Source organism: Hoplias malabaricus, chromosome 8 (assembly GCF_029633855.1).
Source record: "Hoplias malabaricus isolate fHopMal1 chromosome 8, fHopMal1.hap1, whole genome shotgun sequence".
Classification (NCBI taxonomy): Eukaryota; Metazoa; Chordata; class Actinopteri; order Characiformes; family Erythrinidae; genus Hoplias; species Hoplias malabaricus.
In genome coordinates, this window is record NC_089807.1 from 35,962,906 (window position 1) to 36,084,801 (window position 121,896).

The window sequence follows — 121,896 nt, forward strand, 5'->3', positions numbered from 1 at the left end:
GAACATGTAAAAGATGACAACATGTAATGTATTTTTGGCCCTTAACTTCATAACATGATATCACTGTGAAACACACTTGTACAGAAATATACCTCTGGGGAGTGGTAGCTTGTATTGCTATGCTATTGCTATGCAAAAATATTTAGCTAGTCATCCATTGCTACTTATAACCACACAGGAGACCTCTGCTTATACCTTTGAAACAGGCAGTGAATTCAAAGTGTTTTCGGTTCCACATTAAATAAATAGACTCATTTGCAGTGCTGTTCTTTATAACAAACATTATCTGATATCTGATTCCATCTGATATCATAAGCTTAGCAAGTTCTCTTCTGGTTAGTGCTCTGATAGCAGACCACCTGGGTGGTTAACTCTTAAATATCAGGCTTGTCTAACTATATTTAATATTGTAAATGCAATGAAACCGACAGATAACAGTTGAGATTATGTCCATGTTAAGATTCTGGGTCATAAAAGCAGTTTTTATTCATAGAAAATATTAATTGCATTTTGGAAAAACTGTTCATGGTAAACAGATATGTTCCAAACTGAATACATATATTTATCTTGGTCATGTCACTATGAAATAGGTATTTTGCTACATGTTGGGCAATACCTAATCTCATCAGATATCTCGTAACTTTAAAACTAAGCTGGGTCAGCCCTAGTCAGAATGAGTGACTGCTAAGGAAAACGGGTGTTGTACTGTTGCTTAGTTTGACATGTTTTACAAGACGCTGACACGATAAAAAATAGTTTGCTTCTTTACAATGAAAGTAGCCTTCTAGATCCAGAAGTAGTGCTCTTATCTTTATGTCTCACAAAATATCAGAGTTTTATATTCAGTTTCTCAACACTGGAGGGTGCTATAATTTTTCTTTTCAAAGAAAAGTTTCCCTTGCAGTCTGCTCACCTACATTTTTTTTTAAACTAAACCCTTTCTCTCTCTCTGAAATAATGTATCACATTTGTGCCAAAGTTATAACACATCGTTTTATCACAAATCAGCTTGTTTTGTCCAAATTAATATAAACATCATGGCCATAAAATGTAGGAGTGGATATGACCGCATTGCTGCTGGAGTTTTTAAGCCCTGTGCTCACTCACTGACCACTCTGTTGGATACACCTTTTTTGTTGTTCCATCTTATTGACGGAAAATGAAGGACAGCAACTCATCTGTTGCTGGAAAGTCATCCTCTAGGTGACAGACAGATAGACATAGATACACACACACACCCACACACACCACTAAAATGAATGATGACAGTTCATTACAACTATGAGAATGATCACCACCCAAATTATACCTAATCAGTGAGGGTCCTGATCACTGAAGGTCAAGACAAGCACCAGTGCAAGATCACTACTCAAAATGGTTCTGGAGGCAGTGTTGCTTTTGAAGTATAAGGAACATAACTGATAACCAGTCAATAGGCGGGGATGAATGTGATCGGTTAAAACAGTTTGGGTGGAGACTTTCAAATACGGCACCATGAACCAGTAAAGCTCCACCTAGATCCCTCCCTGAGAGCAAGGAGACTGTGGACCACTGTTGTCCCACTGAGGGCAAAGTTGGAGGTCCACTAGTGTTTTGCACAGCGTTTTCTGGGCGGACCGCTGGTGATTAAACAGAATTTTAGACAAAATGCCACATTTTAACACATTCTCCATTCACAGTCCAATTTACATTTTTTTCCTTCATTAGGTTCTTTTGATATTCTTTATAAATAATATTAGTAAATAATTTTAATCCAGCAGTGTCAACATTTTTAGCATAATCATTTTATATCAGGCTTATACTCATTATTATGTCTCTCATAGTTGTTGGTAATATTTGTATTAGTTTGTTTACCAGAATAAAAGTCTCTGTGAGTTTAAAATCTGTTTGAGGAGATTATAAATGAGTTATATCCTGTACAGGACAGTAATCTGAGTGGTCCGATGGTGGACCAGTCAGTGGTGTGCCAGCCTTTTTATGCCAGTGGACCGATATATGCTCGCTGTCTGGGCTGTATGTCTACTCAGATGGTCAGAACTATCTTTGGAATAAAAAATATGTAATATGACTTTCTCTTTTGTTACAGAAGACTTAGACAGTTTTCATAATTTGTGGGAAGCGCTGCAAGAAATGCTGCCTCAGAGCAAGCTGCAGAGTAATTAATGTTCAGTTATCTCAGAGGAATATTCTGAATTACGTTCCTTCGCCGTCAAAAGCAGCCCTGCCTCCAGAACCATTCTGAGGTGTGTTTTTGCTCTGTTTAATGATTCGTTGGAAGTGTTGCAAAATTTCAAACAGGAAAGTTCTTCTTCAGAATCTACCTCAGAAGCAGCATGGCATTCTAACGTTCTGCAGCTCCATCAGAGGCAGTTACATTATCCTCTGTTCAAGCAAAAAAAAAAAAAAATCCTGAGATCCTGAGAGCAGCACTTCCAAACAACAGAACTAAGTTTACAGTAACTACAATGTAAATTATATTGCATATTTATTTCTTCAAGAGACATTTCTGGCCATAAGAGAAGGCAATTGTTGTCTAGACACAGATTTACCAGTTTGTGGAGCTGATAAATTGGGCAATGAGTGTAAAAACCAAGAGGTCATTTTAAGTTTTGGCTGTTCATGTGTCACATGTTGCAAAATTAACTGTGCAATAGAACACACATTCACCAAAATGCAACTGCTGCTTGGTTTAAGGTAGAACATTAAAAACGCCTGAATTGAACCACCCAGAGATTCTGGGTTATAGACAATGAATAAATGAACGAATGAATGAACGAATTAACCTAAGGTTACCTTCAAATAAAGAAAGTTGCCGTCTTGCACTCGAAATTTGGAAAATTCACCTGGCCTCACAAAGTTACACGTTTAAGTTGGAATATTCATTTGAAAAATCCACTTTCAGCATTTATACGGTTAAAAAAAAAGGTTATATAATACTGATGAATCTGAAGCTAACGTCAAACGCATTTGCTCATTATTAGAAAATTTCAAACATGACTTAGGGGAAAAAATGTTGGCAGGATATGAGACATATAACAACTTATAAATTGGCTGAGGTGCTATAGCACCTGGCTTAAAAATAACCCACATCCTCTCCCTCAGTTCTGATATCTACAAAGAAGGAGAGGACCAGAGATGATGCAGTAGAATCTAAATGACCATTTTTTTCAGTCTGTCCCGGATGCTTCAGTACCTCTACAGCCACAGTCTCTGCTGTGTCCTACCAAATTTGTTTCACATCTCTAAACAAAAGCGGAACCAGAGGAAAGTTTGTTGTCTTGTGAGTATCAAAGCCTTCCCATTATAAATATCTCTCATGGGGTTGAAAGCGGTTGAGGTTTATGTTGATTTATCCCCTTAATCCTTTAGGGGTTGTGTTTTTCAGATCCTCACTGTATATAGAACTCACAAAGGACACCAATTTGTTTTATATATTATTATTAATAATACGGCATTAAATTAGTGAGGGCCACATTACTGCTATCTAAGTGGGATTGTTTTCATCATTTGACAGTGTCATAGGCTTGTACTCTTCACTCATGACCAGAATTCATCAGGAGCATTAACATTTACACAAACACATGTTTGATGACGGAAGAGTTGCCAAGCATTTAATCAAATAAAATAACAATATTCTTTGCCCAACATATCAGTTCAGATTTCAAAGGTTCAGAATGTATTTTCTTTTTTTTTTTAGACTTTATTTTTAAATGTTTTTTGCAGGGTTTTTTAAGTACAAAAACAGAACATTTAGATGCCAACTAACAAAACAAAACAACTAGAGCATCCTGTAAAAAAATAAAAAGAGAAGAAGCAAACAAAAAAAACCATTCAGAATACACTTTCGATAGACTTTCACCACTTTCAGTGAGTATAGAGGAACTCAAATTGCAGTATGCTTAAGCTTCTAAGGGTTAAACTTTGCAGCGGTGTAGTTCAGCTCTGCACTTTTCTACTGAAAGCACAGAAGCCACCAGAAGCATCGGTCACTGACCCATGAGCACTTTAACAGGAAGAGGCCAGTCTCAGTTAATTATGCTAAAGTAAATCAAAGTTTGTGTTGGTCATCCTCTAGTCCTTCATCAGTGGTCATAAGACACTGCCCACAGGGCACTGTTGACTGGAAATGTTAAACATGGAAACAAACATTCATTCATTATCTGTAACCGCTTATCCACACACTCAGGCCTACGGACACTTTTTGAGTCGCCCAATCCACCTACCAACGTGTGTTTTTGGACTGTGGGAGGAAACCGGAGCACCTGGAGGAAACCCATGCTGACACAGGGAGAACACACCAAACTCCACAGACAGTCTCCCGGAGCGGGATTCGAACCCACATCCTCCATGTCCCTGGAGCTGTGTGATTTTCTGGGCGGACCACTGGTGATTAAACTGAATTTTAGACAAAATGCCACATTTTAACACTTTTCCAGTCACAGTCCAATTTACAATTTTTTCCTTCATTAGGTTTTTATTGTTATTGTTTATAAATAAGATTAGTAAATAATTTGAATCCAGCACAGTGTCGACATTTTTAGCATTTAATCATTTTATATCAGGTTTATACTCATTATTATACCTCTCATAGTTGTTGGTAATATTTGTATTAGTTTGTTTTCCAGGAAAAAAAGTCTCTAAATTTAAAATCTGTTTAAGGAGATTATAAATGAGTTACATCATGTACAGGACAGTAATCTGAAGGGTCCGATGGTGGACCAGCAGTGGTCTACAGTGAGTGATGTGCCAGCCTTTTTATGCCAGTGGACCGATATATGCTCGCTGCCTGGGAAAAAAACAATCTCTCTGCACTGAACTTTAAAAGAACCCACTTTTTTCTTAGTTTTTTGAAAAGACCCTTTAATGAACAATTTCCTTTTTTATGAAACATGAACAGACATAAAACATATTTTGAGAAGTTTATCCTATAATTAAACAAACTGGGGGGGAACGTCCTGCGAAAAATGGAACATTTCAGGTGAAGTTCTCAGAACATTTTTAGAAAGAAAAAAATATGTCACATTAATTATTTTCAGCAAAGCCACATTTGAATTCTGTTTCCATCATCTGGATTAAAAGAGTGGGTTAGACCAGATTTACTGTATTTTGTGGTTTCCACTGCTACCTCAGGCTGAGAAAGAGGGAGTGGAGGTGAGGTGGCAAAACCTTGTAATTTAAAATGTGTGGTATGTCATGCCTACAGTGGAAACAACACAGAACCATACCCTACACCTACTCTAAAACTGAGGAACTGTTAAAACCCAACCAGTGTGTAATATCTTTAAAGTGTCTTCAAGGAGAAGCTACAATTGCTGAATATACATTGACTGCTTTAAGCTAAGTAAACAGCTTTTTTGTTTCGCTAGAACGTTGCATAAATACCGGATTTGGGTTGTGGGAAGTGAGTTTACAGTTACAGTTCAGCTTGGGTAAGTAAACACAGAACCTTTCTGCTTCAGACAGATAGACATTTTAGGCAAGCGTTGCAAAGTATTTTAGGAAGTGACGTTCGTCACGCACCATCAGGAAACTGAGCGTTTCTTTTAATATGTGTACACCGTGGGCTGTAGATCAAATCGGGAGCTGCATGCATAACAGTAAAGCTAGAAAAACGACTAGATTTTGAAGACTGATTAAGAGATTAAAGGGTTTGCTAGCAAAGCTTGGGGGATTTCAGTGCACCTAGATGCCTCTCCTTCAAATATAAGGTATGTTGTTTTAAATACAATTTTGCTGTTTAATACAAAGTTATATTCATGGACAAATGATTATTTAAAAAAAATATATGTTAAAATTTGACTAGTGACCAAAAACCTGGATTGATAAACAATAAAAATAAAAGAATATGGTTTATGTACATTTTATTATTATTTTTAATATATATATATAAATGGGGAACAACGCATATCTCAAAATCTTAAAATAATATTTGCACACTTTTTTTTAATGTTGAAAAAGGAAGCTGAGCTAGAATTGTTCCTCTAATTCTGCATGAAGAGATGTAATTTGGACATGGCATTTCTTGTGGCCAAAGTCAGAGAAGTAGTTCATCAATCAGCAATGTTGGCATCACTGCATATAATTTACACATAAACTTTGCAAGCATATAAGAGTGCATTGGCAAAGAGCCCAGAGGCAGGGACAACATATAGTTTTTAAAAACGTAGCTTTTGTTAAGTTGGTTGTTGACGCCGACCTTACAGAGTTTGCTTAGATCATTAGTGACTGTTCACTGGTGACATCAAACTAAGGTTATTTAGGAACAATGACTCTATTCATGCTTCAAATGAAAGTCCATCTGTCTGCATCACTTCAGTTTCATTTCTACTTGGACAGATTTGGTTCTCAGTCTTGTGAAAAACATTTTTATTAAGTATTTTTAGGGAGAAGGTGGGTGCCCTGTGCTCTGTCTGCTTTGAACTTAGTGAACTTTTGACAGGACTTTACTTCTGTTTCTTCTTTTTCCAACACAGGGTATTCTTTATGAAAGTTCCTAATGTTGAGTTATTATCTTTTAATTGCAGGAACGCCTGGCTGCTCTGCCATGTGTACAGTGTTGATTGTGTGTACCAGTGAGTCCCAGGAATGGGCCACATATCTGAGGCTTGTCCTGGAGGGGTCCCATCACTTCCATCAAGATTCTATCACTTTATATCTTGCAGATGAAGAAAACTCACTGCAAGACGAGGACTATCCACTATTTCACTCAACCAAATGCATTCTGATTTTGGTCTCTGAGGCATTCTTGGACATGTGCAGTGAGCTGGAAGTGCAGGAGGTCTTCCAGAGGTTTCTATATCCTCCCTATAAAGTTGTTGCCTTTATGTGTGGGGTGTCTGAAAACAGTGTTTTATATGATTACTTTGAGCACTGGGATAGTTGGCGTAAGTTGGATTCGGAAGATGAACCGTCACAGTATATCTCCACAGTCCTTGAAGTTATTTCTGAGGGTATGTATTCTTCACCTTCTCACTCAGGGGTGTGTGAAGTAGCCTAAATTAATCCAAATACAGCAATATAGACTCCAGTAAATGTAACATTACCTTCTCAGAAAAGGACTTTTCTAAAATGATATAAGTAGCAGCTCCAACAACACTTAAGTAGCGAGTAACATAAAATTGCACTGGAACTTCTTAATATATCTAGCACCTAACAGCATAAGAATTGTATGTCTCTGATTTCTCTTTTTTTGGATTCTTTCAGTTTAAACACAGTGTCACCTTATGTGTGTAAGGCAGATCATCAGTGAAATGAAACCAAAAAATTGAATCTTTGATGAAATGTAAATAACAAAAATCTAGAGTAAATCTGAGATTTCATTTTTGACCAATATACTTGATCAGAGTTAAAAATGTTACAATTTGAAAATACTCAGGCCACACATCCGCACATATTCAGATACATTTTCCAAAGTATGAGGGTTTTTAAAAATATCTCTATCCACCCAAAAATGCAAGAACAAATGCTCACATGATTATGCCAGAAGAGTGGGATATTTGAAAAAATTCTCACCACTCTTCAGCATAAACAGTTTCTACTGCCAGCTGTTGGTTTGGCCAAGCCTGGTCTAAAAATCACTGATCGCAGTAAGGTTTGTATCTTTGGATCTGTAGATTTAAAAATACTTATTAAGTAGTGAGTAAAGCAAAATTCAGCTACGAATGTAATCAATTCCCAAATCACAGTACAAAAAGAAGTAAATCAGTAGATGACCACAGTGGCCTTGTTTGGAAGCGTATTTAATAATCCGGAAACATAAACAGAATCAGACATGCACATCATCGCTGTCAAAAGAAAATCGCCAAAATAGTACCTTTATAGAAGAAAAAACCTTCTGAACTTTCAGTGTAAGTCAATATAAAAATATTTGATTCCAAATCATTTTGGAGCATTTCAATTGGACCAACTCATCAGGGCATTTTCACACAATTTGAAGGAGAGCTGCTGTGTTTAAATGATGTAGTAAATTAAAATCTACAAAAATGCATGTTTTCACATGTTATATGATGCACCTTTTTTTGGACAGCGGCAACATGCTGTGGATGATTTTAACCCAGAAGACATTTTATAAAACCTTGGTTTTTGGCGAACTAATAAGCCGTTTTAATGCGGACGGGAGGCCTGACAGATATATACGTACATTTACAAAATTTGTGTGGCCAGGGCCTCAGGAAACAACAAATCCACCAATATATACTTTATTAATTTAAACACCTGTAACTGAGTTAATGTAACTAGTTACCACCCATAAAATTACCTCAATCACAGGATCAAGTTCATTTAATCAGACTCCGGAGTCTTGAGATTAACGCTGTACATTTGTAGTAATCCTCAGTAGAAATTTTATATTTGGTGAAATTTGATGTTAATAACATTCATACATTCACCAAAAATGTGCTTTGCTCAATGTTATATAAGATCTACAATCAGTGTTCACACAAACGTTTCTGTGGAGGGTTTTTTAGAGCAGTTTTTTTTTGTTAATGAGGTTGGGGAGTGTGAAGGGCCTTTTTAAAATATAACAAGTCCTGAGTTCTAAGAACAACTCCAGTTATTAGAAAACAGCTTCCATGTCATATGCAGGCTCATTAAAGCTTTAAAAGCTTTAAATATTTTTCATATTACACTTCTTAATAATAGTTTACAAAAATAGCACTTTGGTAAATTAGAAGTATTTCATCTATAGCATTTTTAAAAGTGCACATTTATTTCCCTTAAACCTGTGCCTGAAATAGATTTTTGATTATGAAGAACATGTTAAATATTTGAAGAACCTTCATAAAATAGAAAGGTTTTGTACATATATAAGTTCTTCTTTTTTATCTTAAGTGTTGTTACATTAGGTTATATAAGTGTTAAGTGGGTCTTTACGTTTTGCAAATGTTATTCAAACTCAGAGATTTCATGGTAAGCATAGAGAATTGCAAAGTCTGCAACTGCTCTTCATATGTAGAGAAAAAGAACTGAACATCGTGACTGTGGGTGAGAACTTTCTCGAAGATTTTGAGAATGAGAAACACAGGACAGAGTGCAGTAAAAACACGAACAAGTACTTTACACGTTGTAATGTATGTGTTTGCCATGTCCATTTGGTTCTTTAGAGAAACATATTCATAGTATTGCACAAATGCTGTTTTTGGTACCATTTTTTAAGGATTGTATATTTTTTACGTTTGAACAAGCTCTCATTTTTTGGTTTGGTATGATATGGCTATGATTATTATGAACAGTAAATATAAATTATAAATACAGATAGTAAAAAATAGTAATAATAATGTAGTGTAAACAAAATTGAAATGTAATTAATTTAATTTAATATTGATGCAATAATAATAATACAATTATATATTGAAAAGAGAATTGCACAGTGACAGTAATAACTCTAGATTAGGGGTTAAGACTAGGTTGTGAGCTTGTTCTGTACAAGTCACTCATTGCCAAAACTGATATGACTTATTAATTGTTAATTCAAAGTTAATCTGGGGTAATGTTACACAGAGCAGAGACTGAGAATGAATAATTTTGTACTTATTTTTTGGACTTATTTTGTACTTGTATCTGTTCTTGTCAAAGAATACAACACAGAGTGTGATCAAGTTCAATATGAAAATCAACACCAAGATCAATACCAAGATGAATACCAAGACCAAGACCAAGACCAAGGCCAAGACCAGGACCAAATCCAGTGGAGGACTGATTATGAAATCCCACCACTGAAACAAAGTACAGAGCTGACTGCTTCAGGGTATGACCCGATAGCTTCAGAGGAGCCTAAGGTGTTTGATCAATCTCAGTCTCTGTCTCAGCCTCAGTCTCAGTTCCAGTCTTTAGAAGAGAATCCTCATGTCTCAGATGGAAACGTGACACAACCTGAAAGTCCTGGAGATTCAGCAGAAGAGCAGATCTGTCTAACTGTGCAACCACCCAGGATTCTCTGTGGTGTAAGTCTGCTTTCTTACGTGACCTTATGTTGTAGTAGTCTATGTGCTCATATAATTATTAGTTATGTCTATGCTGAGTGTCTGCTGTCACTGTTTGTCAGCTTGCACTGAGAAGATGTATAGAACTGGTATAGAGCTGTGATGTCGCAGTCAGTCTTTGAGATCACACTTTCTTTTAGTCTTCACTTTTACTGTATGCTCTGTCAGTCTGATGTTTCACTACATGAAGTGTACTCAACATGTGTTCATATAAAAAAATGATCTTGGCTCCTTTTGTCTGTATTTTCAGACTCAAGTGGATGTTTATCTCATTCTGGCAAAGAAGCTGAACACTCAGGACAGTGTGGAAGTGGAATTTTGTTGTAAACATTCAACAAAACGCGTGCCTGCTGGGCTTGTGAACGAATATATAGTGACAGCTCAGTCACCTGGTGAGTTAAAAAAAGTTTGGGTCATATCAGAAAGGGGAACTTCTTTTTTAGTTCCCCTCTACCGCCTTTCACCTTTTAAATGAATTTGCATCTCACTTCTGGTAAACGTTGCTTTTACACTCCACAGACTCAAGTGTTTTCACATCTTGACTCCAAATTACTGGCTTTTAGGGTTTTATTACACTGTAGCTCAAACCTGGCCTTGAGCACTTTTCTCCTTCTGCTTATGGGCATCCCAACTTATTTCATGCATCTGTAGATATTAGACTGTACACACTGTATTTGCAAATCTGAAAATATATATCAGCAATATGTGCACATTAAAGGAACACTGTAATATTTTTTATTTAAAGACAGCTTCCAAATTATTGTGAGGCTTCAATTATAGTGAGAATAAACCCTCTGTCATTGGGCTCAGCTCTGCAGAAACTGCACTCTGCAACCTTTGGAGAAGTAGGAAAATACGGCCCTCCCCTCCCCCTCTCTGTAAATATGAATTACACTAGTGAAAGTCTCAGGATCAAAAATATAGTACCTAGTGTTTATTTAAAGTATTAATTGAATTTAAACCAAATTTAATAATTCTCAGTGGTGTCTACAAACATTTACACATTTAACGCATATTATTAGAGTCCGCGCTGGCCATGTAGGTGTCAAGGAGTAAAAGTGTGGTTGTACTTTAATTTTCTTATCCTCTGTTTTCAGATATGCCTGCTGGGGATGTGTCATTAAATGTTTATACCAATGAGTCAGTTGTATGTTCAACAATAATAACGTACTACACAGAAATGGAAGAAATTTGCAGTTATCTTGAGAAAGTGATGGATCCAATAAAATTCATGTGTCAGGTAATTATGATCAGTTTCCATTATGCTTTTTCCACTGCTTTTTCCTCTGTGGGAGGAACACTAATGAACGTTGGTCAGTGACAGATGCTTTAAATAATGTTTTAAATATTGGAAATGTCACATTACCCCTATTAAAACATTTTCTACCATCATGTATATTGACATTGATATACCAACTTTACATCTTCTCCATCTGTCAACATTAGGCCTGTCAGCTTAAACACATATTTGTTAATAATTTCAGTCATTTATCCACCAAATTTTATGAATTAATGACCAACAGAATGCCTTTTTAGACTTTAATGATATTTTAGTGTATTTAAACATATGAAATGACTACATTTACGTTCTAAAGTCTTGGTATATTTTTTACCTTGTCATTTTCAGTAAGTTATCTGACACTATCTGGCTATTTGGCACACAACTGTTCAGCGATCCCCTTGCTATTTTATATTGGGTTACAAGAATGTATTAATGAATATTAAGATGTTTACAACCTAATTAATAACCATTGATTGAACAGGTTTTAAATTATATTTACACCTTTATGAATGTGGTTTAATATTCAAATGCTACCACACCCAACACACATTTTAAATCTATCACAACTTTTTGATAGATCTGTAACATCTATAAAATGTATAACAACTTTTTTCTTCCTGATCTTTAGTCCCCATTATATATGACTCCCCAGTCACACACGATGCTGTCAACCTGAGTGGGTGAAGGAAAGTATGCATGCAGACCAATTATTTTAGAACTTACTACACAGAGTCAATATGTCCCTCTCTGTGTGCAGTCTGCTGTTGAAAAACATGCAAAGAAACTACTCTGTACTCTGCACAAGTACTCAGTGTTAGTACTTTTAGTTGCCATTCGGAGTAGGCTCCCAGCTCAGTGCTTTTAACTGAAATTAACAACTTTTTCACTGATGTCATTTTTTGTGTCTTTTATTTTTCAGGCATTTAATATTTCATCAAATTCGTCAGAGGCACTGGATAATTTGTTAACAAATTCACTCAACAATCAAATGCCTGCGAATGGACTACAGATATTTGGGATTGATCAGCTAGAACAAGGAAATATACTCGAAAGTAAGACACATTTGCTGTATATTAAAACTGTATGGGTTACTTTTATGATGATGAATAAGTACAGAATGTATGTAATGCACAGGAATTATGATGGATGAATTCAAGTGGTGTTTCAAAATGTCTTCGTATTTCTGTCATTAACATGTCCAAAGTTATTCTCTGCACTGTATAGAAATCTCAGATTACCACAAAGAGAGCCAAAGAGAATGTTTTCTTATTTTTTATATGTAGTATAACAAATGACGTTTTCTTTTGGACATTTTAACCTGCAGATTTACACCCTGCATGTAACTCTCCACCATGGATGAGATTTTATAAATTTGTGTAACTTTCATAAAACAATGTCTATTGCATCAGGCAATGTAATGTAATCAGCTGAGATTATAACTTTTGGAGTTTAATGCTTTAAATGTCTGGTTCCTATCATCACTGGATTGATCCAGTCAAACTTTGTAAGTTTCTCTAGAATGGAACATTTTACATGAAACCATTCTTGAGGATGGAAGAACTCTTCTTTATATTAACCTGACAACAATGCCTGCTTTATTTACAGTGGCGGAGGTTTGTGAACCTGTTGAAATAAAAGTGACCTAAATTATTTAAAAGTAGGTAACAAGAAACCAGTTAAACAAATTAGACAATTTGTGTATTAAGGAGTATGATCCAATACGAAATATCTATGAGTGGCAGAAGTATGTGAACCTTTGCTTTAAGTATCTGGTGTGGCACCCTAGGGCAGAATTAACTAACACTCAATGTTTCTAGTAACTGTAGATCAGCCAATTCCTTCCTTTGAACTTAGGTTTAAGCTTTTGTGAACTTTTCCAGCCTGATGAGCATCAAGAACTCAGAAATCTTTCAGAAATGTTTTTGCCAGGATACACGTCCAGAAACGTGTTGTGAAAATCAGATTTTGATTGATACCACTTCTCTAAACACAACAGGGTTTTGTCTTGATATATTAATACTATTAATTATATTTATGCAGAAATAGAGGACATTCTAAATGGTTCGCAATCTTTCTAGCGCTACATAAATAAAATACAGGGTGGGCCATTTATATGGATACACCTTAGTAAAACGGGAGTGGTTGGTGATATTAACTTCCTGTTTGTGGCACATTAGTATATGGGAGGGGGGAAACTTTTCAAAACGGGTGGTGACCATGGTGGCCATTTTGATGTCGGCCATTTTGGATCCATCTTTTGTTTTTTTCAATGGGAAGAGGGTCATGTGACACATCAAACTTATTGGGAATTTCACAAGAAAGACAATTGTGTGCTTGGTTTTAATGTAACATGATTCTTTAACCAGTTATTTACAAGTTTCTGACCACTTATAAAATGTGTTCAAAGTGCTGCCCATTGTGTTGGATTGCAACTCTCTTCTCCCACTCTTCACACACTGAAAGCAACACCGCAAGAGAAATGTTAGCACAGGCTTCCAGTATCCGTAGTTTCAGGTGCTGCACATCTTGATGGTATGGTGTGGTATATGCGGTACAAAGATAGTGGGGCCATTCTTCATCAGTGGAAACCTCAAGGCCACTGGATATGCGAAATTGCTACATGATGATGTGTTTTCCTCTTTATGCACTGAAGCTGGCACATTCCCTGAGTTTTTCCAGCAAGATGGTGCACCACCACATTATGAGTGTCAGGTCCGAGCATTCCTAGATGAACAGTTTCCTGGAAAGTGGATTGGTCGTTGTGGGCCAGTTGACCCCTAAGGTCTCCAGATCTGACCCCCTTAGACTTTTATCTTTGGGGTCATCTGAAGGCAATTGTCTATGCTGTGAATATACGAGATGTGAAGCACCTGAAACTACTGATACTGGAAGCCTGTGCTAGCATTTCTCCTGCAGTGTTTCTAACAGTGTGCAAAGAGTGGGAGAAGAGAGTTGCATTGACAATCCAGCACAATGGGCAGCACTTTGAACACATTTTATAAGTGGTCAGAAATTTGTAAATAACTCATGAAAGAATAAAGTTATGTTAAAATCAAGCACACCATTGTTTTTCTTGTGAAATTCCCAATAAGTTTGATGTGCCACATGACCCTCTTCCCATTGGAAAAACAAAAGTTGGATCCAAAATGGCTGACTTCAAAATGGCCACCATGGTCACCACCCGTTTTGAAAAGTTTCCCCCCTCCCATATACTAATGTGCCACAAACAGGAAGTTAATATCACCAACCATTCCCATTTTATTAAGGTGTATCCTTATAAATGGCCCATCCTATACATTAAATCAACACAATTTTGTGTTTCAGTTATTTAGCAATGAGTGTGCTGACAAATTATGTACCAATACCACAGAGAGTGTGCATGATGATATTTTACATGTTGAGTGCAGAGTGTGTATGGGTTATTTTGAAAACAGTGAAACCCAGTAACCTGTCACAACTGTGTTTGATCATTCAGATCAGCGGAAGGTGGAACTCCCAACATTGCTTCACTTCTCTGCAAAGTATGGCTTGAAAAAACTAACTAGCAAGTTGCTGCAATGCCCTGGGGCCTTGCAGGCTTACAGCGTAGTGAACAAAAATGGGGATTACCCAAATACACTGGCTGAGAAAAGTGGCTTCTCTGACTTGAGACAGTTCATGGATAACTATGTTGTAAGTTCTGAGATTTGTTTCTGTATGCTTTAGGAATTAATGTTATTGTGCAAATTCTTAAGACATACTGACATAGTCATATCAAGATGTGGCTTTCTTTTGCATTATGTAAACAATTTATGATGACTGGAACAATAAATATGGTCCAAATGACATCGAATAAAATCCCATTGTATTAACGTACATTAAAATTAAAATGTATAGGAAATTGCTTTTAGTTGTCATTGTCCAGCGAAACGGGTCTTTTGCATTTAACCTGTCTGTGGCAGTGAAAACATAAAATCACTAGGGCAGGGGTCAGCAACCCGCAGCTCCAGAGCATCCAGAGCCGCCCTCTGATGTGGCTCGGCTTTTGAAAATAATTACTGAGTATTTAATTAAAATGTATTTTATTTTAGTTCGTTCATTTTCAAAATGTAATTTTATGAAGATTATGGCAATCTTGTAACATCTAAAATATTTTAATATTCAAAATATTTTGTCGCTCTTAATACACGTCACAATTTCCAACGTACGACACCCGCCAGTGTGCGGTTTCTTGAACTTTTTGACAGCTGACTGCACGGCGCCAGTAAAATAATGACGGCACGCAGAGAGAGGACAGCATTTTTGTTTGCTGCCTGTGGATAATTTAAGATTTAGGCTTTTTTTCCCCATTACAACAAGGATTCAAATAGACATTGAATACTTTACTTAACCGTCAACACAACCTCTTTTTTTCGAAGTTAAAATTGTTTTGTTGCATGTAGAAATGTTATTTCATTTTTCTGCAGTCGTTCATTAATTTCTTAAATGTAACACAGTATAGTTTGTTTATACAGAGCACAAAGGCAAAAAAAAACCTGTTATGCGCAGTGTTATTTCATGTAAAATTTCAAAAGGATTTTGTGGCTTCCAGTGTTTTCTTTACTGTGTGAAATGGGTCCAAATGGCTCTTTGAGTGGTAAAGGTTGCCGACCCTTGCACTAGGGGCAGTGAACACACACAAAGAATACCATTCCCAGCACCCGGGAAGCATTTGGGGGTTGATGGGACTATGGACTTTAGAGAGGTGGACAGTGCTGTTCCTTCACTCCCACCACCCCCAATTTTCCTGCTAGTTGTGAAAATTCAACCAATAAACTTTCAGTTCTAAGCCCTCTTCTCTAACAATTAGGCAATGGCTCTTTCACAGTTCACCTTCCCCTCTAAACTTAAGACTTTTGGAGGTACATGGTTTGGGAGAATGACAATATATTCCAATTGTTATTCTGAAAGACCTAGTTCACCAAACCATAAACATGTATTTTAAAGTAATTTAAAATGAAACATAAAATGAAATCTCCAATCATAACTTTACAAGAGAATTCCCAAATTCATATTTTGTTTAAAATGTTGTATTCCTATAGTCATTTTGAAGCATGTCTATTTTGTGTGAAATAGATGATCAATACATTATACAACGTCACTATATAAAAATAAGCCTTAAGAGTTAACAAGACTCCCCAGTCACACAGAAAGCCACTAATGCATGACTTCAAGCTTTTTCTGAGATGTCATTGCTGTGTGAAGAAAACATTAAATCTCCATATAGCAACTTTACAACAGAAGGTTAAAAAATTATTAACTTTCAATGGAAGTTAGTGTAAAAAGATATTATTCCAAGTAATTTTGGACTATTTTTATTGGGACAGTGATTATACGTGAAGCCAACTACTGCTTCTTTTGAACTGCCATTAAAACATTAAAACCTGAAAGCTCAGTGACCTGCGAAGACAATGCTAACCATCCAGATAATTAAATAATGGTTATAAAAAAAATAACAGTATAGTAAGTGTAGAATTCAAGGGAATAATGTTTTTTTTGTGCTATGCAATTTTCCAGGAGACAGTGGACTTGGTCAAGTCTCACTTAGAGGTGTCCATGGAAAACCAAGAAGATACAGACATCTATGAGACGATGGCAAACGCACCGCAAGATTTTGTCACGAAATTTACCATCCAGGAGGACATATATGAATCTATGATGAAACTGAATCCTGAGTTGTGTAAGTCACTTTGATTTTAGCCAGGGTCAGCAAGAAAACATTATCCCTGAAAAAGGTTGACACATTTTTGAATGTATGTTTTTCTTTCATTCAATGGTGAAAAATTAGTTTATTTTTCAGTTTTAAGATTTTCACATTCTAAATGCCACTCTCACTTTTGGAACAGCCAAATGAAATATAATCTGTCTATAATATTTAATGTCAAAATGAATATTAATAAGGAAATTGCATCCTTACAGAAGAATATATAAAATGCAATAAAAACACACTGCGCCTTTGTTTTTACAGATGAGGAGTCGAGCAGTGCTTTAAATGAGTCTCAAAACCCAGAAGAAGCCATGCTGAGAAAATTCTTTGAAGGTAAGAGGAAAATGTACCCCATCAGATGGCATGATGTTTTAGAAGGTAGTGTTACGGTTACACAGCTCTATGATCACTTGCATTGTGTCACTGACTGTGAGGAGGTGTACTCTATCCATGTTTCCTGTGGGTGCTCTGGTTTCTTCCCAGAATCTAAAAATACATGTTGGTAGGTGTTATGGACTCAAACATTATTCCCAGTGAATAGTTCAGTCCTGTTTTTCCTCCCTCCTGGCTCCACCACTAACCAACGGTTCACACCTGCAGTGAATCAATAGCTCATTAACACTCTCCATTATATCCTTGCGTTTCACCTGATATCATTGACTGCATCCGAAATCTCATACTTCCATACCGAACAGTACACAAAAGCAGTACCCGAAAATGACTAGGGTGTCTGAATATATAGTATTCGTCGAGCAGTATGCAAAAAGTTCTCATATGACGTACTTCATCGCCAGAAATTTGAAGTATGCAACCCCAGCACACTGTTCTATCCCATAATTCCACTGGGGCTGCAGCGCTTAGAAAGAAAAATGACGGAAAGGGGGAGCTGCCTTTTTACAAGTACATGATAGAACAACATGAAGTAACGTTATGAGTAACTCTGCGGAAAACAACAAATACATTTTGCTTGATGTTTAAAATGGTATTAGCGTAACTTGCGAATTTTAAAACCATTATAAGTGAAGGCTAGTGATACTTACATTTCTCCTGAGTTACTCATTACTCATTAAAACACAACTTTAAAAAAATCTAGATTTTTCAATTTTTTTTAATATTTTTTTAGATGTTAAAATTCAAGGAATATAAGTCAGGAACCATGACCCTTTTATCAGCATTACATTGGTAAACAGAGCCCAGGTCCATCCAAGGGTGACAGTGAGTAGAGAGGGTCAGGCTATATCTCAAGTAGTGCCATACTCTCTTCATAGTGCACTCCACAGAAAATAAATTTTACTACACCCAGACAATGCAGTAGTTTGACAGAGAAACATGTAGCTTACAGCTGAATATCAATGTTTTTATAATCCAAGATATAATGCAGTATGTTATTGTAGAAATCCTTATTTTATTACTTACACTTTGCACTACATATGATGTAGGGAGACTTTACTGATTCAGTTTTAATGTGGTGTGGAATATGTCTGAACGTCTCACATTTTTAGACAAGGAGAAGTACTTTACTTAACTTAAACCTAAACAGAGAAGTAACTTTAGGCAGATAGTCGCGATAAATCATTATCCTGCTAAAATCTGTTACACCCTCAGAGTGCAGGGTCAGCGTGATCAGATTGTTTGCCTTGTTAATAAGGAGAAAGAATGAGAAAAAGTCCTAAGTGTATAGCCATATTTCACATCTGTTTACATTAGTGCTGTGAGACACTCAGAATAAAGCAGATGCAGAAATTGAACAAACAAATCAACAAATGTATCAGTAAATGAATGTATTTACATGAACAGTTGTAATTGTGATATACTGTTATATATTTTCAGTAAAACCAGAGCATTATTCAGAGACGAATCAAGAAGATCAAGTTAGTAATGGCTATCCGTGCACCAGACCTGACGAGGCTGAAGATGAATTTGTTGATATATATGGTGTGGAAGATGAGGAGGACCCGTATAAGATGTGCTTTCAAGAGGACATTTATGACACTGTAGATGACCAAGAGAGCTCTTCAGTTCTGAATCGTCCACCGGCTCCAATCCCCCGGCCGTCTGCGGTTTCTGACGCTGAGGACCGCCAAACATACATTTCAACTGGTAGGATGTTAAAACATGCTGCAGCCATGAAGAAAGTAATCTAAACTTATTGTTGCTCATAGTGCTGGGCAATATGAGTGCAAATCAATATCATGGTTACTAGTACATTTTACCACGATAACGATTAATGAACGATTATTTTGTTTTTGTATTTTTGACCCTCATAATTCAGTGACAAGGCTTGTACTGTAAATATGCTTCAGTATTAAAGCTAGGATATTGTTTGTAATGTTGCTGGGAGCATGTTCCTCTCATTAATCGAGCACTGTTTATATTTGGTTGGTGATTGTGCTTTGGTCGCTGAAACGTTCTCAGCGTTTTTATTTGACTTTTTGTTCAGTGTCATATTAATTTTAGTCAAAACGCAGCATGTCCAAACCACAGAGGCTGTGTTTTTCTTTGGTATGATCTGCTCGAGGGCTTTGGTCTGCCTCTGCGTTTAGGTTGCTTCCATGTGGCAGATAGGGGAAGAATCACGTAACTACAGCTTGGTGGCTTGGTTTTAAAGGGACAGTACATGAACATAGAGTGGGGACATAACAGAATAAGAAAAACCAATTGATAATAGTTAAAAATAATTGCTATAATTGACATAAACAAGATTATGTCAATTAGAGGTTCTGAATGTCGATTTCAATTCATTTTTTGATTAATTGCCCAGCCCTAGTTGCGCATATATTAGGATTCACATATATTTCCAAAAATGACTTGAACCAAAGCCTAAATAAACACTGAGTAAATAAAAAATCAGCAGAACATAAGTGTATAGGTTCCTTTATGTGTAACATAAGATGTAAAAGTGCTGGAGACATTATACACATCACTTAATCTTAATTCGATCAATATTTTTTGGTGTGTAATCTGGTAAACTAGGTCTCACAATTTTCTGTTGTGTTCCTGCAGTTTTCAGCACCAAGAACGCATTATATTCAGTGAGCAGCCTACCCGAGAAAAAGCCACCAAAAGGTATGTTTTTACATGTTTACATTAGGTTTACAAATGATACAAAATGGAAATAAGCTTTTTCATTTATGGTGGAAGTCATGAAATTCTACATATGAATCTTTTCAACTACATGTTTAATTTTAGTTTTTAATTCTTAAAATATAATATACAGTAATTCAGCAACTACTACATAATTTGGTATCTACAGTAGAACCAATTCATATGTAGTTATGAGAAGCAAAGAATCTGAGGGTGAAGAATATGCAGGCTTAATATTTTGTAATTTCTCTTAATGGTGGATACAGAAAAACTCTATTTTTAATATTGTATCCACTTATGAAACATACATACTAGTTATGAGAGCAAGGACTAAAGCATGTATAGATTTCATATGCTGTTGTTTTTCTGCTCCCAGCAGCTCCAGTTTGTCCGTTGAGAGAGGACAGTCTTAGCAGTGCTCATGACCCCTATGCTGGAATGAAGACCCCTGGTCAGAGGCAGCTAATCTCCCTGCAAGAGAGAGTAAAGGTGGGAGAACTGACTGTGGAGGAGGCAGTGCAGGAGTTCAAGGCCTGGCAGTTTGACCAGGAAAAGCGCTCTCAGTCCATTCGCTTTCAGCAGGTAGTGAATGTTTTTTTTACTACACTTGACTGGAAATTCCATTTAGAGTGTTTGCTATTGCCAAAGACTTAAAAGCTAAAAGGAATGTGTGTGTGTGTGTGTTTCTGTATGTCTGTGTGTACGTCTAGGATAATTTGCAAAAATTACGAAACAGCATCATCCGAAGACACAAAGAGAGAGGAAAATCTGGAAAGGAAGGTAAGAAAAATGGTTACAAATCAGTAATTCAAAAATGTAAAATGTAAAAAAATGTAAAAGTATTTCAAAAATGTAAAATGTGTCATAGACCTTTTTCTATGACTCAAATCTTATGAATGGAATGGTAACGTCACACTAGAAAAAATAAATTAGTGTAATTAAAAGTAAAGGAAAATGACAAAAAACATGATTACCAATGGTAATTATGATATGTTTCATTAATGTTATGTAAAAATTCAATCTCTGAGAACAACTCATTTGAGTGGTTTACAACGTTGTTAATAGGAACCAGGAGTTCAGAAAAGAAGAAGAAGAAGTGATACTTTATTAATCTCCACGGGGGATGCAATTAACTCATCCATAGCACAGAACGCACACACACACACATGCACACACACACCCACACACACACACACACACGTGACTAATTGAGCACACATATCCAGAGAGGTAGGCAGTCACTTCAGCTACAGCTTCCCGGGACAGTCAGGAGTTCAGACTCAAAATCACTAATCTAAATTTATGGCCACAGCTGTCCCTAAATGCAGTTAATTTTATGTTCAAAACATAACCCTAAACCAGAGAATAAACATGGTTCATCAAGCTTTATATGAGGTATTACATATTTGGTACAAGGAGGTCGATCACTTGGACATGTGATACGTCTTTCTGATGACTATTATCTACTACTACTATTGTTAATGTTATAATTATTTAACCAATATTATTTTCATCCCATTGATGATAATCAACTCTTCACTGCATCCTGGTGCTTAATATAAATCTATTTAAATTCAGCATCTTCCTATTTGAACACTTTATACAATATTCTGTGCTAATCTCCATTTACATCATGTTTTAATCAGTGCTGGAGATAACCGCTCCGATGCAGAGGAGCCTCCCATGGGGCACCCATATCAATGTGGAGTGTTCAGTGTATGAACCCACCCCTCGCACTGTCAGTCAACCTCCCCCTGTTAGCAGACCCCCACAGAGAGGAACCTGGCAGACTGGAAGTGCCTCCAGCACGTCTAGTAAGTAAAATGTCATCATTTCTCCTCACTCTCTCTTTTGTTTTTTGTGTGTACAAAATTTATACCATAAACTTTAGAAATCTACCATAAAATGTCATTATAATTATTAATTATTATTTTTAAATGTGTTTTATTATTATTAAAGGCCTTTCATATTAATAGTATAGAGTCCATTTCCTGGACTTCTCTAATCTTTAACAGCATCATAATCAAATAGTAAAATAAAAAAAAGTAAGGGCAGAAACCTAGATAGTGGGTGTAAAATGAAACTGAATGAAGTATTTGATTAACTGATTATCTGAGCTAAACTTCTCATGACTAGAAAGCAGTCAAAGCCTTGTATTGTGTAACGTTCATCACTCAGTAACATAACAGAAATTGAGAGAGAACAATGTCTAAAGCCGTCCCCTGATTGGAGCTAAAGTATACATATGGCATACCTGAACATTAAACATTACATTTTTGAACACTGTTACCAGACTACAGTTCACTAAAACTAACTACTAAAATGATGCCTGTGAATACATGTGTGAAAGCCATGTGTGAAGGCTCAGCCCAGCTCACAGATGTTGCAGAACTGCAGCAGAGTCAAATCCACATTTCATCATTGAAGCTCTAAGTACTTGAATTAGTCATTTAACACTGGTAAACAACCTTAAACCAGTGTTTCCCTTGAAATGATACAAAGTATGACGTCCATAATGAGTGATCATACATCGAAAACCCTGAGGAAGATGCATGTTAAAAAGTTCCAAAATTCTCTCATGTCATTTTCTGTGAAGTGTTCTGTATTTATGAATGTTGTATGAATATAAAGAAGTTAAAACTTGTTCATCACACTCAAACATGTTTTTTACAAACTCAAAGTGCTGTCCTGTCAGTCTTGTGGGCTTTTCAGAAAATACAGATTTACACAATACAAGTTACACTAGTTACACCTTGATAAAAATACTTATAAAAATGAAACCGAATCCCAGTTGCCTATGATCTACTTCTACAGCAAACTGTAATTAACTGTAATTAATAATTGCTGGTGTCACTGTGATTAGCTTTGTATTTCTTCGTGTGGTGTGGTAAAAAATTTGCGTAGTTTTAGCATTATTACCAACTTTTGGATTCTCAAGTTTTTTAAGTAAAGCTTTGAAGATTTTAAAGACGTAATAATAAAAGGGGTTGTGGGTTTACACCTCACCAGACTGTAAGGAGTTTTGTGTGTTCTCACTGTGTCTGTGTGGGTTTCCTCCCACAATCTAAAAACCCCTGTTGTTATGTGAATTGTTCACAATTCCAGTCTTAACACTGACCATAACTGTGCTTTGAACAGGTAGTGGCAGCAACAGACTGAGCAACATCAGTTACAGCAGTGGTGCTGACGGAGATCTGGATGTGCGTATCTTTCCTTTCATGATTTTTTAAGAACTACATAAGAGAACAAAACATTTGATAACCAATAATTACCCAAAAAAATGGTGATCTTATGTGATGTCTGAGGTTTAATTTTGCCCTAGACTTAGTTCTAACACTTTGCAGCATGTTATTTAAACTCATATCATTTATAGGGGACTTGATATCAGATCTGAATGTTACAAGTAATTGATGTTTGTGCTCTACCAATTAACATCAAATGCTTTATTTGAATCATTAACACATTAACACATTATCACATTGTGATTTGCCATACTGTATAATGAAGAAATAAATTGATTAACAATCATATGAAGTCTAAACACTCCTCAGAAGGGGGTATAATAAATTGGGTAAAATAATGACTGCAATAATAGCAGAGAAAAACAAAACAAAACAACAACAAAAAATACTTCCCCAAATAGCAGCTGAGTAGAAGTTGAAATACCTACGTACAGAGTATCTGATAAAACTGAAGCAGAAGGTTATCCTTTCCTTTTTGGTTCTATTTAATCTCACGCAAAATGCTGAAGAAATTAATTGCCTGAGAGTAAAAAGAAAACAAAGACAAATGGCTTAAATGTAATAAAATGTAGACTCTTTTATTTACTAATATATTTGTGTTAAAGTGTTTTGATGTGAAATTACACACATTTTTATTATGGCATACTTTTGCAATTTCTAGTACGCCATTTTTTTATTTGGCAAATACGTAGCAGTTGTACACTATAAAATGCAGGTGATTATTCTCTCACGTGGACATGTACCTATTTTCATTTTTAAATTGAACAAAAAACGTTACAGACTAGTTACAACAGGAGTAGCAGCCATTTTGAAGCCATTTGAACCCAGTTTTCCATGCTTTTGTTGATTGATTACTGTCACTTATGTTAACTGATGTTGTGTAACATAATGTTTCTTTTTTTTTTATGCTATGCAATTGAAGGAGACTCAAGAGCCTCCAGTTCCTCCTCGGCCAATACGCCCCGGGATGGAAGCTCCACCCACACTCCCCCCACCCAGAATCCCACGACGTCCACCTGAACGGTAAACCATTTCTACCCCAAACATTTCCACTCTGTGTTTTAGTGCACAAAAGAGGAATTTGAATTATGCTGCAAGATTATTTCCCTCCCATGTCATTCTCTAGAATTCTATCTGTCTGATGAGTGATCTGTCCATCTGTTTCTGATATGTTTCTCAAAAACATCAGGGGACTTTCTCGTATCTGTCACAACACATTTTCTCATAGTGGTTTATAGGCAACTCAGTTAAATATACAAGTATTTTTTACGAGCTGTATGACAAGCGGAAAAACACAGGAAGTGCCTAAAAAAAACCCTACATACAAGCCCCTCAAAACAAAACAGAAAGCTAGAGCACAAATAAGGGCATAGGAATGAGACCGAACAAAAAAGACCCCCTAAGCTGGTTTTTAAGTTTACACTGTTAAGTAGTAGAATGTTGCTATTTAGTCTAAAACGTGAGTGCTTTCACCTAAGCTTCAGAAAATATGTATAAGCAGCTGTAGCTGGAGCAGAGGTTGGTTTTAAACTCTCTCCTATGTGGCAAACCAAGACAGGAATCAGAAACTTGTCCAACCACAGATACTAAGTGCGTAACTACAAAGTGAAACTGTGCACTATACTTTCTGCAGCACTGGTTTTGGTTACTGTTTAACTAAAGTAAATAATAGCTTACATATTATTCTACCTCTCTATTTTAAGAGAAGATGAATGAATAGCGGTTCTTGATCAGCTGTGTTATAATGCCTGTGTTTAAGACTTAATATAAATCTGGTTGTTTTAACAGTGAACATAATGTAGATAAAGATCGATGAGGTACAGTAACTTGAAAACACCCAGAGACCATTATTTATTTAATTTACTGTCAAACAGGAAATTGCTCTTCAGAAAATACTAATCTAAAGAGAGTCCTAAGTTTTTTCACCTCTTTTAAAATGCTCTGAAGCCCTCTTTTGATGCTTCCACATTAAAATAAAGACTAATTTAGTGATAATGGTCAGTTAATCTGAGACATTATTAAGCTTGTATAAGTTAAACACAGCTTTGTTTCCCGATGATATAACCTTATTTGACCTCTTTCTTGTTTTTCCTCACAGGTTTCCAGAGGCCATGCTAAATGAGCGTTACGTTTCAAGCCCATCTCGTGGTTACCCTCATGCCCCTCCTCAGAGATCCATCCCTCCTCCACCTGTACCACGGCGACCACGGTGATCAACACCTTTGCTCTCACCCTGTTTCATTTACAACAAGCTTGTGGATCTCAAATTTGTAACGATTGTGAACTCTTCCAATGAGGGAATCACAAAGCCATGGACCATGCACTGCCCTCTTGTGGCCATGACTTTGACTGGACAACTACAAAGGATTACTGTACATCATGAGCGGTATTCTTGTCCTCAGACACTTCAGAGGTCACTTTTGTCAATGATTTTGTTTTTTTTCAGCAACACAAATGAGAATTTCTAATAATTGGATGTTTTTTTTATTTTAAAGTAGCTTAACTTACTATACAGACAAATCCATATGTTAACTCATTAATAATACGATTAAAGGTTCTGACACTGGTTAAATGTTTTAGCACTTAAGAGTAACTTTAGTCCTTTACATGTTTCTGTCTTTCTATGTAGTGGTTAATCCAATCCTGTCAATATTGCTTCCTCTTCTGGGTGCTCAGAACTAAATGGAAAAGTGAACAAACCTGGAACGAGAGTGATTACCACGATAAATATTGATAAAACAAGGCTGTGTAGTCTTTACAATGACTTTCAGTTGAGCTGAACATAGATTAATTACCAGAGAAACAATAAAAATAGACCTGAGAAATCAAAGCATATATTCAGTAATATGCAAAGTAGTAATATGTTTATTAAAAACCATGACTGTATTTTAGATTCATGTTATTGTTTCCAGCTTCTCTTTAAAGCAAGTGCGTTCAAACAACCTCAGGAACTGGACTGAGATACATTTTTTTTCCAGGTGTAACAGAAGTGTAATTCAATCTGTCTCAGTGAACAAAAGCCCACCAAACACATTCATTCATTCATTCATTATCTGTAAGTGCTTATCCAGTTCAGGGTCGCGGTGGGTCCAGAGCCTACCTGGAATCATTGGGCGCAAGGCGGGAATACACCCTGGAGGGGGCGCCAGTCCTTCACAGGGCAACACACACACCTACGGACACTTTTGAGTCACCAATCCACCTACCAACATGTGTCTTTGGACTGTGGGAGGAAACCGGAGCACCCACGCAGACACGGGGAGAACACACCAGAGCGGGAATCGAACCCACAACCTCCAGGCCCCTGGAGCTGTGTGACTGCGCCACTGTGCCGCCCCACCAATCACAGTGTGGCAAAACACACATAATCTATTGCTGTGAGGAGGTTAATCATATAGAATGCACACGGTTGGACTCAGAAAGAAATTAAGAGCTAATTTGCATATTAATCGCCATGTTGCAATTGGATTTACAAATGAATAAAAGGAGATTCTTTGGTCTAGCAAGTGTAAATGCACATTGTCAAAATCTTATTCTGCACATCTCATGAATTGACCTGATGTAAACAGTACACAATAATGTATTGTGAGGCTGTTATAATCAAATGTCATAACTGCCGCATTGATGTCATTTTTAAACCACAGTGACCTCAGAGACTATTAATATGAAAAATCAGGCACGGAAATGTTGTAGTGGCCCATAATTTAAAAACAGCAGACATAAAAACAGCTACAACATTGTAAAATCTTTACATTTTCTCAGTTTCATAAATGTGAAGTCATTTATGAATTGGAGTATTGTCAAATAAATGTGGGTACACGCAGATCTGTTTTGTTCAGCCGATGTTTAACAAGATCCTTATTATGGAAACTCTTAATACATGAGTTTGGTGTAGTATTTAAAGTTGTTAAAGTTTTATTGCCCACTGCAAATATAGAAACTAAGACACAAATGTGCATTTCTTATATTAGTGTCTCATCAATGACCCAACACCCAAATAATATCTGCATTATGGTGGTCAAGTTGCGGTCCTAACCAGTGGCGGATGCTGGTCTTTCAAGGAGGGGAAGTTCAATTTCGGTCTACATCATAAAATGTGTCAGTTTATTTAGTCGTAAATTCTACCCTCCGTTCCTTTTCAAGAAAATGATCTGTGACCCTGTCGTACCAACAAGGCGTCTTTTCCAGGGACTTGACTAGTGTCCTCTCAATGGCCAGCAGAGCTAGGCTGCTTAAACGGCCTTGGCCCATGTGAAGTGTGTCCGCCTGTGAGTGCTTTTTGACGGTGGAGGGGCTCAGCAGCACCCGCTGGTCAGAAAGTGCAATAGAAGTCAGAAAGAGTGATAGAAGTCAGTCTCCAAACACAAGCAGCTACAAGCAGCTCATTTCGCTGTCAATCAAAAAGGGATTCAGCCTCAGACAGATCATCCAATCATCATGCAGAAGCTGAGCGTCCGGGCCAGCCGAGGCCAGCCCACTGCCCCGTAGACTCCCAGAGATGCTGAGCGTCCGATGGGCGGGACAAAGCCCAGCATTTATCCAATGACTCGTCTCGTTTCGCTGCACTTCGCTGCTTCGCAATTGAATTCTGTGGACGCACTGTGAAGCTACGGGAATGATTGAGAGGAAAGCCACGTCTTTACCAGTGATAAGAAGTTTTGATTCTGAACAAAAGTTGATCGCGTTGTAGTGCATATTTATTCAATGACATGTACACACAATAGTATATATTTGATCACTTATTTTTTGACATTTTAGGGGAAGCTGAGCCTCCCTTGCAGTCTTAGAGCAATCGCCTCTGGTCCTAACCACTGAAGAATAGCATGAAAGGAGGCTAAAACATGCGTAAAGCAAATGATGAAGTAGAGTCTGTAACTTTGGAACTAAATGTGCATAATTTGTATTGTGAGCGAAGCTGATAAAATAGACCCTAAATGTAGAGAAAATAGGTCATTTTAGTGTGTAAACTGATGTTGGTAAGACATTAATTATGTTTTTGGTGCATACATTTATAGTTTGGTACCCTAAATTTTAAAAAGACCTCTGTAAAAGGAATTAAAAAGCAAAAAATGTATGACACCGGCCCTTTAATCTCTGATATCAACGTGTGACTATCATTCAAGGTTGCTGCAGATATTCAATTGAAAGTCATGCTGATTAGGTGGTTTGACTCAACCAATCCGAGCAAAGGAGGCAGGACATAATCAACCAATCGGAGCTGAGAAGGCGGTGCATGTCACAAAACGGGTGGGGAAACAAATTACACCGCTATTGGGGAGAGAGTTTAAATGAGCGACTGGGGCTGGTGCCGTTACGAGGAACGGGCGACCGTACAGCGGGAAAACTGGAGTGTTTCCGCAGGCAGGTCAGTAATCATTAGTCCTTATAATACGACTGGAAACTGCGGAGGGTTTCACCGTAGCGTCGAGGGTTGAAATCCCCACTCTGCTCCATCAGCGTAAACCCCGTCCCTTCTCTGAGCTCTGCGGCGAATATGCAGCTTCTGCAGAGTGCAGTGGTCAGTGTCCTAAAGGCGCCGGACTTGGGGCTACTTTGGGCTTCTAGCTGAGTTTTTAACTCGCTCTTGAGGCAGTAGAGCTCAATGTTTTACTTTACTGGTAGTTTTCTTGCGTTGTAGTTACTGGAGAATTTTAATTATTTGCTTTAGACTCAGTGTGAATGTAGAATTGGGCGATATGGCGAAAATATACCATAACAATTTGTGAAAATGTGTTATATCATAATATTTGTACCATGTTAAATGTTAAATGATACAGGTTGGGCTTTAATTATGTACCCAAGGACTCTTCAGCCTAAGCTGGGAATCAAAATCTAGTCTGCCATGTGAAGGGCATTGATGTTACCCACTATAGCAACTACTGTTGAGGTTGGACGGTGTAACAAAAGTATGAAACTCCAAGAAATTGTATACAGTACAAAGGACCAGTCTGAGTGTCAGTGTAAGTTTGGGTAATGACTGAAACTTGCTGTGTGCCCAATTTAATGCTTTGTTAAATGTCATTGTGGTATGCTAGAATATGTATCATGCATAAAATAAGCAGTCAAAGCCATGTCCGAGCATAACTACTCAAAAAAAAAAAAAAATCTCACCAATGTGGTCAAGTTGCATGGCAGGGCTTTAGAACTGCAGGCAAGCTCTGGGCGTCTGAGTGGAGATATGAGTGGGAACTAATTGCATATTCATTAACATTCAGAATGAATGTGAAGGTATTAGAAATACACTGAAGATGTTTTCTTTTAAAGCATTTCAACAGAATATGACTTTTTTTTTCTTGGAACCTATGAGCTAATCATTTCTGACTATGTAATTCTGATGAACACAGATTTTCTAGGGGTTTAATGACTGGAAGTGAACTTTAAGTGGTTGTGTTTAGAGAAAATGGAACTGCTAGATTAGACAGAGAGTGTTCATTTTTAATTCTGGAGGGAAAAAAAAGTCAGGAAATCTGCTCATCCTTAAGCAGCACTCATTGCAGCCAAATAAGGAATAGCAGGGCCTCAGCTTGGGTTAGGCAGGCAAAGCTTAAGAGGCTTTAGACCCATTTTGACAGAGGGAGCTAGGCACCTCTTGGGCTTCAGTTTCACCTGCGAGGCTGCACTTGGACTGACTCAGCCTATTCTCCTGTGCTTCTAGGCCTTGTTTCAAAGAAGTGCACGTTTTTGCAGCTTATAACTGAAGGAGATGTGGGTTTTGGATCTTTTTCAGCAGCCCGATTTGTCCTAATGGGATGCAGATACTGCAGCATGGGCTGAGTGGAGCGGATCAACTTGCGGTCTCTTTTAGGTTTTACTTATAAGAAAAATGCCAAAAATAGATGAAATATTAATGGATGTAACAGTGTCAACATGTGCTTCTGTTAATGCTGAACAATGTGACCTCATCACCCACAGATAAATAAATCATGTAGACCACACTTGTAGACTGGTTGTGGGCTCTATCTGCCAAGCCTGAGGAGATAGTATCATTCTTAATACATAATGTGGCCAAAACCATGGCTACCCAAAAATATACAGAAGATGAGAATGATTGTCTTTCAGTTTAGGGGTTTAACAAACATCCATTATCATGGGAATCTTTTGTAGGTCAATGCTGGGTTAATATGCTAAAATGTTGACCTGCAGTAGCATTACGGCTACATTTATATATATATATATATATATATATATATATATATATATGGTTATGTTTATGTATTAGCATTACAAGTTCTGTACAAGGAAATATTGAAAATAACCACCCTACAATTACCAAGTCGGTGCATCCATAATAACAACTCATGTAAGTCTATTAGATGACACTGTGTCAGGGAAATTGACCCACAGACTTCTGTTTCATTAGAGTGTAGCTCCAGTGCAAAACTGCCGAAGCAAGCGTCAGACACCACACTTGTCTTGGCCAATCAGCTTTATTCAGGGTAAGGGAAAATTGGTGTAAATTAGATTTTTTTTTTTTTTGCTGAGCTAATCCTTTTCACTCCTTGAATATTTGCTGCATATTTATCTGTAAAATGCAGGAGTTGTTTATATGCTGCTCTTTTTATGACCAATGTATGGGAGTCTTTTGTATACCTGCTTGTTTGGGGTCGTTTTAACAACAATTTTAAAGGAAATCTTAGATTATCTCAGACACAAATGTGTTTGATGTGTTCTGTTGAGCCTATGATACAAGAGACAACATAACTTCCCAGCAGTGGTTAAGCAGCTGAAGAGTGGAATGATGTGAGATGTTTTCTATTCATCCTGTAAGTCTTATACTTAGCAGCAAAAACCTATTGTATTCAAATGGAATATGGAAGTGATTAAAAATAGTGGAGATTATTCAATTTCTGTTCAGGTGGACTGTCGAGGAATTATGAAGCATAAGGCATCACTGTACTTTGGTGAATATTATGGTGAATGTAACTGTAGACTTGTCTTTTATTAATTGATATCAACATTTCCAGTGTGCACTATGTCCACCATTTGCTTCAATTATTTCTTCAACTATTTAGTTTTTTTTAGAGAAAATTGAATTTTGTTTTTCAAATAATTCAAAAGTAATATTTTGCCACACCTCCAATGCTTAGTCTTAGAAATTGGTTGTGTTTTCTGCTTCATGTGATACCAGTAATCCCAAACACACTCAGTTTCTTTCTTTGTAACAGAGGAACAGGTTCATTTCTGCAGGGTAGTAATAGGTGGTACATCTGTGCATGTGTGGTTGGTATTGGCTCATTAGGCCCAGGTTAAAGCTTGTGGTTTAGATTGTGGATGTAAACCAGGCTAAGCTAGGTGAGGCATTCCAGCACTTGGGTGAAACTCCAGTGTTAGTCTATCTGGACGCTGTCTACTTCACCTGATTGATGAATAATTTGTGCTGTCGTGTTAATTTTTTATAACCTTTGTGTAGAATCATGTTACTTATGTCCAGTGTTCTGAGGAGACAGAGGTGTCATGAAACTCAGCTTCAATGATTTACCACTGAAAAAAATGATATCAGTACATTGAGACAAATGGCTTTTAGATACTTATGGCTTAGAGACGTGTGCTTTTTGGCAGAAGATGGTGATAAGAGCTGTGTGGCAGTGTGGTCAAGGTATTATGCTCACCTTGATATCTTGCTGTTCTTGAACTCCTGTGATTAGCTTTAGTGGAGTAAATGTCTAATCTAAATGTCTAAGGGTACCATCTAGTTTTAAACCATGATATTGTTTCAGTAGGCAATCTTTAGTCATGAATTAAAAAATGTGTTATAATATAACACATTTTCACATTGCTTACATTGTGTGTAACTTTCTTCATGTCCAATAGAAATGCTCCAAAATTATTTGGAGAGGGTGGTGGCATTTTAACAAGCTTGAATCTGAAGGTATTTTTGCTGGAAATCACCATTACTCACATCAGAGTGGAAGAAATATAGCATGACAATACGTCCAGATATTTTCAAGACATTGAAAATAGCAATTATAATTTTTAGTGTTCTTAACGTTGTATAAAAGCTCCAATGTTGCCATGTTTTATAGCAATTTTAAAAGAATATGAAACAATTATCATTTATAAACAGTTATTTTAGTTTTCACATACTAGACAGCAGTGTATTGAATTAACCAGGGCTCATTCACTTAGGCTCTATTTGTAAAGAAAGGTTTATTTACATGCTCATGTTTAGATGCTCATGATGTCCACAATATGTTCATGAAAATATAAAGTTTTTTATTATTATTTCTTTATTTTAACCAGATTTTATTCAGCTTTGTTCAGACCTTATCGGGCCTGAATAAAGCTGAGAACAATCTGGTGAAGGGGTGTACATTTGATTATAAACACCTATCAGCGCTGCAATGATTGAGGAGTCCTCCACCGGATGTTTCTCCCAGACACCTGACTCTCTCTCTGTCCACTTTGTGTTAATGTTACCCCACGTTGCCTAGCAACCCTCCGTCTTCCCCCTCACCCTCCTTCACCCCTATTGGCTGCAGCAAATGTGAGAGTGGTACTCAATGTGTGCGTGTACGTGTTTTTGTTAGTCCTACGCCTTTTCAAGGTCTTCACGCACAAAGCTGAATACTAATGAATTAAAGTAAACACCACAACGAACAGACAATTTATGGTTCCATTTGGGCCGTGCTGACAGATTCCTCTTTTCACTTCTTGCTGGCCTTGCAGATTGTAGAGCAGCTGGCATGGAGATGGCGGCGGGCCGTTTGGCTAAGAGGCCCTCCAGTCCTCTACTTAAAGATGCAGACGATACTGACCGCACACAGCAAAACTGGGCAATGGGCAAAAGGCCTATATCCTACCTTTTTCTGGTTGTTTACTGTAATCCACTAGCAACATTAATGTGCTTTTATATACATTTATGTGCTTTATCCCTTAGAAAGAAACAGACTGTTCCTTGCTACTGCACATTTAAGACTCATATACAGCCGTATGCAAAACAATTAAAAACTGCAAACCAAAGTGTTGTTGATTTTCAGAGTGAAAAATCCATTTTGTCTGTGATGAAAATTAACGTGTTTGTAATTAAATATGCCTTACCTTCGGTAGAATTCACATATTAGCCTATATTTTATTTTTTCAATACAGAAAATGCAACAAATAAAATGAGATTGGGCATTGTAATAAAATGTAGGAATGATTGAAGTATGTAGAGGCTGTGTTAACATATTTTCACATTGCAAATCAAGAAATCACATAGTGCTGGGAGATAAGAGCGCACATCAATATTACGATTAATTGTACATTTTACCACAATTACAATTATTTTGTTTTTTAATTTTTGACCCTCATCGTTCAGTGACAAGGCTTGTACTGTAAATATGCTCCAGTATTAAGTATGGGATATTTTTTCTAATGTTGCTGGGAGCTTTTTACTCTCTTGTTTTATGAGCACTGTTCATATTTGTTGTGTGATTGTGCTTTGGTCACTGAAATTTTTTTCTCAGCGTTTACATATGAATTCTTTTTGTTCAATGTCTTCTTAATTATAGTCAAAACACATGTCCAAACCTCAGATGCTGTATTTTTCTTTGGTACTAACTCAAGGCACTTGGTCTGCCTCAGCATTTAGTTTACTTCCATGTGGCAGATAGCAGTGACTACAGCTTGGTAGCGGGACAGTACATGAACACACAGTGGGAAAATAGCAGAATAAACAACATGAACAACAACAACAAAAACAGTTTAGTTGATTTAGTTGACAAGAATATGTTGATTAGAAGTTCTGAATGTCGATTTCGATTATTTTCTGATTAATTGAAATATTTGACAAGGGTATATATTTTCATGAACTCTGCTCTGGTTGGATGTTTCACCATATACAAAAGCAATCCTGGTTGAAACTCTTCTTATAATTTTATTTTCAGTGGGTGGGGCTATAGAGCTGTACGATATATTATCAGGAGTATGCAGATATTTTGGTGTGTAAAATCCTAAATGTATATTTTCAGAATTCTTGTAGAGAGTAAGCTGACATTTTGAAAAAATAAAAACATTGGACACATTTTGAAAAAAATAAATATGTAAATTTATGTAAAGAAAGTTATTTGAATATTTAAAATATATATATATATTTACCAAAAAAAGGTAGCTAACATTTTGTTGTGAGTCAGGTTGATTTTCTCCCAGTAAGTGTTCTCATGACCTTATCGGAGCACTAGTAGTTCAGTGGCTAACAAATCTCTGTGTACTCATCTCACATATTTGCACAAGTGTGTTATCACTCTTTATAAAGGTCCTGTAGTGGCAGCATTACTCAATAGTGAGATTTAGAGTCTTCTGTCATGGTGTTATGGAAGCACTTGAAATTGCTGGATTATCAGAGAGTTGTTTTTAGGTGTGACGGAACAGTCTGTATCCCCCCCACCACCACACCAACACCACCACCGCCAAATTATCACCCCCCACCCCTCACTCTCAGAACAGACGGCTCTCAAACAGTTGTCACTGTCTGCATTCCACACATTAACTCTGAAATTTTTCTTGAAGTGGCTTTTGCAAGAGTCATCTAGCATAATGACTAACAGTCATATCCTTGTGAGTGGGATCTAATGATCAAATCAGATTGGACTTTGTTATGATTTCTATTTTACAGTGAGTGAAGGGGGATTTCTACAATGATTCTTAAAAAACAGTGTTATATATTCATATGTATTCTGAGGCAATGACCAGTCTTCATATAAAGCTTTCAAAGATTTATTGTAGTTATTTCTTTGTATAATAAATATTTTTGTGCTACAATGTATTACTTTCATGTTACACTGAGAAAAAAAAATCAGCTAAAACTGAGGGTCATCAATTTGATGCACGTTATTTGAATGGGTATTAGATGGACCCTTGGTGTTTTTTGTTACTAGTAATGGGCTGTATCCACATTTTTCATACTGTCTTTCAATCTCAAATTATAAACATGACATATGGTATTACGGTGGGGTCGGGTTGGGGGTGCACTGTCGGGCTCTGTGAGCCTCATATCTGGGAGTGTGGGTCGAATGAAGGGTTTTTGGCGTTGTGCAGTTCACAGCCCAACAGAGGGATAAAGCCTTATATATCTGAGCATAAAGGCAAGGGAAGAGTCTTCTGAGTATTTTGTTTTCAGCTTCATTCTTCTGTCTTTTAACCAAAACTCAGTGCTAAACTCACAACTGCGATTGGATACTGGGCTTGTGATTTTTCCCCACACGTTTTCAGAGTGACATCACCAGTCAATGAGGTCCCACAGTGCCTCCTCCCTGTGGCTCTCTTAAATGCACATGAATAAACTCTTTGGCATTGTACTTAAAAACACAGAATAGAAATCTGACAAACAACAAACATCATATATACCACGTATCAGTGGCGGATGCTGGTCTTTCAAGGAGGGGAAGCTCAATTTCGGCCTACACCATAAAATGTGTCGGTTTATTTATACGTAAATTCTACCCTTTTCAAGAAAATGATCTGTGACCCTGTCGTACCAACAAGGCGTCTTTTCCAGGGACTTGACTAGTGTCCTCTCAATGGCCAGCAGAGCTAGGCTGCTTAAACGGCCTTGGCCCATGTGAAGTGTGTCCGCCTGTGAGTGCTTTTTGACGGTGGAGGGGCTCAGTAGCACTCACTGGACAGAAAGTGCAATAGAAGTCAGAAAGAGTGATAGAAGTCAGTCTCCAAACACAAGCTGCTACAAAAAAACCATCAGAAATAGAAGCTCGATTTGTCGCTAGTCGTTTTTAACAAAGAAAATGCCGCTAAGAGGTTTTAGAAAGTCTCTGGTTCAACTCAGAACAGAATGAAAATGTAATGCTCGCACGGATCTTTACACCAAAGGATCGCTGATTCGCTCATTTCGCTGTCAATCAAAAAGGGATTCAGCCTCAGACAGATCATCCAATCATCATGCAGAAGCTGAGCGTCCGGGCCAGCCGAGGACAGCCCACTGCCCCATAGACCCCCAGAGACCCTGAGCGTCCGATGGGCAGGACAAAGCCCAGCATTTATCCAATGACTCGTCTCGTTTCGCTGCACTTCGCTGCTTCGCTATTGAACTCTGTGGACGCTCAGCGTCCGCACTGTTTAAAGCACTGTGAAGCTGTGGGAATGATTGAGAGGAAAGCCGCATCTTTACCAGTGATAAGAAGCTGATTCTGAACAAAAGTTGAGCGCGTTGTAGTGCATATTTATTCACTGACATGTACACACAACAGTATATATTTGATCACTTATTTTTTGACATTTTAGGGGAAGCTGAGCTTCTCTTGCAGTCTTAGAGCAATCGCCACTGCCACGTATCCTATTTGGCACTATTAAAAACACCAAATAGCCAAAGCCAAAGGCTTTCTCACAGGATTGTTTGCTTGCGAATAAAGCTGCGAACCTTTAACCCCGAGAACAAGTACAATCGATTTGTAAACGTCAAGAGTGCTGGAATGTAACCCGTCGTTTCTGTTTGAAGTCCTAAATGAAAAAGTAGTGCTGTTGTGTATGTTATGCAAGAAATGTGGCCGACCCCTTTTACACACCAGTCACAGGGAAGTGTGAGGAAGGGGTCACCATTTTTTGGGAGATGGTGATATGGTAAACTGAGTCATCTAGTTTTAACGAAGAGGCTTAAACATTCATATAAACAATTGTCACAAAGGTGTGGTAGTCAAAACCCAGCCATTAATCCAATTGCCCAAATATTTATAGCAAGTGACATGCTCAGTGAATGTACCATTTTGGGTACAGTTATACCAAATTACTGTCTACAAGAGCATGAGGCTGTAGCACTCTCTCTACACAGACCAGCTGAAGAATCTTTTAAATGTATTACAGATAAAGGCTTTTAGGATTCTTTTGCATAGCAAAGTGCATGTCTGGGCTGGAAGAAAATATTAATAATTCATACAGTAATGCAAACACTGTGTGCTGTAAATGTACCATAGCAACATTGGGTTAATTATCCTATCGGAGTGGTAGAAATTAATATAATGTACATTAAATACCTTGTAGGATGTCTGTCTTTCTTTCACTTTCATTCAAGATTTAAAGAATAGAGTTAGCAGCTAGGCTGCCCTTTTCTTGACAGCTTTATTACAGCAACACAACTGATCCAGCTAATCAGCTAATCAAGACGGAAAACATTAAGGCAGAGGAAGTCCAATGATATACGGGATAAATATAGCAACATATTGTTCCTTCAATTCAAAATAAATATTGATCAGTCAGTGATCAATTTATTTTTAGTGTGCTTTTAACAACAGGTGTTGTCACCAAGCAACTTTATAGCATTCCAGGTCCTAGCCCCATGTGAGCAAGGCCACAGTGGCAAAAACAAATTCTCTCAAAGCATTAGGAAGAAACCCTGAGAAGAACCAAGTCTAATGTGGGAACCCATCCTCCTCTGAACTTTGCATGTACAACAATGTAGGTGTGTCTAGTACTAGTGTCCCGTGAGTTGGCACAGATTTTGAACTCTCCAGCAGCACTGCTGTGTCTGGTCAGCTAACACCAGTGCAGCAGGTGCTAACATGCTAACACCCTATCAGTGTCACTGCAGTGTTGAGAATACCTACTTTGTTGTGGTTCTCACTACTGAAGAAAGATATAAGGCTAACAAAGTATGCAGAGCAACCAATAAACAAGTCTCTTTAGCTGTAGAAGTTCAAAGTACACCTGTATGGTGTATGGAGCTGTTAAAATGGACAGATAGTTAAGAAACGAGGTGGATTTTAATTTATTGCTCATTACATTACATCACATTTTTATACTTTTTAACTGAGAGTTTGGGATGATAAATTGTTAATCGTTCATTATTTTAAACAACTATTTTACTCACTCGTCTCTAATTACATAAGCATCTCAAAGGAAATACAAAATCAGTGTTAAAATCAGTGGGGTTGTCCACTGAAAATACAAATCTAATACCAGTTAAGATTCTTCTGTCTATACTCCCTATTGGTGTGAGAGTAGACATTATTTGTCAAGCTTTGAGGGATTGTCCACTCTATGGATAAAGGCTATTTGTGACGCCCGGACAGTGACAATTATGCGCATGCTCAGGCACTCTTCCTCTGCTGTGTGGACACTTGTTGTCCTTTGTGCTGTGCCTGCCTGAGTTGACCAGAGCCATGCCAGGAACTTTTGACTCATCTCTGCTGCTGTTTACTGACACATACATGTTTCTGATATGAAATCACAGTTAATACTGCTAGTAATTTCTGGTTCTTTTAGAGAAATTGATACAAAGAAGTTAATAATATTTAAAGGAAGATATGAAAAGACTGACTTTTTCTTTTTTACTGAATGTACACCACCTTACCACATGAGCTGCCTAAGTCAGAAAATGTGTGATAGAACCAGACATCCTGTTTTTTGAGCCACCTCACCTGATCTCCAATCACTTTGCGGGACCCGTGTTTACATGAGACCACAAATGTGTGGTTTAATCATACACAACATACACAGTGAGAGCAAAGCAATCACAGGACCAAGCAAAAATTACAAAAAGGAGACTGGAGAAGTTGGAGAAATGAGCCAAAACAGTTAAAACAAGAATTGAATTTTTGTCTCTCTTGATGCTGCTACTTGATAGGGTGTGAGCTATGCAGGGCTCATTGACATTTAAAGGAACAGATGCTGAAATTGGTTGTTCGGAAAAGTGCCCTTTAGACAGGGGGAAAAGTGCTGTTTTGATTGATCCTTTTGATGCTTTGACAGAAGCATGTCATAAATATTTAATTTAACATGTTAACTTGTTGACATTTTTTTTCCCTAGGAAGTCCATGGTTATTTCAGTGAGGCAAAGCCTCATTCTGCACATGGTATAACAATGTGGCTTGTGCCTGATGGGCCTGCCTGACTCATTGTGCTTGATTAGCCTGCCAGTCTACTATAACAAATATTTACAGAAGAAAAAGAAAAAAGTTGATCAGTGAAAACACAGGATATGTTTTTTTTTATGCTGTTTTTTTTTTAGTTAAATGAAATTTCAAGAGAATGAACATCACAGATTTCTCACAGATTCAGTTTTTATGGTATTTTACAAAATGTTCCAACTTTCTAGAAAAAGGTATTTGCAGGTTTTAGTACTGACAGGGTTGATGTTGCTTTTTTTACCCCCTAAGAGGTTTGTTATGATTCTTTGCACTGACAGTGACTGTGTTGTACTAAAATAAGGCATGTTCAAATCCAGGCTGGCTGAGGAAAAGGCAGCAGGCGCATACATTTCCTTTTAGGCCGCAGTTGTTTAAAGGTGCTGCTGGGAAAGTGGAGGAGCTGGAACAGTTGGAGCGCGTCAGTGTGGGCTATGGGCCAGCGTGTCTGCTGAAGATGTTTACGGTACTGAGGGGGTCTTCTCAATTAAAGTGGTCCGGCTGCTGCTCTCCAGTACTCCTCCAGAGCCATGTTTGGAGCTGCGTGCCCTGATCCAGTATGGCCCTGCTCTGTCTCTGCCCCTAACTGCCAGTTGTTGACAAAGCAAAAGTCAAACTCTGTTACATAAGCATCTCTCTATCTTCCTTTTTCTTTCTATGTCTGAGTAGCAGACTCCTTTGTACAGCTCTTTTGTGTATGAGTGTCTAACTATTCTTTTTACAGTGACACAATCCTCTCAAGAATTTATGCGATTAAATTTCCCCAATTTTTTTTCCCCAATTCTTTATTTTGGAATGGCTTCATATTCATTAGGATCACAGCAAGCTCAGACCCTAAACATAATCACCGCTTGTGACCCAAGGTGAGGATTGATCATAGGAAATTGACAGTACCTGTGTTTTGTTTTTTCATCTTTATGCAAATGGAATAGAAACATGTATTTCTATACATTTTATAAACTTTTTGGCAGGATATTAAAAGAATAATTTTTGTTTGGCATATATTGTGTTATATGCTCTGTTATTTTCCTATTTGGAAATCCCTTATTCATTGCACTGTTAACATCACTGGGCTGCTATCTGTGGCATGCCCATCAGGCCCACTTGTTGTATGTGTATGTCTGTTTGGAATGTGGCAGACTGGCCAGGGACTGAAATCTTCATAACTGCTTTTAATGAGCTGGTGGCAAGTATGACGAGCTATCCCTGGGTGCTCTTGATCGAGTGCCTGTGATCCTAACAAGGACGTTTGAGCTGGTGTTGACTGTTGGAATAATGCTATGGTCAGTGCCCAGTTGGGCCTGTGTCTTTTCCCCCGGGGCTTCAAATACTCCTGGACAACAATCTGGTTTTCTACACAACGAATATGCTGATGTGAGAAATAGCAAATATGTCATCCCTCCCCAGCATATTTATACCTCCTCGGCCTCCAAATATTCCTGAACAACAGTGTGGCTGCCTACATGATGAATAAGCCAAGAAGGTATGAGATATTTGCTATTTCTCACATGGATGCCTGGTATTTTTGATGGGGATGAGGAGATTGATGATGTAATGTGGTCTACACATGTTGAGTAGGTGCCACATTCCCAGGTGGCAAGTGGTGACAGGCCCATTTTGGTAGTTGTGGCATGGAAACAATCAAAGTGTGGTCAAGGTTGAGTCCTTGGAAGGGAAAAAACAGCATAGCCACCTCCTGTCCAAGTCCGTCTAATATGTTTCTCTCTTTGAGCAAGGTGACGTTGCAATGTAATGTTGCCTTTTTGACGTACGAACAAATAGCTTATGTGATTTTATTTGAACAGATTTTAAAAAATATATAACAAATAATATTTAGTAAAATATAAAATGTTCAATATATGTAAATTGATGTTGAAATATTTATCCCACTTTTAAATGGATGCATATGTATTGTTCTGCTTTATTGAATTACAAATTGCTGTTACATAATTAATCACCTGAGACAGTGAGTGTGATTGAGGACTATTTCCATTTACAAGATGATGCAAAGCAGTGACCATAGGCCATGTGCTAATCCTGTAGTTAACATTAATCCTGAAGATGTTGTTTTCGTGCCACCGTAATGTTCCAACACTTTTAAATGGCTTTACTACTTTATAACTGCAGTAATGATTGTTAATTGATTTCTTTCTTTACATTTAAAATGAGTTCCTTAAATGGGACAGCTCTTAAATAGAATAGTTACATGGAAGACTATTTTGTGGTAGAAAATGGGAGCTTAATCTTCCTTAATTTCTTCACATTGGTAGATCTTATTTGTATGACGTAATGCATAAAATGTGATAAAAATTTAATATAGTATCTGTAATATAGAATCTTCTGAGGTGGATGTCTTAAAAATTATTTTTTATTTCTTTAACTTTAATAGAGGTAAATCCCTAATAAGGCAAATCATTTTTTGAGGAGGGCGGCACGGTGGCGCAGCAGGTAGTGTCGCAGTCACACAGCTCCAGGGGCCTGGAGGTTGTGGGTTTGATTCCCGCTCTGAGTGACTGTATGTGAGGAGTTGGTGTGTTCTCTTTGTGTCCGTGTGGGTTTCCTCCGGGTGCTCTGGTTTCATCCTACAGTCCAAAAACACACGTTGGCAGGTGGATTGGTGACTCAAAAGTGTCTGTAGGTGTGAGTGAATGTGTGTGTGTCTGTGTTGCCCTGTGAAGGACTGGCGCCCCCTCCAGTGTATTCCTGCCTAATGCCCAATGATTCCAGGTAGGTTCTGGACCCACCGTGACCCTGAACTGGATAAGCGCTTACAGATAATGAATTTTTTGAGGAAAAATAAGTTAGTATTTCAAGAGAATGTTATGTTGTTGCTCTGAATTATTGGTCAATATACATAGAAAATGGCACTTAGTAAGTATGTTGAGATATTAAGTCAGATATCAGAGGTATTTTACAAAAATAAGTCATTATTAAAAAAACATATCTAGCACCATTAATTTTTTAAAATTATTACTACTTCAATAATGTCATCGCTGAAACACTAATTCCTCCAGGACTTCCCCCAAAATCACTACAGAACAGGTATAATTTGGGTGGTTAACACTAACGTGGTGGTGATATGCTATTGTGTGTTGCGCTGGTATGAGTGGATCAGACACAGCAGTCCTGCTGGAGGTTTTAAACTCTGTATCCACTCATTGGCCTCTGTATTAGTTACACCTACCTTGTTGGTCCCTCTATTAGATGCAAAAACTGAGACAGCGGCTCTTCTGTTGCTGCACGATTTATGTTAGTCATCAGTGGTCACATGACATTGCCCACAGGACACTGATGGCTGGATATTTTTGGTTCGTTGCTGTGTCCAGCAGTGTCGTTGAGGTGTTTGGACACAGCAGTGCTGCTGGAGTTTTTAATCTAGTTGTACCAGTGCGACAGAAGCTAACATGCTACCATCATGCCCATGTCACTGCAGTGCTGAAAATGATCCACTTCCCAAATACTACCTGCTCTTTGGTGGTCCTGTGGGAGTGCTGGCTATTAAAGAACAATGTGAACCAAACATGTATGCGGAGTAACAGACAGGTTACTCTGCAATTGTACCTACAAAATTCACATATAAGATCATTTCACAAGATCTAATATTCTAAAATAGTCAAAGACCATTTTAGAATATTAGAGTGTGCAACATTGTTATTGACCAGACAGTGTATACACTTCATGAGTTCTTGGTTAGATGATTACAATGTCCTCTTTTATGGTCTGCCTTCTAAATCGCTTCATTCTCTCCAGCTCATTCAAAATTCTGCTGCCAGAATTTGGTCTTGTGCCTGCTTATCTGAATATATTACTGCAGCCATATGTCCCATCTTGCAAATTAAGGTCCTTTGATTCAGGTTGTTTAGCTATTCCTAGTTTCAGACTGTCCACTGTGGGTGGCAGTACATTCAGTGTTGCTCTCCCATTTAAAGCTCAGCTCAAAACCTCTTAACAAAATATTTCAATCACTCACAACCACCATTCCAGGTTACAGATACATGAGTTTGTTAAACTGAAAGCCTAATTTCTTGTGTTTTATTAGTCCATCCTTGTTGTTATGAATAACCCCCATCACTAGTAGGCTGCCTTTTACTTTAATGGATTGGAAATTATTTGTAATAATACAGCAAAAACACTAGCAGCCTGTGAATTGTTACTCTTTACTTACCCTGCAGTCACTGATATTTTTGTGCATCAACAAAGACTGATTGTAGTTTGTTTAATTGTGTTTTCTTAATTCGGTTTTCAGCAGCATTATCAATCAATCAATCAAATTTTATTTATATAGCGCATTATCAGTCTCTTTCTTTCTCGCTGATCTCTAATCTAGAGAGTTTTATACTTTCAAGTGCTAAATTCATTCATTCATTCATTCATTCATTGTCAGTAACTGCTGATCCAGTTCAGGGTTGCAGTGGGTCCGGAGCCTACATGGAATCACTGGGCGCAAGACAGGAACACACCCTGGAGGGGGCGCCAGTCCTTCACAGGGTGACACACACTCATGCGTTCACTCACACTTATGGACACTTTTGAGTAACCAACCCACCTACCAACGTGTGTTTTTGAACCGTGGGAGGAAAGCCACATGGACACGGGTAGAACAAACCGACAGACACCGGACTTGAACCCACTACCTCAGGTCCCTGGAGCTGCACCACTGTGGCACCCTATGAGCTAAATTCATTTTCTTAATTTCATATTTTCAATGAACTGGAATCAATAAAGCTTTCATAAAATGTTATGGATTTGTGTTGTAGATTTTATGCAAGGCTTTTTTTGTTTTGTAAATTGAAATGGTTACTTATAGAATAGTCACTGAATGTTTCATCAGGGACCCTAAAGTGCTTCTTCTAAGGTAGTGTTTGTTAATCCTACTCTATGGGACCTGCTGGTTGTTTTACCTGCTCCTGCACACCTGATCCAGCCCATCCACTGATTATGAAGCTGGATCAGGTGTGATGAGGCAGGTACGACAACCACTGATACTTTGTTTCCCAGTGGGTCTCTGAGAATCTGAAAGCAGATGGAGTTTTTTTTTTTTAAAGTGTAAATTCACTTCTTGGCTGTCAGTGGTTGCAAAGCTTATGAATCTAATTACTCAGGAAGCTGAAATATTTGCAAATAATGATTTGTTTCTGGCATATATTAGTGTCAAATTGGTGTAATTTTAAAAAGAGATGTGACTTTATTTAGTGCTCTAATTTGGAAGCTAATGTGTAGCCTGTTGAAGCTTGAAACCCAAAGATACATGTGCCTCAGTAACAGTCGGATGTCAGTGTGTTATCACCTCCATCTCCATCTTAATATGGTCATAATTTGCATTACAGCTAATAGCTGAAGGTTTGTATGTTTTGATGTAAAAAGGCATTGTAATATTCAGCTAAACCTGACAAATTGAATGAGGTCCTGGAGAGCTAACATGCTTATACAGATCATGACAAATGTTAGGCCAAGGTCTTCCTATTACGTAGTCGCAGCTGATTATAGACTAGAGAATATTTGTTTCTGCATCCTTGTTCACTTGTTTGATTCCTTGTTTCCTTCTTCATAGGGCTCTCCAGCAGGGGGCACAGTGAGACTAGATGCAGCCCCTGGTAAGTCACATTTCTATCTACCTGAAGTTTGTAAGAGTTTTGTGTAATGGATGCAAGACTTGGACCATTACAGTGTCTCTGGCCTCCTCAGCAGCCCTTAAAGTACTTGCAGTCTGAATGACCACAATAGCAGTAATAAGGGGATACAATAATTTCACTAATGAAATTCCCTATAACCTGAGATATGACACTACTTCTTTTATGTTATGAATGAGCAAATCCTAGACAAATTGGACCCAATCCTTCTAAAGGAACAGTCCTGTTTTGTTTGAGTGTATCACATGACAACATCAACTTTCTGATCTATAAACTTCTATAAACTGTGTGTTGAAAATGTTGTTTCTCACATACTTCCAGCGGTTATGATGTAAACTTTGCCCAGTCAGAGATGTTCCCAAGCCTAATAGACTGTGCATGCTAAGGTCAACACATACAGTGTATGATAATCACTGTGCTGTGATACCCCCATGTTTTCCAGCAGATTTCTTGATTGATTTCTAACTGTAGGAAGGTTCATGAGTAAGCAAACAGTAACAGGCCCTCTCTGTGCTCCCTGCTGGCTTGCTGTATTGTTAAGTCTGTGTTCCTCTCGAACAGGGCCTCAACTTCCTTCAGCCCATCCATCTTTCCCCTCTCGCTTTCATTTTGAAGCTCTTTTTCTTACACAGTGGGTGGTTGTTTGTACTTTTCACAGCTTTATACTAAAACAGAGAGAGGGATTAGGATAGAAATGCAAATAGGCACAAAACGGAAAGAAAATTGGTGATGCATTGATATTGGAATATTGAGCCCATGCAGATATTCAATGTATTTCATGTAAATATCGGTTGATGCTGATGTTAATGCGAATGCTGAAGCATTAATATTTATAAGATGTAGAAATTTTCCTGGATTAGCATTACTGGGTAATACTGTATTAGACTACTGTCTAATGTCTACTGTATGGTTGAACGTGCAGTAAAATATAATAATATAATTATGTCAAAATATTCTGCTCTTCTGGATGACATTAAATGCAGTAAGTTCATGAGATATATTTATGTAAATATGGGTTTCTAAATATTAGACATTAATATTTTCTCATAGTTCAACTTTTATCTTTTTTCATAATTTTTGAGCTTTCGGTTGTTTATGTCTTTTTTAAATGGGAAAAAAAGATGTTTTCTGATGTTTCGAGCCCATTGTGCATGATCAAATATTGATTAGATATAGGTCATAATTAAAAATCTATCCTATGCCAATAAAGTACTTGATATGGTTATCTGCTAAAACATTGTTTAATTTCTGAATTGGATCATAGTTTTATAATCTATCCTTTGATGCCATAAAACAACATAATGGTTATAATAACATACATAACATATTAATAACATAATATTGTGATTAGCAAAAACTTGTGATTAGCACAAGTTGTGATTAGCAAAAACTATTCAAGCATTTCACTTATCCTTTCACATCTCTGCTTGTGTCTCACAGCACGTCCGCTCATTGCAAGTCCGCGCACCGTCTCTGCTGTGCGGGTCACTCCTTTGAGGACAATGAAGAGCTCTCCTGACCTTATCCCCACTGGTGAGAGCATCAGTTACTTCTCACACTCTACAAATGCAGTTTATCTCTGAAGTTTAAACTCACTTAAACATGCTGTCAGATGGGTGGCACATGGCACTGAGCCAATATCAGAGATAATTAACAGGGTTTGTTTTAGCAGCCATTGTATATTTTCATCTTCTTTGTATGTCTCCTTCTCTTGTTTTTCCTGTGTGCTGTGACCCCTCTCATAGAGGTGGACCCATCTCGTGTGTGTAAGGGGAAAGGTGCGGTAACCCTGAGAGCCACACTAGTCCACATCGATGATGAAGATTGTATCACTCAGGAGTCAGCCCCAAACCCTGCCAAAAGTGAGTTGGAAGTAGTTTTCTGTGGAATTTTAGATTGCTTAAAATATATATATATATTTAAATATTTTCACAATAAAGATATCCCCTTATAAATGTATCCAAATTTACTTAATATTACACATTAATATTTATGTGGCTGCAAATATGACAAATGTTATAATGGATAATTTAGCTAATATTAATTATTGTTATTATATACTGTAATTCAGCAGATAGGATCCATTCTTCAGCATCTGCTTAAATATGTTCAAGTGTTTTGATATGGAACACACACACACCAGTGTTTGATGGGCGTGTTGGTTGCTCGGCAGCACAAATAACTTTCGATGACAGCTCATATTTACCATGGTCTGTCAAAGAAAGCTTTTGTCTAGAACTCCCACATAGGGTGCTGGGGCTACACCATGGAGTTATTGGTGATCAGAGTTTTAGAACTGTGCTGGCTCTCTGCCAGGACATGGGGGAGATGCTTAAATTATTGTGCCAGAATAAAAAGCCCAGTGAAACAAACACTTCTTACAGTGGAGTCAATGGTCTCTTTGTTCTGATGACAGAGTTCACAGATTGTGAGAGAATCGTTGTTCCCAGCCACGGAAAATTAGCATCTCTGTGGATGAAGACCTTTTTAGGGAAGTAGTTTGTACTGGCAGTCAGGGCTGGCGATTCATTTAATTGAGGATTAACAGTTCTGTTCTAGGGCAGTTTTGTGGTTAGCATTGAAAACAAACAGGTTCACTGCCAATTGGAGGCAGCAGTGTCTCATGTTTATGCATTGTTAAGTTTAAAGAGGTTCCAGGTGAATTTATGGACCCTTTTAGACTCCAAGCTGTTTGGACTGGTTACAGGTGGGTGGCTTGAGGCAGTCAACGGAGATGCCACAGAAACCAGTCTGGCAGAGGAAGGGGTAAACACTACAGGAGCTGATTTAGATTCCGATCAGGTCAATAACACTCCCAAACAGGTATGTCATCTTGTCTAAACATTTGTTCTTTTTAGCTGAACTGTTTCTTTTTAGGTGTCACTATATGTACAAATAGCGAGCGAAATGTAATGTCAAATAAATGTTATTTTAAGCAGTCTTGGAAAACCCTTCGTCAGATGACGTGTCTTGTAGAGATTCTTACTTAAAAGTTAATATCACTTTGTCAGGGAGCAAACCTGAGAATAGCATTACATATTGTAAATGTTTGAAAGATACGTTTTATAATGCAAATCTTTGACAAAAATTGTTAAACTGTCTGTGAGGAGTTTGGTGTGTTCTCCTTGTGTTGGTTTGGGTTTCCTCCGGGTGCTCTGGTTTCCTCCCACAGTCCAAAAACACACGTTAGTAGGTGGATTGGCGACTCAAAAGTGTCCATAGATGTGAGTGTGTGCCACCCTGTGAAGGACTGGTGCCCCCTCCAGGGTGTGTTCCTGCCTTGCGTCCAGTGATTCTGGGTAGGCTCCGGACCCACTGTGACCCTGAACTGGAACTGTTTGAATATGTTCTTTCACATTATCACAGCATGTTTTTTGTCTAGGGCTACCCTTATATATTTATATTAATTCATTTAATTTAATTAAGTTGATAATCTGTGTTTAGTTGATTTGTTTTAAGTTTATTTGAGGCACAAATGTGGAGTTTGTGTAAAAAAAAAAAAGTTTTCTCATAAATAGTGGGGTAATCTGAGATTTATAAACATGTTTTTTGTTGTTTGTTTGTTTTTTTCCCCTAATTTGGTGACTGTTTACAGGGTGAGTGTCCTGTGAATTCGGATCAGTCTCAGCTAACTTCCAGCTCAGGTCCTCAGGGTGCTCTCACAACATTAGTCAGGGTGTCTTCTTCATACCCAACCACCAGCAGCGTGAACCCCACCATCGCCCTGCTGCAGCACAGCCGAGGTACACGCAAGTCTGATCTGATTATAGAGATGTTAAAGATCTGTTCTTAAGAGACATTAGAATGTGTTGCAATATGGGGAGCACAGTGGTGGCTGAAACACAGCTCTAGGGTCCTGGGGTCCTTGGATCTCTGTTCGTGTTCTCCCTGTATCTGCATGGGTTTCCTCTAGGTGCTTTGGTTTCCTCTCATAATCTAAATGCTTTTTGCAAGGTCGGTTGACAGTATAAAATTGTAATGTAATCAGACACAGGTGTTTATAGGCTACATTTGTATATACAGGTGTATATAGGCTATTCATCTTTTATTCAATTAATTATTTAAAGGATCACCTTCTTCGTTCAATAGAAATTGTATTGGGAATAGCCTCAAACAGACTAGTCTATTCCGATTGAAGTGTACACATGCACCGTATTCTGTTCTGAATAACCTATTCATCAGATTATTAAAACAATATCAGACTGCATATAACCGTGTGAAAAACTATATAAACACGGCAAAGACTCAAAAAAAGATCAAACCAGTATGAGTCTATGCTCTGGTCTACATTGGATGGTTTCTTATACTTCACTCTGAGTGTTGTGACAGTATGCAGTATTGGTTTGCAGACACTGCAGCAGAGCAGAATAGTGTGTATGACCAGAGCTCAGCTCACAGCCTGCTCAAAACTAAGCCTGAAGACCCTCACAACGACTCTGCAGAGATGGAAGGCATGAGGATAAGGATGACCGCACACTCACCATCTTTAGTTCCGCAGGAAAAGCCTAGAGTACCCGTACGGGTAAGAGACATGGATTCTTTTCCTAACGTTTAAAAACAAACATAATGGTTTCTCTTATTTGGTCTGGCGTATAAAGTGTTTCTTAATGTGAACAGAACTGGTATGTCATTTTTTCCATTGTAGTTCTGTTTAATTAATAGATACATGCAGAATGGACAGGGTTTAATGTGCACTACCACTCATAAATTTGTTGAATAGTATAAATTATTATGTTTATGTTGTATGCATTATTTTGAACATCAAACTGCAGTTAAATATTAAATAAAATGAATAAATATAAAAAATGAATCTATTAAAGGATTGTTATTAATTATTTAACTATGAATTTTTATCTGAATAAATTTCAGATTTTGAGTGATAGTGTAACTTGTTTTGGAGTTACTTCCATGCATTTAATTTCTAATTAGGAGGTAACCTTGGTCTGGCTGCAATGTGGAGTATGTGCATGTTTAACCCTCATTACATAATATTTTACAGAACACAGAGAAGTCCAAGGACTGGTACAAAAACATGTTCAAACAAATCCACAGGGTTGCAGGTAAACAACTCTTCCCATGACAGTGACTACTACTGCATCTCTGTTTCCCTGTGTGTATTCATGTTGTTCAGTGTGTGTTTTGTCTATCATCCATCTTATTCAGAACCTGTCGAGGAAAACCCATACCGTCCCACCTACATATTCCCTGAGACCAATGACAGGCCACTGACAACCAGAGGTATCATTAATTAAGTCAGCCTCATCTGCACAATCTGCTGTCCCACTCAGCTTTACAGTCACTGCTTTACAGTTTCCACTTCCCCAGCTCCCCAGAGCTCTCATTCTGTGTGGCATGTGTATAATATATACACATGTGTGGCTATATTATCTTTGTATAGTACTGTGCACCTGAGAAAATAAAGCTGTTTATATGAGAAGTAAATGTGTATTTGCTCCAAAATACTAGCAAAAACCTCACCAAATATTAGGAAAAAAGTTATTACAGTAAGCATTCTGTACTAAACTCTATACTGTATGTGCATGTGCTGGTTTAACTCTTTTCAAACCTCTCGTCCTGTCAGTCCAGTATTTTGTTGTGGTTATCATCCAATAACTAGTTTTACCTGTTAATAAATATTAAATCATGTTAAATCAAGTGTGCAGTTGCTTTAACAAACCCATATGATCAAGGAAAAAACCTAGAAACAGACTCTGTTCTTCACAAAACATCTTAGGTGCCTGATACATTTGCCCAGTACAAACTTCACATTCTACAAGTGGCTTAATCTAAATAACCTGTTTTTCTGGCAGGGGTTTTGTGTCAGTGTAATTTAGTGTTAGCTTGATTCACGGTCAGTAAAATGTTAAAGAATTTCAGCACTCTCTAGAATTCAGTGGAATTTCCAGAAGAAAAAAGGCTTTCTTATATATATATATATATATATATATATATATATATATATATATATAATGGCTCTAATTCTCAATAACATTTCATATTGCAAGAGTTCCAAGAATCAATCAAACCAACCACCAAACTGCAGAAGACCTTCAAGGACACTGCCCTGTATTTAAAAGGCATGCATTGATCATTGCTTCCATTATTAGAGCTGTAATGCCCGTGGAGTGCTTTAGAGGACCCTGCTTTTAGAGAAGCTCTCTGTTAAATTATTGAAGCAGTAAAGAGAGGCAACATGGATTTAAAATAACTGTTGCAGGCTAAAGAAAGTATAGAAACTGAACTGAATGTGTGTCTGAAATGGCATGCAGTAATGGGATATGGCCTGGTCTGCATTCCTCCAGTGCAGATTTATGAAGTGACCAAAGTGTGTTTGACTTTACTGAAACTTTCTCCTTTAAACCAAACAGGGAAAGTGCAGTTAACTTTCAGACAAGGCGTTGCTTGATGCGGTCTACTGCTGCACGAGTGCCATCTGCTGGCTGGACCGGACTTGAACTATAAGAGCAGTGTCCTGTAGGTGCTGATCAGCTGATAATGGTTGCTACAAGCTTTGTAAATCCGTGCAGTTTCCACCTCCTGTAAATTAGTTGCACAGATTGCTTTGGTGTACTTCACAATTCTGTACATGATTGGAATTCAGTGAGGATGTGATATGTCTCTTCCATGCTTGTTTTTCTGCTTGATTATAATTATCGTGGGTTTTTTTCACCTCAGCTAACAGACTCAAATGTCTTATTGATCTTCCCCTGTTTTTCAGATGACAGCCCTTCATATTTCAGTGAAGATGGTGAGTGGTGCATACCTGTGCATATAAAAGAGCCCAAGGAATGCGAGACATAGACCATAAATCCTCTGAAAATTGACCACAATCTTTTAAACTAAACCTAAAACACAATCATCCGTTTTTTGAATCAATCTTTTGTGATAGGCATTTAAATTAGGGTGAACAGATCTGAAATGGCATGGGGGTTGGGGGGTTTAGGTCACGCCCCTCGGTTCCGTTGTATGCTGTATCTGTGCTTTTAGGTCCTTTACACCTTTATTTGCTACACAAAACATGGGAATTTCTTTTTTAATTCATCCGAGAACTTACATTAACGTTTCGGCATAGCTGCTCGAGATGAGGGTAGGTACATGAGCTTTGCCTCTGACGTAAACAAGGACTACTGACGTGCAGACTGACCAATTAAATGTTTACAGAGAAGGTTATCGACCAATAACGGTAGCTCTACAGTCAGCCCGTCCAATCAGAAGATTTTAAGCTACTTCTCACTCAAGGGAACCAATCGGAGTAGGGGAGGGCGGAACTAGTTTGTGAACGAAACGCTTCTCGAAGTTCTATGTAAGCTCTAGAAAAACAAAATCCCGGACGTTTGTGAAATTCCGCCCGGACATTTTTTTTTTAAGTCTAAACAAGAGGACATGTCCGGGTAAAACAGACTCACTCATTAATGGCACAGTGGCGCAGCAGGTAGTGTTGCAGTCACGCAGCTCCAGGGACCTGGAGGGTGTGGGTTCAATTCCCGCTCTGGGTGACTGTCTGTGAGGAGTTTGGTGTGTTCTCTCCTTGTCCGCGTGGGTTTCCTCCCACAGTCCAAAAACACATGTTGGTAGGTGGATTGGCGACTCAAAAGTGTGAGTGAATATGTGTGTGTGTGTGTGTGAAGGACTGGCGCCCCCTCCAGGGTGTATTCCTGCCTTGCGCCCAATGATTCCAGGTAGGCTCTGGACCCACCGTGACCCTGAACTGGATAAGGGTTACAGATTATGAATTAATGGTGATATTATATAGAATATTTCAGCCTTCACTGCCTGTCGAAAGAGTACTTTGCAGCCAGTAAGAACAGGTCATTTTCAGGTTACTATCAAAAACAATCATAAACATATAAACCAATACAAATATAAAAAGTAGAACTCTAGGACATAAATAATTATAAACTAATTATATTTAATTATTATATTTATAATTATTTATAATTAATTATTATTAATTATAAATAAATATAAAATGGATGATATGGGCCATTAAATGATGATAATCTCAACACAAGGCCTTTTTCGCATGAATAATGGAAGCTGTTGTCTAAACCTGTTGTTTTGAATTTGATTTCAGTATTTTGTTCACTGTGTTTTGTTTTTTCAGGGCGAAGTGTTCCTCGGTCTAAAAGCGCAGTAGACATAGGCACTTCCCAGTCAGGTCAAAGGATCCCCGTGCCAACTCGAACATCTTCTCTGCGACCAGAGAGGTTCGTCCTCGCAGAGCAAGTACACCCCAAAAAGTGAAAATGTATAGAGATAATCAATGTGTATCAGTTCACCTGTCAGTAATTTCAAACAAGAAATGAAATGTGTGATTACTTGTCATTGTACAACATACAATGAAATATGTCTTCCGCACTTAACCCATCTGTGGTCGTGAACACACACACAGACACACACTAGTGCACTAGGGACTATGAACGCACACCCAGAGTTGTGGGTTCGATGCCTTGCTTAAGGGCACTGTAGCCATGGATTGAGGGAAGAGGACAGTGCTGTTCCTTCACTCCCACCGCCTCCACCGTGGGAACTGAATCAACAACCTTCCATTCCTAAGCCCACTTCTCTAACCTTTAGGCCATGGCTCCTAATTTGAATCTTTGTGTGCTGTGTGCAACGATACACTGATTGAATCATGTCACCGATATAAGCAATATATTAGGTTTTATTAATGTTCACCAGTGCATAGTCAAAGTCACTAACAATTAACTTAAGGTAACACTAGGGAAGATTTGGAATTTTTGTTTCAGGGCTCCCCTACAGTTGCAGGGTTTAGTTCATTTTTACAGCACTATTATGAAATCAAGGGGGAGGGTGGGTGGTGGTTTCCTACCCTCCTTGAGAAGTTACATAGTGCAGTTTCTACAGCACTGAGCCCAGAGTAGCAATGACTGAGGCTCTCTTCTCCCTAATACAAGTCAGAGGAGGATCATAATGATTTTGAAGCTGTAATTATAAGGTACAAATACTACCTAGTGTTTCCTTAAAAGCAACTCCTCAAAAGTAAAATCATTAAAAAGTGTTTCTGCTTGTGCAGCAATGTTCAAAAGATAATAAAACAATTGTACATAGGCGCTTGTACTCCTTTTCATGGTTGTAATAATTTGCTTTAAATGCAGAGTAATGTAATACTGTTATCCTTCGCTCTCATAGACATTAGAGCTATGAAGCCGTAAGCCTTGACAGTAGCTGATGCTCAAGCAGAACCTGCCCTTGTTGGTTGCCATGGCAACTCTCCTCCTCACGCAGGATTGGTTCTCTTCTATGTGCCTCCCTGCAGGAATGAGTGGGAGCCCCCTGACAAGAAAGTAGACACCAGGAAGTACCGGGCCGAGCCCAGGAGCATATTCGACTACGAGCCGGGGAAGTCTTCCGTGCTGAGAGTTGAGAGACCGGTACTGTGCTTCTGTGTCTGTGCATGTCTTACGTGTGCTCGACCTGGTGGGGGAGTGTGTGTGCATGCCGTGTGACGCTGTGAGAGCTGATGTTTTTGCTTGCTTTGCTTACAAGGGCAGCATACACAGCCGCGTCTGCACAGGCTGAGGCCATATCCCTGTCCTATTGGTAATCTTTATTAAATGACTTACGACCTCATCAGCTATGCGGGTGTAGGTTGTGCCTCGGTAGCCATGTTAAAAATCCATTACCTCTTAATATCCATGCCTCCTATTTGAATATTCATCTGCAATATGTAAATGATCCCTTTAAATACTCTCAGAATGGTTTATTAGTTTCTGTGGAAATTACAGCAATTAAAATATATATAATAAGACACATAAGTGGAATTCTATTTTCAGTTTCAGCTGCATTATGTATCTATAGGACTAGAATAACATTGAGACACATGGAAATTGTGGGTTATTTTTTACATGTAACTGCTGATGACAATAACAATGACAAGTTTTGACTAGATTCTTCTGAATTATCACTGCAGAGAAATGTAAAGCCTATTTGTGCAGTTAAAAATACAGTAAAATGAATAAAACAGACAGTAGCTCATATTTACTAATAAATATATATAATTTTGAAATACCTGTAAATCCTAAACATTGTATAAAGATATTTTATGTTTAGACAAATATCTGTCCGCACTGATGTTGTGTTCATATCATATGTAGCCACTAAAATGAGGAGTTTAAAGTGTTAATTGCCTTATGTGGGTAACATGAACAGGTTAAACATGGTTTGTGCGTCTCTGCATATGACAAGGAAAGCCATTGTGACTGTGGCTCAAACCACAATGGCTTTCCTTGCCATACCTTATTCTCTGCCCAAGAATTGTTTCTGTAGACGTACAGATGATACTTTGTTTGGCAGCTGTGAAGGAAATCATGAATAAATAATGCAAAAGAGGCATAGTAGGGGAGTTGGCTTTCTGTGAAAATAAACCCCTCCCTCCCTGAGCTTGCCATGGCTTTTGTTCATGTTTTTAGTCCTCCCTTACTGCCGTTCAAGCCTTGGCGGGCATGACTCAGTGTGCAAACTGCTGTTATTATGTAATGCCTCTGATGACATAGAGGTGCAATCAGAGTTTTTAGAGATTGTATAAAAGTCTCAGTCTATTTGAATGCAGTTCTGGGTCTTCTCAATCTCAAGGCTCCCATCAGAAGCTCAGAAAGAGCCTTGGAGTTATTTCAGTGTCTAATTATGAGGAAAGTAATTATAATGGCCGCAGGTCATCTCTAATCTAGGACAAATCATAATTTAACAATTTTCCTAAATAATGTCATGAAAGTGCATTTGAGTCATATAAAAATTATAATGTGCTTTGTGACAGGATGTAGACGGTGCCAATCTCCTGTTTTTCTCATTGCTTGCATAGTGTAACCTCCATAAATACATAGTAAGAGATAGTGTTATTCCATGAGACAGTTTCAAAGGGGCTCTTTTCATTATTGCTGTATTGTCTAAAGAAGCAGTTCATTTCCTGTTTCCTGTTCTCATGTCTATTGACATAAGCCAGACCTTGAAACAAAAAGTCATTAAGCAGAAACCAAATCCAATTTAGCATTAGCTGTGTTAGCCACATCATCCTAGAAACCTTCTGCCTTGTGTGATACATAAAGTTCCCAGATTTCATATGTCATTTAGAATGCATCTTTCAGTCTCATGATCTTTGTATTCTGAACTGTCCTCTTTCTCTTTCTCTCTCTTTTTTTGTCCTCCATTGCTCGTGGCCATGCCTTTGTAAATTCAGGACTTAAGCCCCGAAGATGTAGATTTAGAGAATGAACCTTGGTATAGATTCTTTTCTGAGATGGAGTTTGACAAAGCGGTAAGTCGGCCGAGTTAAAAGTGACCCATATTTGAGAGAATGCATGTCATACCTTTTTAATTTGGCATCCTAAACATCCCCATGTCTGCCTGTGAGGACAATCCCTACCTCTATATTTTCTTTTCTGGCTTTACCCCATTAGCATTACTCCTCATTTCTTCAGCCCTGTCTCGTCCATGTTGCCTGATGTTATCCCTCACTCTCAGTCTGTGCAAAATGGAGGTGTTGTTTTATCAGGTATTCAATTTTCAAAGGTCTGCAAAATGGAAATACATTTTAGTGATCTTTGTAAATTCGATCTGGGCACTACCTCCACTTCTTCATATTATACATGTACATGAAGTTTCTCAAACTCCTGTCCTGGAAGGCCTCAGTTGTTGCTTTACAGTTTAGTGCTTAGTCTGCTGTAAAATTATTATTTGGTAATATTGAATCAAGTGCCTTAGGGAAGTAATTGTGGCTTTTCAGGATTTCAGTGTCTTCACCTCTGGTTAAAATGTCTACATCACAATTTACTCCACTGACTTCCATCTTCCTTCCAATAGATTGCCTTGTGTATTTGTAGGTAGCATCACATACTACATTCTTCTACGTATTTTCTTCAAACTCTCTAGAACCGCATTGTTTTCTGTGGTGATACATAACCTCAAGTCTGAATATCAACATGACGTTCGGAAAAATAGAACAATGTATCTGCAGTCTTTGCTGTTACAGTTTTGTTCTATTTTGGATCTGTCTTTCCTGTAGAGCCTTGGCTTTAAAACAGGATTAGAGACAGTTAGCAGTATTCTTTGTGTTACAGTTTCTACTTTCCCTGATTCACTTTGTACAAGTATAATTTTTAACCCTGCACTCTTTAGTGTAAACTTTTCCTCTGTTTTTGAAGGCAGAAGCAGGTAAACTTTCTGGCCTCCAAAGGAATGATTGGCATATGAAGTTAGTGCATTTGATGCTGGAGGAACGGTTGTCACTATGCAATCAGTGGCAGTGTGCCTGCACAGTGTTGTCAGCAGCTCAGCACCTGTGAGTAAACAGCATAGTGATTTGCAGTTTTGCTCGGGGAGAGAGTGTCCCTAAACTACCCACATTTGTACAATTTAGCCAGTCTGCTGAGAAAAAGACACTTCACCTTTAGCATAAAATAAACTTTCTGTCTCGTTCTAATGTGTTTTTGGCAAAATTTCACATTTCATCCATTTCCCCCTTACCCTAATGTAGAGACCGATCTTTCATATCAGATTATTCCGTACTTTTAGGGCAAAGAGGCTAATAATTGTGTGTGTGAGTTGTGTTGGAAAAAGACTTGTTTGAGGCTACTGTAGACAGATCGTTGAGTATGGTAAAACATCTTGTACTGTGCAATTGTCATGTTTTCCATTATCTCGTACACTTCTTCAATGTAAACGATGTATTTTTCCTTAACAGAAATTTATACGTGTATATACAGGGGTTAGACAATGAAGCTGAAACACCTGTCATTTTAGTGTGGGAGGATTCATGGCTAAATTGGAGCAGCCTGGTGGCCAATCTTCATTAACTGCACATTGCACCAGTAAGACCATGTGCATCCAATGGTTCAAACATTGTATCCTGAAGGCGGTGCCATGTATCAGGACGACAATGCACCAATACACACAGCAAGACCGGTGAAAGATTGGTTTGATGAACATGAAAGTGAAGTTGAACATCTCCCATGGCCTGCACAGTCACCAGATCTAAATATTATTGAGCCACTTTGGGGTGTTTTGGAGGAGCGAGTCAGGAAACCTTTTCCTCCACCAGCATCACGTAGTGACCTGGCCACTATCCTGCAAGAAGAATGGCTTAAAATCCCTCTGACTACTGTGCAGGACTTGTACATGTCATTTCCAATACGACTTGACGCTGTATTGGCTGCAAAAGGCCCTACACCACACTAATAAATTATTGTGGTCTAAAACCAGGTGTTTCTGTTTGTCCAACCTTGTCCAACCCCTGTATATATATACTGATCAGCCACAATATCAAAACCCTTATATGTAAAATGAATAACACTGAATATCTTGTTACAATGACACCTGTGAAATGGTGGGATATTAGGCCACATGTGAACAGTAAGTTCTAGAATTTGACAAAGGATACATTTTGATGTTAGAAATGTTTTTTTCCAAAATGGCAGATCCAAACATATTTGTCGCATTCAACTAAGGAACAAAGAAGAAATCTTTATGTATTTGGAGATCTTTGGACACAGCCATGTGGTTTTCAGAGAAGGATTCAAGCCAAAGTTAAACAAAGTTAAACTAAACAACAGTGTATGCCAAACCTGTCTTTATAAAAATAAAATTCAGATTCCCATATCCAATTATTTTTGCAAAAGCTTAGAGTGATTAGAACTATAATCATCCTGCTGTGTTTTTCTTACAAGTTGTGTGACACATACTTTCAAACATTTCGTCTGGATCAGGCAACAGTTGAAGTTTTAAGCAACTAAATGGAATATGTTTTTGGTCTTTTGTCAGATTTACACAGTTAGATCCAAAGTTAGTACCATGTGTAAACCTAGGCCTGCATTAGTCTCAGGGTCCACTTTGCAGCATGATGTCAGTAGCTTGAATGCCTTGTCCCACTCTTCCCTGCAGCACGTGTCGTGGTGGTAGTTAATGACGTGTTTCCCTCCTGTTTCAGAGGCTACACATGTAGTCAGTGATGTCATTAGTGCATCCTTGCCAAATTACTCTGACACTATTAGGCTTAGGCGTCAGTATTTCCCAGCAGCTTGCCATAGCAGTCTCACTCTCTCTAACATACTCATATACAACTCTCAGGACAATCAAGAATAACTAGCCAAAAGAAGGTCAGAGTAATATTTCATTTCAGGTGAGAGAGCAAAAATAACATCCCTGGAACATGAAGGGAAGATGGTGTAGTTGTATAGTCTGGTTAAATGTAAATAGATATTTAATGTCAGATGCCTGCACACTCAGAGGAATGGCACTTGTATGCGCATGTTCAAGAGGAGCTTAGTAAGGATACTATGGAGTGACCTGCACTGTAAACCCCACCCCCACCCCCTGAGGCTACTTGTCATGCTTACCATCATCTGGTATGCCACCTCCATTACATTTGCAACCTGTTTATTGTTTCTTCCTGATGCATGTTTACATCTGTTTTAATTCAAACTGACAGCAGCCAGAGGTAAGGTATAGTCCTCTGGGAGTAACAGCTGATGTTATAGAGAAGCAAACAATAACCATAAAAAGAACCATAGCTCCGTCCCGTAGTCTGTGCGTGAGGCTGAAAGCACATAGCACTCTGACTTACGTGCTATTTATACAGCAGAAAAGTAGTAAATTTTGTTGAGTCATCTCCAGCACCTGTTAGGAAACCAGCATGCGAAAATAGACAAACATTGTTAAAACAATGTTCCACTGACTCGCTTTAATAGTCAGAGCAAAGGAATTTATCTCCCTGATGGTGCTGAGACAATGAGCAATAATGACTAATCTTCCATTTACACCACATATTACATACTGGCAACAAAACCATAGTAGAAAACCATTTAAGGGCTTGTTCAGTTTGGGTTTTCTTCGTTCTTGAGTTCATATATAAAGTAGGTTGAGGTGTTTTTACTTTTCATTTAATTGAATCCCCAAAATTCGACTAATATATGTTGCCGTTTTCTTTGGGATCAATAAAGAGAAAAAATCTTAGGGGAAAACAACTCATTTGACCAGTTCGAGGGTGTCTTTGAATACGTTGAGTGTGGGTAATGCCAGTGGAAGTAAATGACCTTTGCACTGAACAATGCTTCAGTATGAGTACAGCACACTTTCAAAACCATTCAGATTTGGACTATGCTCACAGACCTTTATTTTGCTTGTCTAGCTTTGTTTTCAGTTGTTTTCATTTGACGGAGTATGAGAGGAGCTGTTGTGCTGTCTGGATGTTAGCAGCAGACTGTGGTAAATGCTCCAGGGAGAAAGGCAGTGGGACTTGCCCATGCTCTCTATTGCCAGTGTTAGGTCACTGCTGGCAGGCTGGTCAGTCTCTAGCTTATGCAATAAAGAAGATGGTAGATGTTCCATAGCAGAGTTGAATGTTTATCCTGTAGTTACATTCTGTTCTTATCACTGTAAAAGTGTAAGAGGAGGATAATGTACTCCCATCTTTGACAAAACCCCAGCCATGTGAAGTGTTAGGATGTGGTCGGCATTTTAAGCAGTGAGTGATAAGGTTTCTGTGAGTGAAGTTTCAAGGTTTTCTTTTTTCTTTCAGCTTAAATTCTCAGGCCATTAGCTCTACTACCTTTATTTTTACAGCTTTAAGGGAGTTACTTTTGTATAAACATAGTATACTCAACAAAAACTTTTGTATAAACTGTACATGGCTGGATAAGGGTACAGCATGAATATAATCATCATAGATATTGTTTCATATATACCATTCAAAAGTTTGGAATATTTTTTCGTATTAGTAATATGTTTTATATTATATAAAGTAACAATTGTAGTTTTAAATGTTGTAGATTATGCATTTACATTAATTTAAAAAGAAATGGTAATTTATATTTTATAAATGTTCATTTCTCAGTACTTGATTTATGTTCAATTTCTTAGTGATAATTAACATTGTCAAAATTGCATTAGGGGCGGCACGGTAGCAGGTAGTGTCGTAGTCACACAGCTCCAGGGACCTGGAGGTTGTGGGTTCGATTCCCGCTCCGGGTGACTGTGAGTAGTTGGTGTGTTCTCCCCGTGTCCGCGTGGGTTTCTTCTGGGTGCTCCGGTTTCCTCCCACAGTCCAAAAACACAGGTTGGTAGGTGGATTGGTGATTCAAAACTGTCCGTAGGTGTGAGTGTGTGAGTGAATGTGTGTGTGTTGCCCTGTGAAGGACTGGCGCCCCCTCCAGGGTGTATTCCCGCCTTGCGCCCAATGATTCCAGGTAGACTCTGGACCCACCGCGACCCTGAACCCGATAAGCGGTTACAGATAATGAATGAATGAAAATTGCATTACTTTAGGATCTTAATGAAACATTTATGACACGATTTGGTCAAAATACCACAAGGATCAAACAACACCTCACCATTTGCATTATTTAAAGAGCCTTATTCAGAATGACCAGTTTCAGTACCTGTTCCTGTACCTGTAAATGAGAATGAGCCAAAAAAAGCTTAGTCCAGGATTGAGGAACCAAGAGCAGGAGCTCTTTTTTTAGCTAAAAGCTAAAAAGTCGTTTTTTTTTTTAGCCATTTTCACTTGGTCCCCCCCCCCCTTTTTTTTCCACCACATTTAATCAGTAGTCTTATTCCTCCACTCTCATTTTGTTCATTTTTCTTCATTAGCCTTGTCTTCATTCATAAACATGGTCCAACGCTGTGTTTGGAAAGACTCAGTCGATGAGATGAGACACTTCTGATGTGACTGCACTCTACGTAAGGTGCAGCACAAGAGTGGCTTGTTTTATCTCATGTATTCACACTTGGGAAGACCAAAAAACTAACTGAGTAGATTTATTTCACGGTTTGTGCTTCGGTAGGCGCTCCATGGTATTTGGTATTTATGCATCCCTAATATTTACCATTGTTCCTTTAAGGGTGGAAATGTATTGTGTGTGGCGTTCACTTTCGGTCATTTTCACACTCTCACTCATTTTTATTATCACTGTGTTAGTGTTATCTCAGCATCTGGACCTAGTTGTGTGCTGCTACAGATAAGGCTCTCACTCGTGTTTCCTGTTTGTATATTCACTGCACCAGCACCAGGCTCAATTAACCACATGGTCCCAAAGCTCTATAAACACACACAACTGCCATCTCCTTCACAAGTCGCAAAACAGACAGACAGGAAGGGAACAGACGGCCATTTTCCACTGATAACAGTAGCTTCATATGTCGGTTACCCTTGAAGAATGAAGCTTCTGGAACATGAAGGTTTATAAATAGAAGAGTCTTTAAACCTGCCAGATTGAAATTCTAATACAAAGCTTGACATTCATGCCCAAAGGTTATTCATGATCCTTATTTTCCCTAGCAACCAGTGGGTTGTGGTCAGGAGCCAAGGCCCCTCTCTTCGTCTGTTGGCTGGGGGCGAGCGCGTACGCAGGCCTCTTTCCTCAAAGGGACAGTGGCGGGTCATGATTGTGCAATCTTATTTGCAAACAACACTTGTGCTTTTATTCCGAGGTGCGCTGTGGGTGCCTGTTATTTTTGTACCCTGTGACGTCCACTTGGGGAAAAGCAACAGAAACAGTGACCTAAAATTAGCTGTCTCTAAACCATTCAAAAGGCAGCAGCCCTCTGCTCATCTGTTTGGAGTTGCTGCCTGGTAATAACAGCAGCTCTCCTTATTGGCCTAGCGCATGAGCTGCCACAGCACAGCCAAATGAAAACTTCCTTTCACATACTATTAATGTCACCTCTGTGCGTATGTGTAGGATGTCGGATATGGGTGTACGCAATGCATGCTATTCTGAAAATGCCAGTGTGTGAGTGTTTGTGTGTGTGTGTGTGTGTGTCTGCCCATGTAATTTGGCCCGCTTCCCACACCAGCTGGTTAATTGTCTGCTGGTCTGCTCAGCTAGTAATGAGAGTGACTCAATAGCAGACAAAAGAGAGGCTACACTATGAGACAGAAGCTGATTGGTTGAGCCACTGACAACCCCCTCCCAACATGGGCGCCCCCTCAAAGCCCCCCTACTAACCCCGCCCCTTTGCTTCCAGCCGCTTGTTTTCCCCCCTAACTTGCATGAGGGCCAAAATACTCGCTCGCGCCTCCACACTACACTTCGTCCCGAGGACCTAGGAGTTTCAGCTTTGACCAAAGGAGACCAGCCCGAGGCGTCCGGCAGCTTTGACCGCCTCTCATGTGCCCTTTCCTTTTCTGACTGCCAGAGAGTTGAGCCTGTGGAGCTATCAATGACTTCTTTGTTTGGTTTGTTGCAGAGTGCCCCCTCTTTCAGCCCCTTGGAAACAACATCCGACCTGCAGCAATAGTAAGTCCTTGCTCTGTTTCCTTCTGTTTTTCACTATGTTTCAGCACGCACATCTTCTCCACCATTTTTCAGCGCATCTGTAGAGTAGCTGTGTGCTGTCATGGGGGATGTGGAGACATCCCCTGCTTCCCCTCCTCTGTTTCCTGAGCGTCTGTTCGCAACACCAGTACAGCCTGTCCTGTGTGAGTGGGTGTGAATGTATGTGTGTGTGTGTGTGTAAGCGAGGGGACTCATTGGAAGAGCGGGAATGGGCAGTATGTGATGGTTTATTCCAAACTGAAAGCAGTGTTGGAAAATAAAACCTGGATGTCTTTTGTGGAAAGATAAGATAACGCTCTCTCCTGCCCATTGGCTCTGCAGAATTCCCCTCAGCGTCCCCTGTGGGGGTGTGTTCTAGGGGCTTTTTATTAGGCTAATGTTTTTTCTGTGATGGGGATATTTAGGTAACAGAATGTACATTCTTATGTCACATGGCTTTGTTTACGGTTTTGCTGGTTTACATTGGTATTGGGTGAAACCTAAATAAACCCCCTGGTTACATTTGTCGTTTTGGTCGACTGACGGTAGAAAGTTCTTCAAGCACCTCTCAATTTCAGTGAGGAGAACATTCCAGTCCTGGGTGAACATCTCACGGTATTCAAGCTCGCTTTATAAATAATAGCAATGAAGTTTACAGTTTTAATGCCCAATTAACATCCATAACTATTAACTGTGTTTATTTTTCTTTTAAGATTTCACTATCATTTACAAAAGGCATAAACTTCAGTTGTCTTCAGACTAACATATTCTTTTAAGAACCTGTGGCATTTGGTTTTCTTTTGCATTCCCTTTGATGGCTAGAGGATGTTTAGCTTTTTAAAGACTTTGTTTTCATCTAAAGCCACATGATTCAGACCAGTTTTCCTGTTATAAACCATGAGGCCAGTTAACATTCTGTGCTAAACAGGGTGAAAGAATGCTCCCTTGGTCTTTATGGAATGCTGTAAGATTTGAGACAGGAGCTCTTTATTTTTAAGGCATTTTCTTTCTGGCACAGACAAAACCCCATATATTTTTATGAAAACAGTCTTTATAGAAAATAGCTGTCCTGTGTGTCAGACGGGTCTACTGTAAGGGGCCTCTAATGCTCAGGTAAATCTGGTAAGATCATCTCCAGCCCGGCAGCTGGTCAGCGGCTACTCAGGTTCCTGCGTTTGAAACCCTTGGCGTCCGCTGTGACACAGATAGCCACTGTACACAGCTTCACCGGAAAACATCTGAGGCATTCCAGGAGTTGTCACTAGTGTCACTTATGTGGCTGTGTCACTTTTAGTGCTTGGTGGATTACACATGTAATGTACGTATTTACATCTGGTGAGGTGGTTGTTATAAGCTGGCTGGCCTGCTGATATACCATCGTTGGGATTTTAATCAACACCATATTAAAATACACTAAATGTTACAATCTAAATAATTCAAATTCAAAAGATTATGACATATTTATAAACTTGAAACCACAGAGAGTTTTAAATTTGCAGTGTATTAAGCAGTTCAAATAATATATGACCTGTTACCAGCCACCTCTGTCGTTATGGAATCAATGAGAACATTTTTTACACTCACCGGGCAGCGCAGATAAGCTGTGTTTAGGACACAGAGACACTTTTGTTGAGCAGTAAGTAGTTCAAGGAAATCTGAATGTGCAAAACATTTTACCCAGGAACGTTTCAGCATGTGTCCCGCAATGAAAGGAGGGTGTGTTTGAGGGATGTGGTCTATGTATTGCTCTGATTACAGCGAGTGAATAAGCAGCCTTCAGGGAGAGAAAAGCATATGTTTGAGACCATTCGCTCTACTTTAATGCTTGAAAGCCCGCTCCTGCTTAAAATTCCCACCCAGGTCACTTGTTGGATTATGGCCTGCGTGAGGCCCACTGTTATGTTTGTATGCAGGTTAACTTTAGATTTTTATTATGTTTTAATCGATTTATTCTCATCTGCAGCACTGTACTATTATCTAAGCCTGGATTAGCTTACTTTTGACATATTTTTTACTGTCAGGCTTTTATGTAATATGATACATTCAGATCTAAACCGTGTGCTCTTAAGGAATATCCATTAAAAAATAACATTCCTATTTATATCATAATCTCTATGGGGAAGCTTCAGCTGTGTTTTAAAGTGCTTCTTCCCTGGCCTCTCACGAATGCTCTGATCAGGGTTAAAGGCAGCTGTTTCTATCTCATCAATATCAAGGTGCAAGCACTCAGGCTAAGGTTGGCTTCGGCGCAAAAGCATTTCACTTTGTATTCATGCCCAGAAAACAGTTTGGCCATTGGGGAGCTGTAAGTAATTCCCAGCCTTGGCCAGCTCTTGATACACACACACACACACATATATAACACTTTATATATATAGTTTACCTGTCTGTTAAACTGTTAAACTACTAGTGTTGTACATTAGTTTTGTGGCTAATTATTAGCTATAATATTAAGATGGCAACAGGAATTCTTGGGTCAGAATTTCGTTAGTGAGAAATCTGAATGATAAAAATAATGAAGTAAATCAGATCTATTCTGTCTTTGTGTTTGTGGTCAGCTCGGCTTGTAGAGCGAGCAGTGGTGTGGCAGGGCAGGAGGAGGGCAGCTCGGCTGCCACTGAGCACGCAGCCCCAGAATGCGACAGGCATGTTTACAAGAGCGTCCTGGAGGGCGGCGACATTCCTCTACAGGGTCTGCGAGCCCTAAACAAACGCCATCCCAGCACTTCCTCTAAAGGTAGGTCCACAGTCTTTATTGTCTGCCATTGTTCTTGTTCAACATGAGGCCAGGAATACTGAATACTAAAGCTGACAGGAGTTTATCTCTTCTGAACTACATTGACCTGCATGTGTTGTGCATACATTGTCAGTATGTATGTTAATTGGTGATATAACCAAAATATATTAATGGCATGATACTAAAAATGTTTTTATAATTCAACAGTATATACAAGGACTTGAATCACTAGTAGTTTACAATATAATATTAAATCTAATAGAATAGGACACATTATGCCCTAATTTTAAATATGGATGATATTCTTTGAATACTCAGAGTACATTATTAATCGTGTTACCAAACTAATCACATAACAATCACCATTTTCCCAGCCTCTACATATAGTACTCTATGTACATATTAATTGGCTGCTAAGCCACAGTATAAGACTTGTCCTTTTAACCCTGCTCATCTTATCATCAGCACATTCTTCCTACCACAGTATCACTACAGCAAAACCACTCATTTTCTTCCTGTTTTTCGTTGAAGCAAACTTTTTTTTCACACTTGACACATAACAGATGTCTGGCCTGACCTTTAATCACCTTTGTCTCCAGTGGAGGCTGGCTACTTTTGGCCAGAAGGTTCAGCCGCACGAGGCTGGTGGTTAGGGCTGGCTGTGCGTCTGTGGCTGGGCTGAGAGGGGGCTTTGGAGTCTGGCGCCTGGCTCCATAGTGTGGAGTATGAGGAAAGGGGGCTGCCTCAGTAGATTAATGGAGGGATATGGTGTTTGTTGCTGGGACCTGTGAGGGGTGGGATCAATATGTAGGGCACGTAGGGGTGTCCAAGCATGAGGAAGTCAGCTGTCAGACTCCTGGAATGCCAGGACACATGACCTGGGGGAGGTTAGGGGTGCTTTTTAGGGGGGTTTGGAAGGGGTACACACCATGGAGGGGTGGTGAGGCCTGTTTCCGCTAATAGTTAACAAAGCATGAGCTTTAAATCACAGATGTTGCTGTCTTCTTTGCTCATCTAATGACTGCAGGTTATCTCTTAAATGAAGTACTGCATCTGTGTGTGGTTGATGTCATTCAGAATAGTTTTACCACTTAAATAGGACAGGGAAAAACATTATATTAATATGTCCACTTGAATAATTTGTGATCTTTTGGCTTTGAGCTTTATCTTTTACTGTTTGCACAATGTAAAACGTATTTATGAAATATAGATATTAAGTCAGATCTATTTTTCTAGTTAAATTATACTGTATACTAAATTTATGTCACTGTGTGTATTTTCCCTCAGCAACATTTTTTTAATTGGCTGTGCTCCCGTATTGACCCCGCCCACAGTGCGTGCTACACATTTTGCCCTGTACAAGCAGAGCAGATGTGGAAAAACTGCCCAGTAGCAACATAACATACTTATTTCTCAAACAAATTGGTAATGATTTGTACAAAATGTTTATTTATTTAAGTAAAAATACATACTTCCACAAGGGAGTGCAGGACCTTTGCACTTTCTATTGACCAGCCACCCCTGGCTTTAAGCCAGTGCAATTCAGGTTCTTATTTCTTTATGTAAATTAATAGTAGCCTTGTTGGTGTATTCAGGTAAAACTGAATTGAGAATGCCATAAGCTCTAAGTCTTGTCTGATGAGCTCAGTAAACTTTTTGGAATTCCTTAAAGTCTCAGAGAGTTATGGAACACATTATAGATGCAGTTACGTAACAGTGTGCTGTACTTTTGATAATGTGTTCCCTTTGTGCTGACTGTGTAAGAGGTCATGGGATGACCCATGTCAGCTCTAGCTGGAAAAGACTTCAGAATAGGAAATAAAAACATCTGGTTTAAGTATGGAGCTCATTGCCAAGTTCCCACTGTGAGTGACGTAACGAAGAGAATAATTTACTACTTTACTGAATACTCCTGATTAAATTTGGCTTGATTTTAATGGAAATATTTATGGTTTTGAACACTTTTTTTAAAACTATGAAACTCACTTGAAACGGTAATTTTCCCAAAAGTATTGAAAATATGTTTGTTTATTTATTTATTCGTGATCATTTGAATTTTAAACCTTTCAACAACTGAATAATTTCATTATCTGAACCTGATATCTGTGTGGTAAAGCTTTTGCTGAGTAACTTCCTGGAAATACATTTAAAAAAAAAAGAACAACAAGAAAGGAAAACACGCTGGAAGTGGGCTTTTGCTGATTGCACTGCAGTTATTAAAGCTATTAGTTAACTGGTATTTTATTATTTCTTAATGAAAATAAGATGCCATGAGATTGTGTGTCCTGACATTTGCAGGTGTCTTGACTTTTTCAGGTCTTGTCTGAAGCACTGAGCTCATAGTTATGTGTAAAAATGAAATGCGCATCTGTATGTTTATCACTTTTCTTCCATATCATCATCAAAAACGGATTAGATTATTTCTGATCCTTCAAAGCAGGGGCCTAGTGGTTGTGACTTTTATATGAATAATATACCAGTGCACAGCCCTCTCAGAGCTGTAGTGAATAGAATATTGTTTGATTCCATGCCATTTTTATTTACCCTGCTCAGACCCATTAACCCAGTCATTATTATTTGCTAAATATCATTAATGTCATTATTTACTTGTTAGACTGTGTCTGATCGACTGTCAAGGTTTCTTTTCTCCCAATCCTCTCCTGAAGATGTGGCTTATATGGACTGATTATGATTGAATAATATTTTTAATACATGAAAGATGCATTTTGTTTGGTTCTTCCAAGGTTTTTTCTGTTTTGCTGCCACAGGAAAACAAATGTAACTTTGTCAGTTGCTTTCCTTTGCACTGATTTGCGAACAGCCATGTTTACTGCTGTAGATGTACTGTAGTGATTTTCAGCAGTTCCACTTATAGCCATCTTATTAAGCGTGTTGGAGGGTGGGTTTCAGAATGTTTGAGAAGGGGTTGCACTGTGGAAAAGAAAAAATGTAACGACCCCTGCTTTCCTAAAGTTGGGAATTCTCAAAGTCTTAACATTGGGGAAGGATATAAGATTCTTTAAGCTGACATGATGTGTTAATGTTTCATCTAATGTAAACGTTTTATAATATAACGTATTAAAATAGAGTAAAATAGGCAAATATAATGAATTTTTGAAGCTATTGTGTATTTGTATTTTGTATGTAGTGGAATAGTAATCTAACCTGCTTCTTATTCTGTTACCCTGCATGCCTGCCAGTGGATTATAAAGGTGGGAATGGCTGTATGATTTCACCATGCTCCACTGTAAATAGTCGCTCAGTTCTTGCCAGTAACACGCTAGGTCCTCAGAATAAGAGTAAGAAGTCCCTGTCTGCTGCCAAAGCCTGCATCCCTCAAATACTCCCCTCCAAGTTCAAGCCTAAACTTTCCCCCTCAGCTGATGAGGGCCAGGAGAGAAGGGCTGAACCTGCATCTCGGCCAAAAGCATACAGCTGCGAGGATCTGCACCAGGAGCCCTGTGGTGTATTAGGGAACGGAGATGCAACAGACAGTAATCATGGGTTAGCATCTCACCACAAAGCCTACAACTGTTTGCCTGAGAGTAGGACATCTCCCAAAAATGGCCCTCTCAATGGTACCCTGAGGAGCACAGCGGAGTTCTCTACCCTATACAGGACCATGCACCATATCCAAAGGCCCAGTTCAGTGGGCTCCAGCCCTCACGGCAGCGTCCGTAGCCTGGCCTCGCTCTTCGAGAGGCCAGGGGATGAGGTCGACGGTGCGGAGCGGTCAGGGAACGTCCCTCGGGACGCCGTCACGTTTCGGGTGATGGAGTTTGAACGCATCATTCAGCGCTCAAGCACGGCACCAACTCGCTCTTCTTCCATGCCCTCCCTACCAAGTTGCCCAATCTCCACCCACAGCCCTGCCCCTGGAACCTGCTTCCTCCAATCGGCTCTTTCTGCTGAGTCACTGGTCACTCCAGGGCCAGCACAAACAGACTCAAACTGCTCAAGAGTTCTTCTAGAGGACAAAATGCCCACAGATGGGGCTTCTCTTTCAGGTGGAGAAGCAGCAGAATGCGTCGAGCCCTCTAATCACAACCATACCTCACGAACTGCCTCATGCTCGCACGCACATGGTGAAGAAGCTGAGGAGGAAAACAGCTGTGTTCCAAATGCTGCAGATGAGAATGCTTTAAATGGTCCCTCAGTGGCCAGCACCCCAACATCAGAGCACCATCACCACCACCATCATCATGACCATCATCTCCCCTTCCACCCACTCCACCTCAAACCCAGTAAATGTAAAGGCTCCTGTCCCGCCTCCTACACTCGGTTCACCACCATCCGCAGACACGAGCGCCAGCAGGCCAGCAGCAGCTACCCCGTCCCAGAAAGAAAAGCTACCCCTCCTGCAAACTTGTTACTGATGGGACCAGCACCCTTCTCCTTGCGGAGAACTCTGCACAGTCACCAGGCCAAAAAGACACTCTCAGCTACCAAAGCCCTGGCTGGAGATGGGGCAGATGGTCGAATGTTCTCGTCCAGGCCCAGGCCCGTTATCCCCCAGCGTCTGTCCTCTCTGGAAGTGCTGGAGAGGCTCAGTAATGGCGATGGCAGGGGGAACACCCATGAGCTCACGGATGAGGAATGCTCAGACGCCAATAAAAACCACTGTGGAGGTGGCTATGCTGCGAGTCTCCTGAGTGTTACTCTTTCCACACTCTCACTTTTCCGCCATGGCTATGTCTATGACCACTCATCTTTCTGTGATCCCCTCTCTCTCCTGTCCGCTGTCCTTTCAGCAATGACTTTCCTTTCTCCATCTCAGTGGTTTGCATTTTGTGGCCAACTTTGTGTGCTCTTGTGATGAAAATGACATGATATCCATCCTACATTTTTTGACATGTGACAAAGATTTCATGGTCATCTCTTTTTCAGTTCAGGTCAAAAATATGATTTTTGTTTTTTATTTTATTTTTTCTATACTGCCTATAATAAATTAAACAGTATTCCTGGATTGCACTAAATCTGTCAGTGGAGTACAGTGGAACCTGTATACTCTATACTCTATACTGACCCCAATAGGTGAGTCTCCCAGCGCGTCCAGACTTGAGTGAGCTTTTAAGATTAGCAAATTGTAGCTTTAGCAATTTAGCATTAGCATAAATAGCAGACATCGAAATTCGTGCTAAGTTAAGCCGTATCTACGCTTCTTCTCCCCACATTCACCCACCTACTCTCCGTTATTCCACCCGCCCCCCACCTCCCGTCATACAGCCAGTGCCTGTGTTACTCCTCCAGCCAGTCATCACGTCTTCGATATGTAACCACTTAAAACTGGTTGGGGGGGGGGCTGGAACACATTAATTGCTTTTCCATTATTTTAAATGGGGAAAATTGACTCGAGAAACGAACTTTTCCACTTACGAACCGGGTCACGGAACGGATCAAGTTCGTAAGTAGAGGTTCCACTGTATTTAGTTGGAACAGCAGGGGAAGACCTTTGACCTGTATTGATGTTTGTTTAGAATATTTTAATAACAGATACACGCAATATGTATAATACTGTAGCGAAGGCATCAAAGAAAGCAAGAAAAACATGACGTGTGGGCAGAATTTCTCTTTTTTATGGTGGGCTTAACAAAACCATACTACATTTGTGGGTCGTAGATTCATTTAAACCTGTAAAACAACATTCTGTGTACACCACACAGTTAATAAAACAAACTGCAGCTACACAATACTAATAAACAACAACATTATGTTTTTTTTAGCTGGGGGATTGGTGCACGCAATGGACTGTTCTTTATAGCCCTGCCTCTAAGCTCCCTGTCACATATGGAGCACAGGGTGTATGCCATAATACAGCTGCTTAGTAGTTTTTTCTTATTGAAAGCTTTACTGTGAATTTTATTTCCCTTGAAAGTAATATATAGAAACTAGATCAAATACATAACCATATGTTTTTTTTAATGAAACACTTCTTCATTGTGGTTTATAGTTTAACTCTAAAATAACTTGTGGTTAAAGTCTGCATAACTACACAATGTCCGTATTTCACATGGACCGCAGTGTTTTGTTTTATTTTGAAATTCCTCATTGATACTGTTCAACATTTGTCACTGTGATCTCTCTGTATTATACATTTGCACACTGTGAATGTAAATGTATATTCCCACATACATTATGATTTGTAGTTTTGAATCAGTCCTTACCTCCTTATTTGGACACACCATGGCTTGCATTCCAATACCTGTGTACTTAGTCTATATGCTTCAATGTGGTTTCATACATGCATAAGTCAGGGAGGTTGTAGCTGCAATGATGTATGCAACTCTGAATCAAGCATGCAGACCATTGTGTGTTCACATAGTTTGGTGATCCATTTACTTGTGTGTTCTTTCCAATGGCATTTTCCATATCAGATCATTTAGTGCTTATCTTCATTAACTACTTAGTTAATGGCTGCGTGGTGATAGTGTTACGATGTGTGGTGAATTCGCATGGGAGTGCTCTTGGTCCAGTACCCTTTAGTTTTCATGCTTCTAATGCTTTCTGTACATTTTATTTTGTAAGTTACTCTTGCTTTTCTCAAACAGATTCGGAATCTTCACACCCTTTGAGTCAAGGAGATCAGGGAGAAAATTCAGATGAGGTGGTGCGCAGACGCTATGGAGACAAAGAGGTACTCTATTGTATTGTGGTTGCTATACAGAGCAGATGTTTGTTAAAATTTTATATTTTCTTTGTGTTTTCTCCATATGCTTGTTTTGAAATAAAACTATACATAATGCCTGTGGGTGGCATGGTGGCACAGCTCCAGGGACATGGAGGTTGTGGGTTCTGCTCCGGGTGACTGTCTGTGAGGAGTTTGCTGTGTTCTCCCTGTGTCTGCGTGGGTTTCCTCCGGGTGACTGTCTGCGAGGAGTGTGGTGTGTTCTCCCTGTGTCTGCGTGGGTTTCCTCTGGGTGACTGTCTGTGAGGAGTGTGGTGTGTTCTCCCTGTGTCTGCGTGGGTTTCCTCCGGGTGACTGTCTGTGAGGAGTGTGGTGTGTTCTCCCTGTGTCTGTGTGGGTTTCCTCCTAGTGACTGTCTGTGAGGAGTTTGGTGTGTTCTCCCTGTGTCTGTGTGGGTTTCCTCCTAGTGACTGTCTGTGAGGAGTTTGGTGTGTTCTCCCTGTGTCTGCGTGGGTTTCCTCCGGGTGACTGTCTGTGAGGAGTGTGGTGTGTTTAGATGATGGTTTTTCATTATTTTGTACATGTACATAATATTATATTAAATATATGCCATATTTCCTTTAACTGTGTTTAATTCTATCTGTATCAGATATCAGTCTTAAATAAAACTAAACTTAGACAAAGTGTGTAAGGAAAAAATATCTCAATGTAACATCAGTGTTTGCCCTGACTTGTTTTCACCATGATAATGAACATAACAGGCAAAATAAGGATGATTATGCAACAATAAAATACAGTAAAAAGAGGTACTGACAACAAATTTTTTCTCCAGAAAATTCTAGAGGAACAGAGGCGTTTGAAACGGGAGCAGGAAGAAGCGGACATAGCCTCCCGGAGACACGCAGGCCTTGTGCTCACCCATCAGCAGTTCATCACCAATGACCGCTTCGGAGACCTGCTTACCATCAATGACACAGAGAAAAGAAAATCTGGACCAGAGGTGACTGACTGGCATCATTAACAAGATGACTTTTCCCCTTTTGAGGACGTATGGGCTTAAGTGTTTCCATAAAGGGCACTCCACCACCATGAGACGACTAGCTGCATGACAGCTATGATGTATTGCTTGTATTATTTTTGACTGCAGTGACGTTGTGCATCGTGTTCCCGTTTTAAGAGACTCTATGACTTATGTTGTTTACAGAGGACACCTGCCCTGGCCCTGTTTAACTTCAAAGCAGAAACCCTAAAGTGAGTGTAATATGTGTGTGTGACATAGGAGTCCTTATTGTTTTCATGACAGCAATTTATATCAAACTTTCCAAATAAATCGAGATGAACAACCTTTCTCTAAATACCTTTACTTACTTACCTCTCATCTCTCATCAGGGAGCTGCCATTTCAGAAGGGAGACATTGTGTACATTTATCGGCAGGTGGACCAGAACTGGTACGAAGGAGAGCACCATGGCAGAGTTGGAATTTTCCCTCGCAACTATGTTAAGGTACACTCATCCGCTTTACCGTTTTTCAGTGTTGCCCTGTATAAAACGAGGTTTCATTTTGATTTATGATCACTTATGATTTCTGGGGTGTTTTTCAGCTCCTTCCCCCCACAGAAAAAGCCCAGCCTAAAAAGACTAACCCAGTTCAAGTGCTGGAGTATGGAGAGGCCATCGCCCGCTTTAATTTTGCTGGTGACACTGCTGTTGAGATGTCTTTCAGAAAGGTAAAACGACCAAAAGTCTGCTTGCTTTTGTTTGTGATTCTCAGAATTCCCATTCCACCATTTTTATGTCGGTAGTACATGCAGTTGGCACAATGTAAATGCTTATTGACCTCCTCTCTTGGCCTGCAGGGGGAGCGCATTACATTGATTCGTAGGGTGGATGAGAACTGGTATGAAGGCAAAATCTCAGGAACCAATCGGCAAGGCATCTTCCCAGTCACTTACGTTGAGGTACATAAAAGACCCCGTGTTAAAAATGGAGTGGACTACCCTGACCCTCCCATTAGTCATTCACCACATCGCAGCAACAATGCCTCACCACAGGTGAGCAAATCTCTACTAGTCCAGTGCTGTGATTTCCAAACCTGGTCCTGCAGTACCCCTGCCCTGCTTATTTATCTCTGGAAGGATTTGGTAATTAGCTCATCCATTGGTTTAGGTACAGTCATAAAACTAAGCAGACGGTCTCTACAGAGAACACACTCTTGTATATTTCAGTCCAGAGTTGCTTTTATTTGCTAAATTTAACATTCGGGAAAAACAAACAGTGCCTTGTGCAAAAACGTATGGCACAGTTTATATTTTATATTGTAGGAAATAATTAGATATTGTGGATAAGCATTAAATGAAGATATCTTCTTTCATTTTGTTCACTGTAGAGGGTATGTTAATACGTTTTCTTTTAAAAATTGAACAAAAAATATGTTACAACAAGTGGGAACTGCAGGACAGGGGTGTTCCAAACCAGAGCTGGTATTCACTTGCAGTAGTGAAAGGTTCATTTTATTTTCTAGGTGTAGCCACTTTGTTTTTACATTATTTAATACTTCACTCTCTCTTCCTCTTCCTGACTCTGCTCTCCGCGGACTCAAAGCCTCCCCGTAATCACCTCAGTACTCCCCCCTTGCCCCTCCCCCGCTCTCCTCGCCGCTCTGTGTCTCCTGAAGTCCACGCCGTGTCCAGCGAGTGGATCTCCCTCACTGTGGGGGGAGTTAGCAGCAGCCCCCCAGCTGCACCCACCCCTCCACTCCCACCACTGCCCAGTGGCTCCTATCGCTTGGGAGAGTACCTGCCGCCGTCCCTCTCTGCCAGCCCGGTGCCCCCCATCACCAGCAGCCCCTACTATGTGTCACCTGCGGCCTCGCCATCCAGTTCTCCTCTGCCCCCGCCCCACCCCCCACGTCCCAGCTCGGCCACTCCCTTCCTCACCTTTACCCCACCGCAGGGTGAGGACTTCCTGCTGAGCCCCCCATCGCCGCGTCTGTCCCGCAGCCTGAGTCCCTGCGGGGGGGCGGGGCTAGAGGGTTGGCTGGGGGGCGTGGGCAGTAGCAGGCTGGAGCGTGAGCTGCTGGAAGGGGATCTGGCCGAGCTAGACAGGGCCAGCAGCCTTCGCAAGGCTCCATGCAGCTGGAGTTATAGCCCAGCAGAGGTATCTTCTGCATGGTGTGCAGTGCCTGCACCAGGTGCAACCAGTGCTGAACTTAAGTCACTAACCTTAAACATTTTGTAGGAATCAAAGGGCCCATATTGTGTAAAACATTGCTTGTTAAATAAAAGAATCTGAGTGTGGAAAGGTGAAACAGTGGAAGCTAGGGTTAGGGTTTGGGTGAAATAAACCTGTGATGTAACTTTATACTGTTCCAGTCTGTTAAAACAACACTAGGTGGTATTTTTACCTTAGAATTACAGCTTCAGAATCATTATGATGCTTCACTGACCTGTAATATTGAAAACATGGCCTCTGTCATTGCTTCTCCGGGCTCAGCCCTGCAGAAATTGCACTATGTAAAATTTGGGGGTGGACAGGAAACAACCCCTCTATCCCTCCGCCTCCTCCCTGATTTCAGAACAGTGCTGTAAATGTGAATTCCACTCTGCAACTCTAGGGGGAGCCCATGGGTACAAATATCAAACCATACCTAGTGTTGCTTTAAGCAGCAGATGTACGAATGCAGACGTCCAAATGAAGGTGTGGGTCAAGTGTATTTTCCAGTATGCCAGTATCGATAAATATCAGTCTGAACCTAGTAGTGTTTCATACCAGTTAGCTCAGTTTTTTGAGCAAGCGATTTAGAGAAGTGGTTATAAAGAAGATGTAAATTGTGGTAAAGAGGTCTTAATTCCAGCAGTGTAAAAATGAATAACAATTGATTTGGTATGTATGTCCACAAAAACAGTATACACATAAGGAAAAATAGAAAAGACAACAAATATGGGTCCTTTAAAGAAACAATACTATGACTGGGATGAGATCTTGTGTACACATATGCGATGCTTTCACCTTGTGTATACACCACTGAAGAAAAAATGGCTGCATGGAGACGTTTTAGTGTTCTTTGTCTGATGCAGATTTGAAGATGTTTGGATTGCTTTTTTTTCAGGTTTTCCTAAGGCTCACTCCACAACTTTGCATGCATAGTGTGGATCGAATGCTAACATGTTATATTCACAGGTGATTGTATAAGTCATAACCTCTTGTAGTGGTTATAAATATCATCGCGGTTCAAAGAAAAACATTCATTCATTGTTTGAAGCCACTTATCCAGTTCAGGGTCGCGATGGGTCCGGAGCCTACCCGGAATCACAGGGCACAAGGCGGGAACACACACTGGAGGGGGCGCCAGTCCTTTGCAGGGCGACACACACACTCTCACATTCACTCACACCTACGGACCCAATTGAGTAGCCAATCCACCTACTAAGGAATCCGGAGCACCCGGAGGAAACCCAGGCGGACACAGGGAGAACACACCAAACTCCTCACAGTCACCCGGAGCGGGACTCGAACCCACAACCTCCAGGTCCCTGGAGCTGTGTGACTGCAACACCTACCTGCTGCACCACCGTGCAAGAAAAACATGTATCTCCAAAATAGTAACTTTACAGAAGAAGGGAAAATTTAAATCTGTGTAAATATATTTCATTTCAAGTAATTTGGAGCATTTCTATTGGTCCATTCATTATAACATTTTCACACAGTGTGAAGGACAACGGCTGAGTTCAAATTAGGTAGTAAACTAAAATATACAAAATTGGGGTTCCAAATACAATGTAAACTTGAGTGCACACTGTGTGTAACAATACACTGAGCTCACAACTCAACAGTGCTGGGTTTTACACTGCAGTATTCTCGTATTTTCAATATAATAACGTTCTTGCTCAGAGCTAAGAACCAGGAGTTTTGTAGTGGGTGTTTTAGTTTTTTTTAGGTTGATAGTTTGCAAACATTGGTGCTCTAACTAATACATTAGAGGGCATACAAATGCCATGCACCATGCACATTATTAGTTTGACTTTGCATTTTCACAAAGTTGTTAAGGCATTGTTACCCCCTCAATGCTTATTTTTTAATCCGCAACAGAATATGGAGTGGCTGTTACTAACTCACATTCCTCTGCTTCCCAAAAAGAAATTGTTGTGAGATACAGAGCATTGAGAACTCTGTCTTAAGAATCACTCTTAATCCTGTCTAAGATCTTTGACAGGGATAAGCTGAACTTTACCGAGGGTCTGAAAGTACATTTTCTCTGTTGTCCTCAGCCTTTGAAAAATGAAGGCGACTACCATGGGCGGTCCTCGAGAAGTCCCGTCATGTTATTTGACATCCAGGATAACAACATGAATGCCAACTCATTCACGGTAACACATCTTGAATCAGCATGAACTGTTCTCTATAGAAAAGGCATTCAGATTCATATATAGATGTCTGCAGTATTGTTAATGTTATATTAAACAGTGTCCATAGTGGAATTCATGATCTATATCACTGTCCTTCATCTGTACCCATCTCTTGTCTCTCTTTTTCCCAGAAGTTTTCTAATATATAAACCTCACTCTTTTAATGCATGCCCCAAACTCAGTGATATGCCTTGCGTCTGTGACTCTACCTAATCCTTCATTCCTCCTGTATGGACTCACTCTACTGTCTTACTCTTCCATGCCTATCTCCTGGATCCTCTCACCACATCTGGCTTTCGTGGTTTTAATGGACAACCCTTCTTTTCTGCCTTGTTACTCACTGGACTTCCATTGCTGTCTTCTCTAACCTGCCTGCCCCTTCCTCAATCTCCATCTGACTGACTGACCCTTCCTGACCTTCCCTCTGCGGACTCTCGTCCTGCCGACCTTCCTCCTCCAAAAGGAGGCAGTGTGTAATGAGATCATGAATATAGCAGAGACCTCAGTGAGGTACTGCAGCACTTTGTCCCGTCCCTTAGACTCCGCCCACAGACTGATGCCCCACCTTAGTAAACACTCTCTCATCATTTCCCAGCAACCCCAGTCACAAAGCAGCAGCCCCGAACCTGGACGCCTGAGCTGCGGCATGTGAGTATCACCTGCATCCATCCACACACACACACACACACGTACTCTCTCCAATGGTAGACTGCACAGCAGGCATCTTGCATGATGACACCAGTTCAAGAAGAACTTAAAAAACATAAGTTGCCTTATGTGTAATTTTATATAATACTTATATCAGTATATTACAAATTAGACTGTGCTGAGTTTAGCATAGGGTGGCACGGTGGTGCAGCAGGTAGTGTCGCAATCACACAGCTCCAGGGACCTGGAGGTTGTGGGTTCGATTCCCACTCCGGGTGACTGTCTGTGAGGAGTTTTGTGTGTTCTCTCTGTGTCCGCGTGGGTTTCCTCTGGGTGCTCCGGTTTCCTCCCACAGTCCAAAAGTGTCCGTAGGTGTGAGTGTATGTGTTGCCCTGTGAAGGACTGGCGCCCCCTCCAGGGTGTATTCCCGCCTTGCTCCAAATGATTCCAGGTAGGCTCTGGACCCACCGCGTCCCTGAACTGGATAAGCGGTTACAGATAATGAATGAATGAGGTTAGCATGACCTTATTAAAACATAAATCAGCCGGTTTATTTCCTGAAGGTATATAAAGGCTGGAAAGGGAAACCACATAAATATTTTAAGTGAACGTCAGGGGTAAAAAAATATACAATGGACCCTTGAAAGTTTGCATATTTTCATTAGCATTGTAGCATATTTTCCTGCAAAATTGGTCATGTTTATTTGTGGGAAATTAATTCAGATAGAAGGGCAGCACGGTGGTGCAGCAGGTAGTGTCGCAGTCTCACAGCTCCAGGGACCTGGAGGCTGTGGGTTCAAGTCCCGTACCGGGTGACTGTCTGTGAGGAGTTGGTGTGTTCTCCCTGTGCCTGTGTGGGTTTCCTCCCACAGTCCAAAAACACACGTTGGTAGGTGGATTGGCGACTCAAAGTGTCCATAGGTGTGAGTGAATGTGTGTGAGTGTGTGTTGCCCTGTGAAGGACTGGCGCCCCCTACAGGGTGTGTTCCCGCCTTGCGCCCAATGATTCCAGGTAGGCTCTGGACCCACTGTGACCCTAAATTGGAAAAGCGGTTACAGATAATGAATGAATGATTCAGGATTCAGATAGTTACATTCAAATTGTCACATTTTATAATAATTACATTTTTGGATAATTATTTGTGTAGTGTGTAATATTTTGGAATATGTTTTAAATTAAAACAAATTAGGAATGGTAAATAAAGAATATATATATATATTATATCTTATATATAAATGTATATGTAGTTAATAGTGGCATTCATTAGAAAACGATTTAATTACATATAAATAATATACCCCTTAAAGGTTAACACAGTCTAAAAGCAGGATCAGAAATTAATTGAATTTAAATACCACTGATTATTTCCAGTCAATTCATTCACCTAAAACTGGCAAAACAGTTTTCCATAGCCTTATGTAACTGTTCAGCAGCGAGGACTTTTATGTGAACTGGTCTCACCATAGAGATGGTTTGCTTTTCAAACATTTCACCGTCCAACTATGTGTGCTAGATTTTTCCCAAGTATCTGTCGTGATTTCTGATGAAGCACTCACATCAATCCACAGACTAAACTATGAATCTTGTCTCGCTCATATTATTTCCCTAGGTTCTGTGTAATGTGTATAAAAGAAAAATGCATTATCAGTAGCCGTAGAAAAGTGAGAACATAATTTTTCCTTTTAGAACTTTAATCTGGCACCTTTCACGTGATGTGTAATCTGTACAGTTCAATTCATAAATCAACTGTCAGTTTTTAGGTGGGAGAAATATGAATGAATTATACGGACAAAAACATGGCTGCACAGGCACTCCCTTTAACTAATACTTTGTTGAAGAACCTTTTGACTTTGACATGTCAAGGTGTGCCATGCTGAGACTTCTAATCAGAAAGACAATCTTTGATCAATCTTCCTTCCAGAAGCACTGCAAATCTCCAAATCACACGCCTTTTTGTCAGCCCAGATGTTTAGTGGGATTCAGCTCTGTGGGCTGGGCTCTGGTTGGACCATTCCAAAATGGCTCTCCTTCTTGTGAAGCCATACTTTTGTAATAGTATAGACCTGAAGGCTCTGTGCCAGATATTGACTTTTTTGCTGGAAGATGCAACCAAGTAAATATCAAATATAAGAAAATTCTACTAAAAAAGCTCACAGAGTCACTCTAGTTGATGGCAGGTGTGTTCTGACTACTATTTAAAATGAGTTTGAATATGATTCCTTAATTATGAACACAGCCATGACTTCAGGTATAAGAGTGTGTGCACACTTATGCAACCACAACCTTTTACCCCCACACAGCTCAAGGGGTCTGGAGGTTGTGGGTTCGATTCCCGCTCCGGGTGACTGTCTGTGAGGAGTTGGTGTGTTCTCCCTGTGTCCGCGTGGGTTTCCTCCCATAGTCCAAAAACGCGTTGGTAGGTTGATTGGCGACTCAAAAGTGTCCGTAGGTGTGTGTGTGAGTGAATGTGATTGTGTGTGTCGTTGTTGCCCTGTGAAGGACTGGTGCCCCCTAAAGGGTGTGTTCCCACCTTGCGCCCAATGATTCCAGGTTGGCTCTCGACCCACCGCGACCCTGAACTGGATAAGCGCTTACAGATAATGGATGGATGGATGGATGGATGTGAGCCCCAGCTAGCTAGATAGATAGATAAATAAATCTATTGTTTATTTAATGGATGTATGTTGATCTTATGTGCACTAATCAAGTGGACAATGAGAGTAGAAACAAGGAGGACACTGAAATGAAATGGAAGCAGCTTCAATAGGTTCTCCATCATTCCTCTAGCAAATACAAGCATAAAAACTTTATAACTCAAAGCTCTCTTGTGTCTCACGTGTGTGACGTATTGTGTGTCCATGCAGATTCCAGGCCCTGTACAGCTACGTGCCACAGAATGACGACGAGCTGGAGCTGCAGGAGGGAGACCTTGTGAACGTCATGGAGAAATGCGATGATGGCTGGTTTGTCGGTATGTCATTAGTCACAGTGCTGGATGCCTCACAGACAGACTCTTATACAGTTACACTGCTACTAAATCAGACTGTCTGTCGAGCCTTTAGCCCAGCAACACGTATCACCCTCTTCCTTTCAGGGACTGGGACTCATTGCTGTTGCATTTGTGTGTTTGTCTGTGCAGGTACATCCAAGAGGACAAAACAGTTTGGCACTTTCCCAGGGAACTATGTGAAAGCTGTTAATTTGTAACAAATGGAATAGAATGGTCTGTATGTAGAGATTCTAACTGCTGCCTGTTTTGGACACCATTACAGAAGAGCTCAAGTGTTTAATTTTATATCCCCCTTCAGTATTTTAAGTTGCCCAGGTCGAACGTCAAGGTATGTGATCAGTAAGGTCTGCGGCATGTCGACGAGGAAAATGCAGTATACTGCATGGGTAGATAAATACAGTTGAACAAAACCGTAAAAGGTTCCTCTAACATTACTATATTTTTTTGCCTTATGTTTATTTAATCTTTGCTCATTACTGCTGAAAGTACTAAGCCATGGCGGATTTTTACTGCATCACATACCTGACATTAACACACTAGATACAAGTAGCTCTGTAGAAAAAAACAGACTAAAAAACATGGAAGACTCGTAGTTTCTCTGCTTCGAATGTACAGGGGCCTTTTAGTGAGTTAGGTCAGCGTATGATTGAAAGCACTTAAAGGAGTTTTCTATGGCACCATAGAAGGTTAAGGAACTGGATAAAGACCATGAGGGTCTGAGAAACACTTTCAGTATTGAAAATCTCTTTAGACTCCCTGTTTATACACTGCCTTTGAGAGCAATATAGATTTATGGGACACATTTTTTGATATGCTTGCCTTTCTGTTAAAACATGACATTTAGATGCATTGAAAGCACTTGAGAAATGATGTTTAAGTGGCTGTAGAACACCATCAAGGTAGGGCTTGCACAGACTGTTCAACTAGTCGACTCACTAATCTAATAATATATCCGCTAATGGGTGTCGCGGGCAGCTGACAGCTTTTTCAACGAATAAATAATGAAATATAGTAGTAAACAAATTGAAGGAGGGTTGAACTGATTTATATAAAATGACCAACCACAGGAGGCTGTTATTGCTTCAACATGTTAAAGAAAGAGAGGGAAAATGTCCGACAAAACTAGCCTCGTAATAAAGTGGTTACTGATTGACGAACAGAAAATCTTGTTTACTCGCTCCTAACAGCTTCGAATGAGTGTGTGAAGGCTTCTACTTTTGGAATAAGTACCTTATGAACGACAAGTCGATTAGTAAAAGTGAATAACCCCCCCCCACCCCCCCTACAGTCACAATGCTTTGAGTACTGATTTAGTTTGTTGGTGGCGCTTGGCGGAATAACGATGACGCCGCTGAATGAGGAGGGGATTGGCTGCTTGCTGATAGTGCTTTTTTAATTGGTATATACCTTGATATAGCAGTTCTGTATAGTTTGCTGTAAAACCATCCAAATGGATTTTGTTTCAAAGAGAAAGGGAACTGTGTCTTTCTTTAATTCTTCTTTAAGCGCAGGGTCAATATCGCTCATGTGTCCCACATTCTAAATTTCATGGCAGTATTTCGACGGATGTCTGTAAAGCGTTCGGTTGATAGTTAAGTCACATTTAAGGGACGATTTATCCCTTGATTTAGATGTCAATAGATTGCCTGAAAAATTGAAAACACTTAGCACTTAGTAGTGTGAGTAGTGTTGCATATCTTACATGCGGTTAGGACATGTATGTATTGCAACCAACAAATACTGTTTATTCCATTGGCTCGCATATTGTGGCAGTGTTTTAGGGTGAAGAAGTTACAGAAGCAGTATTGTTGGGGTCATATTTGTCTCCATATTTCAGGACAAATGTATAGATTTGGAAGCCCAAAATTCAAGATCACACGAGCACGAAAAATTACAACATTTACATGTATTTTTACAGTGGATTGCCTTGTAATTATTTTCTTGTTCTCAGAATCCTGCAGTGACTTTAAAAGTCTTGGATATATGGAGATAATGATACTTTGAACACGATCATCCTCATGTTCACCCTAAGACACTGTTGCAGTGTAGGCCTAAGTGATATATTTGCCTTTTGTTTTTCCTTTGTGAGTATGACAGCCAGCATGCATTAACAAATGTTTCTACTAGAAGTTTAATCTAGATAACCATTGCCAGCTACATCAGACAGTGATGCGACAGCGAATGTGTGACACGGTTGCGTAGGGAATGTGTGATATATTATGAAATGCCGTACCTCCTTCCAATCTTGAAGTGCCATTTAATACGAGTAAGCTACATTTGCTCCAAATCTGGATGCAGGAAACTCTACAAACTATTAGGTATCTGCATTTCTGGTGGTGTGTCAGTTGAGAAATAGAAGGTAAAATAATTCATGGCTAAGTAAAGCTGTGCTGAAGACATATCATGCAGTGGTTTCTAGCGTCCTCTGAAAGCCATGGAGTGAAGGTTGAATGCCTGTGCTCTCTGCAGTGTGCAGTCATGCCACAGTGTGTCGCTGGTGAGCACGTGAGGTGTGTCTCATCGGAGCATTCTGTCCAACAGAACACATTAGTGACAAAGAAACAAGGATGAGTTTCATGCAGTAGGACTGAAGATACAGTGGATACAGTACTGCTCAAAAGTCAGAGACCACTCTTAATTGATTTGATCTCCAGTTAAAGTTATCATTATGTAGGGGAAATATGACTAAAGTCCCCAGAGCCCAGAGTCTCACGTTTTTCAGGTTTACTTGGGAAACAATGTGGAGACACAGATAACACTAAATTCTGAGATTGAACTTTGAAGATGTGGGAGATGTGGGAAGATGCTGGAAATTAAGTAAAAGAGAAGTGTAATCATTGATTATTATCTATATACAAGTCTCTGACTGTTGCACAGTGCTGTATTGTCCCTGTATAGAGTTATGACGAATATGCTATAATCACCAAAGGTTTTAACAAGAGAACATGATTGGACCTACATTCACTTCAGAATCCTCTTATTAGACAGGACATTTGCCATGTCTTTAATTTGGTTTGGCTCCAAAGGAATGTCATGCAATATACTTCGTAAGCGTATGAACATAGTGTCTTGAGAAACTCAGACTTTGGATTTGAGCAAAGAAGCGAATGGGTTTTCTCTTTTCGTAAATTGTAAATATGTATAGTATTAATGAATGGATGATTGAATACATGTGCTGGAAGTTGCAACAACCTCTACGAACCTAACAGTTTCTACTACATGAAGAGATTTGAGAAAGCACAGGGTCTTGCTCGGCACAGTTTGTCTGAAAGGAATGACTGAACGAATGAGAGAATATCTGACACTGTGTTAGGACTCGGATGCCTTTTGTCTCATGGCTTCTTTTATAACTGTGCCTCATTTGAATTTTGCCTTGATTTGATCCGAACTAAATCGATGTTCGTTTGAATGATACTATGATTGTTTTAGCACACGTGTGTCAGTGGAGACAGATACCAATCTGCAGTCACCAGAGTTTATTAATACAGCGTGTGATATTATGCCTGTAGTGCATAACAATGATGATGTGATCTTCCACATGCAGAGGCTCACCTTGCAGTTGTTGTAGTTTTCCTTTGTATTTTTTTGCAGTGCTGTTACAGTACACTATTGGATTTAAAACACACTATTTACTGCTGTGATTTCATTATTATGCAATATTTAATAAACTATATTACAGCTTTTTGACTCATCCATGGTCTGAATTTTCCAGAGGAGTTTTGTCATTGTTTGTCAAGTTTTGTTTCTTCGTTTTTTCGGGGCAGGTGGGTGGTGGTGTTCCAGTTGACACACACAAACTGCCTAAAAGCGCTGATAACTGGTCAATTTAAATAAAATGTATTATGCACAAAATGTATTAAGTAAAAGTATAATGTACAATGCAGCTGTTGTATCTCAACTTTACAGAGGAAAAAAAATTATTTTTTTGTAACATTGTGGCCCAAGCTTCCAAACAGCAGTGCTGCCAGACGGGACCCACCTCCCTGGTGAAGAATCAAGCCTGTGAAGATAAGAAAACTTCAGTCCAGGAGGTGGGAGACAAAGTCATGAGCTGCAAAACCCCTTTCACTAAATCTGGTGTCCCAGTTTCCTTTTGACCTGAAGTGAAACAGTTGGTGAAGGATGCACCGATGGGTTTAAAGGAGGGGCCAGAGAGTGAGAGGAGGGAGAGGGAAGAGAGACTGGCCAAGAATTACACAGAAAGTTGCTTGCAACAGAAATCTAACTTAAAAAGAATATTGAGTATTTTAAAATGGAGATACAAAGTTTAGTTTTGACGTCAAATATTAATAACCCAATTATGCCTGAGGTGCCACTCAACTGATATTCATTTCCCCAATGACAGTTTGTACACCTCTGAGGAGGGATTTACACTATATATTGGAACATTTCTGAAGTTTTGATTGCGCTGAGGCACAAGAACATTAGTAAGGTGAGGTACTGATGATGGATGATCAGTCCTGGATCATAAACCCCACTCCCAAACTCATCCCAAAAGGGCGGTGGGTGTGGAGGGTGGTGGTGGTGGTAATACTCTTCTATTCCACACTTGGCCCCGAATGCTTTTCCAAGGGGAAGGTACAAGCTGAACATCCACATAAAGTATTCACAGATACAAACTTGGGGTCATCCAGTGTATCCCTTCATGGAAAAGAGAAGAAGGAGCCTGTAAAAGAGCCCTGACTGAGTTAATAAATAAAATGAACAGATTTGAATACTGTAGAGCCTCAAACAAATACACACTCTGAAGGGAGTGTTTGATTATCAAGCTCTTTTCAGAAATTCAAAGTCAGTCTTGAGGCTGTGATGGTGCTGTTTCAGGCTTGAAGTAATTCAAACCCTTTTTTTGTTACATATTTAGGTTTATAGTGTGGTTTGTGGTAAAATATATTTGTGGTTTGAATGTCGTGTTGTTGGTCACTTACAATATTTATTATGGATTATGAACCAAACATATTAATTCATTCATTCTTGGTCTGTAAGCGTTTATCCAGTTCGGGGTTGCTGTGGGTCGAAAGCCTACCTGGAATCACTGGGTGCAATGCGGGTACACACCCTTAGGGGGCGCCAGTCATTCACAGGACGACACACACATTCACTCACACACTCACACCTATGAACACTTTCGAGTTGCCAATCCACCTACCAACGTGGGTTTTTGGAGGAAGCCTTGGGAGGAAACCGGAGCACCCAGAGGAAACCCACATGGATACAGGGAGAACACAACAAACACCTCACAGACGAGATTTCACGGTCATATACGTTCCTTTTACATTATTAACATTCTTTCTCTCTTTAGCTCTTAAAAGTACACTAATTCTCTTGGTTCCGTTGTCTTCAAGACTTACACCAATATGTTCAAAATGTTGTAGACACCTTTTAAAAAGGTGCATTTACTGTAAAAACAGGTAAAGAAAACAACAAACCAAATCGGATGCCCTGAAGCAGCTGCACATTATCTTAAGTGCACCTAGTTCAGTACCTAGCACTGGGTAGAAGGATCTAAAGTTCCACATCATTGGTCTGTGAAGCAGTGAATCTACATTCTCGAGAGTGATGGATGTATATCCACTTCCCTTGAGCTGTATTGTAACCCAGAACTGATCATACGACATGGGTACCTGACTCTTAAGACAACGTCACATCCTGACACTGTTCCAGCATCTACTCTAAACGCTTCACAGAATATTAGAAGCTTTGAAGGCAGGTGGGAAATCTCCTTATTAATACAATTCATTCATTCATTCACTGGATGGGTGTTTACAGAGTGTTTGAGTGTGTCGCCATGCGAAAGACCGGCGCCCCCTCCAGGATGTGTTCCTGCCTTGCACCATGATTCTGGGTAGGTTCTGGAACCACCATATATATATGTATATATATCTGTATATATATACAGAGGTTGGACAATGAAACTGAAACACCTGGTTTTAGACCACAATAATTTATTAGTATGGTGTAGGGCCTCCTTTTGCAGCCAATACAGCATCAGTTTGTCTTGGGAATGACATATACAAGTCCTGCACATTGGTCAGAGGGATTTTAAGCCATTCTTCTTGCACGATAGTGGCCAGGTCTCTACGTGATGCTGGTGGAGGAAAACGTTTCCTGACTCGCTCCTCCAAAACACCCCAAAGTGGCTCAATAATATTTAGATCTGGTGACTGTGCAGGCCATGGGAGATGTTCAACTTCACTTTCATGTTCATCAAACCAATCTTTCACCAGTCTTGCTGTGTGTATTGGTGCATTGTCGTCCTGATACACGGCACCGCCTTCAGAATACAGTGTTTGAACCATTGGATGCACATGGTCTTACTGGTGCAATGTGCAATTAATGAAGATTGGCCACCAGGCTGCTCCAATTTAACCATGAAAGCTCCCACACTAAAATGACAAGTGTTTCAATTTCATTGTCTAACCCCTGTATATACACATACACGGGTGAAATAAGTATTGAACATGTCACTAATTGTCTATGTAAATATATTTCTAAAGGTGCTATTGACATGAAATTCTCACCAGATGTAGGTAGCAACCCATCCAGTCCACACATGCAAACAAATCAAATCATAGATGTCCTCATATATGAAGTTATGTGTAATAATGAGAAATGACACAGGGAAATAGTGTTGAACTGAAGAAGAGAGAGGTGCAAAAAGCCATGTAAAGGCATAACACCAGCTGAAACATTTCAGTAATTAGAAAGCATTCTTGCCACTTAATGCACATTAATATCAGCTGTTTCAACTGATGGTCAATAAAAAAGTGTCCCATTACCAAGAAAAAAAAGTGTCCCAAGAAACATCTCATGAGTAAAACCAGTGAGCTCTCTCAAGACCTTCGCAACCTTATTGTTGCAAGACATAATGATGGCTTTGGTTACAGATGAACTTCTAAACTACTGAAGGATCCAGTGAGCACTGTTGGGGCCATAATCCAGAAGTGGAAAGAACATGATTTCACCATAAAGAGCCCACGACCACGACGGTGCTTCCTGCAAGATTTCAGACAGAGGAGTGAAAAGAATTATCAGAAGATTTGTCCAAGAGTCAGGGGCCACTTGTGGAGGGCTACAGAAAGACCTGGAATCAGCAGGTACTGTTGTTTCAAAGAAAACAATGAGTAATGCAGATAAATTAAGACAAGTCTGTGAAATACTGGGAGAATATATTCTGTTCAGATGAGACCTCTTTTTAACTCTTTGGATGCCACAATACACACAATGTTTGGAGGTCAAAGGCACTGCATATTACTCCAATAAACACCATAGCAACAGTGAAGTTTGGAGGTGGGAACATCATGTTGTGGGACTGTTTTTTTTTATATCATACGGCAATGACATGCTTCATATAACTGAAGAAAGAAAGGATGAATGGACAAATATATATATATAGCAGGAAATAACCATAAACATTATATATATGTGTGTGTGTGTGTGTATACGCTTAGACAGTTCAGGTTTTTTTTTGTGACGTACCGTGACCTGGAAAAAGTCAAGGTCCATGACCTGGAAAATCAGTTACAGATAATGAATGAAAATGAATGAATGCTTTTTTGTGAGGTGTACAATGCTTATGGTTATATTTATAAAACTTTAGTCGATTTTTGAAAGATTTGAATCACATGTGGGACACATACACACTAGCTTCATGCTGAGTGTTATCTTTCCTCTACAAAACTACAGCCTGCTTTAACTACAGCAGTCAGTTTTACTGAATGACCACACGGGGGCAGAAAAGACCAGAAAATAGCTTTCCAAAGTGCCGCTCCAACGGAAGAACGCTTTCTCCATTTTTCACAAAAGAGCAATCGAGTCCTTCATGAGAAGAGGCTAATTTAATTAAATAGATGTCCCTCATTGTCCTCAAAGGGCTCTTTCTAATGGAATACGGACACAAGCTGGATATTTTACAGATTTATACAGCACCCAAGCGACTGAAAGCATGGTTTAACAGTTCAAAGGACGGTAATGACACTAGAAATAAAGCTGGGACTTTGAATTTCAGTTCAATACCATTTAATACGTCATGGAGCACAAAACCAATGGTCATTATCTGCCGTGAAATTTGACAGGATTTGTCCTTTAGGTTTATGAGGTTTATGATGTAAGAAACACGAGCTGGATAACCTTTCCATTTGAGAAGTATACTGCAGTTTCAACCAGAAATATTCAGGCCTCGCACTTACTGTATTTCCCCTAAACTTAATTTTTTTTAAGGAGGAGGTCTTTAATGGATCGGGGTAATTCTGTAAGTAATTTTGGTTCATTTCCGTAAATCAATTTCTATTGGTCTATTCACCATAATATTTTAGGCTAATAGCATGAAGGAAAGTTGATACAAAAAGAATTACAACCAATGAGTTTGTGTAAAACAGAGATGGCCAGAATAATGAGGAAATCCCTTCTAGCAGATTTTACTGCTTTAGCCAGATTTGCATAAAAAAATCAGGCAAGCTCAGTATTTTTAAACTGACATTAGATGCCACCCTGCCAGCATGTACTTTGGTCAAATATCTGCCCTGCTAAAGCTGCCCTAGTCAACTGTAAGTGCTGTTATTGTGAAGTGGAAATCTTGGAACAGCACTCCAGATAAGTTCACAGATGTTATGACATTGCTACATTGCTCTTTGTTGCTTCTGGAAACAGCTTCTAGAATAAAAAATACATGCAAAAATAATGTCCTTTCATATCCATCTATAATTTCATCGTCTTATGTCTTTCAGAAAGCTTTATTCCAGTTAATTTACAGAAATTAAAGTCCTTCCCCACTCCCACTCTGTACATGTCTGGACTTAATATAATACGTCATATTTCATACATTTATGTGCAGAGATTTTGTGATATAAAGAGATTCAGATTGCTGAACCTATATTGTAAATTATATTAGAAAAGATTGTGTAAAAAAGACAACAAAAAAAGATAAATATAAATAGTTTTATACGTTTGAGCATGAACCCACAACAGACTAAATGCCTATGTACACGTGAGAGAGAAATAGTGTGAGAAATTCTGCCAGCGTGAGCAAAATCAGGAGAAAGTGGGGGAACTGGGAACAGTAAAAGTGACAGAGGCAGAAGGACGAGGAACACGATAAGTGTGCATCATTAACCTCACATCCTTGATATTTATGACAGGTTTTCCTCTTACAGGCATTTGCAGCCAAAGACCTGCACTAAAGAAGCATGTGACATGGCTTTTTTTCTGGGTCCTCAATTTGACAATTTGCTAAGCATCATATCCTAGAGGGAACGCCAGCTCTTGACCTAGTTCATGTGTTTATTCTAATGTTAGAATTGTTGAATTTCTTCCGCCATGGCGCTATTAATTTTGCATGTTGTTTACTCTGTTTGACTCCAAATCGTAGCCTTTAGTCACTTGCTCTTCGGTGGATATTGTTTATGCAAGCATAATGCTGGAACACAGAGCTTTGATCACAGCGATCATTTGAATTAGCTGGAGCATCTTTGCTAACATTTGATTGCTTTGTTTTTGTTTTTTTCCCCCACTGTTGTTGTTTTGTTTGTATTCCCACTGAACAAGCAACTGATCAAACACCCAAAATATTAATAGTCTTACAAAATTAATCACTCTCAGATCAGGTGGCTTTGTTATCTGAACAATCACAAGAAAAAAAGGGAGCTTAGTGGTCTTGGGGATAAAAATAATAATGGAAAACAAGCAAATAAATAAATAAAACTGGCACTTCACAGAAATGTAAAATCCAAAACCTTCTGCACGTCCATAAGTTATTAAAATAATGAATTCGGGCAATATTAAGTCGCACCCCCAGTACGTACACAGCTAGCGTAATCTCTTAAGTTAAAATGGGACACTCTAAAGCAGCTTAGCAGCCTAGGTTCACTATGCCCAATGCCAAGTGTCACAGAAGAATATAAAACACCCCCAGCATTTGTCTGGCGAGCAGTGGAACTATTTTCTCTGGGGTGATGGAGCACCATCCAATAATAGGATGAGCTGGAGAGGTGTATGTGATCCAGAACTGATTATCCAACATCAATGCCCAGCCTCACTAATGTGTATGTGGCTGAATGCCATCAAATCCTGACAGTAAGTGTTTCAAAGTATAATGTTAGGCCTTAGAAGAAGCGTAGACGTTGTTACTGCATCAAAGAGGGAGAAAGTACTTATTAATACCCATGCCTCGTGGGCTATGAGGAGCTGTATAGTGTATAATGGTCTTTTTATTCTAAACAATGATGTATATGTAAAGGATATAAACGTTTAAAACATTATTTCTCTGTTTGTGTGGGTGTGTGTGTGTGTGTGTGTGTGCAATTTTTACGCTCCAGTCTTATTTCCTAAGCAAAAAACAGGAGATGAGAGAACGGCCACCAGGGACTCAGACTACTTTCTTAGTTTCATGCCATTTTCTGGTGAAACAAAACCAGACTTTCTGGAAATGGAATTATAATTATTCATCCCCTGGTTCCCCTGGTTGGAATAGTTGATCAGCCACTGTCTGTTTCTTAGCTGTTCTAGAAACAAGTAATAAAACTGAAACATCACAGAAAATCATTTCAAAGTATTGTTTCACAGTCTTGGCAGCCATAACACACTCCTTTTACAGTGAACGTCCTCTTTACTGGACGACTGATGCTATTGTGCTGCTCTGGGGACATTTCTGCCTTCGGCGTTCATCTCGATAAAACTACACAACCCTTACACTCAGAGACAGAGCTGGAGAAAGCTTACTTTCATCTGTTACATTCGCTATCAGATTCCCCAATATGAGCTGCTGGAGAAAACTTTTCAAATGACAGTTTTCAATTATGTTCCATTCAGAGTTTTATGAGGTTTTCTCCAATAAGCACAAGCATGCTGTATGCGGAGACAGTGAGAAAAAAATAAATATGTTCTTATTTAATACAGAAGATTATTCATTCATTCATTCATTATCTGTAAGCGCTTATCCAGTTCAGGGTCGCGGTGGGTCCAGAGCCTACCTGGAATCATTGGGCACAAGGCGGGAACACACCCTGTAGGGGGCGCCAGTCCTTCACAGGGCAACACAGACACACACACACATTCACTCACACCTACGGACACTTTTGATTCGCCAATCCACCTACCAACGTGTGTTTTTGGACTGTGGGTGGAAACCGGAGCACCCGGAGGCAACCCACGCGGACACAGACAGTCACCCGGAGCGGGACTCGAACCCACAACCTCCAGGTCCCTGGAGCTGTGTGACTGCGACACTAACCTGCTGCACCACCGTGCCGCCCCTACAGAAGATTAATTACAATTTAACAATTAATTATAAATCATCAGCATAAAATATCAGTGAAAAGGGGAACTTTCTTAACACCAGCTTCAACTGAAGAGATACAACCAACACAAAAAAAAATCCAATTTTCATTTACAAAATCCTTAAAATGAAATATATCGGCATCATCTGTAACATTTCTTATTTATGTTATTTTTCATGTTTTTTTTATTTATCCCTGATTTTGAACTCCATTCTATAATATTTAATGCATTTTTTAACAAATATGTAATTAATTTATTCATCTTCTGTAACCATTTATCCTGATCATCGCAGGGCATCAACTTCTCCCCCAATCGCTCACACATTCATGCCTTTCTCGTAGCCAATCGACCCACAAATACGCCCTTTAGGATTGTGGGGGAAAGTAGGAGAAACCCAAAGAACCACACATGGACAGAGAGCACAACACACTCCCCCTGGTCAGTGATCCGAGGTGAGGATCGAACCCATGACCCTGTGATATTATATGGAATCACTATGTAAATGTTCACGGCACAAACATCTGAAACACTGGTTCCTCTTTACCACAAAATGATGTATTTATCCGGTATATAACAGTGAAATCTTCTACTAAACTATAAATGGCTCTCATCTGATCCTGGGTATTAATATCAAGCCAGTATCAGCAGAAAATGCTGGATTGGATACTGGAAGGAAATAGGAATAAATCAGGCCCAATTCTATAACAAATTTATCCTGAAAAGCACACACTCCAGCTGAGTCATGTGTTGTTAGCTGTGTGATTATTCCTGTCAGGGTGTAGAGGGTTTGAGCAATTTGTCCATGAGAATCTACGTTTAGGTGCTCATCTTAAGTGATGTGCTTCAATTTAACAGCACACTAAAAGCACTGTAAAGCGCATTCAGTTTGAAATAAGGAATACTGGATCTGTATTAGAGAAGAAAAGATAGTGTTGTCTCATCTCTGTACTAAAGTGATTACAGTAGGACAGACACTCTCCACAATGTAATCCGCAGAATAAAACGTATTCTTAGCATTTGCAGTTGTTTGGTATGAAATAATCATCATATCCTTAACGATAGACTGTGGTGCATTTCTAAAAGTTCAGGATGTTATGCATAATTATGTTTGCACTAATGTCAATTCAAAAATAAATAAATTAAATCAATTCTCCAATGAATTTATTTTAGATAAATGCATCACTGTTATTCGTAATCAGGACTACAGCTTATTCTTTATACCCTGGATAATAAAATGCTTATCTTTTTCAAATTAAAAGGCCTCCCATTGAGAAGGACTGTATCAGCAGATAAACTGAGTGGTTAATTGTGTTTTGTTTTAATGACAAAGAAGCACTTTAATCTGGTAACCGTATTCTAATATGTATTTCATGATTTAAATATGTTATACTCACGGCATCATTTATAATAAACATGAAGGATTCACAGCCTTACCTTAGATAAAGACAGACAGCCTGACTCTAGTGTGCATATTAGACTGGTGTACACCTACACAGTAACAATCAAAAAACGGAATTATGATCATGGTAATAGTTACCATCTAGTACTGCTCCAACAAAAATGATTGTAAATATGTTATTTCAGTGCTTCTTTATATTCTTCTTTAGGATTCAAACCATAGTAGAGAAGGTCCTCCTGTATGGCTGCCCAGGCCATACGCTCTGTGGTAAATGTGGCTGTCCAATCTCCAGTGGGGGACACGACGATAGCCCCCCCACCACCCTTCACTCGCTCGCCCATGTACCGCAGAGAGAACCCAGCCGCGTCTGAAGCTGTCCGTCCTATGACAGCAAAACAAAACAATCTCTGTTAAAGTCAAGAAGTTTTTTTAGTAAAACCAAACAAACTAAGCACTCATTTCAGTCATGTTCCCATTATTTGGCACAAAATGGTGTGTGTGTGGGCAAAGACAGTTTCAGGATCATTCACTGAATAACATTAACATTGGATTAACCCAACAGAGGCCACTGCACATATGGTAATTATATACACTACTATGCAAATTCAGACACCATTTTCATATATTTATTTTCCAGTCAGAACATTTATTAAATATGTTTAAAATGCAGATGTATACTCCAAACCGCAAATTCCACAAAAGCATTTCAGTAATGTGTTTAAATTGAAGTTAAATGTGTTTTCTGAGCTACTTCAATTGACCTTAATTTATTAATGTTATTAATTAGGTTGTAAATGCATTAAAAGTCATTAATAATCATTTATAACACATAGACATCTACACTGTCAAACCTCAGATACTTACGTCACTTTGTCTTCTCCCATCATTCGACATTAAACCTGTCAGCTTCAGCACATATGCATTAATAGGTTGAAAACAACTACAAACACAATGTCTTTTTTTAGACATTGATGATATTGTGGTGCACCTCAACATATGAAACAACCACGTTCACAATTCTCAGGTCTGAGCTTATCCTTTACTTTGATGTACTCAGTAATTTCTGACACTTTCAGTATTAGACTAAAACAGGTCACTGTTTTTTTATCTTTGTTGCAAATGATTATTAATGGCTGTTAAAGTGTTTACAACCTAATTAATAACCATGTATTAAACAGATTTTTTTATCATTTATAAACCTTTATAAGTGTAGTCTTATTTTAAAGTGGTATCGAATACTCTTACTAAACCAGTTCAGATATTTTCACACAAGAAAATAAAAAGAACTGCAGTTACAGGAATTTGATGAGATACGATTTAATAATAAAGAAAATGGGAATGATCCACTGAAGCCTTTGGACAAAATGGGAATGATATAATTGCACTGAGAATATTCTGAACAGAGCAGTTCGGCTGAAGAAAGAGAACTTAGAGGAGACTGCGTTTAGAGGACACGCTTTCTTCACTCCACTTTTTGTAGAAACTCAAAATAAAAAATACTGAATGTTGGACTGAACACTGCTTTTACTGTTCCAGTTCCCTGTGGAAGCCTGGGGAGCAAAAACAGTGAGCATTTCTATTTCCTTGTGCTGTGTGATAAAGCGGCGTGGCCTGTTACAGTCCTTGGACGCAGCATAGGTCACTCGGGGAACAGGATAAGGCAGACTGCTCTCACTGCTGCTGTGTGCATTCATTCACTGCTGTGGCAGAGCAAAGGACTGTCGGAAATAAAAAAGAAAAGATAAATGGTAGGCCCTCTGTCTTAAAGGTTTCTTCTGCTTGGAAAAGCCTAACAGGGATAGGTTTGACTGCTGCTGTGCAAGGCGAGGAAGCAGAGAATGCAAGTTTTAATCAAAAAGGGGCAGTTTCTCTTAAACGGAAAGCTCGCCGATGCTCAAAGTGAGGTACAATGGCTGAGCTGCTCTGGAGAGGCTGGTGTTTAAAAGAAGAATTGGGAACAGGCACGAGAAAAAAAGTGAGACGTCGCTCTGCCGCTTCCACAGTCATTACCGCAGAAGTTGCAAGCAAACAATAGCCTGCTGACCCCTCCACACACACTCTGCCTCATTATCCTGCACCAACAGCGGCAGCATGGCCCACCCCCTCCCCTCCAACACTCCAATTAAAATGATTGGCAACAGCAGTGTCAGATCCGCACGCCACTTATGTTAATACAGCACGGTCACGCAAAATCTGACGACGGCGTGTGGGTGAAGGGGACGAAAAAAGGGAATATTATCACAGAGATATCGCAACCTGCTGCAAACACAATGTAAAGAACATGGCCGAGAAAGGCAAGCTGAAAAAGGCACAATAACAATAATGCCCAGCAGGCAGTGGTCAGCAGGTCCGTTTGTTCCCTCTGGATGCAGAGAAACACGCTATTATATATAAGTGTACGAAATAAAGAAGAACTTGTGCTTGATATATAAATGTTTAATTGTAACATGCAGTACACAATGTGTATCACTGTATTTCATTTTTCTGAGGTCTTGAGAAGGTGGAACAGGCAACAATGCCCCTACCATCAGGAGGCTGTTAGTTCAATCTCTGCTGGTGACACAAGCATTGTCTGCTAACCTGTGTCTACTGGCTAACGTATCAGAATCAGTGTTCTGCATGCTGAGCTGTCCAACGATGCTGCGCTAACACCAGTCTGAAAAGGAAGTCCTTAGTAAACAGGGCTGGTCCAAAAATGTGTATTAAGATATTGTTTAAAAATCTGGAGTTTTCATGATATACCACAGCATTTTTAAAAATGAGTATTATTTATTTGTTTGTTTGCTTGTTTAAAGTATGACTAGGACCTTAAATAGGTCTTCAGCATATTCACAAGTGTACATAGAATATAAATATATATATAATGAAGGGTTTGGTTAATATAGGGCTTGCTAAGTTGTACAAGAATATTACAAAAATGGTGTTAAAGAGCAGAAAATCCAGGCACCCAGGATGCAGTGTATTGTTGAAGTCATACTATGGTATAGATTTCAAGAATAGAAATACTCAGTCCTCTGGCACATCAGGGCCAGATTGTTATTAGTATTTGAACACTGAATCAGTTGTGTAAGAACCTTTATTCAGAAGAGGACATGTAGTTTTACAGGATACAGATAGAATGATCAATCCAGAGGTAGTGGATCTCCGGCGTGCCCACGAGGCTCCATTGCATTATGGCTTATGGACTAAACTAAAGCCATATGCATCTCAGTCTGTGGCTGCACTTATAGGGTTTAGCTGTAATGTTTTTTCACAACTCACTCTATGGCTCAAAGACTGGGAGTCTGTCTAAATATTATAATATTCTAAAATAATAATCCAAACGTTGTTTCTCTAAATATTTTTACTTTAATCTCAGACTTATTGAATTATTCAGACTTTTTTCTCAGAATTATTCTGACTTTATTCTCAGGATATTACTATGGATTTTGTTAAATTCTCCAGCCGTAAAACGCCATCGTAGTATTTAGAAGGAGAGTGGGAGAGAGAGACTAGCAACAGGAGTACTTAGTGCAAAATTTTATTCTGTACTTTTTGTTGCATACTATAGTATTACTGTATGTAAGAAAGGACGAATTTTCATCACCCAGCACTAGAAGTTAGTGTTCTACCTTTCATTCTTACATGAACAATTAGGTAATAATCTGCTTATTTGAAATATGAGGAATTCTGCATCTTTTATTACATCTCCTCAATTTTCTGTTAGTTTCCAACCTTTTATTGTTGTTTTATCTAAATATACTGTATGTCTAAAACGTTAAGCTTATGTTATAACTTGATAGTGTTATACTAATTATTCAACCTGTTATTTGTAAATGTTGAAAATATTAGAGATGTATTAGAGCTTTATATTTAATAGTATTTATTCTAAAGTTTAAACGTTAGTTAGTTGCCTTGGCTGCGTATAATAAGGTAATGACCTATAATAAGAGGCAAAACCGGTCTAATATGCACATGTACTTCACATAAAGATTGTTGTAATAATGTAAAAAGTAAGACTATGGTTATCATCATTGGTCAAATCTAGGTGTTAATTATCAGTTCTTAAATTGATCTAGAAATTCCAAACACTAGTGCATCCCTAGAGTCCAACATTTCATGCTAAACCAGACATAATATTTCAGGCTGTTTTCTGTAGAAACGTAAATATGAAGACGTTTATATTTAATCGCTGTAAACTCTAAAATACCTGAAATAATTTAACATGCCTTCTAGCAAAATAGCTGGAAAAGATATACAGTAAACTATGATTTCCCATAGATTTGCTTTGCCATAAAAAGGTAATTACACTAGAGAGCTGTGCAGATAACAAGGTGCTCATCAGCCGCCCCGCTTTGCTGACAGCTGCCAAAAATTAAAAGTGTAATTATAGGAGCAGGGAATGTTTTGGATATGTTCCCTTTACCTCAAGCGTTTTCATTTATTAATTCCCTGACATCGATAAACACAACAATTGCTGCAAGCAAATTAGCAAAGCCATTTATCTAGGCTAGCTACACAAGCAGAATAATCTACAGTGATCTATCGCTTCCTCTATCTGCTCATCAGATCAGGTTCCATGACATCCATGATGTGAATTTAGCTCCTGCCTTGTGTCAGGTGTTTTATTTCATCTTCCCCAGTGTGTAATCTTTACTTCGTGTCCATCAGTCCGGTGCAGAAATGTGTAGTCCTGATAAAACCTGACTTTCTCATTAGAAATGACAGATCAACAGAAATACACCACACAAACCGGAGCTCCAGAAGGAAACATAGTCATACTGTACCTTGGTCCATGTGAAAAAGGATGAGCCTGGCTAAGGTGACTTTGAGAATGGACTCGCCATGACCAGTGCAGGACACTGCGCCACTTCTATTGTCTGCATATCCACCTGATCCTTATCACACACACAGAGGAGACAGCACAATAATACCCAGCCTTAATCTCTGGGACCTCAAGAGAAAGCTTTCTGCCAAGTGAGAATTGATCAAGACTGGGGATTTCATGTCAAAGGATGGTAGTGCTTAAACATTACTACTTATATTTCACAAATGTACAATATTTTGCTGAGTATTAACAAACGCTCACTGGACATTTTGAGGTATCTGATGTCCATACACTCAATAATATATTTATAAATAGGATATATTTTACACTTTTTCATCTACAAATGATACATCCTTACAGATCTAATGTAAAACAGAAAAAGGAACTTTCTTTCATGCATTCTGACAGTGTAAAAATATTGCCATTTTCTGAGACAAGGTCCACACTACAGTTAAAAAAAATCTTCCACATTTCAGAAGACTCCGGCATTGTATCTTCTGGGAATGAGAGTAGATCAGATCTTTGATACAGAGGCCAAACTTTTATTTTTAATGTTTTCATTCCTGGCAAACCTGCTTCCCTGGGAAGACTTGACCTACAATCTGTGTCAAACAGACACATTTTAGAAATTCTAGACTCCCCTCTGGACATATGTTGAAAATCTTTAAGACTCATTGAATGTTGGCCAACTGTGTGATTGTATGACTGATGCTTGGTACTGAATATAGTACCAATATATATATATATATATATATATATATTACTTACAAATAATTGTACATTAAAACACCTCTGTAGCTAGAATAGATCCAGAGGATATTCAGTAAATAGTCAGTGATTTAACAGTCTTATTTAAACAGGATAACAAATAAAAAGTACAGAGTATGGCCCATCAGCTTCTGCACTGTGGGGAGGCTTTACACTATTGATGACATTCATCCACAAGAGCAGGTACTGATGCTCTATGTACTATGAATAGTTCTATATCACTAATACCACTCTAACTCATCCCAGATGTGTAGAATGGGGCTCCATACCTCTGTAATTGGGATAAAAGCATAAAAGCAACGCCCACAACATGTTGAAAATATATCCTGAAACAAATATCACCCAGAAGAAAGCAGTAGACAAGCTTACCTATAACAGGAGAATCTCCAACTCTGCCCACCATTTTGTTTCTAATTCCTCCAGTTGAAGTTGCACAGGCTACATTACCAAAGGAATCCAGCGCCACAGCCCCGACTGTGTCATTCCCCCTGTATGATTAGAAAAGTTTGGTAAGTTAGGTTAAGTAGATATCAGAAATTTTCAGATCTGTAATTTATGCTATTTGACAAGGCATTGCCAAAGTCTGCTGAAAAGAGTGAATTATTAATCATTCTTTCATTCAAATACACCTCCTTTGTACTTCACAGAGAATTGTCTTCCATATCCTGCAAAGCATGGCCCATTTATAATCTAATGGAAAGAAAGGCTTATCATCATCCCAACTGAGCCTCTTCTGCTTCTGATTTTGAGTCCTGAGTATCCAAGAAAAGCACAGTGATCTTGCTGTAGATATATGAGAGATGGGAAAGATGAAACCTCACACTACCAGCATCCTCACAAGTGCTCTCAACATGGGCAGGATACCTGAAAATGACCCATCATCATCTGTCAACAAAGGACACGGGAATAAGTGCCCTGCAATCCTACAGGCATTTCTTCTGCTGCTTTTATGTCAAATCAAGACACTACAAAGGAATCCAGCCTCTTTCAGTGCTGTAAAAAATGTTAAATATTACAATCAGGATCACAAGGGTATTGTTATGGTGTAATTCTTGAAGGCACAAAAAGAAACACAAATTCTGTTTTACGGAAAAGTTCAGGCTGGTTAAATTACATGTTTTGTTGATATTCTAACTGAAAATATGTCAACATGGCTTTTACAAATTTAAATAATTAAATACAAAATATGCCTTAAATTTCCTTTGTTTTTCCCAGTATGGTAGATTCAGCAAATATACTGTAATTGTGCATTGTAATGCATTGTATGGAACTGCCTTCTTTCTCATTTAAATAGTGTGCCCAAACTTATGCATATAATTATATTCCCCTTGGGTTCACAAAAAGCCAAGAAATATAAATCTTCACAATGAAGAGCATGTAAGAAGTTAGTATTCAAAACTAGTGCAGTCTAAGTATACTTTTTTTGTTTTGACTACATATCTCAGCAAATGGGACTATGAGGTTAAATGTTTACCACATGTGAATCCTTTGCAATCGATCCCTGTCTAAAGTCAACTTTCTAAAGTCATCACCAGATGCTGGGTATCTTCCCTGGTGGTGTTCCTCAAGGCCTGAAATACAATTCCTGCATGTTGTCTGGATTTTCTTTCTCCTGCAATCTTATCTCAGTTAAGAGAAATGCATTCTCCGCGGGGTTCAGGCAGGAAGATTGACTTGGACAGTCAACACCAGTCCACTTTTTGGCCATGAGAATCTCAGGAACATGTCTTGAGTCATTGTTTTGCTTCAAGGTGAAGGGGCATCCACTGAGTGTGGAGATACATTGCTTCAATTCACTGCATTCACAACTTACTCATCATCAGCAGTCACAACTTATACTAAATAAAGACAAGTGAATCCATTCTACTGACTCACAGTGTTGAAGTAGTTACTCAAAAACAAGAGCCAAGAGAAACTAGGAAAGCCTAGTTTTGCTGGACCGCCATTAGACATATAGCCATTGTCATAGAGGTGTTTATGGCATTTCAAAAACAGGAAAGCCAAAAACACATACTCTTGTCAGTGGAAGTTCTGGAGAAGCTTTGGTGCTTCATATCAATGTCTTTATTTACATGTGTTTTTTATTGTATGATTGTGTTGTACAGAAAATGGAGGGCAGGACTTATAAATGCAGAAATGGAATAATAAAAAGGAGCACAAGTTTTGTTCTTAATATATAACAACGGCATCAGTGTTTTTCCTGATCCTTTTATTTACCGTATTTTTTGGACTATAAGGCGCACATATAATCTTATGATTTTCTCAGAAATCAAAAGTGCGCCTTATAGTCCGATGCACATTATATGTGTACCCACAAATGGCTTAAGCATTACGGCCACCGTAGTTAGGATCCTCACTGAGCGCGGTGATACATACAGCTCTGTGCGCAGGAGCCCCGTGTTTCATTTTTTATACCGACTACCCCAAAAATGCCTCCTGTTAAGAGACTGGAAGTCTGGAATCATCACTGAAGAGCTAAACATCAGCAACGAGACCGACTCGGATAATGATGAGGGGGATTCGAGCATGCTTGATGCTGAAATCGCCCAACTATTAAACTCTGATACTGAAGATGAAGAGTTTGATGGATTTGTAGTGGAGGAATGAACTGAAAAAGTAAATGTATTGATTTGCAGTTACAACAAGTTGAGAGTTTTCGTGAAAGAGTTCAATAAAGTTTGACTTACGGTCTGAGCTTTGTTTTATTTAATGCGCTGCGCCTTATAATCTGGTGCGCCTTATATATGAACCTAGACGCCTTAGCAGGCCCTTATTGATAATGCGCCTTATAATTCAGTGCGCCTTATAGTCAGAAAAATACGGTAAAAACAAATACTAGATGATCTACCACCAAAGAAAAAAGAAGACCAAGAGCATTTTGTTGATTTTAAAAATTACAATTACAGGAGATCCTCGGGTTATGTCAGTCCCGAGTTACGATGTTTCGTGGTTACTACATATCTCCCGTTTACTGTACAAAGCCATGTTTTGTACAGTACCATGTTGATGCAAAAGTGATTTTGCATCGTAAACGTCGCAACGTGAACTTCGTGTTTGGTTTGCGCAGTGGAAGAATGCACGGTTACGCGGCTCGGGACCGAGGAGGATAGGTGTTAGGATAGGATAAGTGCTTACAATATGTTATTTACGTACAGTGTGTACGTATGTTCCGACTTACACCGAAAATTGGTTTACAACGCGACGTAGGAACGGATCAACGTTGTAAGTCGAGGACCCCCTGTATTTATTTATTCAATGTAACGTGTTAAAACATGTGAAGTTGCAGGTGGCTGTGCACAGCTATATGGATTTTAATAAACACACTAACACTACGAAATGCCTCCCCACCATTTCCCCTCTCTCTGTGAGATATAATATGTTTGTAAATGTTGCTGAGTTCTGAGTCGTTCTGCTGGGCGTGTGAACTAATCAACGTGGAGCTGAGGCTCTATCTAATGCGCATGTTCTCGCACCAAACACAGACCCAGAAACACACACAAACGGAGCGTTTTCCTGCCTTTTTCTTATTGTTCAGCCACTGTTTGTGCTGAAGAACCTACTGTTCTTTAATTCCAGCTGGGAACAAAGTTTTCTGGTTTTTAAACCAGTTTATGTGGAAATGCACAGAACGATTCCAAACTTAGTTCACAAACTGGAGTGTGAAATATGGCTGAACTAACAACAGATTGTGTACTAGCACCACTTTAAGTTGTCTATGTGAAAGATTACTGAACTAACAGTTCGTACTGTGCATGCGAGTTTCAACATTAGGAGTCAGTCAGTAAGTAAAAAAAGGCCTCTAATAGGCTGGTCCGGTAGGCGAAAAGAGTCTATTACAAATTATTCATTAATCCTTTCTCGCGTTGTGCTACTTGTGCAGTCAGCATGTGCAGGCAGTATACACACATGAAATTAAACAAAAAGACAGGTACAGAGGTGGTTATTTAGATAATGAGCAGCTTATTGTTTCCACAGGCTTCTCTTATTTAATTTCTCTCCATACAAGAGAATTCTAAAGGCTTTTGATTTTTAGCAAAGACTAGCCTGGCTTTTCTTTTCTTGAAACCATACTTGCTGCTGTCACATTTGTTTATTCTTCTCTTTTATAATTGATCTAATCATTGACAGCTCTATGCCTACATTGTAAAGTGTTCTTGATCTGTTCAATGGTTTTTCATCATAAAAATATTCTTAAGTCTTCCATTGATGTGGATTTCTGACAAGTTGGCTATTGTTCTGTTCACTTGCCTATTCCCATTATATATAATAATGGCTGATTCTATATTGTTTGCTCAATACAGACATAAACCATTTTAAATTACACATGATTTACACTTTACACATGATTTTTGTGTGATAATCATGAGCTGATATATGGAGTTCATATAAAGAACATACTTAATGACTGCACTCTTGTTGGGTTAAGACACTGAAGCACAAAGGACAATTCAAGGTAAAATTAGGAAGCAGAACGTTCCTTGAGAGAAACAGGGGAGCAAACAAACTCATGAAGAATATTTGTTGGAACCAGGTGGCGAGGAATCACTTGTCAGGCTTCTGAAGCGGAGCATCAATCATTTTTGACAGGCGCTTGATTGCTCTTTTAAATCACCAGTGATGGCTGGATCTAGTTCAGCGGCTCAGGTAAAAAACGCATTTAAATGCTGTCTGATGACGGACTGTATTTCACATTTTGAAGTAATCATAGCATTATGCAGTAAATCTTTTAATATCCATAAACAATGTAATGGGGCATGCAGACATTCGAATTAGAAAGATGTTCTTCATCTGTCTGAAGCACAGCTTGTTTGGGAGGGTGCATCACAGGCAGATTGTCTTCTAATGTAGTTTCTTATACATGACTTACATACTAATTGTCCTCCGATTATAATTACTTGATTGTTTCTACACTCTGAGTCTATTCTCTCAGCGTCACATATAATACACTGTAGGGGCATTTTGTAGTTCCACAGTTACAGACTGAAGTCCATCTGTTGCCCTGCATACATTCCTTGCCCCATTTCACCATGCATTTCAATGATCAGGACCACGACACAGCAGGTATTATTTTGCTGGTGGATAATTCTTAGTGGCACAATGATCCTAAAATGGCGGTGATGTTTCTGTGTTTTATGCTTGTATGAATGGATCAAGTTGTTGAACAATATGCCCCTTCACTGGCTACTTTATTGGACACAGTTACCTCACTGGCCTAGATTGCAAACGTATAGTAAGGGACAGTACAATTGTTGTTGTGTAATGTGTAATTCAGCATCTAGTCTTGCATCTTCCCACAGCACGCTGGCTGGCTTGGTTTTGGCGGACTGTTTCAGTGAAGAACCAGGTAAAAGGCAGCTAACAAACTATGCAGAGCAACAGATGGACTACACTCGTTAGATGTAGAACTATAAAGGACACTTCTGGTGAGGCGACAACATTTAAATTTTCAGCAGCTAACATCTAGCTAATGTTTCAGTTAAAAGGAATGTTGATGATTGGGAACTGCTGTTTGTTTACATTCAGAAGTGCAGCATTTTTAAGGTGGAATGCAATGTTTTAGGAGAATATGACTGCTGTTTGTACGTGGCTGAAGTCGAATTTATCTGTAAATTTGTACTCACTGTGTGAATTTCCACAGAAATGTATTTGGAACTCAAGTTGTTTAGTTTTGTAGAACTTTTGGTCGGTGTTTACTTTCATGCAGTTAGAGGTCTCCTGAATACCAATATCAATGGCTAATATCAATGCTGATTCATACATTTATAAACTGTCACTACCTTAATATATTTACAAAGAACTAACGTTTATATGATCAAGGTATTGATCTGTCTATATATCGATCCATCATCAAGGTCTCAAGAGATATATTAGTAGGACAATAATGTTGCACAATACTAACATATTACACATGTTACACAAATATAGATTTAAAACAAACATTTAAGTTATTTTGTGACTTCTGACAAAAAACCTGAGAAAACAGTTTTGATGCTCTATGGCCCCATCTATTAGTAATGCATTTATATGGAGTTTGCAAAAACTGTCAGCAAAGTGTTCATCTTAAAGTAGCTCACTCATTAGATTAGGAACTTTGGAATATATAATGCAACTAATAACAAAAATAAATTTTCTGATGTAGTGGCCAAAATATAAATATGAAATTACATCAGCTGACATATCAATGAATGGTTATTTGCACACTTTAATAAACAATATCGGCTTTCATCCAAAATATTTTCCCGTAGGTCCTGTCCTATTAATCTCACTAATATTTACTCTGTTAAGTGTACCCTTTTAAGCACGGTGGACTATTGGCAAACACAGTACAGCGTATCTGACTCCACTTTTTGACCTCGGAAGCAGGGCAGTGACTTTAATTATAAGTGCATTTAAATGGGTGTATGTTTTAATTTGGCTCGGTGCCCTGGGCGAGCACTGTCACACCAGGGGCTGCTGTTATATACGAGCAGGGTCAGGCAGACTGGGCAGCCAGAGCTGCTTTATAATCATCCTAAATGAAGGGTGGAGGGTAATTGCATTCTAAGGGCTCCGTATAAAAGAACTCCCTGACAGTGGTGTGGCTGAGCACGGGGAGGCCATCAATAATGGAGGCACGGCAGCAGAGGGGCAGGATGAAAGGCTGTAGCTCAGCCAGCTGTCACTTAGCACCCCCACGGCACTATTTTTACGGGCTCCCAGTGGAGCTGGGGTTACACCTTGTTCCGGCCCCAACTCCTCAGCTCCTGGCCCTGGGAAGCAGAGGTGACAGGCTGCAGCGACTCTGTTGGAGCGGCTGCACTGCTTTAAGGCCGCTGGGAAAGCCTCCAGTCCCAGAACAGGTGCAGCAGGCTGCTGTGAGGCTGTACAAGGGCCAGTGGGTCTCTCTCCTAGTCCAGTCACTTCTCAACAAGCTTAAACGCTGCAGGCCTGCTGACCACAGAGCCATACAAAGGCCCTAAAGCAACTCCCGCTGACAAAAGAGGAACTACACAAGGAAGAAGCTAAGTGGGACAAGTGAAGCAAGTAGGGCTACTTCAAAGATGTCAAACAAAGACAGCCTCAAACAAAAGTAAATATAGTTAGACGCAGCACCGTGGGATAAACTGACCCATAACTGGGCTGACCTAATATGCTTATTGTAAAAAGTCTAGTAGATTACCATAAATATAATATTAATATATTTGTCTGGATATTTTTAAATAATAAAACCAAAAAATAATTGAAAAAAAAGAAAAGAAAAGTGAAATGATATTTCTCATATGTGTGCAGTGCTCTGACTCTGTGCCCGTAGCGGTGCAATGTGGGGTGACAGTGGAGAAGTGAGAACACAATAAAAATATTGACTTTAAAAATGCTGATTTGTTTGCTCACCCAGACAGAAATCCAGTTTGGTTGTGGTTGGGTTGATCATACACATTTCTATCATGTGTGTTTTGGTTCAATTATCATGTCTAAAAAGACATTCTATCCATTGTTAGTTGATTAAACTTGGTGCTTAAATGGCTACAATTATTAACAAATATGTGACAGGCTTAATGTCAACTGACAGAGAAGACAAAGTATGGTCAGTATTTTGACCTCAGATCTGAGGTTTAACAATGCAGATGGATGTGGGTTCATTATTTGACAAAATAATATGTCACTGTTAGACTTTCTATGTGTTTAAATTGTACATTTAAATTTTACACTATTCAACGGATGCTGTTCACTGATATTTTTTTCACCTGTTCACTGATATTTGCTACTCAACACTGAATAGTATACGTAATGTTTATTGCTGTCATAATAAAAATAATTTATTTATTCATTCATTCATTCATTATCTGTAAGTGCTTATCCAATTCAGGGTCGCGGTGGGTCCAGAGCCTACCTGGAATCATTGGGCGCAAGACAGGAATACACCCTGGAGGGGGCGCCAGTCCTTCACAGGGCAACACAGACACACACCCACATTCACTCACACACACTTTTGAGTCGCCAATCCACCTACCAACGTGTGTTTTTGGACTGTGGGAGGAAACCGGAGCACCCGGAGGAAACCCACGCGGACACGGGGAGAACACACCAACTCCTCACAGACAGTCACCCGGAGCGGGACTCGAACCCACAACCTCCAGGTCACTGGAGCTGTGTGACTGCGCCACCGTGCCTCCCTAATTTATTTATTGAACTTGCATAATTTTTAGCATTTTATAATTAAATGTATTTCATTACTCTTTAAGTAGAAAATACTTAATGATAGTAAGATCAGTTTTTATCAAGGCCTTGTGGGGTAATGCTTTATAGCTTTATTAGGACAGATCTAACAGTATTTTGAAAAATGTCAACCATAGTTATTTACAATTTTTAATCAATATCAATTATAAAAATAATTTTAAAAATATTTACCTGGATTTAAATGCATTTTACTTTGAATGGACTCTGATATATTATTTGAGGAAGCTAGGTACGATGATACCTGGTGGAGACAAAGAGAGCTTTGCGACGCCCAGTAACTTACCACTGTGAGTTAAAGAGCTCCTCGACCCCAGCAGAATAGTTCTTATAGTGTTCCCACTCTTTTCTCTCCTTCTCAGTGACCAGAGAGTCAGTGGGCAGCGTGGGGATACCCATGCTCTCTGCAAACAGGTTCGCCCCTTGGCTGGTCAACATGACATGGTCAGTCTGAATAAACAAGTTAAAAAACAAAAAAAGAGATACTTGTCAGGAGTGAACTGAGACTAAATTTAACACAGATCATAAACACAGACACTTGGCATTTACCTGAAATGTTTTCAGCACTTTATCTGCTGGATAGACTCATTCGGCGTGAGTTATAATTGAATAATGACATTTCACATAAAATGCAATCATTATTCTCTGAGTGGTTTTGCGTGGTGTAATTACCCACACTGCACTGCAGTAAGATTAGATTTTGTAAAAGTCAGCACCGGCCTTCAAACCCCATCACCTGAGCAGGCAAACAAGACTGATATAGCACCTTGACCTGCGCACTCAGCATGCTAACAGCCCCAATTAGCTCCTGAGTCACAGCTGTGGTTAAATCTTCCTCGTCTGTAGATTCCCAGGCTGTGGGCTTTAGTGTCCCCGCTGTACGACTTGGAAGGAGCTATTAAATCACATCAAATGAAGCAATTGCCAGCATTCTTGCTGATATGAGGCGATTGAAGAAAGCAGCACTCGCGGGCGCCACTCGGATAATGAGCCGTGGATCAGAACTCTGTCAATGACCCCAAAAACCGAATCATGTGCACTTGAACTTACGGTCAACTACGGCAGTAATTTCACAGTTGTATCATCACTATTACTGTGACTCTGAACTGAAGGTCACTATTCATAAAGTGGAGGGAAAATAAGACTGTGTGAATGGCTTACAGAAGGATTTATTTTCTTCTTTTCTGTTCCACTGTTGCTACGTAATTCCCACTAAACAAGCAAATATTACTGCCAATGCCACACATTACTTCTAGGTGAGAGTGGGTGTACAAATGAAAGTTTTCTTGTTGTTTATACATTTTTAAAGCCAGAGAGCACTAAAGCTTCAGTAAGCCACAATTAGTCACAGAAATCATAACGAAATACTAACTTTTCAATTTGTTCATTCAGTTCGAGCTCACCGAGTCAATAAACGGACAGTATTTTTTCAGAAACTTCCCTAAAGGGACACTAAATATGATTTGGATTTTTGCTAATGGGGACCCCGCTCTTGTAATTAATTTTTACAGCAATGCACTTAAATCAATGCAAATTGGGAGAGGGAGTAAGTGTTTCATACCCTCCCCCAAAAGTAACACAGTGCCATTTCTGCAGTGCTGGGCAACAGCAGGTTCACAGTCCTCTCTAATACAGCTCAGTGAAGCATCACAATGATTTTGAAGGCGTCATTTTAAGGTAAAATATTACATAGTGTTTTAAATAAAAGGAAAGGAGCTTCACAGGGTAGACTTCCAAATATGGTAATAAGATATAGAGAACATAACCATAGAAGATGGATTCAACTTCTATGGAAGGATTTTGTTTTGCATAAAGAATGGCAACTTTCAATATAATAATAATAATAATAATAATAATAATAATAATAATATCAGACATAATGTGTAGTTGTGAAAGCTGCTGCCACATTATAATCAAATGTTTCTGTTCTATTTTCCTGATTCTAAATATTTTGTATGCAATTTATATTAATGAAACTAAATGGCTGCTTGGACTGCAAATTAAGAGTGGAATTTTGCACATTATATTTATATAAATCTGTCAGATAAAACATTATAAACACAGACATGTGAAGTGTATCTATACATTGATTATCTCACTACAATAGTACTACAATGGCATCTACAATGGCAATGTATTTGGCAGTGAATAGCCCATTCGTATTTAAGATTGACGAACTGGAAACAGGAAAAATGGGCAGTTGGTGACTTCTGGTTGGCAATTCTGGCTGATTGGTGTATGCTATTTTTAAATTAAAATCTACATTTTGGATTTACATTTTATGTCATTTCGAAGATATTTTACTTTGACAACTGTAAAACGTGCCAGTATTGGGCGTTAATAATGTAGGAGGACCATAGCTCTACAAGTTTCACCTTTGCAGCACATATGAATTTACAGTGAGATATATTTAATGTGTAGCTATATGCATTTGGAACAAAGTCGAATTCAGAATGCAATAGCACCAATACCATAATACAACATGATACCAAACAATATAAATTTCACTGTTCTATTTTGCTCTTAGTTTGAAATTAATCTGAGACAGACTCTCAGTCCGGCTTGGGAAACTTAAATATTAACATGGTTATTAATGTCATTTTTCTCTGTCAGGTGTAGTGCATTTTAGATCACAGGCAAAAGCATGAGGTCAGTGAATCTCGATCGTTGCATTGATCATGGCCTGATGAATTTTTAATACTGCCTATTAAACAGACCTGCCAATCCCTGGTAAGGCCAAGGTCTTTTGGGGCAGTCAAGACAGGTGCTCTACCTAATCAATTCTCATGTAATCTGGGCTCCCCCCCCCCCCTTCAATCTGCAATCTTGGGAAGTGAAATTTTTGTAGTGGTTTTAACTTCCACTTCATATAGACTCTTTATAGAGCTCTGTTGACACATATTTCAATAGAAGACATCTCTAGAAAAATTCACTAGAACAGGCTGAAAGATTCTGAGACACAGGCTAAAAGTGAATGATCCTAATATTATATTTTTTGACTAATTCTTCGGGTATTGACTTTTATAAACAAGGACTGATGTCGACTGTTTGCTGCTGTGAGATAAATCTGCTATTTGTAACGAGTAATTATAAACTCTGTCAGATACATTGAGTGTGTTAGTCAGATGAATAAATCAAGGCAAATGCTATTGCAGGATGACATGCTGTTAGTCTTCAGTAATGAGCTCACTGCTGTCGTTCCTGAGCTTCAGAGGAATATTTTAACACTTTTCCTTGGTTTAAAAATATTTCACACAAAACGCCTTACACAACTTTTTAGAATATTCTTTAAGTGAACATCTCGAGTGAGACACTGATTGGCCGCTCCACTTCCACACTTTACTGTTAGCACAAGAGACCTTTGTGTTTTTACCCCTTGATTGTCTCAGAATGGCAGGAATGAGTTACTACAGAGACTAAAGACATTTTTCTTACAAAGCTGTCTTACAAAAGAGAGGGTCTTTCAAAAAAAGTGGATGCCTTGAATCTTTAAGGCCTGTCTGAGCAAATTCATAGTATAAGACTTCCATGTCCACCATTACAAAGAGCTCTGATTGAAATCAATCTAAAAAATCAGACAGCATTGATCTCCCTTTGACTCTGTCATCACAAAACGGCAGATGAAATAACATCTTAGAGTTAAAGGAGCCAGGAAGCATTCTCAAAACTGTGATATCTGTGATATCCCCTCAGCTTTTCATCTGAATGCCATGGTTTTTGGGGAAGCATTCACATACTCTTAAGAAATATATGTTATTATGCGAATCCAACAACAGTTTATTCATGTGTTGACTAACTTTGTTCACTCGACTCAGAAGCATGCGGACAGCATCTTGCTATTCGAGATTGTGTCTTCAAAAAGAGCCTTTTATATTATCTGTTATAGATAAGGAAACTGCAATTTTTTCTCCATGTCCATGGTCAAATTGTGGAGGCCAGTCAGCCTAAACGCATGGTATCAAAGCCACAAATATCACTGAGACTTATAACCCATGGCTTAAACTCCTACAAATTAGGAAACATATCGTAGGCTGAACCTTCAGGACAGGATTGCAGCAAAGATCAGTAAAAACCAACACATCAATTTAGGCCTGTGCCAGATTTCTTATTGCTACATACTGTCAATTGCGATGTACCTTGCAACATGTTAAAGCATGCTGCAAACTCTTGATGTGAGATGATCAAAGATTGGCCTAAAAAACATTTTTATTTTTCACAAAATTATTTCAGTTTGTTGAATCATAAAAGAAATCTTTATATTATGAAATATGACACTCTACAGAAAGTTAGCCTGACATGATCACACCTTGTAGTGATAGATACCAAACGTAAATGTGTTTAAAGCCTCTTTAAAGCGACTGTAGGTAGTATTTTTACCTTAAAATTACAGCTTCAAAATAACTGTGAAGCTTCACTGACTTATAATCAGAGCCTAGGTTGTTGCTTCTCTGGGCTCAGCACTGCAGAAACTGCACCATGTAATTTTTGAAAGTAACAAAATAATTGTTGATTGCAGGACACTGCTGTAAACGTGAACTGCACTTTCTCTTCTTTTCTTTTATTGTATCATTTTAAATTGTTTTATTGTGTTTCCTTTTGCTCTTTTTACGTAATTCCTTTTATTGCATTTTAATTGTTTTAATGGAATTTCATGATTTTTATTCTTGCTTTTACCTGTTTTATCTGTAAAGCACTTTGAATTACTCTTGTATGAAAGGTGCTCTATAAATAAACTTGCCTTGCCTTGCACTCTGCAACTGTAGGCGGAGCTCATTAGCCAAAATAGTAAAGCTCACCTAGTGTTACTTTAATGCATCTCACTGTAAAGATACTAGTAAGAGTCAGTAAGTTTCCGTTTACACATCAATTCATATCAAAACACTCTCTTGACATCGTTATGAGTTTGTTCTGTAAAAATTTTGAAAATGCAGTGGAATTCTCCTTTAACCCACAATAAATAGTGTAGTTCGACATCCAGAAGAGAAAGTGAATACAAACACAGGAAACTGAAATTGTAAGACCCTGCTTGATCAATAGGGCAAATGTATCACACAACAGCTAATCCATCAAAGGAACAGAGGAATGAAAGGGTAAAAATGGTGGGAAATGCACCTTTTCCATCACGGCACGGGCAAGGCTAACAGGATTGGCAATGTTTCTAACGGAGGAAACAGCTCCGGCGGCCAGTGTTTCTCCCTCCATGATGATGGCGTCCAACTCCACTTCTCCATCAGTATTCAGCACGGCTCCGTGACCTGCAGCAAGACAGCGGCGCCGCCGCAGGAGCCTCTTACAGTATCACTCTGAAGAGAATGACTGTTCTCTGCCTCTCTCCCGCCTGCCCCCCTCCCACTGCATTCTTCCAGCAGGCTCCATCTCACAGCTCTTTCTACAACTACATTTTCTCACAGGGGGGGAAAAAAGGGGGGGGGGGGGGATTAAATCTGACCTTTAGCCTTGACTCGCAAGGGACTCCACTCGGAAACTTCACAGCACTTGGTTTGAGAGTGGACATATTCAGTCAATGGAAGCATGCTGGGAGAAATAAGTCTCTCTGCTATCATCTGGGCGGTAACTTGCTGGATCCTCCACCTCACGGCTCTAGACCCCCCATTCAGAGCTCGGCCAACTTACAGAGGCAGTGAGTGATTTCACAGAAATTATTAAGGAGGGAGAAGTGCACAAAATGGTGTGTATAAAATAGGTAAAATGTGAAGAGGATGGCTGAGGAACATTACTGTAACATGACCTCACGCAAACCCTCAATCCAGAGCACTCAGAGGCAGATTATTTACAGGGGCTGTGCTATTTGGACCAAATACCACATTGTAATTATACTTGTGGTAGGCCTTTATGGCTTTTAAAACTACACTGGTAAGTAGGTTGTGTGATCATGTGTGTTTTTTATTTACCAAAGACAGATGTAAATCATTTTCACATGATATTTTCACATCTTTCAAACTGACATTTTGGTATTATGCTTTCTGATATATGTAGCTAAATTATCTCTGTTTTGACTGGCTGCCCTGTATTCTGCCTCATTCAAAAGCATGTCCATGCTGAAACACTCCATATAACTGCAGCATGAACAGATGAGGTTAATCTGGTGACTGAATAGAACACGATAAGTGAGTCTGTACAGCTGCTGCCTTGGCAAGGTCTCTCTTGTAAAAAAAAGAATTTCTGATCTCAATCAGACTTCCTGTTTAAATTAAGATACAACAATTAAATTAGAGTTAAAATCTCTTTATTGGCCACTGTGTTTGCACACCCAATCCGTGCACTGAAACACACAGTAGTGAACACTAGGGGGCAGTGAGCACAAATGCCCGGAGCTGTGGGCAGCCCTAGTCTTGGCGCCTGGGGAGCAGTTGGGGGTTAGGTGCCTTGCTCAAGGGCATGTCAGTCTGCCGGCTCTGGGGATAGAACTGGCAACCTTTTACAAGCCCAGTTCCCTAACCACCAGGTTATATAATTCACCAATTGAATTATATAAATGTTATGCAGTCCTTCTCTGTACACAACAGAAGTATCTTTTGTGCAAACACAAAATCTTTTCAAGTCCTTGCACAATTGCACAATAAGACTGTGCACGTCAAAATCAGAGAGGCTCCTGAGGCCGCTGGCGCGCAACAGCAAACGTAAACAGCTATTGAATATTAAAAAACTCATTCAGACCCTATAACCCTCTCATATTCATCTCCTTGGCTGAAAGAGTGAGAAGCATCTCATTTCACCATCACACTCCACTCTTTCACACCTAGCCGCGCCTGTCTCCTCTCTAAGCAGCACAGCATTAGTCTTCTATTGATCAGTCTGTGCTCCTGGCTACTCCAGTGTATAAAATGATCCCCCCTCAATGAAGTGCTGATTCTGCTGCTCTTCTATGAAGACGATCCGCCATTTCACCTATGGTGGCAGTTAGCCATCACAAATGAGATAGACCCTGACAGGCGGCTTGTGTTAATGAAGTGTCTCGTTCGGTCCCTGCTGGCTCGCTGTAATCTGATGAATACTCAAGAACCTCTCACCTTGCTCTCGGGGTAATCATTAACAACAAAGCGTCAGGGTTGTACAGTGAAACCCAGTCCAAGTTCCAGCATCAGTGGAAGTCCTGTGCTGAGTAGTTTTAAAGGTTACTCATCTGCTCTTTTGTCTAGAAAAAAATGGCCAGTAAAAACTAAAATTCCTAACAGAAGAACAATGCACTGGATTTCAGGTGGAGTTATAGGAAAACATGTTAACTGTATAGACATTTTCCATTGCATGGTTAAAAATTAATGCGCCCAAAGGGGATCTATTAAAATATTATATTTAATTGCTTGGATATAACTCTAACACTTAGCTTTCATTCATTATCATGCATCTAATAATATACAATTAGCCCCCACCTCTCTTCATTTAACCTTCAGTCATCAGTTCTAAAGCCCCTCCCACAAGTTAACACGATTGGCTCCTTGGGTTTGTGACATAAGAAACCCTGGCTTTCCTGTTTGAGACTTTTGAAGACTGGTTTTTGAAACTGTAGAAATACTCAGACATGGAGTTGAATGCTTTGTCTTTGCATTACATAGATGTGTACAACATTATAGTTATAAATGTATTTCATTTAAGATAAATATCAGTTTTTATGGAAGGAGTCACTGGATTTTATTAGGTGATATGCATGTGGATTTATAGCCTAACTGTGACCCTCATTATTCTGTGGTCTATAGCCCTATTCGGACAGGAATAATTTAACCTGTTGAAATGGGATAATGTGATTATTACTGGAGTACATCAGTGACTTTAATCCCATTTAAACAGTTTATTTTAGTCATTTTTCCAGAGTTAGCACTCCCAGTCTTTTACCTACTGAAAATGACAAATAAATAAACAAGAGCAGATTATTTTAATTATGGATGGATATTTCATCATTGTGCCATGGTAAATGTAATATTTGCAGGTTTTCTTAAGAAAATTATGCCACAGATCAGACGAGTTGTTCAAATACATGGCAAACGTCAGGTGTTGGACAACGCACCACACTCAAAGACGACCACAAGATGACCTAAAAGACTGTTCAGTGGAGTGAAACTTTTGGCAATTATAGGTAAGTTGTGCACAATAGCAGCCTACGTACATGTTATGAACATGCAGTTACTACCATTAAACAGGTTATAAGAGCAGTTGTAATTGTATGAAGAATTAAGAGCGAATGAAGTTTTTTGCCATCATCTCATCCATTAGCTCTTATGAAGGACTAGTCCTATCCAAATAGGGCTTGTGATGATCAAACATTACACAATGTGAAAAATAATGTTCAGTTCAATCTAACAGACACTAACCAGCATCAAAAACTGAATCATCTTCCATCTTCCTCACAGCATCTTCAACAGCGTCCAGTGCTCTGCCCCCTCTTTTAAGAACCCCAATCCCTGCCAGAGCAGCTGCCTTCACCCCGGCCACCGAAGCCTCGGCTAGAGCGTCAGGTATAGCCCAGGCTCCACCGTGCACCACGATCACTGGTTTCATCCTCGGGTTTCAGCAGGAACCAGACAAACAAACAGCCCACACTGTCAGGAGAAGAGAAATTACTGCCAGGTTACCCTTTCCCATGCACTGCCCTTGGACTGCACTGTGCTGTGTAATATATTATTCAGATGAGCACTGACAGAACAGGTTAATGTAACTCGCACGGCTCATCTCAGTGGAAGGGGCTGTTTACAGGACGCTGGCTGTCAGCTTGCTGTCATGTTTATGCCTGCTCCATTAAGGTGAGGGCCTGTTCCATTGGCCCTGCCTGGTCTGCTCTCCATACACATTCATATCCTACAGAATTAGCATCCATCGCAAAGGAAGGCAATAAATCTGCACTTTATATGTAACATAATTATGCTATTCAACATTTACAAAAAGTTATGCAGAGCTGTTCAACTTACAGGACCAAAGTCTATACTGTTTTGCTCCTCCAACATCTCTTAAAGGTATTATTAGAGTGTTTGTCCCCGTTTGCTGCAGTTACAGCCTCTCCATTTCTATAACCACATACACTAGATGTTGGACCTGCTGTCAGGATTTGATGGCATTCACCCTCAAGAACTCAGTAAAGTCAGGGACTGATATTTGCTCATTAGGTTGATAATGATATAAGCTCAAAAATAGTGAACATTTCCACTGTACCCCTCCAGTATCGATATATATTGACCTTAGGCTGCTCCAACATTTCATGATTTAGAACTGAATTAAGACTATAGTGATACAACCTGTGCCAAATTGAACATCTGTGTGGGTGTTGTGCTTACTAATAATGAGCAGTGTCTGAGTTACACCCCTTTGGACATATTCTGAATTATAAAACGTTACAAACATATCTAAATAATGTCTACTGGACATAATAACAACTTTACCAATCAGGGTTTCAGCCATTTTATCGACGACTTTGCCTCTTTCAGCCTGAGGGACATGAGGCAACAAGCTCTGCTTCGAGAAGACGTTTGTTTTTCTCATTTTATTTTACTCATTCACCGAGTTTAAATTTCTATACACGTTCGAAAGAGATTTCTAGACTTATGCCAAGGACAGTCCCATCCTCTAAGCAAGAAAAAAAATAGGTATTCTTTACCTCTTTTTTTAGAGCTTCCACTATCCACAAGACTAACGTTTGTCAGGTTTAAACATCGATGAAGTGTAAAGAATATCTTCGCCCTTACGACCCTCACAGTGCTTTTACATAAGAGTAGCCTGTGGCTAACCGACCAATAAGCTCTCTGTGATCTCCGTGTGGAAATGATTGCTAGCCAATGGGATCCTCTACATTTAAATATGACCAATAAGTACATCCTTCATTGGCTGCTAGAATGTTGATTGAACCATGTATAATACTAAACTTGTTTATTATTCTGTTCAGGGGAAATGTGGATTTTCAACGTAGCTCCTAAATCAGAAACTAAAATTAACTATATTGTAATACTAACCTTACATAAAAAAAGTTTTAAAAAATAACAACTAAAAGAATAAAGTCTGACACCGTCTTATAAAATAAAATGAGTTCACAGTCACAGACACATTTATTCCCATATTACATACACACTATGATATGTGGCTGCAATTCATGCTTCTCCTTGTGGTTAAATATTGCAATCAGCATGATATGCTGTGTTTTATGTGTTGATGTTTCAGATCACTCCAAATGAGGTGTTTTCCTCTAGCTGATATCACATGATTAGTGTGTAGGCACCACAAAGTCACAGCTTAGGTACTCTTGGTTCTGTTGGTTTAATTCCACAGCAGTCTGTATGGTAAAACCCTGTGCATTACCTTTCAGAGCTATTTGAGGTGCTGTGGGTAATGGCCCTGTGGAGTGGAACACAGCCATTGTCTTATTTGTTACGGTTTGCCTGCTTGGCTGCTGTAGGTTTCCTCTAATGCACTAGTGCATTGGTCCAGATTCAGGCTGTGTGACCTCTAGCAGGTAGGTGAACTACAATAGCACAGACCGGCACTCTGGTGAAATTGTCTACTCTACCTTTAAACACAGTTGATTTTATCAGAATGTCAATGCGATAAAGACTGAATAAGACTAACCCTTAACCTAGGTGTCTTGTTTACCTTACACCAAATCACTGAGATGATAGGAGTGTGTGACAGCTCCAGAAGTACTCTCATAATTTTATTCTAACATTGGTTATTTATCTGAGACAATAAAATCTCAAAAGGTCTTGTGTTGTAAGACCGGCTTTAAAATTAAACAAAATTTTGAGCAGACCATTTTTGGGCTAACGCCTAATGACAGTGAACAAATCCAATTTATGATCTGATGTCATACTTTTATTTATAACAAAATGATAATGCATGCAGATCACCACTGATTTTAGCCTAATTTCCCCAGTAACCCTGTGATCCTGATTTTTTTTTTTACTTATCATTATTTCAGTTCTTTCATCTGTATTAATGCTTAAAACAAAAACACTCTGCAAAAAACCTGCAAAAATAAATAAATAAATACAAATAAAAACAAAAAACAAACAATAAAAAAACCTTAATCAGTTAAGTACAATGTCCATTTTACTGACCTTTTATTACATACATAAACTATATATTGATTATATTTTATAAGGAGTGTTTATTTCCAACATACATTACATTTTCTTTTCTTTTCCTTTTTATACTATGCTGAGAGTGAGCCATAAATATGGATTCAGTTCATTCTAATGTGATTATAATTAATCTAATCTGTATTAGAGATTATAAATTAGAAATATAAAACGTGTTATCTGTTATATATCTTCAGCTGTTATTCTTTATATCCAGAATTGTCACAATGCATTGAATTATACACTTACATTTAGGGCATTCAGTTCACATTTAGGGCAGATGATCTTATTTACAGTATTTACAACTGCAATCACAGTGTTTAAACTTGTTACAGAGACAGACTCTAGCTGTGTTAGGAGACCAAGCATAGTGTGGTGTTTCTGCCCAAGCTTGAGGTGTGGAAGGCAAAAGTGTTACCCATGTTGTGTATTTCTCTTGGAGAGGTGCGGTGTGGATGAAAGTGAATGAAGAAGATTTTCCGCAGACACGTCTTGAGTTGTAAATACATTTTTATTACAATAACAACAGTGTCTTACGAGCCTTTATGGAGCCTGGAGAGAGAGTATCTTCCAATTCTCGTTGTCTTGTCTCTTCTCTCTCGTTCAGCTCCTGTCTCCCCATTATGTAGAGTTGTTTTGTTCCAAATAAGGTCAAAGCACGTGACTCTTGTTTAAAATAACCTATCTGTATGGATTGGGGAGAGGGAGCTGGGGGACCTCTGACCTCCAGAAAGATACAACATTGTACAACATTCCATTTCCAAGGACTCAGAAAATATATGTGGAGACCCAGAAGAGTTAGGCATTCCTAGTGCTGCACACTTAGTATCATATGCATACACGGCCCATGTTCATGTATAAGTTTCATGTTTAATATACTTCACCCACTATCTTACATCAACAACTAACATACTGATATCCTTAACACTTCAACTGTTATTTTTATGTCGGGTCAGATTGGATTTTACTGTTATCTGATATATGTGAAATCCTGCTTCCTCATGTGCAGTTGGAAAGTATAAAGACTGAAGCTGTGGACGTTAGTGTGGGTCATTTATTCATTCATTGTCTGTAACCGGTTTCTAGCTCAGGGTGGCATTGGGTCCAGAGCCTACCAGGAGTCACTGGGCGCAAGGTAGGAACACACCCTGGAGGGGGCGCCCGTCCATTGCAGGGCACCTCACATTCACACATTCACTAATACCCTCAAACATATGGACACTTTTGAGTCGCCAATCCACCTATCTATGTGTGTTTTCAGACTATGGGAGGAAACTGGAGCACCCGGTGGAAACCCACACAGACACTGGGAGAACACAACAAACCAATCAAATCAGTGATACATAATTGGTGAAAAAAAATAAGAAGAAGTAATTCAGAAATATGAAGATGGACTTATTAAAGTACTAATAACGCTCTTCTCATGTTTGTAAACACTATGCCTGTGCTCACCCAGCTCCACCAGCTCCACCAACCACAGCTGTGTCTCAGTTGTCAGATCGATTGGAAGTGGAGATGAGAGTTTGGATTCCTCACTTATTCCTTGCATGACCACTGAGATTATTTCATAGCTGAAGAAGGAAGGGGCAGAGGGGCAGTGCAGGAAACAGAAATGGCCTGATCCAGATGATAACCTGACATTTTGCAAGGCTTATTTTTTTTTCCTTTTGTTAGAGTCAGTTTAGGACTGCAGCAGTTGGTGCCATGTTAATTGTCGACTTCTAAGTCTGCTGGATACAATGGGTTTGCTTTGTATATTTAATTGTATGTTTGTTTTATTGTATTTTATTCCAAGAGCAACAGGACACCTCATACTACAAATACAACATTTCTGGTTCAAGAATTTTTCTTTTAATATTATTATTATTATTATTATTATTATTATTATTATTATTATTATTATTATAATTATTATTATTATTATTATTATCATCATCATCATTTATTATTTATTTATTATAAAGATAAGCAAATAATTTTATAATACTCACTTAAAGATTTTTTCTTTTTTTTTCTACAGTTGCACCCCATATAGTGTTGTATACCAACAGAGTAAATAATTAGTTAAAACTTAAAAAATAAAACCACCTGAACTTCCATTGGACTTCATTCCAATTGCAACATCCATATTAAAAACACTGTACACACAAACCTTCACTGATGCAGACACCAGTGGTTTTTCTTTTTAATAACAATTAGAGCCTGACACCAGCACCCCTTAACTATTAATCAGAAGACAATATTTGAAGTCATGAAGGCAGGAATAGAAAGGCAGGTATAGACTGTTTCATAGAAAAATAGGTCCTTGTTTTTATTTTTTTAATATTACTTTTCTATAAATAAAGGGTTTAAAAAGAAAAAACCCTTAAAACTGCATATACTTACATAATAAACGCTCAAATGTAAAATAAGAGGTGAAATCCATCTTTAACAAATGTTTGCCTATCCCCCAAAAATCTCCAAATTAATAACATTACAGAAGAAGGCAAGAACCATTTTATATTGCAAGTCTGTTTAAAGAGATTCTATATTTTGGTCCATCTGTTTAAAACATTTCAAAAAGCTACTGTATTCAAATGGAGTAGATTAGAAATCAGAAATATTTTTTTTGCACAGTCAATTATTTTGTGCAATATTTTAATCTGTAATGAAATCATTGCTGGTCTCCAAAGGGACTGAGTCACATTAAATACACCTACCAATCATCTTTTTTTTGTTGTTGAATTATTCAACATCAGGCAATTAACAAGTAAATGTGATCGCAATTTATTTACTGTTACGTTAATCAGTCTTGGGCATAATTAGTTGACGCATAATGGAGTGTATTCCACGTGCAGGCTACACTGGCCCCATGGAAAAACATAAAATGAAAGAGAACACTTTGAAGCATCTG

At 39.0% G+C, this 121,896-nt stretch overlaps 3 protein-coding genes across 4 annotated transcripts; 2 read left to right on the forward strand and 1 right to left on the reverse strand.

Moving 5' to 3' along the window:
- The first annotated feature begins 5,569 nt into the window (after positions 1-5,569).
- On the forward strand, positions 5,570-26,774 carry pik3ap1 (phosphoinositide-3-kinase adaptor protein 1). Of its 2 annotated transcripts, none has more exons than XM_066679285.1 (17): positions 5,570-5,708; positions 6,525-6,950; positions 9,574-9,941; positions 10,231-10,372; positions 11,078-11,220; positions 12,182-12,314; positions 14,738-14,934; positions 16,798-16,960; positions 17,249-17,320; positions 18,818-19,087; positions 19,991-20,053; positions 20,448-20,653; positions 20,782-20,851; positions 21,718-21,885; positions 23,210-23,271; positions 24,236-24,336; positions 25,412-26,774. In XM_066679285.1, the coding sequence occupies exons 2-17, from the start codon at positions 6,545-6,547 to the stop codon at positions 25,524-25,526; spliced, it is 2,679 nt and encodes an 892-aa protein (XP_066535382.1). In that variant the 5' UTR covers positions 5,570-5,708; positions 6,525-6,544; the 3' UTR covers positions 25,527-26,774. The 2 variants fall into 2 exon arrangements, with proteins under 2 accessions (XP_066535382.1, XP_066535383.1); XM_066679286.1 differs by having other exon boundaries at positions 20,451-20,653.
- A 10,845-nt stretch (positions 26,775-37,619) lies between these two features.
- Positions 37,620-85,338, forward strand: LOC136705787 (sorbin and SH3 domain-containing protein 1). Its single transcript, XM_066679548.1, has 27 exons — positions 37,620-37,695; positions 44,695-44,737; positions 46,214-46,306; positions 46,519-46,635; positions 47,481-47,596; positions 48,369-48,516; positions 49,123-49,295; positions 49,773-49,833; positions 49,937-50,011; positions 51,492-51,521; positions 52,878-52,980; positions 54,054-54,168; positions 55,971-56,048; positions 62,975-63,024; positions 65,601-65,779; positions 68,980-70,407; positions 72,328-72,413; positions 73,237-73,404; positions 73,609-73,655; positions 73,794-73,908; positions 74,007-74,132; positions 74,262-74,456; positions 75,007-75,561; positions 77,673-77,771; positions 78,274-78,458; positions 81,324-81,430; positions 81,599-85,338. Exons 1-27 carry the CDS (start codon positions 37,684-37,686, stop codon positions 81,664-81,666), a joined length of 4,572 nt encoding a protein of 1,523 aa, XP_066535645.1. The 5' UTR covers positions 37,620-37,683; the 3' UTR covers positions 81,667-85,338.
- An 8,550-nt stretch (positions 85,339-93,888) lies between these two features.
- Positions 93,889-117,636, reverse strand: si:dkey-103j14.5 (isoaspartyl peptidase/L-asparaginase). Its single transcript, XM_066679963.1, has 8 exons — positions 117,533-117,636; positions 116,256-116,483; positions 113,041-113,183; positions 108,215-108,378; positions 100,084-100,202; positions 98,906-99,016; positions 94,357-94,521; positions 93,889-94,228 (listed from the first exon to the last, which is right to left on the reverse strand). Exons 2-8 carry the CDS (start codon positions 116,440-116,442, stop codon positions 94,176-94,178), a joined length of 942 nt encoding a protein of 313 aa, XP_066536060.1. The 5' UTR covers positions 116,443-116,483; positions 117,533-117,636; the 3' UTR covers positions 93,889-94,175.
- Positions 117,637-121,896: the final 4,260 nt, after the last annotated feature.

Bases quoted from the DNA above. Each gene is read 5' to 3' on its own strand.
- pik3ap1 (XM_066679285.1), top strand. From the start codon at position 6,545: ATGTGTACAGTGTTGATTGTGTGTACCAGTGAGTCCCAGGAATGGGCC. The intron at 14,935-16,797 runs GTAAGTTCTGAG...GCAATTTTCCAG, and splicing joins AGTTCATGGATAACTATGTT to GAGACAGTGGACTTGGTCAA. The intron at 21,886-23,209 runs GTAAGTAAAATG...TGCTTTGAACAG, and splicing joins AAGTGCCTCCAGCACGTCTA to GTAGTGGCAGCAACAGACTG.
- LOC136705787 (XM_066679548.1), top strand. The intron at 49,834-49,936 runs GTAAACAACTCT...CATCTTATTCAG, and splicing joins ACAAATCCACAGGGTTGCAG to AACCTGTCGAGGAAAACCCA. The intron at 56,049-62,974 runs GTAAGTCGGCCG...GGTTTGTTGCAG, and splicing joins AGATGGAGTTTGACAAAGCG to AGTGCCCCCTCTTTCAGCCC.
- si:dkey-103j14.5 (XM_066679963.1), bottom strand. From the start codon at position 116,442: ATGAAACCAGTGATCGTGGTGCACGGTGGAGCCTGGGCTATACCTGAC. The intron at 113,184-116,255 runs GTTAGTGTCTGT...GTCTTGCTGCAG, and splicing joins TGATTCAGTTTTTGATGCTG to GTCACGGAGCCGTGCTGAAT. The intron at 99,017-100,083 runs GTAAGCTTGTCT...GTGTGTGATAAG, and splicing joins TGGAGATTCTCCTGTTATAG to GATCAGGTGGATATGCAGAC.